At 41.7% G+C, this 144,179-nt stretch overlaps 2 protein-coding genes across 5 annotated transcripts in view; both read left to right on the forward strand.

Annotated features, from left to right (window-relative positions):
- The first annotated feature begins 16,886 nt into the window (after window positions 1–16,886).
- On the forward strand, window positions 16,887–88,617 carry KLHL5 (kelch like family member 5). 3 transcript variants are annotated; one of them, XM_063457875.1, is made up of 11 exons: window positions 16,887–17,069; window positions 61,816–61,998; window positions 68,722–68,858; window positions 72,166–72,362; window positions 76,265–76,477; window positions 77,887–78,073; window positions 78,212–78,436; window positions 79,424–79,586; window positions 81,836–82,048; window positions 83,461–83,632; window positions 88,233–88,617. In XM_063457875.1, exons 2-11 carry the CDS (start codon window positions 61,856–61,858, stop codon window positions 88,287–88,289), a joined length of 1,707 nt encoding a protein of 568 aa, XP_063313945.1. In that variant the 5' UTR covers window positions 16,887–17,069; window positions 61,816–61,855; the 3' UTR covers window positions 88,290–88,617. The 3 variants fall into 3 exon arrangements, with proteins under 3 accessions (XP_063313945.1, XP_063313943.1, XP_063313944.1); XM_063457873.1 differs by lacking the exon at window positions 16,887–17,069 and adding an exon at window positions 40,476–41,143; XM_063457874.1 differs by lacking the exon at window positions 16,887–17,069 and adding an exon at window positions 40,476–41,143 and having other exon boundaries at window positions 72,166–72,341.
- Window positions 88,618–100,496: 11,879 nt separating this feature from the next.
- WDR19 (WD repeat domain 19) overlaps window positions 100,497–144,179 on the forward strand; it is a 47,917-nt gene continuing 4,234 nt past the window's right edge. For both annotated transcript variants that reach the window (XM_063457877.1, XM_063457876.1), the window contains exons 1-35: window positions 100,497–100,541; window positions 102,338–102,429; window positions 103,218–103,283; window positions 103,403–103,528; window positions 106,673–106,788; window positions 108,608–108,723; window positions 109,921–110,001; window positions 111,605–111,717; window positions 112,043–112,216; window positions 112,735–112,805; window positions 114,636–114,808; window positions 116,319–116,433; window positions 117,161–117,267; window positions 117,662–117,781; window positions 118,083–118,232; window positions 118,822–118,969; window positions 120,096–120,300; window positions 120,831–120,990; window positions 121,888–121,998; window positions 123,097–123,206; window positions 123,905–123,962; window positions 125,029–125,175; window positions 125,255–125,337; window positions 126,801–126,884; window positions 127,357–127,503; window positions 128,648–128,772; window positions 129,282–129,394; window positions 130,314–130,382; window positions 134,085–134,162; window positions 135,029–135,125; window positions 136,442–136,566; window positions 137,072–137,153; window positions 137,667–137,817; window positions 137,938–138,061; window positions 139,694–139,770. In XM_063457877.1, the coding sequence (XP_063313947.1) occupies window positions 100,536–100,541; window positions 102,338–102,429; window positions 103,218–103,283; window positions 103,403–103,528; window positions 106,673–106,788; window positions 108,608–108,723; window positions 109,921–110,001; window positions 111,605–111,717; window positions 112,043–112,216; window positions 112,735–112,805; window positions 114,636–114,808; window positions 116,319–116,433; window positions 117,161–117,267; window positions 117,662–117,781; window positions 118,083–118,232; window positions 118,822–118,969; window positions 120,096–120,300; window positions 120,831–120,990; window positions 121,888–121,998; window positions 123,097–123,206; window positions 123,905–123,962; window positions 125,029–125,175; window positions 125,255–125,337; window positions 126,801–126,884; window positions 127,357–127,503; window positions 128,648–128,772; window positions 129,282–129,394; window positions 130,314–130,382; window positions 134,085–134,162; window positions 135,029–135,125; window positions 136,442–136,566; window positions 137,072–137,153; window positions 137,667–137,817; window positions 137,938–138,061; window positions 139,694–139,770 (3,920 nt within the window). In that variant the 5' untranslated portion in view covers window positions 100,497–100,535. The remainder of the gene's footprint in view (window positions 100,542–102,337; window positions 102,430–103,217; window positions 103,284–103,402; window positions 103,529–106,672; window positions 106,789–108,607; window positions 108,724–109,920; window positions 110,002–111,604; window positions 111,718–112,042; window positions 112,217–112,734; window positions 112,806–114,635; window positions 114,809–116,318; window positions 116,434–117,160; window positions 117,268–117,661; window positions 117,782–118,082; window positions 118,233–118,821; window positions 118,970–120,095; window positions 120,301–120,830; window positions 120,991–121,887; window positions 121,999–123,096; window positions 123,207–123,904; window positions 123,963–125,028; window positions 125,176–125,254; window positions 125,338–126,800; window positions 126,885–127,356; window positions 127,504–128,647; window positions 128,773–129,281; window positions 129,395–130,313; window positions 130,383–134,084; window positions 134,163–135,028; window positions 135,126–136,441; window positions 136,567–137,071; window positions 137,154–137,666; window positions 137,818–137,937; window positions 138,062–139,693; window positions 139,771–144,179) is intronic.

The raw sequence follows: 144,179 nt of genomic DNA on the forward strand, positions 1-144,179 counted from the left end.
TGTGGTCCCATTCCCATGTGTGCCAGTGTCCGGAACATGTATTCCCAATTAACCCTATCAAAGGCCTTCTCCGCGTCCGTGGAGAGTAGGAGAAGGCCCGTGTCTGTCTCGGTTTTCTTATGCATAAGCGTCAGGGCCCTGATAGTGTTGTCCCTAGCCTCCCGACCCAACACAAACCCAACCTGGTCTACGTGGACCAGGCCGGGTACGTGCGTCTGGAGTCTAGTCGCCAGGACCTTTGCCAGGAGTTTAAGGTCTGTATTGATGAGGGATATGGGTCGGTAGCCGCCACAATGCTCCCGATCCTTTGGGAATGATAGTGATGTGCGCCATTAGTGCCTGTCCGGGGAGTTCGTGCCCTTCTCTGATCGCGTTAAACATATCTATCAATGGGGAGTATAGTATGTCAGCGTATGTCCTGTAATATTTTAGTGGTAGCCCGTCGGGGCCCGGGCTCCGTCCTGATTTGGAGCTTTTAATCGCTAGCGCAAGTTCCTCCAAGGTGATGGGTTCTTCCAGTCGGTCTGTCACGCCTGTCGCTAGGGTGGGGAGTGTATGGGCCGAGAGGTAGTCATCTATAGAGTCGCGGAGTCTGAGGGTGTGCGTGTCTGTGTGCGGTCGTAGTAGGGAGTATAAGTCTGCATAGTATGACCGGATGATCTCCTGTATCTTTGTAGGGTGTCTGTGGAGGTTCCCTTCCTTGTCCCGAATGCGGTCTATGTATGTGTCCCGCCTTCTTTTGTTGAGCATGCGTGCTAGGAGCTTCCCACTCTTGTTACCGTTAACATGGAAGAATGCCTTATGTCTTAGGACTGCCCTATGGTGTTGGGACTGTATGAGTGTGGTCAGTTCCCTCCTCAGTCCTAACAGCGTTGCCTGGTGTGTAGGGAGTTGGAGGTGTTTGTTGAGGGTATCCAGGTGGTGTATGTCTGCCAGTAGTGTAGTCATGCGTGCCTCCCTCTGTCTTTTCAGGAGAGCGCCCTTTTGTATGAAATGTCCCCTGATAACACTTTTGTGTGCTTCCCATCGTATGGTGGGGGACGTCTGGTCGCCATTGTGTGTAAAATAGTCTCGTAGTGTGGCGTCTATGTCTGCAGTCAGTTCCGGTATGGCAAGTAGGGCTTCGTTCAGCCTCCACTTAGAGACCTTAGGTCTAAATAGGGGAGACTCCAGGGTGACCGACACCGGTGCATGGTCCGACCACGTTGCGGTGCCTTGGTCGGCCCGGAGTGCCAGCGGTAGGTGGTATTGTGAGAGGAAGAGGTAGTCAATGCGAGTGTAGGAATTATGCGGGTGAGAGTAGAAGGTATAGTCCCTTTCGTCGGGGTGCAGTGCTCTCCAGCAGTCCACAAGTCTCTCCCTCGCCAGTAAGGCCCTGATTGCCGCGGTGTGTTGGGTAGGGACGGGTGAGCGTCCCGAGGAGGAGTCCCATTTAGGGTCTAGAGCTACGTTTAGGTCGCCCCCTAAGACCAACACCCCCTCCGCGAAGTGCTGAAGGGAGCGGAGTATCCGAGCCAGGAAACGGTATTGTCTGCGGTTTGGGGCGTAGACGTTAGCGAAGGTGTAGAGCGTGCCCGCTATCTCCCCCTTTAAAAAGGTATATCGACCCTCTGGGTCGGTTTGTACGTCTTTTTCTGTGAACGGGATGTGGCTGTGGATGAGGATCGCAGTTCCTCTGGATTTTCCAACCTGAAAATCGCTATAGTAACCTACAGGATAGTGCTGGTTAGTCAGTGTGGGACGTGACCCCTCCCTGAAGTGTGTCTCTTGTACAAACACTATCGATGCTTTACGGGAGAGAAAGTCCCCCACAGCTCCCGACCGTTTCTCGGGTTTATTAAGGCCTCTAGCGTTTAGGGATAGTATCGTGATGGGAGCCGGGGCAATGGACATGACCGGGGCTCTTCTGGCAGTGGTGTAGTAGCGTAGGCTTGTCCGTCCGGCGGGCAAGCAGGAAGGTGGGATAGGGAGGGGGGGGGGGGGTACAGGAAGGCTTAGGTCAGACGGGGAGGGAAAAAGTCAGGGGTCGTGTGTCACAGTCGTCAAGTCTGTACGAAATCGCTGTAACCAGCGGTTATCGGAAAAGAGCGTAGGGGGGCTGGAACCCCCCCGTCTGCTAGAGGGCGGAGGGGGACCGCTCACCTGATTCTTGTCGCTCACTCCAGTAGGGCAGTTGAAGGAGTTCCGGGAATCCCAAGTGAGTAGGGCCCAGGGGGCCAAGTGCGCTCTCAAAAAGGTCGTCACAGACCACTGTGACCTCTCGGGGCACCACCCAGTTAGGATCCATCGTCTCCCCGACTTACGGCACAATCTATACAAAATTCAGCATATATGTCAACCTCACCATGTAATGACAATAAGAACAGTAGCAATTGTAATAGCCATAACACAAAACATATCAACATTTCAATATTACCCTCCCTCCCCTCCCCCTGTACGGCAGAGCCTGGCAGGTCTTCTGGCCTACTGTGCCGCGTCCCTCCCCCCTCCCAAGCCCCCAACACCCCCCCCTCTCCCACTCCCAAAGCTAGATTCCCCCTCCCTCCCCAGCCTAATGTACCAATCTCAAGTAATGCAGTGGGCCCCCGAGTGTCAGAGTGTGGGGGGCCTGACAATGGGGCTGTGAGGTGTATTGCTCCTATTGTTTACCTCCCGGGCCTAGGCCCTTCATGGGTCCCCTTCCCCTCTATGAAAGTGCGGGTATAGTACCCCTTCCTCCCCCCAGGGCGATCCTATCTAGGCCTAAATTTCCCTCATGCCCAATGTGGAGCCTCAGCTCCCATAATACTTGCTGTGGCAAAATGATAGTCAATGTTCACAATGGCGGCGAGGCGCCGAGGGTGTTCTGCTGAGAGTGTTACAGTTCACAGTCCGCTAGTGATGTCAAAATGGCGGTTTCGAGGAAGTAACTTCTCAGGGATGGAGCGGGTTTCAGTTGGGTGTCCCCACTGGTCTGGTCGTTTGAGTACGGGGGGGTCGAAGTCTCTGAGGGCGGGGGCCCGTATCCTGTGATCTGGGGGCAAAGGCGTAGAAATTAAGCGGGTTCGGCCATGTCAGAGTTTCCAACGAAAGGTGCAGCTCTCTTTGTAGCGCCTGGGCGTCTTCTTCCCCTAGGATCATGAAGGGGCCGTTGGGGGTTGCAACCTGTAGGCCCGTGGGAAAGCACCAGCGGTACCTTATGTGAGCCGCTTGTAGCTGCCTTGTAAGGGGTTTCAGAGCTCTCCTGAATGACAGCGTGGCTAGGGACAGGTCAGGGAACAGGTGGACTTCAGAGTTTTCCAATAATATTTTATCCGTGCCCCTTGCTTTGCGGAGGATTTCCTCCTTCAGTGGAAAGCTTTCCAGACAGCAAATAATGTCACGGGGTGGTCCGTCTGGGGGGCCCGGAGGCCTCAGGGCGCGGTGCGCTCGTACAAAGTTAATGGGTGTCTGGAGTGGCCGCATCAGCAATTTGTTAAATAAGTCCAGCAAGGTGTCTTGGATTGGGCTTTTCCTGTCCAGCTCCTCAGGCACCCCTCTGATTCTGATATTTTGTCTCCTACCCCTGTTGTCCAAGTCCTCAATGTGGAGTGCCATTTGTTGCAGTACCTTAGTATGGGATTGCAGTCTGTCTGTAGTAGCTGCCTGAACCGCAGACATGTGGTCGCTGTCCGCTTCTAGCTGAGTCACCTTTTGGCTGAGGCCTTGAATTTCCTCTCGCATTGCGTGTAGCTCAGCGGTAATGGACGCATGGAGTTCCGCGTTTGCGGTCTTCAAATCCACCTTCGTGGGCAGTTGCTGCAATATAGACATTATTTCAGGTAGGGAGGCTTGGGAGGTTGGTAGTGGATGGTCACCTTGTGGGGATCGCGGGCGGGAGAAACCGGAGGCCGTGGATTCGTTTGAGGCCTGGTCTAAATCCGCCGGTGCCACGAGGTACGGCTTCACGGAGGGGGTCAGAGTGTTTTTCGGGGTGTCCCCGGGTCTTTGGGCGCACGATGCGCGCTGTGTTTTCCCCATTTTCGGCTTTAGATAGTGCGGTCGGTGAGGTCGAAAGTTAGGCCGGCGGGGAGCTCACAGTTTATGCTGCCATCTTCGCGGACCTCCAAGCCACGCCCCCCCTTAAATTTTTAATTAAATTAAAATACATTTTTAAATTATTTTTAATTTCATTAGACGTCCGCTCATAGTAACATTCCCTGGATGTTCGGCAAAAGTAACATCCCCAGGACGTACTTGGAAACCAAAGCAATCTGAATTTACCTTTACCAGTTAAACACTCTGTTATTGCTATACTTCAGAGTATGATTTGAGATTTAAATAACTTTTTTTTTTTTATTTGTTGCAGGAACATATTATAACTTGCAGATCTTAACTTGGAGTCTTGGGAGATTCATCATGGGTAATTTCATGAAGGAACAATGAGTAAAAATAGTGAAATGTTATTTTCAAAATGGCAGGTTCATTATTTTGCCACAAAGAACTTACTTGCGCTGCTTTAATGTAAGCTGCCACACTTGCCCAACGTTTCTGCTCCAGATTACTTCCTGTGGGGATATCCGAAGGAGCTGGTGTACGTGAACAAACGTCGTGCTCTTGAGCAGCTAAAGAAGCACATCTGTGCAGAAATTGGAGTGCTAGAGCCTCAAACATTAACTAATGTCGTGAGCAATGAAAATTAAGATGAAATATGCAAATTAAGATGAAAAATGCTAGATGGAAAATTGAGAAGTCATCTGCTCTATGTAGTCAAACAGATCTCATTCTGCTGCATGGGTGAGTATCCGGGCTGATGAGGGAGGGTGTGCTGTCCCGTCCTACGTCATTTTGTAGGATGGCATAGCACACCCTTCGTCGGGAAGGGGTTACAAATCTGAGCAAGAAAAAGTGGTAAAATTGATTGAGTAAAAAGCATAGTACAGATATACCTACAACATGTAAATACCATTTATTGACCATAAGTCATTTACATATTTTTTTATGAAAAGGTAACAAGGCCCCTGAAATGAAGGGGATGGCATATACATATGTCTGGATATGGGGCTGGATTGCATGTCATACATCTATCTCCCACACAATTAAAATGGTTCCACACTTTCCCCAGCTCTGTAGATATGTGTCTGCTCAGCATGAAATGGGTACTCTAGTAGTATTGCTGCTCTGCTTCATGGAAGTGCCACTGCTGCTTTTAAAGAATGTGCTTGTGACACTGGTTATGGGACGCCATGTGCCAGGTGGGGATGCCTCTGTCAAACTAATAGTACTACAAGGAGATGTAGTTCTCCTGCTGCTCCTCTTTTTACTCTGGATTGTAATCGGATTCATTTTCATGCTACAAGCTTATTAAAATTTCTTCTAAAAACTCTTTTTTTTGCATCTCCAGATAATAGTGATGATGCCAGTGCTGTTGACTGACTCTCCTCCGATGCTACATTTCTTCTCTGAATATGCATACTGCTAGTAGTGGTAATAGTACTAGTTTGCAATATAGGTCTGCTAGTGGCTTTCTGAGAAATTATGGTTCTGGTTACACTGCACCTTGTACTTGTGAGGGTGCAGCTGATGCTACACCCAGTTGTGCAATAAACAGCCTACCACTACATTTTGCAGGACTGGACTTCTTCTTATTTAACTTTTTACTAATAGAATGCAACCCCGCAACACTTTACGTTTCCCAGCCCCTGAAGTTTAGAATATAATATGGGAATTCTCTTACTAGCTGGTTTGCCAGACCTTTCTTTCCGAGATTGTCACTACTGAGTGGGCTGACCCACAGTGCTGCTGCATGCAGCTGAAGGCGCCAATCTCCAGATTTTATCTTCTTTTTCTGATTAAATGACTGCAAACCAAAATTTGGGGTCATTTTACTGTTCTTCTGAAGACAAATTCACCTATCTAGTAGTCAGAGCCTTTTGATTTGACTAGTTACATAACAGTTCTATGCAGACTGCCCACGCACAGTGGTGCGATAGCAGAATATTTGATTTGTTGATAATATTCTGCTATGTGACTCGTCTAGCTATAGCTTGCATTTCCCATATTATATACAAAGATTGTGTTAGTTTTATTGATCAAACATGTTTTGCATAATATACTTTTACTATACAGTAAACAAAATTACAAAAAAATCACCAAACTTCAAGGAATGAAAAATGTATCATAATACTTGCAAGCTTACAGAGTAATTGTAAAAATGTAGATGCCGTTAACTTGTAGTTTATTTTCTTTGAAGACACGTTTCCTGCTTGTCCTCAGATGTAATAAGAAAGATGGTGTTTGCAAGCATTTCCTGCCTGCTGCTGCACAATTTTGCAATGAAACCCCAGTTGGGCTATATCGCTTCTACTGACCAACATGGGTAAACTGCAGCATGTTATATAATCCCCACAAACAAAATGTGTCCTGTTTCTCTCTGCATTGCAGTAATGCTGTATGTTTGTTTCCATCCTCCTTCCATCTTAGTATACAGTTCTAGGGCCCAAAAGTCTTTTTGAGCACTAAAATCTCACATTTTCCTGTTATGCTTTACAGCCTGAGGTCTTTTTTTCCCAGGTCATCAAAATAAGAATATTTAGTCTTTGAGTGTATCACAGATCTCGTCCACAATAAATGCCCAACTAGCCCACAATAAGCATGCGAAAGTAATTTAAGTAAGAGCGGAGGCAGAAGGACACTATAGCGTTAGCAATACAGTTACAGTTTTGCATTCTTAACTCGTTAGTGTTCCTTTAATTGAAGATTTTTAAATACAACAATACTGAACAGGTAAGGAAAAAGGCAAAATCATAATTGGAAAAAGTACTCCAAATTTTTGAGATTCCACAGCCAGTAATATTCATCCGAACAGCAAGGTCTTTGATAAACTTAGAGCAGAATCTGTCTTTTTGTGGGTCTTTGCATAGTTTGCAAAGACCCACAAAGGTGACATCTTTACTTAGTGTCAGGTGGTTGAGGGGTGCTGTGGAAGGTAGGTTACCTACTTGAAGCTGCTCCTTGCAGTCAGCGCCATCTTCTTCCTGTAGATCTTCTTCAGCTTCTGGTGCTTCGTTTGCCAGGTATCCCAAAAGTAGTGTACTCTCAGGGAGTACAATACTGAGGTTAATGGAAGGTTCCTGTAAGACGTATGTAGCCTCCATAGACATCATCTTGCAACGAGTAAAATATGCCTGAATCCCACAGTTGTTACTGGTAACTGCTGCTGGGACTGGACAAAAGTTGACAGTGGAGTTCTGCCTTTTGTCAACCTCAAGTTTATCATATTACAAAGTAGTCTTTACTTTGCCTCTTGGTATCCTTGAATTTCGTTGAAGTTTCAATGACATTCCAAAGAATTTAGAATATAGTATTTTACAGATGATATCTTATTAAATACTGAGATGTGATAGAGCCGCTTTCAGGTGCCAAAGTATGACATACTGAACTATGCATCCAAATGATCATGATCGATTAATTAAGAGAGTGAATCAAGCTCAGTCACATGACAAGGTCGCCTTAGCAACTATAATACACAGTACCATATTTGTAAATGTAAAAATGTGGTTGGTGATGGTTGTGACATAGCACCTGTACTCTAACCGAGTACCTCCGCCAAGTCAGCTTCGCCCCTGCCACAGGGGACCCTGGAACACTTCAGCCCCAGCCGCCAAAGCTTGACTGGGGTCTCTCCGGAACTCTTCCACCCAACCAGCTGCAGCTCCCTCCTTCCAGGTAAGTAGCCACCTCTGCCTACACTGTGATAGCTCTTACCTTTATACACTTGTGGCCCTCAGGCCTTGCTCTCTTTTTGATTTGTCCTAGACTTAAAGGTTTATGCAGCCACCAAACAAGTCCAAAGACACTGTTACTGGGATCCTTAAAAATCCACACAGACACACAGTTCCAAAAGGAACGAACATCCAAACTTTATTTTTGAACTAAGACTAGCCTTTGGGGATTACTCCTTCAACATGTGGTGACAACCATAAAAATAAATTCACATATATAAAACATTGGAGAACGAGTAGTTATAATTAATACATGCACTATATAATACAAATAACATTTTCCAACACAATAACAATTCAAAAATATATCCATTAAACCACATATTTGGTTGCCCTCATTTGCATACCAGCATTATGTAAATTGACACTTCTAGTCAGTCATGCAGAGGGTGCTGCAGAGTTATAGCCATGTATAATTTATTAGTATGCATGAAGACTCATCTTGGGATCCTTCTCTGAATGCTGTGCAGGAGCCCATTAAAGCAATACTATAGGCAGCTCCCCACCCAAAAGTTAAAGAACTATTTAAACACTTGACTTATTCCAGCGCTGGCTCCTTTTTCGCCTTCTCTGATGTCACCATGAGGAGGATCCCAATGCACGTGGGCATTAGGTCTTCCCCGTTGGAAAGCATTGAATCCAATGAGTAAACATTCTTGGATGCTCTGAGTATCCTTTTTAAATGTCTTATAGTAACATCTAAAGGTCAATTCATTAGCTTTACACAATTTTGATGTGTTGGAAGTTAACATCCAAAAGTTTTTCAGTGTGTGGGACGACGTACAAAGTTCTTCAGGGTGAGGGAGACAATACTCCCTGATGGTTTAGGTTTTGGTGCACATCGTCACTATGATGTCACAGGTCAGGAAACTAGTGCGTAGTGTCATAGCCTAGAAAGAATTACACCGGTGTGAGGTTGGTACACTAGCACTACCAGTGGAATGTTCCTGCTGTTTTTTTTTTGGTTTCCACAGTAAATGATGAACACTGATAAATCTCACACAATGTTTCTATTTCTGCTCATCAATTGCATTGTGTATCTTGGCTATGCCTGGGCTGAACAGGATTGTGATGTCATTAGCCAAATCTTTAATATATATTTAAAAGAAAACAAAGCAGCGCATAGAAAAAAAAATAAAAATAGGTGATTTTCAATGTTTTATTCAATGGTGTAATTTCCAGAGAAGTGGCAGTTCCTCTTTGGAGACATTGAATATTTGATGGATATGGAAATAGACTCTCATAGGATCGAAAAGTAGAACCCTAAAACAAAAATGGTTGGGAACTCGGGGAAGAGATGAGGAGAGCAAGGGAGGAGAGAATGTAGAGGGAGAGGGAGAGGAGAGAGGAGGGGAAGGGAGGATGGGGAAGGGAGAAATAGGAGGAGATATAGGGGATACGGAAAGTAGTCAAATGAGATAGGAAGAGGAAATACTATATTGATGATGACTTTTTACCAAAGCCCTATACAATGATGTATCTGAAAAATCTCTTGGCTGGTAATGTCTGAAATTAAAAAAAAAAAAAAAAAAGTACTTAGAAAACTGGGCAGACTAGCTGGGCCGAATGGTTCTTATCTGCCGTCACATTCTATGTTTCTATGATAGGGCACATTACAAAGACTATCACAGCCAGGTGATACAGTGTCAGTGGTAACATTGTTGGGAATTTAAAGTGAACTTCAAAGTTAGGGCCAAGTAGCCAAACTAGATATATATTTGGCTTGTAAAGTTTTCCTGTTTGGCTATTCCAAGCAGGAATAGCTTACTTGGAGAATGTTTCCAATCTGACTACTTTGGAAAAATGAGAAACTCATTTTGAATTCAAAAGAGATGATGATTGCTTTTTCGCTTAAAAGAATGCTCCAAGCACCACAATCACACCTAGCTGCTAGTAAGCATAGATGTGTGTATGGGAACCTGCCTACCACTCTCAGCCAGCACAGTGTATGGGAGCCTGCCCTGCCACTCCCAGCCAGCACAGTGTATGGGAGCCTGCCCTGCCACTCCCAGCCAGCACTGTGTACCATACCTTCCACTCTCAGCCAACAATGTGTATGGGAGCCTGACCCGCCACTCTCAGCCAGCACTGTGTATGGGAGCCTGTCCTGTCACTCTCAGCCAGCACCGTGTATGGGAGCCTGCCCTGCCACTCTCAGCCAGCACCGTGTATGGGAGCCTGCCCTGCCACTCTCAGCCAGCACTGTGTATGGGAGCCTGCACTGTCACTCTCAGCCAGCACCGTGTATGGGAGCCTGCCACTCCCAGCCAGAACTGTGTATGGGAGCCTGCCCTGCCACTCCCAGCCAGCACTGTGCATGGGAACCTGCACCCCATTCCCAGCCGGCACTGTGTATGGGAACCTGCCTACCACTCTCAGCCAGTACTGTGCATGGGAGCCTGTCCTGTCACTCTCAGCCAGCACAGTGTATGGGAGCCTGCCCTGCCACTCTCAGCCAGCACCGTGTATGGGAGCCTGCCCTGCAACTCTCAGCCAGCACTGTGTATGGGAGGCTACCCTGACACTCTCAGCCAGCACTGTGCATGGGAGCCTGCCCTGCCACTCTCAGCCAGCACTGTGTATGGAAGCCTGCACTGTCACTCTCAGCCAGCACTGTGTATGGGAGCCTGCCCTGCCACTCTCAGCCTGCACTGTGTATGGGAGCCTGCACTGTCACTCTCAGCCAGCACCGTGTATGGGAGCCTGCCACTCCCAGCCAGAACTGTGTATGGGAGCCTGCCCTGCCACTCCCAGCCAGCACTGTGCATGGGAACCTGCCTACCATTCCCAGCCAGCACTGTGTATGGGAACCTGCCTACCACTCTCAGCCAGTGCTGTGCATGGGAGCCTGCCCTGGCACTCCCAGCCAGCACTGTGTATGAGAGCCTGCCTTGTCACTCTCAGCCAGCACTGTGTTTGGGAGCCTGCCCTGTCACTCTCAGCCAGCACTGTGTATGGGAGCCTGCCATGTCAATCCCAGCCAGCACTGTGTATGGGAGCCTGCCCTGTCAATCCCAGCCAGCACTGTGTATGGGAGCCTGCCATGTCACTCCCAGCCAGCACTGTGTATGGGAGTGTGCCCTGTCACTCCCAGCCAGCACTGTGTATGGGAGCCTGCCCTGTCACTCTCAGTCAGCACTGTGTATGGGAGCCTGCCTTGTCACTCTCAGCCAGGACTGTGTATGGGAGCCTGCCCTGACACACTCAACCAGCACTGTGTATGGGAGACTGCCCTGTCACTCTCAGCCAGCACTGTGTATGGGAGCCTGCCCTGTCACTCTCAGCCAGCACTGTGTATGGGAGCCTGCCCTGTCACTCTTAGCCAGCAATGTGAATGGGAGCCTGCCCTGCCACTCTCAGCCAGCACTGTGTATGGGAGCCAGCCCTGTCTATGGAAGCCTGCCCTGTCACTCTGAGCCAGTGCTGTGTATGGGAGCCTGCCCTGCCACTCTCAGCCAGCACTGTGTATAGGAGCCAGCCCTGTCTATGGGAGCCTGCCCTGTCACTCTCAGCCAGCGCTGTGTATGGGAACCTGCCTGTCACTCTCAGCCAGCACTGTGTATGGGAGCCAGCCTTCCACTCTCAGCCAGCCCTGCCACTTTCAGCCAGCACTGTGTATGGGAGCCAGCACTGTCTATGGGAGCCTGCCCTGTCACTCTCAGACAGCCCTGTCTATGGGAGCCTGCCCTGTCACTCTCAGCCAGCACTGTGCATGGGAGCCTGCCTGTCACTCTCAGCCAGCACTGTGCATGGGAGCCTGCCCTGTCACTCTCAGCCAGCACTGTGCATGGGAGCCTGCCCTGTCACTCTCAGCCAGCACAGTGTATGGGAGCCTGCCCTGTCACTCCCAGCCAGCACTGTGTATGGGAGCCTGCCCTGTCACTCCCAGCCAGCACTGTGTATGAGAGCCTGCCCTGTCACTCTCAGCCAGCACTGTCTATGGGAGCCAGCCCTGTCTATGGGAGCCTGCCCTGTCACTCTCAGCCAGCGCTGTATGGGAGCCTGCCCTGTTACTCTCAGCCAGCACTGTGTATGGGAGCCAGCCTGCCACTCTCAGCCAGCCCTGCCACTCTCAGCCAGCCCCGCCACTCTCAGCCAGCACTGTGTATGGGAGCCTGCCCTGTCACTCTCAGCCAGCACTGTGTATGGGAGCCTGCCCTTTCACTCTCAGCCAGCGCTGTGTATGGGAGCCAGCCTGCCACTCTCAGTCAGCCCTGCCACTCTCAGCCAGCCCTGTCTATGGGAGCCTGCTCTGTCACTCTCAACCAGCGCTGTGTATGGGAGACTGCCCTGTCACTCTCAGCCAGCACTGTGTATGGGAGCCTGCCCTGTCACTCTCAGCCAGCACTGTGTATGGGAGCCAGCCCTGTCACTCTCAGCCAGCACTGTGTATGGGAGCCAGCCCTGTCACTCTCAGCCAGCACTGTGTATGGGAGCCAGCCCTGTCACTCTCAGCCAGCGCTGTGTATGGGAGCCAGCCCTGTCACTCTCAGCCATCGCTGTGTATGGGAGCCAGCCCTGTCACTCTCAGCCAGCGCTGTGTATGGGAGCCTGCCCTGTAACTCTCAGTCAGCACTGTGTATGGGAGCCTGCCCTGTCTCTCTCAGCCAGCACTGTGTATGGGAGCCTGCCCTGTCACTCTCAGCCAGCACTGTGTATGGGAGCCTGCCCTGCCACTCTCAGCCAGCACTGTGTATGGGAGCCAGCCCTGTCTATGAGAGCCTGCCCTGTCACTCTCAGCCAGCGCTGTGTATGGGAGCCTGCCTGCCACTCTCAGCCAGCCCTGCCACTCTCAGCCAGCACTGTGTATGGGAGCCTGCCCTGTCACTCTCAGACAGCACTGTGTATGGGAGCCTGCCTGCCACTCTCAGCCAGCCCTGCCACTCTCAGCCAGCACTGTGTATGGGAGCCTGTCCTGCCACTCTCAGCCAGCACTGTGTATGGGAGCCTGTCCTGCCACTCTCAGCCAGCACTGTGTATGGGAGGCTACCCTGACACTCCCAGCCAGCACTGTGTATGGGAGCCTGTCCTGCCACTCTCAGCCACCACTGTGTATGGGAGCCTGCCCTGCCTCTCTCAGCCAGCACTGTGTATGGGAGCCTGCCCTGCCTCTCTCAGCCAGCACTGTGTATGGGAGCCTGCCCTGTCACTCTCAGCCAGCTCTGTGTATGGGAGCCTGCTCTGCCACTCTCAGCCAGCGCTGTGTATGGGAGCCAGCCTGCCACTCTCAGCCAGCCCTGTGTATGGGAGCCTGCCCTGTCACTCTCAGCCAGCACTGCCACTCTCAGCCAGCACTGTGTATGGGAGCCAGCCCTGTCTATGGGAGCCTCCCTGTCACTCTCAGCCAGCACTGTGTATGGGAGCCAGCCCTGTCTATGGAAGCCTGCCCTGTCACTCTGAGCCAGTGCTGTGTATGGGAGCCTGCCCTGCCACTCTCAGCCAGCACTGTGTATAGGAGCCAGCCCTGTCTATGGGAGCCTGCCCTGTCACTCTCAGCCAGCGCTGTGTATGGGAACCTGCCTGTCACTCTCAGCCAGCACTGTGTATGGGAGCCAGCCTTCCACTCTCAGCCAGCCCTGCCACTTTCAGCCAGCACTGTGTATGGGAGCCAGCACTGTCTATGGGAGCCTGCCCTGTCACTCTCAGACAGCCCTGTCTATGGGAGCCTGCCCTGTCACTCTCAGCCAGCACTGTGCATGGGAGCCTGCCTGTCACTCTCAGCCAGCACTGTGCATGGGAGCCTGCCCTGTCACTCTCAGCCAGCACTGTGCATGGGAGCCTGCCCTGTCACTCTCAGCCAGCACAGTGTATGGGAGCCTGCCCTGTCACTCCCAGCCAGCACTGTGTATGGGAGCCTGCCCTGTCACTCCCAGCCAGCACTGTGTATGAGAGCCTGCCCTGTCACTCTCAGCCAGCACTGTCTATGGGAGCCAGCCCTGTCTATGGGAGCCTGCCCTGTCACTCTCAGCCAGCGCTGTATGGGAGCCTGCCCTGTTACTCTCAGCCAGCACTGTGTATGGGAGCCAGCCTGCCACTCTCAGCCAGCCCTGCCACTCTCAGCCAGCCCCGCCACTCTCAGCCAGCACTGTGTATGGGAGCCTGCCCTGTCACTCTCAGCCAGCACTGTGTATGGGAGCCTGCCCTTTCACTCTCAGCCAGCGCTGTGTATGGGAGCCAGCCTGCCACTCTCAGTCAGCCCTGCCACTCTCAGCCAGCCCTGTCTATGGGAGCCTGCTCTGTCACTCTCAACCAGCGCTGTGTATGGGAGACTGCCCTGTCACTCTCAGCCAGCACTGTGTATGGGAGCCTGCCCTGTCACTCTCAGCCAGCACTGTGTATGGGAGCCAGCCCTGTCACTCTCAGCCAGCACTGTGTATGGGAGCCAGCCCTGTCACTCTCAGCCAGCACTGTGTATGGGAGCCAGCCCTGTCACTCTCAGCCAGCGCTGTGTATGGGAGCCAGCCCTGTCACTCTCAGCCATCGCTGTGTATGGGAGCCAGCCCTGTCACTCTCAGCCAGCGCTGTGTATGGGAGCCTGCCCTGTAACTCTCAGTCAGCACTGTGTATGGGAGCCTGCCCTGTCTCTCTCAGCCAGCACTGTGTATGGGAGCCTGCCCTGTCACTCTCAGCCAGCACTGTGTATGGGAGCCTGCCCTGCCACTCTCAGCCAGCACTGTGTATGGGAGCCAGCCCTGTCTATGAGAGCCTGCCCTGTCACTCTCAGCCAGCGCTGTGTATGGGAGCCTGCCTGCCACTCTCAGCCAGCCCTGCCACTCTCAGCCAGCACTGTGTATGGGAGCCTGCCCTGTCACTCTCAGACAGCACTGTGTATGGGAGCCTGCCTGCCACTCTCAGCCAGCCCTGCCACTCTCAGCCAGCACTGTGTATGGGAGCCTGTCCTGCCACTCTCAGCCAGCACTGTGTATGGGAGCCTGTCCTGCCACTCTCAGCCAGCACTGTGTATGGGAGGCTACCCTGACACTCCCAGCCAGCACTGTGTATGGGAGCCTGTCCTGCCACTCTCAGCCACCACTGTGTATGGGAGCCTGCCCTGCCTCTCTCAGCCAGCACTGTGTATGGGAGCCTGCCCTGCCTCTCTCAGCCAGCACTGTGTATGGGAGCCTGCCCTGTCACTCTCAGCCAGCTCTGTGTATGGGAGCCTGCTCTGCCACTCTCAGCCAGCGCTGTGTATGGGAGCCAGCCTGCCACTCTCAGCCAGCCCTGTGTATGGGAGCCTGCCCTGTCACTCTCAGCCAGCACTGCCACTCTCAGCCAGCACTGTGTATGGGAGCCAGCCCTGTCTATGGGAGCCTCCCTGTCACTCTCAGCCAGCACTGTGTATGGGAGCCTGCCCTGCCACTCTCAGCCAGCACTGTGTATGGGAGCCAGCCCTGTCTATGGGTGCCTGCCCTGTCACTCTCAGCCAGCGCTGTGTATGGGAGCCTGCCCTGTCACTCTCAGCCAGCACTGTGTATGGGAGCCTGCCCTGACACTCTCAGCCGGCACTGTGTATGGGAGCCAGCCCTGTCTATGGGAGCCTGCCCTGTCACTCTCAGCCAGCACTGCCACTCTCAGCCAGCACTGTGTATGGGAGCCAGCCCTGTCTATGGGAGCCTCCCTGTCACTCTCAGCCAGCACTGTGTATGGGAGCCTGCCCTGCCACTCTCAGCCAGCACTGTGTATGGGAGCCAGCCCTGTCTATGGGTGCCTGCCCTGTCACTCTCAGCCAGCGCTGTGTATGGGAGCCTGCCCTGTCACTCTCAGCCAGCACTGTGTATGGGAGCCTGCCCTGACACTCTCAGCCGGCACTGTGTATGGGAGCCAGCCGTGTCTATGGGAGCCAGCCCTGTCACTCTCAGCCAGCGCTGTGTATGGGAGCCTGCCCTGTCACTCTCAGCCAGCACTGTGTATGGGAGCCAGCCTGCCACTCTCAGCCAGCACTGTGTATGGGAGCCTGTCCTGCCACTCTCAGCCAGCACTGTGTATGGGAGCCTGCCCTGCCACTCTCAGCCAGCACTGTGTATGGGAGCCTACCCTGACACACTCAGCCAGCACTGTGTATGGGAGCCTACCCTGACACTCCCAGCCAGCACTGTGTATGGGAGCCTGTCCTGCCACTCTCAGCCAGCACTGTGTATGTGAGCCTACCCTGACACTCCCAGCCAGCACTGTGTATGGGAGCCTGTCCTGCCACTCTCAGCCAGCACTGTGTATGGGAGCCTGTCCTGCCACTCTCAGCCAGCACTGTGTATGGGAGCCTGTCCTGCCACTCTCAGCCAGCACTGTGTATGGGAGCCTGTCCTGCCACTCTCAGCCAGCACTGTGTATGGAAGCCTGTCCTGCCACTCTCAGCCAGCACTGTGTATGGGAGCCTACCCTGACACTCCCAGTCAGCACTGTGTATGGGAGCCTGTCCTGTCACTCTCAGCCAGCACTGTGTATGGGAGCCTGTCCTGCCACTCTCAGCCAGCACTGTGTATGGGAGCCTGTCCTGCCACTCTCAGCCAGCACTGTGTATGGGAGCCTGTCCTGCCACTCTCAGCCAGCACTGTGTATGGAAGCCTGTCCTGCCACTCTCAGCCAGCACTGTGTATGGGAGCCTACCCTGACACTCCCAGCCAGCACTGTGTATGGGAGCCTGTCCTGCCACTCTCAGCCAGCACTGTGTATGGGAGCCTGTCCTGACACTCCCAGCCAGCACTGTGTATGGGAGCCTGTCCTGACACTCCCAGCCAGCACTGTGTATGGGAGCCTGTCCTGCCACTCTCAGCCAGCACTGTGTATGGGAGCCTACCCTGACACTCCCAGCCAGCACTGTGTATGGGAGCCTGTCCTGCCACTCTCAGCCAGCACTGTGTATGGGAGCCTGTCCTGCCACTCTCAGCCAGCTGTTGTTGCAGACAGTCAGTCAGTCCTGGTTGTTTTGCACTCCCAGCTCCCACCCCGCCCTGGCCAGTCTGGCAGGGAATCGAGTTAATGTTACAGGGTCAGACAGGTTCCCCGGCCCGGGCCTGGCTAGGAAATGCTGGATTCTGGTTCTGTTCTACTAATCCGCCCAGCTGCTCCCAACTACTGGCAGCCTCTCCCTCCCGGGCAACGGCTTCATGACGTCACTGCCGCCGCCCCGCCCCCTCTGTGCTCTGTGTTTTCTGTGTGTTCTGCTGCTGGAATCTTGGATGGACTTCCCGAGATCTGGGAAGATTAGGGACAGTGTGCCGGGCGGAGGGCAGCGGCATGGAGGCTAGACCAGCATCGGGAGTCCAAGTACAGCACCAGATCCCGCCACCCCAGAGTGAAGACATTGCTTCCCTGGACACAGCTGTACAGGTACCAGGGGAGGGGGCAATGTGTGCCAGGGCAGCTGGTGGGCATCACATGCTGCAGTGCTTATGGTGGGTACTGTAAGGGGGGGTTTCAAAAATGGGGCATCTAAATCATGGCAAGAGATGGGGGCAATGAGAGAGTATCACTACTTTAATTCCTACAGGAAGAGTGTATTATTAGCACAACTTGGAGAGTTACAGTTCACTTTGTTTTAATTTGTGGCTAAACTTGAAGTATACTGACAGGGCTGATCTGCACATCAGGGCAAGTTTGCAGTCACTATGAACAATAGATAAGAATTGGAGATAAGTACCCTTTTCAGAAGTATGTTATAAGTTTACTGACAGCGTGAATCAGAGTTTTCTTGCTCATGGCATTATTCATTAAAATAAACACATAAATATAGACTTTAGTAATCTTTTCCATAAATCGTTAAACTAGTTTAACCCCTTAAGGACACTTTTATTCCAGAAGTTTGGTCCTTAAGGGGTTAAACTCTTTGTGCTTAAAAGTAAAGGAATATATATTATGTTGGGAAGTGTGTATCCATAAAAGTGTATCCCGAATGGTATCACACTGTCTTTTGTCAGGACAAATTCCTTTGGATTGGTATATATAATATGCGCAGATGTGTATAAAACTCCTCCTCAGTAAGTGTGAGTTATAAATAATTCTCTGGTTACCACTTCTACATTTAGTAGCCAAGTTAAAAGGTTACGCCAAGAACCATGACAACTTCAGCATTTAGAAATGGTCGTGGTGCAAGGATATTGTATATGCAGTGTTTACGTATGAAGCTACCCTCTCTTCAAGGTTGACTAATGTGAGTTCTGTGCATCAAATATGTCTGTCGTCAGCACGCATAGGATGCTGGCGATAGACATATATATTGTCCAATGCAGCCACTGTCCCTCCTTCCACCTGCCCAGCTTATAGCGACTGCTGCACATGCTCCTGAGGTCCAATAGTGCTTCTCTATGGAAAGCATTTAATTGAACCGCAATGTGAATGCTGTAAAATAAATCATCAGCAGGGAGAAATTGGTCTCGGTGCTGCATTCAAGACAAATAATTCTACCCTGTCAAAGGAACACCCCAAGCACCATAACCACTGTGTCCAAAAATGGGGCAGGCAACCTGAACAGTGTAGTAGCCTAAAAGAACAAACTCTGTCAGCTGTGCTGTAGAAAATGGAGATAAGCCCACCAACTGATAAAACACCCCCAAAAAAACCAAAAAACATAAACATGTTTTTAGGCTACACAGGCCTATGAAGTGATCACATAACATTCTCAATAAGTAAAAAATGAGTGTCTGATAGGCTAGGACCTAATGGGCTCTCATTAAGGGTTTATCAGTCAAAAAAAGCTAACTCTGTATCGACATTGTCTGCTTTCTGCTTACTCCAATGATTACCACATAATACCATTCTTAAAATGGCTCCACTTACCTTGGTAAGCCAAATTTTCCAGAATCTCACTTACCTGCCAGTCCTTTCCCTCAGACTTCCGTCACATGTCTCTAGTGTCTGACAGTGTGCTGACAATAGTGGGCATGTCCAAAGCACTAAGACTTCAGCACTCGGTAATTTTGGGTTCAATGTGGATTTATTCAGATATCCAAAAATGTAGGCCTAGTTTTGACAATTTGACACCATAGAATCGGAGTGGAGGATGGAGAACAAATTGCCATGACATCCACTTTAAGGCAAAACACATCTCGGTGATGTTGATATCTAAGGCCAACAGAGTGAAGGAAAAGTCTAAAAATAGTAACTTACATTCAGGTAGCCCAGTATTAACGTTAGGGCAAGCGGGATCAGTTTCCTAAATGTTATTGTGGAGTCCTTGCCATCTGCTGCCAATGCACCACCTCTCAATGAGTTCACTGTTACTTTTCACCATTTCTGGTTGGACTTCATCCTTGCTATTTGCTTTTCTATTAATTATTATTCCCTACACACAGAGCTGTCCTGTGCTCATTTATTTTGAATTTGTTCATTTGTACCCATGGGTTTTGTAAGTAATGCAAAAGGACTTTATTTTTTTATTTTTATCTTACATTATTGTATTTACATTGTTGGCTTTAGACATTTCTAACACAGGAAGTGCGTATTTGTTGTTAAAAAAAAAAAAAAAAGAGGGTGGATCTACATTAACCCCTTAAGGACCAAACTTCTGGAATAAAAGGGAATAATGACATGTCACACATGTCATGTGTCCTTAAGGGGTTAATGCCATAACCACCCACGTTAATATTGTTACTTTAAACCACCATATGTACACTGGCAGGAGAAATATGCCAATTCTTTTTAAACATGGGAGTTATTGTATTGATACCCAAAGCAAATTCTAATGTTCATTTGTTTCCTGTTTACAGAATAGAATGCGGTTTTCACATTGCTTTCTAAGATTGTGGGACAATAGTTGGACAGGACAGGAAGTAAAATTAGCAACAACATAATTAAATATTTATTAACTCTGCATCATTGAAAAGTTGCAAAAAAGTATGTTCAAATAGCCTGGTTACGTACAGATTCCTACCACTGCTTAACTTGAAGTATATCAGCTCTATACCAACACACATATCTTTTAAATGCAACAAACAGGCAAAAATGAACACACACATAGCAGTTATAAAACACCTTACAACCAAACATTAATTAAGGTTATAAAGGGCAAAAAGCTTATAATAATGTCAAGTACTAGCCAAGTCAGAAAAAGTTAAATCATAATAAGGGTTTGCACAAAATGATCTGTCGTGGTATAAACTAGCTAATATATACTCACTTACCACCAGCAGCTGCTGTGTTTTTTGGGTCCTTGAAAGTATTACCTCAATGTATCTGTTTCAGTATTCATAGGAAACATTATTTAATTTAAGAAAAAATTAACATTTTGTTGGAAAAGAATACATTTAAAAATATATATGTCTGTGATTATCGAACGTGTTTATATTTAAAAATGTGCACACATCACACTTAGAATGTCAACCATGCAACTATCCTGCTAGTAAAAACTAGTGTAGCTATATCGGTGATGGTGTATCATGCATTAAGCATTTTGTTAACGTTGGCACACTTATGAACCACCTTGACTCTCCCACTACCTAACCGCTAGACCGAACACCTATTCATTACTTACATAAAGTTTTTCTGGTTATAATTTACTATTAATAGCAATGTTCAGGGCTGCTATATAAATCTATGATATAAGCATTAATACTATATAAAAATGTGCATTTCTCTTGTATGCCATGACATTGGACATTTGTATTGACTATGTAGGTTTGTTTTGCTGTTGTGGCATCGCGGACCATCTGTAATTCACTGCACGAAAAATAAAATAAAGAATACATAAAAAAAAAAGGGGGGGAAAGGGGACGGAACTCCTCAAGCATTATCATGCTTGAACCCAGGGGAACTAAATTTAGACAACCCCTATACTTTAAGCACCCTGTCAAGTTAAACTAACAGGCAGCCAATCACCTCAGCAAGTTCGGGGCCTTTGTCCTAGCATACCATCCATGAACTCAGCGAGCCACTAGTGTCCCCGAACCTCAGGCCCATGCTATGTTAATCCTAGTCGGCCTACGCTGCACGTCCCTAGGGTTAGACTGGACAACCCAGCATGTTTATTCACAGTTATCTTATATTTTTATTTTGGGTTTTTGTGTTTGAAACATGTGCCTAACATTAACCGCCTCATAAGCCTGGCCAGCTCCGCAAACAGATGTGTTGTCTCCCCTTCTGCCCAGATAGTGGAAGTAAACGCCGTCATTGTGGGAGGTTAAGACATGCAAGCTGAGATATGTAACTACTCTGTTCATAAATGTTGTTGTTTACGCTACTTTTACCATAAAATAACTGTGCAGTATGCTTTGAATCTTTATACAAACCAACACTGTCTATTGTATATTATCGATGTACCTTATTCATGTCATTGCCAAATGATGTACTCACTACTGCACTGCCAAAAATAAAGAATTAAAAAAATAAATAAAATAAAGTATGCTGGGCTGAAGATAGGATAACAATGGTGATATGTTTTATTTTCCAGGCACTGAAAATGCATTTGATAAAGCATCTGGCAAAAATTAGAATAAATCATGTAGATTTTTTGCTTGATGCCAAAATGTATAATATATATGTGCAGGGCAAGGGTCTAGGTAAGGGACAGAAGAGGGAAGTAGGGCTCAGCTTCAGCCTGGGAACTGGGTCAGTGGTCCCTAACGGACTTCCGTTATAACCCGACGCCCCAAACTGGTTATAAAATCAAGAGCGACAATAAATAGGTGAAATAACAGCATGAACACAATTATAAAGTAGGAATAGCAATACTTTAACTTGTGCTCTGCTAGAGCAGCAAAGAAGGGGAGGCACTTAAAACCTCTTATCCTAACATACATACGCTCTGTTTTTTGATTGGTTAATGTCACCAGAACAACTACAGCTTAATGTAGTTGTTCTGGTGAGTAGAACCATTCCCTGCAGGCATTTTCATGTAAACACTGCCTTTTCAGAGAAAATGCAGTGTTTACATTACAGCCTAGGGCGACACCTCCAGTGGCCACTCCTGAGATGGCTGCTAGAGGTGCTTCATGGGTGAGTGCTGCACAGTGTACAGCACCACCATTTAGTGTCTCCACCCTCTGCATGAAGACACTGAACTTCCCTCATTCAATGCATCTCTATGAGGAGTAGCTGATTGGCCAAGTTGGCGTTTTATCAGCCCTGCCCTTCCTTGACTATTTCATCCAATCCAATTCTGAAATCTATTTTTTTTTTTTTTTTTAAACATTCTTTATTTTTAATTTTACGGAAATATTTTGCAACCGTGGTATACACATTTATCGTATGATATGACATGCTTGACAATGTTCCGTGATTAGCTATGTGGGATAGCCGGTTCCATCTTTACGGCTGCATTGGTTACGTATTGTCTGGTTGCGCAAAAGTGAATCCATAATAAACAGCAAAACCTAAATATAACGTAGATACATACAGAAAAATACATTCAAGTATAACTTAGAGATAACGTTGGTCTCAGTGGTTGGGTGTTATGCTCACGGGAAGTTTGGGTGTTTCTGTTCTGGGGTTTTGGGTATCTGCTGGGGTCTGCTGTGGGTTAGCCTCTTTTACGCTGTGGGTGTGGGCCCCCGTCGGGTCTCCTCTGTTTGTTGTGCTATTGTGCTCCCCCTCCTGGTCTCCTTGCTATGCTATGTTCCCATTGGCCATTTAATTCTGAAATCTTATATTCTGACAATGTCAGCAAGGGGGGGGGGGAGGGGTCAGCGCTAGAGGACCTGCGCGGCGCGGGATATAGGGTAAGTTCTATTACTTTTTAAGTGGGTTAAGGTGGGCAAGCAACCTAAATGGTGGTTTTAACACTAGGTTCAAGACTACATGGTTGTGTTCCTTTAATTGTTTTAATGTTTTATTTGCTGCATTTGGAGTTACTAGAGAAGGATAAGCTAAATATCTGCTTCCTGTCATTATTAAAATTAAGATTATAAGTACACTAAAGCTAGCATAATTGTCAATTATCTGCAGTGTGTGCCAACTGTAGAAGAGGAATAGGTCTGCTGCATTCTAGTTGTTTGAATTAACTCTGACCAAGCTTTTGAATTACTTTATTAACCTTATTAATATCTAGCCAGTGGTTACAATAATTCTTGCAGAGAGTTACTGGACTTGCATCACACTATAAATTGCCACTGCAAACAGTCTTATTATGATTGGGACATGTTGGAGATTCATTAATGACATTAGAGAGAGGTAGCACAGACACTGCAATGTTTCATGTCAGATCTTATGATGAAACAATCCCAAAAATGGTGTGTGTGTGTGTGTGTATATATATAATTTTTTTTCCCCGTCTTTATTGTATACAGTTTATTTATGCAGTGCCATGGAATATGTTGGCACAATTATTCACTTTTACAGAGAAACATGTAGATTTGTTTTTGCCTCCCAGATGCAGGGACCTACAAAGTGCTATTAGGTGTAGATTCCATGCCTGTGTAGACCCCGTACAACTGAAACAGAATGTATTCACATTCTGGACGAATGCAATGTAATTGAAAATAGACTGGATGTGCTTAATTTTGCAATACCCCACAAGCTATGTTTGCTTTAAATGTGCATTTAAAATAAGTTTGTTATAGGGTTAATAGGTACCCTCCCTCGTGCCCACCCTCCCGCGGGGCTGAAGGGTTTAAAATCCCTTCAGCCACTTACCTGAATCCAGCGCTGTTGTCACTCTGCGCTGGGTCAGGCTCCCCCTACGCTCCTACACCGCCGACTTCAGTTGCCGAGGGAGACCTAATGCGCATGCGCGGCAATGGCCGCACACGCATTAGACCTCCCCACAGGAAAGCATTATTCAATGCTTTCCTATGGGGAAAATCTGACGCTGGAGGTCCGTGAGAAAGTCCAGCATCCGATAACAGGCCAAAAGTCCTTTTGGATTGCGGAAGCCCTCTAGTGGCTGTTAGACAGCCACAGAGGGCAGACTTAGAGCTGCAATGTAAACATGCAGCACTAACTGCAAAAGGGTCACAGCACCCAGACTACTTCAGTTAGCTGAAGTGGTCTGGGTGCCTAAACTCCTTCACTATGTTAACCTTTACCACTTCAGCTGGAAGGTTTTTTTTCATGCATTCACTACCCTCTCAGTAATACTTCCTGATATTATTATCCCCTCGTTGTGGTAGTTTTCCTTCTTTTAAATATAGTCTCCTCCTTTACTGTGTTGATTCCCATTATATATTTAAATGTTTCTATCATATCCCCCCTGTCACGTCCTTCCTCCAAGCTATACATGTTAAGATCCGCTAAACTTTCCTGGTAAGTTTTATCCTGCAATCCATTAACCAGTTTAGTAGCCCTTCTCTGAACTCTCTCTAAGGTATCAATTTCCTTCTGAAGATAGGGTCTCCAGTACTGCGTACAATACTCCAAGTGAGGTCTCACCAGTGTTCTGTACAATGACATGAGCACTTCCCTCTTTCTACTGCTAATACCTCTCCCTATACAACCAAACATTCTGCTAGCATTTCCTGCTGCTCTATTACATTGTCTGCCTACCTTGAAGTCATCTGAAATAATTACTCCTAGATCCCTTTCCTCAGATGTTGAGGTTAGGACTCTATCAAATATTAAATATGCTACCTTTTGGGTTTTTAGGCCAAATATGCATTATTTTACACTTATCCACATTAAATGTCAGTTGCCACAGCTCTGACCATTTTTCTAGTTTACCGAAATCATTAGCCATTTGGCTTATCCCAGAATGAACAATCCAAGCTAAAACAAAAGTTAATAATTGCATTTAGTTCTACTGCATATGTAGAATTTGCTGCCTTAGCCTGCTTTTAGCAAGTGTGTAATTAAAACATTCTGATTTATGGATGAAGCATCTCTGCAGTTAATGAAAAATAGAACACTCATTGGTTGTTGTTTTTTTTTTTTTTTTTTAATGATATTATTATATTGTATTATAGACCCAGATTATTCACGTTTGGTAGCCTCATCTTGCTATTTATATTGGTGGAGTACATTGAAAATCTTGCGTAAAACATGGCCTGTAAAAATACAGTAAATGTATGTATAAATCTCACAGTGAGAAACTGGGAACTCAATGTACAGTAACATCTGTCTATTGATTTTCTTAGAAAGATTTCAATCTTTCTTGACAATGAAATATTGACATATTTCCTTTTGGTAAGTGATGCTGTTCTCGTTTTGTGGTTAAAAGACCATGAAATATAATACATAAAAAAAAATCATCAACACGTTGAAGATGATGTTAAACTGATCACAATCACATTAGTCCGGTAATTTTTGACATTATTTACACCTTAAACACTCAAGTTTCAGAGATCACAATCCAATGAATCGTTATAGTTATTTAACTGAACCATCCATCGCATAGAAAATTCAACAACAAATAATACCTTACTAACAAATATACCCCAAATATTTCCAAGTGTTTGTACATGAGTAGAATAAATGCCTCTCCTGACTTGATGTTAAAAAGCAATGTTGATTAAGGACTCCTAGTTAATAAATTAGACAACTTACGGTAATTGACAATGTATTGTAAGTACTATATATCATAGTGAAATGTATAATATAGTAAATACACATGAGCAAAATGCTTGAAATGTCTATTTAGATATTCCTTAATAAACATACACACACAGCTGTTTCCATTCGTCTGTGACATTTAATTGCATGAAAATCGGTATACATTCATTTATTTCCCAGCTGTGTGTCTGAGTCCCTGGTTCTGCCAAAACCAGCTCAACAGCCAGGAAAGTAAAGAAACGATCCAGCTCTTTGTTTTAGTTTAGATTTTCTTTGATTAGTTACCCATAATCAGATAATATTATCAATACACAAACAGGTTTGATAAAGGTAGTAATTCAAACCAAAACTCTCCTTGTCGATTGTGGGTACCTAATAAAAGGACGACAGATTGCGAAACGAGTGCTTGACCGATTCTGTAACATTCGATTTTGGAGAATAGGGTCTCTATTTAAAATTTTAGTTTTTGAGAGAGTTTGAAGGCTTCCATAATAAAGGATGGTTATCGATGCAGTAACTGAGCTCTTTTATATAAAGAATGAAAAAGCAACAAATAAAATTAAAGTATCTCATCAATACATTACAAACACTTCTGGAAAAGAGAATGGGGATGGTGGGTGGGTGGGAGGGAGAGAGGACCTGCAGTGCCAGGAAAACAATTTGTCCCTTTAAAATGGTATAACTCACTATAGATTCAGTTACCCATGGAAGCTTTTTCATTCCACATTGCACTTAGTCACCTGATTACATTACTCTCAGTCATACCATTAACATCCTCAATCCACTATGAAATAAGCTAACCCACAAGAAATAACTGTGTTTTATGAACCACATTGTATCTGCAACCTATTTCTAAAATCTGCTACACCAATAATAAGTGGGCCTTCTTCAAACTATCCTTATGCTCCCAAGCAGACTCCCCGGCGGTTATCTGTGAGACTTTATTGCAATGTAATTTTAGCCCTTGATAATCTAATTTAAAGCAGGTCCGGAGGTAATCAATAGTCTAGTTGTGTTTGATTAAGAGTGACTGCTCAATGCTCACGCTGAATGAAAGCATCCATAATTAAATTACACTGAAATCACTTTTTTTTACCATGGCTCTTGCTTTGTAAGCTTTCGAAGTGTGTATAATATCCGTCTGCTGCATTGTGAAATAATAAAATATATATATATATAGATATATCACTTATTTTTTATTTTGAAGCGTTATAGTGGCAGTGGGACAGAGACTGAACAAGCACCATCATGTAGCTTGCTAATAGCGGCTTGTACCTTGAATTGATTGTTTTTAAACAAATGACTTTTTGTCATTTTATGTAAAGATTTGGCATAGGGCAAATAATGTATATATTTATTTATTTTTACCTCTTTTTCCTGGAAAGCTGGAAGCTACTTAGCATATCACAGATTTTGATTGGTTGGTTATATAGAAACATAGAAACATAGAATGTGACGGCAGATAAGAACCATTCGGCCCATCTAGTCTGCCCAGTTTTCTAAATACTTTCATTAGTCCCTGGCATTATCTTATAGTTAGGATAGCCTTATGCCTATCCCACGCATGCTTAAACTCCTTTACTGTGATAGAAACATAGAATGTGACGGCAGATAAGAACCATTCGGCCCATCTAGTCTGCCCAGTATCACATTAGTATAATAGTTGCTATGCAGTTAAAATGCAAATGGTTGGGCAGTTATTTGGTCTCCGGCTCGGTAAGCTTCAAAAATCACACTTCAGAGTTAGACAGGACATGGCACTGGGAGGCATGGACGGGATGGTGCAAAGTTGTATAAATGGAATTATCACCATTGCCTTCTGGTTCCATTGGTTTCTATGGTGACTGTTCCTCATTTAGAACATGGTATCCCTTTTCAGGATATCACACAAGTCTCCCTGAGATCTTTCTACCTCAAGAATTCTTATGGGCTTGAGGACTGGACTTCACAGGACTACATTTAATTGTATTGTTCATGTCTATGATAGACTGAGAGCGTAGGCTAACCATCCTTTAGTGCAATGCTGCTGCAAAGAAAGCAGACTAAATGAGTCCTTGTGACATCCCAGGTTTTTTGTCAAACCACAGCAAACTGGATCCATCATCATGTGGATAGTAGCAGCACACCAGATACCATCTAGTAGTGGTAGTAAATGAGTGCTTTCCAAAGGCTGACTTACCGTAGCTTTACGAATCTGTCAATTCCTCTGTATGAAGGGTGAAGCAAAGCACTTGGTTTTGGATTTCATATTTTCATCATCAAAGTGGTTTGGAGAAAAAAGAATTGTGGCCAGAATACATTGGACATCTGCCCATTAAATATCTTCATTAAGTATCTTGCTTAACACATGGAAGCAGGATGCCTTCCATGTGTTAAGCCTTTTAGTGGCAGATGGGATTAATGCATTTATTCTTCCTGCTGGCATTTACATTTCTACCAGCATAGGGGAAATGTTTGTGTCTTTCATTTTCATATATAGGAACATTGTGTGTGTGTTTTTTTTTTTTTCTTTCTAAATCCAAACGTGTGTAACTTATTAAAGACAGATAAAATACAAAATAAAAAAATCTAAAATATTAAGGGGTATTTTTCAATGTGCACAGCATACCACTTGATTGTTTTTTGTGTTTTTATCTTGCCTGATCAATCTATGGACCCTTTGTTTTGTGCTATTGCTTTATCAATACATTGCAAACATTCCTTTAACTCAACATGCCAACGCAGATTGAAGGGTTAAAAGCTTTTTCCACTGTCATATGGGGCTTTTAAATATCCACGGATAGTTTGATTAATTGCTGAAACCCAAAATGCAGGTGATTGCTTCTTCTTGGTTTGCTGTTTGAAAATATGGAACCTAACTTGAGCAAATCGAGTGGGAACTCAACTTTAACAACATACAGGCAGTTGATGGTTTTCTGAGAGTTGTTTCTCTGGCTGTTGGAACGTTTAATGCCTATATTATAAACCACATTTGCCTTGACATCTTAGTGACCCACCATGCCTAGATTGATACAATCTCCCAAGTTCAAGGGCTTAATGTATAGTAAAAAAATATATATAATCAAGCTTCTTGGAAGAGTTGTATGGAGGTCAAAACTCACTAAATACTGATGTCTGCATGGATATCCAATTCACTCCAATAAATGTAATTTACTAAATCCCTGCTAACCTCTGCCAATGTTTGATAGCTGTATTTCCAAGAATTAGAGGGCAACATGGTAGTGGTGGAACTAAAGCCATGTTTTTTTAGGAGAACCAAAAAGTAGGAATAACCGCACCAAAGTTACAGCAGTTTGTCCGTAGTCGTAATCATGCATATCCACATATTGGATGGTGCACACTGGCGTGGACGATTGTGCTAAGGATGGTGGGGCCCAAGCAAGCCCGTTCTAAGTGCACACTCACTTTTTGCTTGTGACAATTGAAAGCTGTGTCACATTCTTTCTTTCAAATAGAAATTCAGAGTGACTGAGAAAGGTATGTATGTTTTAACATCTTTATACTAAAGACAGATATACACATTTTGTGATTGCTGTCTAAATCGCTCAAGAGGATAAAAGCTGTCTCTGCTACCACATCACTCATTGACATCTTGCATCCGCACTTGATGCCAATGACATAGCCTTGGACCTCCTGTTTCCCCTTACTGCTGATTAAGGTGAGCAGATGTTGAATAATTCAACCGGCAAGTGTATGAGTATGTTTTTGTGTTTATGTGAGTGATTGTGTAAGTGCGTGTGTGGGACTAGTTTGATATGTGAGTGTGCGCAATTAGAAATGTGATCGAGTATGCATATGGTTAACTCTGTATGTCACTAAATAAAATGTTTGGCTCCATGTAATCACATGTTAAAAAAATAAATAAAAAGAAACGTTTATTACAGACTGTTAGCTAATTTATGCTAATATCTCATAAAGGTGCATCGTTCTTTCAAATATCTAGATTAAAATTCTGTTGTCTTAAGCAAAATGCAGCTTCCCCCACAAATTGTAATGCAAATGCTTCAGAGATTTAACTTCCTGTTGGAGCCTTTTACAGTACTATCTTTAGCCATTAGGAGCCTGTTTATTAACCTCTGGATTGGGTCCCAGATTAAATGTGTTGTTTCTGTAGGTTACTCGTGGAACAACTATGTTCTACATTCATCAGGTCCCAGACAACTGCCCACAATAAATCTGTTACTCCATCAGCATTGCTTCAATGGAGGTCTGTCAGATACTGGGGCGAGTGTATTGAAGATATTTTGGAGAATTTTTTTTTTTTTTTTTTTTATTTATTTTAGAATTGGTTACCAAGCTAATGCAATGTATTTGAGATCCTGTGAATAAAGGTTAAAGGAACACTAGTGTAATGAATTCAAATATGTATTCCTAAGATTAGAGTGCTGGAGTAAGTATTTAGGTCCCTGGCCCACCTCTCTGTTGAGTAAAAAGGTTTTAAATTAGCCTTTGCTCCATCGCCATTCTGGCCTGACTGTGGCTGGCCCCGCCTCTATGGCCAAGGTAATCAATCTTGACGGTCTTGGCCAATCCAATGCTTTCCTATAGGAAAACATTTGGAGGCTATTGTGCATGCGCACCAAAACACCGTACTGTGCCATCAGCATCTTCTCATAGAGATGCATTGAATCAATATGATTCTAATCTGAAAATGCAGCCCCATACATGTCCTCATTTACTTATTCTTTACAAAAAATAGTTCTTAATAAAAAGTTGTTGTTTTTTTGTCTAGTTATTTGGGGTAAGACCATTAATTTCATGTTTCATAGAGTTCTTATTATCTCCTGAGAACGTTACTTTTGCTTGTGCCGACAAATGGTACATCTGGAGAACCGCAAAACCTAAATCTATCCTTCCAGGTTATATCATATTATATTATTATCCTTACTTGGTGCAATTGACCTAATCTCCTTTTAAACTTCTTGTAAGGTGTTTCTGAACAAATGGCTTAATATTGTTAGTATAAGTGCTGAATCATGTGTATCGTACTAGAACCACACCCTACAGGATAATAGATTGTTTAACAATCTTACCCAGAGTTCATTCTTGTTCATTGAGATCACTCTCTGAATGTGGTCATAAGGCTGACATTTTTTTTTTCCTGCGTATTCATTTTCTAGCTAGATTTCCATAGTAGTATCTGGGGCTTTAATTCAGAGGTGTCAAGCCTTGGCCTCCAGCTTTTGTTGAACTCATGGACTCATCATTTTTACACCAGCTGTTGGCCTGCAATGGTCTATGGAAATATAGTCTAAAAATATACATACCCTCTTACTTCTACGCTAATGCACATGGGCCACTCTTTTTAAAGACACACTTCAAACACCTGTAGTGATTATGGTGCCAGGAGTGCCCTGGCACCCCTTATTGTGAATAATTTAACCATTTAAAAACTAGTCTCCCCCAGCTCTCCACATTCCCCTGGTTGGAAGCTTCCTTTAGCTAACTTGAACTATGCCCTTTAATACATTGCCTAAGTGTCAGCTGGTTACTCTCAGCCAATGAGGTGGACTTAGCTCAGAGCTGTGAGCTTCGGGCTGCAGTGGAGGCATCGTGCCGCCCGGGCATATCCCTGGTAAGAAGTTCATGCAAAGACGGTGGGGGCTGGAGGAGCTGTAGGGATGTTGGCGCTTTGAGTGTTCATTTAGATTAGCATTTTAGTAGGAAGCAGCCTATTGTGTCATGTTTAATCAGCATGTTTTTTTAAAGTGGCTTAGAAACATATCAGAATCGATACAAAGTCTAGTGTATATCTGGCACAATGATCATTCTGTAACGGTATTTATTGTACATTTTAGTGAATAACCCTAAATAAAATAAAAATGCAATACGGTCAGTCATCAAGAGTGGTTAACTGTCTATAATCATCTCAAGTAAACGTATTGGTTACATGTATAAGGGATACTCGAAGCACTAAAGCTGTCCTAAAAACGTATTATTATTATTATATTTTTTTAAATCATCTGCATTTTGGGGATTTTTATCTCTACCTATGGCAGCTTAATCCCCCCCCCCCCCCCCCCCTCCCACACACACTCCTCTCCATTGATTTATCTAAAGGTACTTTTTAAAATCCCTCTAAAAAATTTAACATACTTTGTCTTTAAAAAGTTAAGTTTTGAGTTTGAACACTTTGTGGGGTTTTATTTGTTTTGTTTTGCCTTGATTTGGTAGTGCGTAGGGATTGCAATTCCTATGTTACCTCCAATTCAGTCATGTATGCATTAATGTGAAAAGCATTCAATGTTTCGCATGTGTTTAGCATCTGTGTGAAACATAAACATGTTGCAAGATAGGCCATCTTAACATCTTTCAAACACGAAATGTCAAATCTGCACTGGAAAAAGATATCACCACCTGTCATTATTGAAAGTACAACAGCAAATTTTTTATCAAGAAACCAAACAAAGAGACATCCCAGATGTTTAGACATTTCCTGTAATGCTCAGACTGGCTAGTCTTTATCAGATATCAACTGGTTTAGAAGTAGTTGAGGTGCCTAAATGGATGGTAATTGTAATTGACTGGCTAATACATTGTATAAAGGTTACGGTTAAAGCAGTCATGTCCAAAGTCCGGCCTGCGTTCCAGTTTAATACGGCCCACGGGTTATTTGGCTAATCAATCTGTTGTGGCCCCCAGTGAATCCCCTAGCGCCGCTCAGGATTCCTGGATCTTTGAACGCCGTGGTCCTGAGCAGCGTGCAGGGATTCACTGGGGGCCAAGAGATCGCGAGAATGCAGACGGATGTGCAGTGACCTCAGTCTGAGTTCTTGCAATCTCTTCTCTCGTCTCTCTCTGGAGGCAGAGAATGAAGGGGCAGAATAAAAGAGAGAGTAGGGGCAGAGAATGAAGGGGCAGAATAAAAGAGAGAAGGGGCAGAATAAAAGAGAGAAGGGGCAGAATAAATGAGTGAATGGGCAGAATAAAAGAATACAAATGTGCTCTCCCTGCTTGGCACATCCGTAGTGAAATTAAATGCAGCTGAAGGGTACATCAGACACTTCTTCATCTTTTATTTAGCTGGAGTGGAAACATAATGCTTATGAATTAATGAAGAATGTTTTTTACTGTAATCTTGTCTCAGAGTATTTATTTAGGGTGAAATGAGCATGTGAGAATACAGAATAATTGCAGCGTGTAAAGTTATTAAAGTGTTTATAATAAAAAAGGCTATTTTATTCCCTAGCAGAAATTCACTGAATAGTAAACTTTCAATTTCAAATGTAGCACTGGTACTGAAACTATAATCTGCTATACAAACTCAAATAAATCAAAATTGATTTAGATCTACATGAGGACTTTTGAGGAATGGAAAATCCAAAGGGTTATAATTGTGCGTTCAGAGCAGCCTCATAGTGATATGTGCAAAGTGCAGCGTGGGAACAAATAAGAAAGTGAGACTAAATGTGCAATTTACTATGTAAAGGACATGTTGGATACATTTCAAATAAAGTATCAAATTTGAATACAGGTGGCCCTCGTTTTGCGACCTACCTGTTTTACGACAATTCTCACTTATGACCAGCTCTCTGGCGGGGTGGTAAAGGCGAGCCGTCGTGGGAATTAGAGGGATTCACTGATCTCCTGTGCAGGGGCGGACTGACCGGTCGGGCACTTCGGACATGGTCCGAGGGCCCGGCCGGGAGGGGGGCCCGCCATCAGGGGGCCCGGCCGCCCCTTTAAATGCTGCAGCCGCCTGAGCGCTCTCTTAAGAGCCTCAGGCGGCTGCAGCTTCTCACCTCCCCTCCCCTGTAGCTGTGCGGTCCACGGTGTCCGGCCGGAGTGATAGGAAGGTGCTTAGTGTGCACCTTCCTGTTAGTCCGGCCGGGTACAGGAAACAGAAACTTCTGTTCCGCGCGGAACAGGAGTTTCTGTTTCCTGTACCCGGCCGGACTGACAGGAAGGTGCACACTCAGTGTGCACCTTCCTATCACTCCGGCCAGGCACCGCGGACCGCACAGCAGCTCGGCCACGCTACAGGGGAGGGGGTAAAAAGAGAGTGGGAGAGTGGGAGGGGGGGTGTTAAAAAGAGAGTGGGGGGGGTTTAAAAAGAGAGTGGGGGGGGAAAAAGAGAGTGGGAGGGGGGGTTAAAAAGAGAGTGGGGGGGTTAAAAAGAGAGGGGGGGGTTAAAAAGAGAGTGGGGTGGGGGGGGGTTAAAAAGAGAGTGGGGTGGGGGGGGTTAAAAAGAGAGTGGGAGGGGGGGTTAAAAAGAGAGTGGGAGGGGGTAAAAAGTGGGAGGGGGGTAAAAAGAGAGAGGGGGTGTAAAAAGAGAGAGGGAAGGGGGTAAAGAGGGAGGGGGGTAAAAAGAGAGAGGGAGGGGGGTAAAAAGAGAGGGAGGGGGGTAAAAAGAGAGAGAGGGAGGGGTAAGAAGAGAGGGAGGGTGGGTAAGAAGAGAGAGGGAGGGGTAAGAAGAGAGGGAGGGTGGGTAAGAAGAGAGGGAGGGGGTAAGAAGAGAGAGAGAGGGAGGGGGGTAAGAAGAGAGAGGGAGGGGGGTAAAAAGAGAGGGAGGGGGAGTAAGAAGAGAGGGAGGGGGAGTAAGAAGAGAGGGAGGGGGAGTAAGAAGAGAGGGAGGGGGAGTAAGAAGAGTGGGGAGGGGGTAAGAAGAGAGGGGGGAGTAAGAAGGGGGTAAGAAGAGGGGGAGAGAAGAGTAAGAAGAGAGGGAGGGGGGAGTAAGAAGAGGGGGGAGTAAGAAGAGAGGGAGGGGGGAGTAAGAAGAGAGGGAGGGGGGAGTAAGAAGAGAGGGAGGGGGGAGTAAGAAGAGAGGGAGGGGGAGAAAGAAGAGGGGGGAGGGGAGTAAGAAGAGAGGGAGGGGGGAGTAAGAAGAGAGGGAGGGGGGAGAAAGAAGAGGGGGAGGGGGTAAGAAGAGAGGGAGGGGGGAGAAAGAAGGGGGTAAGAAGAGGGGGAGAGAAGAGTAAGAAGAGGGGGGAGTAAGAAGAGAGGGAGGGGGGAGTAAGAAGAGAGGGAGGGGGGAGTAAGAAGAGAGGGAGGGGGGAGTAAGAAGAGAGGGAGGGGGAGAAAGAAGAGGGGGGAGGGGAGTAAGAAGAGAGGGAGGGGGGAGTAAGAAGAGAGGGAGGGGGGAGAAAGAGGGGGGGGTAAGAAGAGGGGGAGGGGGGAGTAAGAAGAGGGGGAGGGGGGAGTAAAAAGAGGAAGGGGGGAGTAAGAAGAGTGGGGAGCGGGGTAAGAAGAGGGGGAGGGGGGTAAGAAGAGGGGGGTAAGAAGAGGGGGAGGGGGAGTAAGAAGAGGGAGGAGTTAGAAGAGGTGGGAGTAAGAAGAGGGGGAGGGGGGAGTAAGAAATGGGGTAAGAAGAGAGTGAGTAAGAAGAGGGTGGGAGTAAGAAGGGGGGTAAGAAGAGGGGGAGGGGGGAGTAAGAGGAGGGCAATTGTCCCCTCCCCTGTCCGCAGGCACCGTGCGGGCAGCCGGCAGGGGAGGGAGGAAGAGAGGACCCGGGAGCTCAGCCTGCAGCTCCTCTGGGTCCTTCTTGCGCGAGCACAGATCGTTGCCGCGGTTACCACGGCAACGTTAAGGCTCTTGCGAGAGTAAACTCTAGCCCTGGAGCTACGGGCTAGAGTTCACTCTCAACACTGTGACCACCAGGGATTCCTGGTGGTCGCAGTGGTGAGAGTGAACTCTAGCCCCATAAACACACTGCCCCCACACACCATACACATTTACACACATTGCCTCACACACACACACATACACTGCCCACCCATACACACACAGCCCCCCATACTAACATTGCCACACACATACACAGCCCCCTTATCCACACATTGCCCCACACACCCTACACATTCACACACTACACCCACTCACACACACTGAACCTTTCACACACACTGCACCCCTTACACATTGCACCACTGCTCCTAGCCTCATATCCCAGCAGACCCCAGGTAAGTTGTCAAACTGTTCTTAAACGGTTTGACTACTTACTCTGGGAGGGGGGCCGGCCCTCCTGGCACCATAACGACTACACAGAGCAGTAGTGGTTATTGTGCATGGATTATTTCTTTAAATAATCTACAAGTGCCCCAGTAGCCAGCAAGCCAGCCAGCCCACAGGCTGGCCAGCCAGCCAGCCAGCCCACAGGCTGGCCAGTAGCCAGCCAGCCAGCCCACAGGCCACCAGTTAGGCTTACAGCCAGCAAGCCCACAGCCTGCCAACCGCAGCCAACAAGCCACAGCCTGCCAGCCAGCAAGCCACAGCCAGCAAGCCACAGCCTGCCAGCCGGGAGTAAGAAGGGGGTAACAGCCTGCCAGTCGCAGCCAGCAAGCCCACAGCCTGCCAGCCGCAGCCAGTAAGCCCAAAGCCTTCCAGCAAGCCCACAGACTGCCAGCCAGCAACAGTAATTAAGGTAAGAGGAGCCAACTTGGCCTAGGTATCAGCGAGCTATGTTGTGTTGCTATATTGTGAATAGGAACCAGAGTGTTGGAGACCCCCCTCCAGGCCCAATTAGACTCCATTGTAGTCTCTAATGGGACCTGGAGGAAATTCTTTCTAACACACTCTCTAAAGGACACTGAGATAGCCTCTGCTAGAATGCTCCCCCCCCCCTCCATGGCCCATTAGCCCTCAATTGTAGTCTCTACTGGGGCCTGGAGGCGACTGTTTCCAGCAGGGACACTGAGATGGCCTCTGTTAGAAAGACCCCCTTCCAAGCCTATTAGACTCCATTGTAGTCTCTAATAGGGCCTGGAGGGGATTCTTTCTAACACACTCTCTAAAGGACACTGAGATAGCCTCTGCTAGAAAGACCCCCCTCCATGGCCCATTAGCCCTCAATTGTAGTCTCTACTGGGGCCTTGAAGGGATTATTGCACTTTTGTTCCTTGTGTCTAAAGATTGTGTAGGGTGTGGCTGGAGGCGGTGCATGGAGGCGGGACATGGGTGGCGCTTTCTGCGGAGTATAGGTGGGGCCTGTAAGGGGGCCCTTGATTTATTTTGCCCGGGGGCCCTGAGGGTTCTCAGTCCGCCCCTGCTCCTGTGTTCGTCTATGTTCGGGGACATTTCCTTGAACATACACGAACGCAACAGAGCAGGGAATCCCTCTCATCTATGTTCTGGGAAATTTCCCTGAGCATAGATTAGAGGGATTCCCTTCTCTTGTGCGTTCGTCTATGTTCGGGGAAATGTGCCAGAACAGACATGCGCATCAGAGCAGGGGATCCCTTAAATCTATGTTCGGGGAAATTTCCCAGAACATAGATGTAGCGGAGAGCCGATCTTGCACAGCTATTCTCCACTAGAGATCCCAGTGAGGCTCAGGAACAAGGTGATGATCAGTCCACAGGCAAGGTTTCTAGCAGGTAGAGTAATACAGCAATATCCCCATCGCAATCCCAATAACTGGACGACACACAGTTTCAGGAGTAGAACTGACAAGCTTTATTTCACAGTTCCTTATAAAGCCCTCTCCCATGCAAGGGAGGAGGTTCTATCACTTAAGACATTATCCAATCTACAAGCAGTAACCTCCCACAGATCTCCTCCCCTCCTCTAGCATCATAATCCCCTTAGCATGTACATAGTTTTCCCCGAGTTTTGGATGTACCCTAAATACTTGGGGTACATCCACAAATCTAATATCCCCAGATAGCTCTATTCTGGGGGACCAACATACTTTAAAATCAGCCCATTCGGATAAAGCGTTCGGGAGTTATGGGACTTTGAAGTTTGGACCGACCGCAGAGGTAAAGTATCCGAAAACAGTTCCATGCATTTTGGCCCTGCGGTCGGTCACAAACAGGCGAATACAAATGGGTGAAATATTGCTGTTAAGTGGCCTGACGGGGAGTCGGATGAATCCCCTAGTTCGTGGGGTTCTTCCTACCGAACGGCGGGCCGTTCGGTAGTTTCCCCACGAAGTATTAGGAGTCTGGAGGTCTCAGCGGTGGTTGCCTAGTCAAGTGTCCGATTTCGGTTCCAGACACTCGACGGCAAAACACCGCTGTTCGGCAGTTTAAGATGGCCGCCGCCACGTGTTCGTATCCCGAATGGCGGCCACCCAGAGGACAAAGACCACACTGCACGAATAGGAAATTACCCGTTTGCAACATTGTTGCAAACGGTAATTGAAGGCACACTTTACACAGGGTGGTCTGGTTGTTCGGTAGTTTCATTCCCTTGTTTTATATGAATGATTCTACCGAACAACTAGAGGAATACAGTTCTTTACATACATTCAACTGTCCATATAACCGGATACCATGATTTCTATACATGTTGTGGGACAGCCCGGTACCAATCCGCTACAATAGACAAGCGTACCAGAGGAGGGAATCCCTTAACTCCTCACTTACCGACCAATTTGTTCTATGACCGGGTCGTAGGAACAGAACCCAGTCCGTAAGGAGTACCTGTATTTAAACAGTTCAAACGTGGCTTTGACAAAATAGTATAATTCACTGATTATTACATCTAGGATTTTATTCTATACTGTAAGATCTTTGGATTGTGCAACCTCCAAGCACATTAACCACCTCAGTGGGCTGTAGTCTTACTTTGACAAGATTCCCCTGGTGTCCACACACCAGGAACACGCCCATCACCAAAACTGCTCTGCTCCTGGAAGCCTATGCACTGTGCTAAGCCTAGTGGTACAGCGCAGTCATTGGCTCAGAGTGCTCTGTCACTTAACCGGCCCTACACTGCAATGCTTAGCTCAGTGGAGTTCAAGGAAGTTTTTTACAGAAGCTCATGACTCCAGAAGTGTTCAACTGGTTTACTACTTACACTGGGGGGCGCCAGAGCACTCCTGGCATCATTACCACTACAGCAGGCTGCATTGATTATGGTACATGGCGTGTTCCCTAAAACTAAGCATGAAAGAGTTTAGCAGCACATTGACTTACAATGTATTACTCTATCTTCTAGTCCAGGGTGTTTCCGGCTGTTCAACCTGAATATAATATCTAAGCTGAATACGTGAATGTACGTATTCACATATAACATAACAGAATAAACAGTGTTTCTATATAACGTAATTTCTTACCTGTCCACCATATCCATTTTGAAGCTCAGCGCACCTGTTTAATTTAAATGTTTGAATGTTTTAAGATTCCTCAGTGTTCACTATAGAGAAACCCCCTAATTATATGCAGCTGTTTGATTTCATACCCACAGCTGTGAATCTTCTTACAGAACCCCTCATCGCAGTGTGCTTGCTCAGAGGGATAGCGTGCTGTTTGCTAATGATACGTTAGAGCTGCTTATATACACCTACCATTTTAAAAGAAAACCAAACGAAAGAACTCCATACTGCATTGGGACAGTTCACTTACCAACGTTCTACATATATACCTGAATTACAACACCCAGAAAGCTTTGCTGTGCTCGCAAACACTGTACAAAACCCGGATTGCATAGAAATACTAGAAAACAAATCAATGCAGGAGCACTCCAACATTAAAACCCATAACGTTAAAATGTTCCTATGGGATCTTTCATGTCTGCTTGAGAAATTGTTCTAGCAAAATGGACCAGGAAGCCCTCATGGCCATCAGTTTGACTGGGGAAAGGGGAACACGCAGTTAACACCTAGACCCCCTCAGCAAGCTAAAGTGCTTTAAGTGTCTTGATTGTGTCTTTAATTGGGCCATAAACTGTACAATGCATGAAAGTTGTGTTTGTGCCTAGCGTGTCCCTTTAATACCAGGTAGAGAGTGCACTCACCACAAAACGCCTGTCACTTGCCACTTCCTTTGTTTACTGTGATTGAGCCTACATACACACATTGCTTTTGTGTCCATTTTTACCATATATGTGATTTATTTTGCATTGCTGTTTATACTCTGTTTTATTATTGCACTGAGCTGTGGAACTTGGTGGCACTTGACAAACACTTAAATGCAGTGAAACGCCATTGTAGGTCCTGTTTGGCTTTTTAAGAAAAATTCCCATAATACAATATATTACTCTAGTTAGAAGGAAAATAAAGGCATTTGATATTTAAGGTGCAGTGTACGGTGCTCTCTTTGTAGCACAGGTAGACGGCTACATTGTTAGCTGACAGTCATAGGAGTTACAGTAAACAGCATCTGGAATGTTACAAGTTGATTGTCACCATTTTGAGGGTTCTACTCCTGGAACTGTGGTGGAATCTCAGTAAAAATAAATTTACTAGGACAAGATTGCCATGTGGCATATGTGTAAATGGTGTATCAGTTAGTTAGTTTCACGTAGCTAAGATACAATCAACACCGTATTGAGCAAATGCAGGAATGCAGAAACTGAAAACACTTCCCCCCTCCTCCATTGTTCTGGGTGAGCCATGTGGTCTAATAAGTAAGGGAAGTTAGGCTTTGTTCAGCTGATTGTGTAAAGAGTATATGGGGGTAGAGTTAACTATAGGAGGAGCTATATGTCTATATCATGCATTTACACAGTTAGTTCTGGGCTCAGATCTTTGCTGTTTTTGGTGACATAAGTCCCTCTGAGCCCCGGTCGGTGAATCGAATAAAGAATCTCTTCCTTCCTGAAGAAACCTGTGTCCATCTCTCTGTGCTTGGCTTCCGTCAGTTTCTCCGGTATCAGAACCAATATAGGCCTCCAATGTAGCAAAAGCAAGTTAATGCTAATAATGAACTATAGTATTATAGTAGGGCTGTCCAGTAATCAGCTAGCTGCTTTAGTAAATCCTAAAGTTAAAGAGTTAAACACATCCCTTGCATCAAGGTATGCAAAAGAAATGTTTTAATTGGTTAATCTAACCCAGGCTTCCCCAAACTCCGGCCCTCCAGATGTTGCTGAACTACAACTCCCATGATTCTCAGCCCATCTATTTTATTTATAGAATCATGGGAGTTGTAGTTCAGCAACATCTGGAGGGCCGGAGTTTGGGGAAGCCTGATCTAACCTATGTTTCTTTGCCTTTTCACATTCACACTGTTAAATGGCTCTGTTTGGCTGTCTCTTTAAAGGTTCGTAGCTTGCCTTTATTCACTTTTGCCCCTGCACATTAAGCCAGAGAGAGAATGAAGTAGTATATTGATTTCTGTCCAGTGTGTTTAAAAATTAATTCAGAATCCATTAGCCATACGCAGGTCCATTTATGTCAAAATGGAAAAAAAAAAATGCCCCCCGATACTTCAAGAAATCTTTGTAGCGCATAATGGAATGAGAATTTTCTTCTGCTTTGTTTATTGGAAAAATTATTGTTGCTGCCGTTTGAAAAGACAATTGTGGTTGAGCTTTGAAGAAAAAAAAATGTAACCTAAAAAGGATGCTGCATAGAAATTGCCCTGCTATTCGTTGGCTTGGAGAAGGGGAGGTGTAGAGCATCTGAGAGAGACTTTAATGCATGCTGTCAGTGTCTTTGAAAGCGAATAGTCAGTCAGATTGGCATTGCAGCAGCACTAAGTACAGTCCTTCAGATACACTCCAAGGACTTTCTCTTCAAAAAGGAACTTGGGGGATTTCTCATCACTAGACTCCAGCTGATGTGTTCATAACTCGTATTCAGAAGTGATTGTGTATTTTGTTTTGTTTTCTTTCCTGGTGTGGATACGCAGCTGGTCCTTCAGATTCAACATGTAGATGGTTTATGTGCGGTGCCTCCTGCCCTGTTGCCTGGACAATTATTTGCTTCCAAAGAGAATGTCTAGCTCTCGCAGAGACTTCGATGTCAAACAGATTTTGAAAATCCGATGGAGGTGGTTCAGTCATCAGGCTGCTCCTTCCGGCAATGTTGGTGGCGTACGTCAAGAGCACATTACGAACGGCGAGCAAAACATTTCGTCTGTCGAGAGAAAGTTTTTAGATCCATGTAGACTGGCTCTGCCTTTGCCGTCGCTCAGTTACAGAAGAATTAGCAGTCAGGACGTCACAGATTTACCTGCATGCCCAATGGCTTCAGCCTCCGAGGTCACCGTCCCTTCCATCGAGTTTACAACAGATGCCTCCGATGGAGCACATTTCCCTAGCAAACCCCAAGCCGAGGATGGTGTTAGCGAAGAGGAAAACGAATCAGAAAGCAGTTCATGCAGGTTAGAGTAGGTCTGAGTAATATTTTCAGTACCTTTTTCCCGGGGGGGAGAAGCATCACACATTTCCTCCTAGCAAGTCACTGAGCCAAAAAAAAAACAACACACCCTGGGTACATCATTCGTGTATAGTGTTTCGTGTTTGTGGGTATCTAGTATTATTGTTTGCTAATGTAAAACCACTTATAAGAACTATAAGGGTTAAATTATCATTCTTATATAGAAGTTAATATAGTCTCTTAAATTGGTGCTGCTAGACCTGTTCAGGTTTAAAATGATTTACTTTTTATTTCGTTGTTTATTTTGTTTGGTTATAATTTTTTTGTGTTTGGTAGCTTCTAGTTTGATATAAATCATCTTCTTTCTGTTATATAATAAGGCAGTATGCCCTCAGTCGATAGAATGCCGTGTTTGAAATTCTACATTTGAATGGCATCTATGAGAATGTTTCTACGCAGTATGTTAGGTGCTGATAGATATCTCATAAGATTTGAAAAGAATGACAGATACTGATAATGAAAAAACATGGTCAACATGAACTCACAATGTGTGCATATGAAAATCATTTCATAGGATTAAATGGCATTATATTGTTCCTTTTAAGCTTTAACCCCTTAAGGACCAAACTTCTGGAATAAAAGGGAATCGTGACGTGTCACACACGTCATGTGTCCTTAAGGGGTTAATATAATTTATGCCACAAAACACATTTTTTAATAAATGGTCTGTTATTATATTATATTGATATTATATTGTAGAGCTTTGGGATTCACCCTCCCCATTATGGTGAGTTTTACTGTATTTGAAATCCTCACACTTGAATCACGCTATGCTGGTATCTAGTGATACTCTCTAAGACACTGTAGATCCTAGTTTTCTAACCCTTGGTATGCATACCCCAGGGGGCATGTGCACCACAGACAGGGCTCAAGCCAAGAGCTGGCCAACTTGGCACTCCCCCCCCCCCAAGACGCGGCCTGCTGGTGAGAAATAGAGGCGGAGAGGGAGCTGTACTCTTTGTGATCAGCACTGCTCCCTTGTGCGTCCTGCATTCATACCGAAAGCCGGGTTATGATGTCACTCCGGCCCCGGCATTACTATACAATGTGCAAGGGAGCAGTGCTGGAAGAGCACAAAGATTACACAAGCCCCACACTGGACCCCAGGGAAACTATTAACTTCACCAAGAGGTAGGGAGGTTCGGTGACCCTAAAAAAAATAAAAAATAATAATAAATATATATATATATATATATATATATATATATATATATAATTTGTGAGTATGAGACTGTTAGTGTGTGTCAAATCAATGAGTGTGTGTATGTGTGTCAAATCAGTGATGGTGTGTGTGTGTGTCTCAAATCAATGATGGTGTCTGTCATTAAATGTATGTGTCAGGGTCCTCTGTGTTTCAGTGTCCGGTATTTGTCTGTCATTGTGTGTCAAATCAGTGATGGTGTGTCTGTCAGTGAGTGTGCATGTGTAAATGTGTGTGTTTCAGTGTTCTCTGTGTGCAACTATTGTGTTTTAATTTTGTGACTTTTATACTTCAGATTATTAGTTTATACACAATATTCACATTAGGTCATATTTATTTAAAACATATTTTTACTACCTTTTAATAAGGCTTGTTCTGTAATGGGATTAACCTTAATATCAGTGTCTACACATTTCATTTGGAAGTTAAATTAATAGCAATTACTTTCACGAGGCAGGGGTACTTGGGAATTTTTTCTAGACCTACTTCTGTAAAAGGTTGAGAAACACTTATGTAGAGAACATCATTTTATTTCTGTGTAGCTCTGTTATACAATTAGACAAACTGCACATTGCTGTGCTTTATTGCTGTAGGATTCCACTAGGCTCCTGCATCAAACTCTGCGTATGTCTGCATGGTTATGTGATACTCTTTACTGTGTGCTTTATTGCAGTGGAGCTATTGGATTTTACATATGATATATACATTTCTCACATCACATTCAGTCCTTGCAGCCATTGGAAACATAGAATGTGACGGCAGATAAGAACCATTCGGACGATCTAGTCTGCCCAATTTTCTAAATACTTTCATTAGTCCCTGGCCTTATCTTATATCCAGGATAGCCTTATGCCTATCCCACGCATGCTTAAACTCCTGTGTTAACCTCTACCACTTCAGCTGGAAGGCTATTCCATGCATCCACTACCCACTCAGTAAAGTAATACTTATTGATATTATTTTAAACCTTTGTCCCTCCAATTCAAGACTATGTCCTCTTGTTGTGGTAGTTTTCTTCTTTTAAATATAGTCTCCTCCTTTACTGTGTTGATTCCCTTTATGTATTTAAATGTTTCTATCATATCCCCCCTGTCTCGTCTTTCCTCCAAGCTATACATGTTAAGATCCTTTAACCTTTCCTGGTAAGTTTTATCCTGCAATCCATGAACCAGTTTAGTAACCCTTCTTTGAACTCTCTCTAAGGTATCAATATCCTTCTGAAGATACGGTCTCCAGTACTGCGTACAATACTCCAAGTGAGGTCTCCCAGTGTTCTGTACAAATGGCATGAGCATGTCCCTCTTTCTACTGCTAATACCTCTCCCATGGTATTTTACAAATGCGTTTGAAACCCTTTTATAGACTGTAACTTTGCTAGCATGACCCTTTTTTACCATCACTTAGCTTGTTTCTGTGGGTTTGCATTAGCATTTAACTACTGTACCAGGATCTGTGTGAATTGTATGTGCTATGTAAGTACATTTTCGTAAAACAGTAAATAGAATCTATTGTGTTTCATAAATGCTGTTATAAATACACATGGTGAGTTCCATCTAGCAATACGGTTTGCTAAAGTGGTTTTAAAAAAATGTTCTCAGTTCCTCTATTATATTCATATCATCCCAAATGAACTTTGTGTACTATATATAACTGTTTATATTGCTGGTACTTTGATAGATGAAGGAACCTAATTGCGATAATTCGTTATATTAAAAGAAAGACCATCCATTCTATTTCCATACTTACAATTTACTCTTATTTTTGACAATTCAGCAGGCTTCAATGTTAACAATCTTTACCTATGCTAAAATGTCTTCACGTTTTACAGACATGCCATGACTAATCTGTTTTACATCCTATGCGCACATTTAGCATTGGCATTGTGGTGGGGGAGTTGTGGTAAAACAAACAAAAAACAAAAATGTGCATTTCATAAAGAATTTGACATCCAGTTAGGGTTCTGTAATGTATCCAGGATTCATAATATAGTACACTAGTACACTTTATGGAATTTGACTTTCCTGGAATTTACTGCTGTGTCGGTGATATAACCGTTAACGATGCCCCTAAATAAGGGTGGCACGAGCAGCCAATCTGTCTCCAAATGATAATGACCAAACGCTAGGGGGACGTTGAGGGGTGTGGGCAGAGGCACACTTTAGTGTTTGTAATAGAGAGCTGCATTCTTAATTCAAATACAAAATAAATAAAAATCACTGTTTAAATAGTATGCTCCAAAAGACAACTTGCATGCATTTAATTATGAATGTTTTTGTTGTGGGTATATCTAAAAACAGCTTGCAAAACTGCAGATCTCTTGTCTGCTGTCTTTGCAAGTTCTCCGCTTCCAACGCCACCCATACTTTCTGTGACTGTCCAATCACAGACTTCCCAATGCAGCTCAAGGAGAAGTCTTTGCAAGGCAGCCGCTCTGGGAACTTGCTGCCTCTTGAATTCAGTGCAAATAAGCTAACCAAACCAGGAAGTAACATGACCTGTTGTCTGCTTGAAAAGCCCCCTGGTAGCCAAGTAATAATTTTTAAAAGTGTAAATTTCTATTGAAAAATCTGTACTTTTTTTAAAAGTAAAAATAATAGGACACACTCTTCACACATAAAGTTTTTATAGCAAGCTTATGTTGTTTATGCGTCTGGAGTGCCCCTTTAACACTTAAGTGTTCCTTTAACCCACACTAAATGTCTGTGTGTTAACTAGTCAAATAGCTGTTGATTTATATAACTTTATGTGCAAAATACATAAGCTGTGAGACAACACTCAGCAGATGAGCAGTGAATAAATATCCTGTACTCTATGACGTTAGCCGTGTATAGATAATTCTATAGTATGTTGTGAATACACTGTAATTTACCGCATTAGTAAATGGAAAGAGTTTCTGCACTCAGATTATATGTGATGACAGATTTTAAAATTGGTTTCTCGTGATGCATGTCATAGTGGGTGTTTAGTCTATTTCATTCTGTTGAAAACCACATAACATAACGGACTTATGGTGCTTTTCCAAGCAACTGTGGAAATAATGGGGCATATTTATCAAAATAGTGTGATCTGGAAAGGTGGGAAATCACTCTGAGACCTGCCAATGTTTTGTTGGTCGCACTGATTTTGCAGATGCTTGCTTGTTTATTTAAGTATGCACTAATCATTCCACAGAGCCGGGGTAGTATACATTTAAAAGAACACTTCAAACAGAAAGCAATTCAGCCTGCTGGAGTGGGTCATGCGTCTAGAGCAGGGATAGGCAACCTTCAGCACTCCAGATGTTTTGGACTACATCTCCTTTCATGCTCTAACACCCATAATTCTGGCGAAGCATCATGGGAGGTGTAGTCAAACATCTGGAGTGCCGAATGTTGCCTATGCCTGGTCTAGAGTCAGCCATTTTTTCCCCAACAGTTTATAAAAATGGAATCAGTGACGACGTGACGTAAACACACATCAGGAGGCAGGGTGTAGGGGGTTGACGGACCGGCGGCCAAATGTAAACGCGTGAAAACCGCGTTTTGAGCTGAGAAAACCACGGGGAGAGATTGCAGCCCACTACAATAAGCTCTGAGCAGCGAAACGGGAGACTGAAGCTTCCCACTTGAAAGGTGAAGACTGAGAGACGGAGGAGATAAAACTCTGCAGTATTGGAAGATACATTGTGGTGCAAAAGGGTCTGACAACTACAAAATAAAAGCAAGTACAATTATTAATCCCACAAGTGTATAATAAGGTGTTAATATGGGAATACAAAGACTCATCTTTCATAAATTTGCATGTATATTCAAACAATATTTCCCAAATTCTTCTGAATGTTGTGGTGGGAAAATAATGTGGCTGACAAATTGGTTAAACAGTAAAAACTGTAATAAAGCCCAAACTCTCTGCTTAGGAAAAAAAACTTCTAAAGCAATACCAATCTATAATGAAACTGTGGCAAATGAAATGCTGACAATTAAGAAAATCTAAATAAAATATATATTAAAAAAAATTGGAAATAGTCACATTACTAAGAAGTTGTGGGTGAAGACAAAAGTATTAGATTGGAATTGCAAGAGAGTGCCTGAATTAGAAGGGAGAGAAAGAAAAAGAAAGGAATATAGAAGAAAAAGGGGCCTCTGGACTAAGCAGTGAAACAAATGGCTATTGCAAAGATGCCAAAGAAAAAATAACTTAAAGGGAAACTACAGTCACCAAAACAACTTTAGCTTATTGAAGCAGTTTTGGTGTATAGATCATTTCCCTGTAGTGTCACTGCTAAATTCTCTGCCATTTAGGAGTTAAGTCATTTTATCTATGCACCCTAGTCACACCTCCCTGCATGTGACTTGCACAGCCTTCCTAAACACATCCTGTAAAGAGTCAGCTAATGTTTACACTTCCTTCATTGCAAATTCTATTTCATTTAAAATGTATGATCCCCTGCACTGCTAGACCCCACAGAAGCATACTGTGTATGATTAAAGTTCACTTTAGACTAGAGAGCAGGCAATAAGAACTTTTAAAGTAAGTTACATCTAATTGAAAGCGAAACCATTTTTTTCCCATGCATGGTGTGTGAGTCACGGCCAGGGGAAGTGTGACTAGGGCTACATGGACCGAAAAAAAAGCGATTTAACTCCTGCAGAGATTTGAGCAGTGAGACTGCAGGATCATGATCTATACACTAAAACTGCTTCCTTAAGCTAAAGCTGTTTTGGTGACTATAGAGTCCCTTTAAAAAGGACAACAAACAAGATAAAGGAGCATCATCCTTTTTCTCCCCCCAAAATAAACGGTAGAATCCTTAATGGAGGACAGGAGAAACTCTACATCTAATCTACAAGAATTCATTAAAGCCAATTTGGAAAACCAAACAGAAACATTGAAAAGGGAGATCAATAATAGTACATTTCAACTAAAACAACAAATAGAAGAAATTGGGACAAAAAAACCCAAACTGAATTTCAGGATAAGATGGTTACAGAGGCGCAAGAAAAAATGAAATGGATAAGAACGCCTTGGAACAGAAAATAAACTTAATGGAAGATAGGCAAGAAATGAAGAACATCAGAGTAAAAAATATCCCTGAATCCATTACTCATGACAACATAACGTTTTTTTTTGTTTGAATTCTTTACTGCGTTAGATATCAACTTCCAAAATCAAGAAATGGTGATTGAAAATACACATCGTGGGCCAAAATCGCAAGACGTCAGCTCCCACAAAGTCTCACCGACACCGGGGAAGGCAGAACACACCTCAGGACATCCTGCTGCACACACCGATGCCTTTTTTTTCTCGCCCCGACGGGGAAACACCGCACCCGCGCTTCCAAGGCCTACCACGTGAGTAGACAAACACGGGAGTTAGAGGGGCTATATCAGGCGGGGAGAAACGCAGCACAATTGGAGCCATACCTAGCCGACCACACTGCTGAAGAAATGGGCAGAAAATCACAAAAAACGACTGCCCCCAGACCAAGGGCCCACAGGGACATAGGCCTCATGCTACAGACACCCACACCCTCCCAGGTGCCAGCATCCGGGGAATCCTCACCATCTCAGGGGAAGAATCCCCCCACAGTCCACCACAGCCTTCACCAAGCAGCGTGACCATACAGGCGGCGGAGAACTCAGCACCAGCCACCAAGCAAAATATCCAAACTATGCTAAATGGCCTGCAACCTAATCTGCAGCAAATGTGGAAAGCAGACTTGGCATTACTGGCAACAGAAGTACAAGCTGTGACAGAACAGACCAGAGCCACAGAAGAAGAGGTCGTGGAGCTTAAGCAGGGACTGCAATCACTTGGAAACAAGGTGCACCAACTACAAATGGCACACACGGCGCTCACAAGGCAAGTTACGACCCTTGATGACAGAGGCAGGAGGGAGAATGTAAAGATTAGAGGGGTCCCTGAGACAGTCCCCCCAGAAGAACTCCCACACTTTGTCAGGCGACTGGTAGCCACCATACTACCAACGAAACAGGCTAAACACTTCTCCTTCGAAGGGGTATATCGCATCGCTAAATCACCCCGAGCTCCCGCACCATCACCCAGGGATATCATTTTGAGATGCCAAACCGTGTCCGACAAAATAGGCCTAATGATGGCCCTTAAAGGAAAGACTCCCTTCAAATTTGAAGACTGCACTATATCCCTCTTCCACGACTTAAGCTGAACCACGCTGCTGTGGCGCAAGTCCATGCAGCCCATCACAACAGCCCTGCAAAAAGCTGGACTCTCCTACAGATGGGCGACCCCGGGCACTCTCTTAGCCACTAAAGATGGGAAAACGTACAAGGCAGCGGATCCCAAAGACGGCCCTGCACTCCTAACGGCCTTGGGCCTGGACGTGCACAACACTTCCTCGACAGACCCACCTCGGTCTCACCAGTGGAATGTAGCAGACATACCACCCTTTATCCCTAGAGACAGTCGAAGTGCTGAGACCTGAGGCGCAGCGACATAATCTAATGTTTCTTGTTGTTAATCTTTTATTTGTTCTTTTGTTTTGCATATGGTAACTATTAAGGGCTTAGAACCCAACCTGGTGCCCGAACACGAACAAGGCCCACAAAGGCCATGACATAACCTCCCCCCCCCCACCACCACCCCGTGGTAAAGGGGCACTACCCATCCAGGAGCCTTAACTTACCCGCCCACAAGACCTGACACCAAGCGGGACAGACAGGGTACACCCAGCGCTACCCACGAAACCTTGACTCCTAACACTAGACTAACCTACAAGTCTTCCACCCAGTATAGTTCCTAAGCCCAACACCCTCAGGGAAAGGGGACCTGTAACGGCATCATAATCTTGGCCCGGACTGCTCACCAACCCCCCAAATGCATTAGGCACATAACTCGACAATCCCTAGTGGGCAATGATATGCTCCCAACACAACAAATATCACAAGATAACACTGGCCCAATAGACACAAGACATAACCATGCCTCGACAACGCAGCCTGCTCTGACTCATGTTGACGGCATTGAACGGACAACCCCACGGAAAGACAGACAAGCCTTGTGCTAAGCCTACCCTACATGTAAGGCACATACCTAGCACCACCCCCCCCCCATGAGGGTTTCTGTCACTGTACAAAACGATACACAAGAGGCATGTCTCAATGCACAATGTACATACAGGGCTAGTCACTACAATAGCTCAATAGAGTAGCACCCCAGGCTGGTCCAGGAGCCGTGCCAACCACTCTCATACACAGACAAAACCTTAGACACAATCGGACCAAGAGGGCTGCTTTTATACAGGAACATGGATGTTATAGATAAGACCACTAGCAACCAGTACCTAGACAGCTATATAAAAATGTGCAAGGCTTATCAATGTCATGTCTATTACCGTTAAGACAATCGTCTGCAGACTTTTATTTGCCGCAGTGGCATACTTTACCTATTTTGTTAATATTGTCATGACTTGCACCATAAATAAAGAATTACAAAAAAAATACACATCGTGTGAGCAAACCGCAAAATATTCCAGAATCAACTCGGAGAGATACGGTAGTTTGCCTGTATTCTTTTCAAGTAAAACTGCAAATAATTCACGTAAGTAAAGTGAAGAAGATTACAGAAGAAAGATTCAAAAATAATACAATATATCAAGATCTATCATCATACACAAGACTGGGGAGAAAAAAGTTTGCTGCAGCCCTGGTACCACTCAAACAACATAGTATAAGATATCGTTGGGGTCCCACTAAATCGATAATAGTGTTCTCGAAAGACACAAAGAAAATTTCCTCCGATCCAAAACACAAAGAAAATTTCCTCCGATCCAAAACACAAAGAAAATTTTCTCCGATCCAAAAGAACTGGAGGAATGGACAAAGGAACAAATAAAATGAAAAGGCTGTAAAATCTATAGAATGAGAGGAGGGCGAGGGAGATATGGAGGAAAATGATCATTAATTTTTTTTTCTCCATACATATACAAGTATGGATATGGTGAGCGGAAACCTGAAATAGACGAGTTAGGTGATAGAAATTAAAAGAATAACACAAGTAGAAAGAAAAGAGGTATACAGAGGAAAATTAAAACGGCAAACTGGAAACAACCTATAGAAATTAACTATAGCTGTCTTACCCATTGTGTAATGTTCCAATTAAAGATGGAACATGGCAAAAGCTGGATAAATAACTCCTCGGCTAAGAACAAACTCTTAAGAAAAATATGTCTTTGTAAAATATCTGCACTTCTTTAGAATTATAAGTAAGGTATCTTAAATGTTTGAAATACAAGTAATAGATAAATACTACTCAATATTTCTTTCAGATAGAATGTAATATGTCAGTAAAAGTGTTATGTAGTCTGTCTTATTTAACCCCTTAAGGACACATGACATGTGTGACATGTCATGATTCCTTTTTATTCTAGAAGTTTGGTCCTTAATGGGTTAATGGCCTTTGTCTATATTGTATTCTGTAATCCTGTATGTGATGAGAAAATCAAAATAAAGAATATTTAAAATTTTTTAAAAAGTGTCTATCAATAGAAATCAACACTTTTATAATTGGTGACAGAAGTTGTCAATCAGACCGCTTTAGAGGTTTCATCCACTTTAGTTCGCTCTACAGAAATAACAAAAATAACAGGGGGGCTGGGCAAGAGGGTGCTTACTGCCTCCCCTCAACCCCTTCACAATAAACTGGATTTCGTGGCTCCAACACAGTGTCTTCTTAAAGCAGCACTGCCACTTCCCCCTCCCTCCTCCTGCAAAACTAGTATTTTATAAAAATAAAATCTATATGAAATATTGAATAAATTTTCAACCCAGTCAAAAAATATACTGCGACAAAGTATATTTTCCATGCCTGAGCTACCGTCGTCTAGAAGTGTCAATCTCCCATCCGTCACCAGTGACCGCTGCAGAGATATTAGCTGTGTCTATTGAGAAGCCCGTGCTCTCTCTCTTCACAGAACTCTGAGTTAGAGTGCAAGACTGGCCGGAAGGAGATGGCGGCTTACACACGGAAAAGGTTCAGGTAAGACACCTTTCCCTGCCACCTCGCCTCTGACCACTGGACCACAGCAACTATGTCACATTCGGGGGGGGGGGGGGGGTCTTTACAAATAATGCAAAGTCCCCAGAAGGTGACAATGCCAATTGAATAAGAAGCTTCTTATTGATGTATTCTCTGGCACAGAATTTCATAGAATGAAGGACATGCAAATGCTGCAGACATCAGGTGTGCAGCGTTTGCTCAGAATGAAATGGTTATTTATCCATTTACATCGCCGGAGGTCTGGTGCCGCCGGGGCAGAGGAACACATCCATGTTAGGAACACATCTCTGTATTACTAACATTATTGTCTTCGTTTAAATCCAGTAGTTTTTTTTTTTTTTCTTCAAACAAGTTCTGTTATATGGCTGTGATTTATATCAGACCGTGTTCTGTATAAACGGATACTGAGACTTTACAGTTTCTATGGATACAAGTGTTTGGCCTCCCACTTGAAAAAGTACTATTTATATATAATATACATGCATTTACACAAAAATGGCTGTTGTGCATCACCTGCATATCTCAAGTTGGACTTTGCGAAGCCTGCGTTGGGCACAGAAGTTCAGAGAAATCATATTTCAACAACTATCCCAGAGTTCTGTGCTCGACTTTCAAATAAGCATAGACAAACATTGTATTTCTGCAGGACTTATTAGAAACAAAACACTGGGGGGGGGGGGGGTGTTAGGTTTAAAAAAAAAAAAAAAATGTATATTACAAAGCATATGTTTTCATCCTGAAGGACCTGAAACCGGCCATGGATTGTACAGTACAGCTCATTTACATGTCAATCTTCGGACACATGATTTCTCAGAAGTTCTGCGCCCACGGTAGACTTCTCAAAGTCCATCTTAACGGAACAGTATAGTGTTAGGAATACAAACTGTATTGTTAACACTATAGTACCATAGTCCATATTTACATCAGAGTGCACCCCAACTCCAATACAAATGGTTTAAAGAAAAAAAGTTTTTACTCACTTTCTTTCCACTGGCAAGTCTCCCTCTGTGTGGCAGCTTGCTCCGACTCCTGTGACATAATTCGGCAGGCGGCACTGTTTCTGCGATTGTCCAATCCAGTTTTCATCATAGAGGAGCACTGGGGACGTGATGCACATGCAAGGCCTATGCTATGCTTGCATCAAATGAAATGCATCTCATGTGAAAGCATTTAATGCAATTATTTCTTGTAAGCTGCATTTGGTCACATGACCAAGTTTTACTTGGTCTTTGTAGAAGAAGAGCCTCTAGTAGTTGTCCAGAAGACAGCCACTAGAGATGTGTTTTACCATGCAATGTAAAGGTTGTGTCTCTCTCAAGATGTGGACATTAAATGTAAATATATCACACCACCACTATCATCAAGTCCCGAATGTTCTACCATTTCCCTCAGTATTCTCATAATGAATTCTCCAAACCTGCGTTTCAGATAAAGTTTAGGGTTTGACATTCGAAAGGGTAAACTGCCTCAAGAATACAGCAGATAAGGTTCAAGGCCACTGTTGTAGTGAATTTAGAGCATTGTTTTTCATTTGTGAGTGCAGTGCATATAAATGCCTTAAAACAATATTGTGTGTATGTATGTATATGTAATGCCACCATCATTAATATTGCAATGTTTAAGAGAGAGTCAGTAGTGGAGATTTATCATTTGAATATAATTGAAATGTGTTGTTTTAGCAAAGCACTGTAATACAAAGTATTATTGTACCAGTAATATGATGTCCTCTATTTTATTACTTATTCCAAAAAAATTAATAAAAGGTGTCTCAGATTTTTCAGTTACATTTCTTATGTAATACCCTGTTGTGTAGCAGTTAAGCTACATGTCTCCCACGTAAATTTAGTCATATAAAAATAAATAGAAAAAGCACCGGTAATTGCATTTAAGTGCCTGATCTGTGTTTTAACACCCAAAGCTATTTTTCTCCACCGTTTACCTCTCTATCCAAGATATTGTCTAAGTCATAATGCCTCCTACAGCTTCATCCTGATTACACCTGAGCTATTCACTGCCTACACTCGTGCTTCAGGGCCACAGGGGAGACGAACACAATGCTGAATACTCAGTGTATTTTTTGGATAGCAGTAATAATCAACCATCACAGTAACTCTAGCTGTCTAAAGGCAACGGGCATCCTCTGGTCCACCATAAATCTTATTACTCAAATCACAGTGAGTGGAGAATGGTGTAGGGACATTCATTGGCCGCGAAAACTACCTCACTGTTCAATTAATGTAATTTACGTGTGTGTGTGTTATATCAGTGCTGCAGGCTTTTATTGATGTTTTTAAAGGAACATACCAGGCACCATTACCACTGCAGCAATCTATAGCTGTTATGATGCCAGGAGCTCCCTGGAGCCCCGCATTGTAAGTAGTCAAACCTGGGGTCCATTGGGGGACCGCAACCCACCATCACTACTGAAGATAGAGCGCTTGAAAGGGGATAGCGGGGCGAGTGACGGCTTACTGATATGGTTATGGTGCTTTGAGTGTAACTTCTAAGAGTCGTTGTTTTAGCAGGCACTACGATCAGCTTCAAACACAGAATTAATTTACAATTAAGGGCATTTTTTAATTCTATGTTTTATTAGAGTTTTAAAAATCTTTAATGAGGGTAGTGTACCAAAAAATAAAGTGTAATATTTCCACAAATAGTCCAGGTACACAAAGATAGCTTGAAGCAGACTTTGATTGGATCATATAAAAAATGACAAAGGAAGGAAAAATATTGGCAATTTGGTGATTTAACAAATGTCCCTGAATAATAAAACTGGATTCAAACCCCCAGGATTTAATTATGCCATGCTCTGGGTTTGAACCTCTATTTTAACTTTTATAATTAGTTACTCATTTTACCACAGTTTGCTATTTAGGGAATAAAATATTTAATTTGTGAAAGTAATATGTTAATCTCCAAATATTTTCTGAACATATGACTAATTGAACTTTGGTAATGAAACATTTTGCATTGTGTATTTACCTCCCTGTAGGAAATAAAGTTTATGTCATGCTGGTCATACAACAATAGATATCTCTAGGCTTTTTGTTCTCAATTACTTTAAGTGTAAAATCGGTAATCCTTTGCCCAAGAGTACATGAGCTGAAAAGCCAGCCCTACATGAACTACAGTTTCTGTACGTAATGTTCTGAACAAAATTGCAATACACAGCTACACTTTCATGAGGAAAATCAAAACAAACCATTATCTCAGACAAAAAAAACTGGAAAAAGCATAAAACAAATAGTAAACAGAATCCAGAGTATATGTCAGACGTTTTGATTAAACTCCATAACAATACCATACTTCAACTGATCACATCTGGTTTAAATCAGATGTCACCCAACCTTACCTTTACAGAATGTTTCCCAAATTCCATCCCCTTTGTATGGAAGCTTATAGGATAATCAGTCTGGTATGATTTGTATTGTCTGTGATAGTTGGCATGACAACTGCAAGAATAACAATGTAGAAGCAGTGTTTATATACCGTATTTATCGGCGTATAACACGCACCTCATTTTTAGAAGGAAATTTCCCCCCCTCCCATAGTATTCCCCCTCACCCCATAGTGTCGTTCCCCCCTTTCCATAGTATTCTCCCCCCTTTCCATAGTATTCTCCCCCCTCCCATAGTATTCTCCCCCACCCCCTCCCATAGTATTCTCCCCCACCCCCTCCCATAGTATTCTCCCCCACCCCCTCCCATAGTATTCTCCCCCCTTCCCTCCCATAGTATTCTCCCCCTTCCCCTCCCATAGTATTTTTCCCCCTTCCCCTCCCATAGTATTCTCCCCCCTTCCCCTCCCATAGTATTGTCCCCCCTTCCCCTCCCATAGTATTGTCCCCCCTTCCCCTCCCATAGTAGTGTCCCCCCTTCCCCTCCCATAGTAGTGTCCCCCCCTTCCCCTCCCATAGTATTGTCCCCCCTTCCCCTCCCATAGTATTCTCCCCCTTCCCCTCCCATAGTATTCTCCCCCCTTCCCCTCCCATAGTATTCTCCCCCTTCCCCTCTCATAGTATTGTCCCCCCTTCCCCTCCCATAGTATTGTCCCCCTTCCCCTCCCATGGTATTGTCCCCCCTTTCCCTCCCATAGTATTGCCCCCCCTTCCCCTCCCATAGTATTGTCCCCCCTTCCCCTCCCACAGTATTGTCCCCCCATCCCCTCCCATAGTATTCTCCCCCCTTCCCCTCCCATGCACTTTCCCTTGTCCCATCATTACTTACCTGTCTTGAAGCATGGGCCGGCTTCACAGCGCGCACCGCGGTACAGGAACTTCAATTTCAGGTTCCGGTTTCCGGCGGGACTGAAAGGAAGTGTGCACACAATAGTGTGCACACTTCCTTTCAGTCCCGCCAGAAACCGGAACCTGAAATTGAAGTTCCAGTACCGCGGTGCGCGCTGAACACCGGCCAGCGCTTCAAGACAGGTAAGTAATTTCAGGGGGAAAAAGTGCGTGTTATACGCTGATAAATACGTTAGATACAGAAGTGCAATGTAGGTCTTAAGTTTTGAAGTTGGCAATCCACCAACCTCGGCTCTTTTGATTTGGTTTTGGTTAGTTTTACTTATGCCTCGTTTCCACTGAGCAGTTCGGTTCAAGTCGGTACAGTCTAGTATGCCATTTTGAGTGTTTCCATTATGAAAGTGGACCATACAACCGAACCATACCGCACCATTTCTGGGCCCTCTTCAGATGTAGATCCTTAGGAAATGGTACGGTACGGTTAGGGCAGAGCTACTGGCGTCACACTATACGATCCATTGATTAGCGGACAGTAAAACGTCAATGCTCACGACAAATGACACGCTAGGCATTTGATCTAAACCCCGCATACCCCCTGATGGTCCGACTTGCAGTGGAAACGCTCACCTGAATAGGCTTGACCATTCTAACCCTTCTAGTGCAAACGAGGCATTAGTTACTTTTGTCTAATTAAAGATCCCATTAACTGGACGGTCTCTGTACTTGTCAATTGTACATGCCTTGGCACATTGCTATATGATAAACTCGTAGTTACCTAATATATGTGAATGTACATTGGGCTTTACTGCACCATTTGAGTATAGTGTGATTGAACACTAATCAAGCAATATACTACATGTTGATTAAAGCGGCACTGTCATGTCGCGTCCTCTTCTTTTCCTCTTTCCTATACTTTTTCCCCATAGGGGCTACTTTGTCTAATGTATTTTTCCTACGGCTGAGATTCTATGACACTGTGTGGAGCTACTATGTCATTTCCCACGGCTGCAGTGAATTGGCTCTGTCTATGGAGAATGTGGGATCCTCCAAAGATCTCATTGCTGTACTCTCACACATGTGTGATAATACAGCAGTAACGTCCGCTAAGAGGACCCACCAGATGAAGATGGTGGTGCCCGCAAGGGGCAGGTTCAGTTAAGTATACCTCACCACCCCTCCAATCCCCTGTACTTAAATAAAGAATTAAAAATAATAATAGCAATTTGCACTTGCTGCCCAGTCGCTAGTTGAAATATTTAGCAGACATACATGGCAGGTGGGGACATAAGGAAGCTTTAATACCACTTAAAGTAACATGGGGGTCTTATTGCCACAGGCTTCTTTTTTTAATGCGGCGGCTGGCTAGCAAGTGCTATTAATACTAATTACTAAATTAATACTAATTAGCTTTGCAATACAATATTATCCTTTTTGCTCCAAAAGTACCGCTGTGCAGTGTGTCTGGTGGGAGATTTCTGTGAGTTGTAGAAATCTGATGTTTAAACGGCAGTTCTCAGAATAATAAAGCTGGATTCAAACAACACGTTTTATGGAAAATGTTCAAGTAGTGCTGGAGAAAGAATAGCAAGTTTTAGTTTTTTTCGGTTTTCATTGCAAATTCAGCAAAGCTTAGATTTTTGCAGGGACCTTAAATTATATATATTTATTTTGTATTATTATTTTTTTTTTAAAAGAACCACTAAGACACCCAGACAATTTAATCTCAATGAAGTTATTGTGTAGTATTAATCCTGCAATGCAGAGCATTGCCATTTAGTAGATACATTTAAACATTGCTGCATACCTGTCAAATTCGGTTCCCACAGCAAACCTCCCATAGGAATGCAGTGCTGCCGCGCATGTACTTTTCATACCCAATGCTCCTTTATTAAGAGCATTGGATTGTACATTTAGAAGCTTTGGCATGTTATCGCGGGAGGCAGATTAAGCGGATGCAGAGACTCGTTCTTCCTGCTGTAAAAAAGGTTAGCAAAACCTTTTTTTAATTTTTTTTTATTTGAGAGGGGAGGTGGCTGAAACTAAATAAAGATGACAACACTGTAGCGTAAGGCATAAACGTTGATATTCCTAGTATTCCTTTAATATTTTTTTCTTATATTTGGAATACACTAACAACATTTTGTCTAATTATCGTTAGAATGCATTACAAAATAAGAATGGGTCAAATATAGCCTGGGGTGGATGATGCATTGATTAGAGAGAACCTTGTCATTATCTATACTGTGCAGTTTATAGTTATTTAAGTGACATAATCTCAGATAAACTTAAATGTCTCAAATGAAGCTACAAATAGGAAGATAAAAGTGTTAATTTGCATATATTGCATGGCATTCTGGGAGTGATGTAAAAGTGCAGGTTTTTGGGGAATTGCTCCTTGTGGGGATTTTTTGAAAGTCAAAGTGATTTTAATAAAAACTTTCTTTTTGTCCAAATCGGTTGCAAAATATAGCAAACATTTAGTTTTTTACAACTCTGCTATATATTTCTTCATTTTGCAGTTCAATTTTTTATTTCACAGCAATTCATATTGAATGGAGTTATCGCATTTAACCCTTAGTTTTTTTTTTTATGTAAAATGTTTAAATTTCAGCTCTCTGCTGAAAAGAGTCACAAGGTTCCACTAGTGAAAAGCAAGACAAATGTCATCTCTCACTTGAATGAACAGTATTTTTATATTGTTTGACTCTGATATATTTGGAAAGTACAGAATGCCAAGAAGAAAAGCATCAGGGACATTTTGTGGGGTAAACTTTTAAATCGTTTCTAAGAATTTCTATTTCACTGAAAGGAAACTGTTGGGTAGGTGGAAAATACAGAATTTTTATCTGCTCCTTCAAGAGAGAATTTTCCTTTCCTCTTTCTTCAAAATTGTCTCTTCCTTTCTGTAAATGTGAATGTTTCTGTTACGTGGAAACGAAACATTTGGGTGAGTACCCTGGTCCGTGGGGCTGGAAGTAAATCACACTCGTCTTTTCAATAAACAAAAGAATTAGATGTTGAACTGAGCAATTACTGACTTCATTTTTTTTGTGTATAATGAATAAACATAGTGTGTGTAGCCAAAATACTGGCTTTCCTTTCCCAGTATCTCACACAAGCAAGAGTCCAAAAAACGGGATAGAAAATTAGCAAGACTGGGGATTATCTCATAGATGATCTTGTGCTACGCAATAAAATAAGACCATAAGAATGTATTGCGCAGTACGCAAGAAGATACCAGCTTCCATAATGATGAATGGTGGAATTCGATCCATTGAATTAGTTATTGCTATTGCATGTTTATATTGACTACATAACGTTACTAGATTCACAGTATAAGGGGCACTATCTGGTTTAATTACCTTCTAAGATTGGTTCTGTTCTAATTCAGAGACTCCAGGGGAAACCAGCCAAATATATTGGAATATGTTACCGATGTTAACCTACTTGGACACTTAATATAACAACTTTTATAAATTGTTACTACCACATAATTGGTTTTCTGTCTCTTGATTTTAAAGGAACACTTATAGTCACCTAAATTACTTTCGCTAAATAAAGCAGTTTTAGTGTATAGATCATTCCCCTGCAATTTCACTGCTTAATTCACTGTCATTTAGGAGTTAAATCACTTTGTTTATGTTTATGCAGCCCTAGCCACACCTCCCCTGGCTATGATTGACAGAGCCTGCATGAAAAAAAAAAAAAAAAACTGGTTTCATTTTCAGACAGATGTAAATTACCTTAAATAATAGTATCTCAATCTCTAAATTGAACTTTAATCACATACAGGAGGCTCTTGCAGGGTCTAGCAAGCTATTAACATAGCAGGGGATAAGAAATTCTTAATTAAACAGAACTTGCAATAAAGAAAGCCTAAATAGGGCTCTCTTTACAGGAAGTGTTTATGGAAGGCTGTGCAAGTCCCATGCATGGAGGTCTGACTAGGGTTCATTAACAAAGGGATTTAACTCCTAAATGGCAGAGGATTGAGCAGTGAGGCTGCAGGGGCATGTTCTATACTCCAAAACTGCTTCATTAAGCTAAAGTTGTTCAGTTGACTATAGTGTCCCTTTAAGAATTCTCTTGTATATATTATCATTTCTTTTGAGTAAGCGATGTATGTGACGAGTAGGGAAATAAGAGTTCAGTATAGTTTACCTCCACTAATAATCTTATGTTCTTATGTATTTAAGTTAGAAAATGTCACTTTATTGTATACTTTACTTGAACTCTAGGATGGTTCTTTTAATTTGCGGTACACGTCCTCCTTTTGTTGAAATAGATTGTTGCTCCTGCATCTAGAAACAATTAAAAGAACACTATATAGCCCCCCTTTACCCTCTAAATATAGTAAAATCTTACCTTTATTCCAATCTGATGGTGCTGGCTTTGCCTCTGATCTGCCTCCTTGGTTGACATCAGAAGTGCTCAGCTGAGCCAATAACAATGCTTTCCCATAAGAAAGCATTGGATTGGCTGAGATTCCCAAGGAGGTGGTTAGGGGGCAGAGTCAAATGCTACCCTGGCCAATTAGCATTTAGTCAAAGAGATGTGCTGAATCAATGTATCTCTATGAGGAAAGCTCAGTGTCTCACTCTGAGCATCCGTGCAGCACTGCCCCAGGAAGCATCTCTAGTAGCCATCTGAGGAGTGGTCACTGGAGGTGTCACTAGTAGGCTGTAATGTTAACACTCCCTTTTCTCTTAAAAGACAATGTTTACTGTAGAAAGCCTGCAGGGACTGACTATACTCACCAGAACAACTACATTAAGCTGTAGCTGTTCTGGTGACTATAGCGTCCCTTTAATATCTAACATTTTGTCCTACTGCTAAAGGGGGACAGGAAGGGCAGCAAAGAGCTATTTTTGTCTCAAAGAGGAACTGGCAAACCACAAGACCAAAACTTGGGAGGTGTGAGAAATGGCACGGCTCTTGTACTTCACTCCTGGGCTTACTTTTACTTTTATTTCCCTCAACCTTTCCCTCATTGTTGTACAGTGGATGAGTTAAGCGGAACCGTCTCTTTTCTAAAAATAATACCACTAAATAATCACTTAAAACTTGTATTGACCTTTTAATGTGAAGTTGTTGTTTTCTTTTAAATGTATATTAAACATTTTGCAATTTACATCCCAAGTCCAGGCACAAGCATGTCACACATTAACTTGAAGGCGGGAACCAAATTTTTGGTGGTCAAGTGTAAAAATCAGGTTTTTTTATTTTCTATTTTCCTGCAATGCGCCAATATAATCTGGCTTCCTGCCCCTTTTCATTACTCTTTTGGATTTCGGGTCCTTTTTCCAACAGTGATTTTACCATTGATTAAATTCACAAAATAAGATTGATTTAATACTATTAAGGGAGGAAAAAACACACTGCTACTTTAATTATTTGTTACTCTAAACAAAAAGGAAGATTGTGAAAGATGCTTATCTGTAACAGAAAACCTACCACAGTTCGTGGCGGGAAAAATTGTCAGAAAGAAAATGCACACTTTAGCACCTTTTTTTTTTTTTTTCGAAAATACATTAGAGACAACACATTTGTAAAAAAAAAAAAAAAAAAAAATAGAACAGAAAAATAAAATGCCATAAGGAGAATATTTGGGCAGAGTAAGGAATATTTTTGCGCAAATAAGAGAATAAACAGGCGCATGTAGAACAATCGTCCGTAAAACAGGAACAGCCTATAGAGGGACCCCAGTTGTTCTAACTGACAGGTGTAAAGGGCAGCGCTTGTAACTATTTAACACAGGGAGACAAAATGGAGGCACTCATCTCTCAGGAATTTCTACATGTAACTTTATTTTAGATGTTAATATAAGTAAACATAGTATAAACAAATTCTAGGAAGGGACTTGGTTTCACTAAAGTGATGGCAGATAGCGAGATACAGACAGAACAGTGTATAATTTAGTAAATTCTGCCCCCCGGCAGACTGTTGTCTAAAAACTACAATGAACGTTTTATAGTTTTGATTACCGCTTTGTGAGCTAAACACAGTGACACACAAAAACCCAATGTCAAGGAATCCCCCGAGGCTTGATGCTATTGTTCTGTCAGCGGCTCAATGAACTAAATATAACTTTATTTGACTTTCAATTAAGAGTCCCTATTATTGATTAAGTGTTTCTGTCTTCTGCCTCCAGGACTTCGAACAGCAGCCAAACATTGTCGTCCTGCCATACCATGGAGTCATGCGCCCCAGATGAATTCTTCCAGTCCCTCAACCATGCCGAGCAAACGTTTAAGAAGATGGAGAATTACCTCCGGCACAAACAGCTGTGTGATGTGGTCCTGATTGCTGGAGATCGCAGGATTCCTGCACATAGGTAAATCCTGCATGAAAATGTTATAGTGACTAATCACAGGGCCAGTGGTTGAATATTATAAGAGGTCGCAAGGCGTTCACCCTTTTTATGCAGGTTAACATGGTGTAATTTTGCACTCCTCTGGAGTTAAAGGGACAGTCTAAGCAGCAAAATCACTTCCTCTTAACAAAGTGGGACATTGACGTTGCCCACTGGATTTTTGCAAATGCTGAGAAATGGCACCGTTTACATTTTGCATTTTTACCAATTTAAATAAAATGAATCTGTCTGATATCCAATGTCAGCATTTAAAAATTATGAATCAAAGAGAGAAGCATTGGATTGGCAGATTATGGAAATCATGTGTCCTTAATGCTTATGTGTGAGAAGCATCTAACTGGTCAGAAGTCATCACAAATGATGACTGCACAGGAGGAGGATTGGGCTGCAGTGAGGAGATGTGCTGGCATTGGAATACAGGTACATTTAATGGCTTTTAAAAAATCTTTATCAGACTGTTTTTTTTTTTTTTTTTTTTTAACATTCCCATTCTATCTCAAACTACGTATCTTGAACCAATATACTAAAGTTTAAAACAAAATCTCCAGTTCAGCTAAGCTAGAGATTTTATTTCTTCGTCAGTTTGGTCTAAATATTACAAGCTGTGTGGCAGTGTGACATAGCTCGATGTTGAGTAATGTTTGTTTGTTTCTGTCAAACATTTTTTTTTCTTCTAAATGTTCAATGAAAAAATTACCGTATATACTCGAGTAAAAGTCGAGTTTTTCAGCACATTTTTTGTGCTGAAAAACCCCAACTCGACTTATACTCAAGTCAATGTCGGTATTATGGCAATTTACATTGCCATAATGCAGACAGGGGGCTGTGTAGGAGGGGGGTTACTTACCTCTCCTGCAGCTCCTGTCAGCTCCCTCCTCCTCCGCGCCGGTCCGGTCAGCTCCCAGTGTAAGTCTCGCGAGAGCCGCGGGGTCAGAGCGCGGCCGCGAGACTTACACTGTGACTTGCAGAGGGAGCTGACCGGACTGGCGCGGAGGAGAAGGGAGCTGACAGGAGCTGCAGGAGAGGTAAGTCAACGCTCTCTGCCAGCCCCCCTCCACTGAACTGCCAATGCCACTGGACCACCAGGGAGTGAGAGCCCCCCCTCCCTGCCATGTATCAAGCAGGGAGGGGGGGGACGAAAAAATAAATAAAAATGTAATAAAAAATATAATTACTAATAAAAAATAAATAAATAATAATATTAAAATAATAATTTAAAAAATAATAATAATAATGCCCACCCCCCACCAAGGCTCTCCATCACACTCTGCATCACACACACACACACACACACACACACACACACACACACACACACACACACACACTGCATTCATATACACTGCATTCATACTCGTATACACACACTGCATTCATTATATACACACACTGTAAATAAATATTCAATTAATATAATTTTTTTAGGATCTAATTTTATTTAGAAATTTACCAGTAGCTGCTGCATTTCCCACCCTAGTCTTATACTCGAGTCAATAAGTGTTCCCAGTTTTTTGGGTAAAATTAGGGGCCTCGGCTTATATTCGGGTCGGCTTATACTCGAGTATATACGGTATATAATTCTTACCAAGGACAGGATGTATGAGCCATAGAAAAAAGGCTACAATGCTAATATGTTTTTTTTTTTTGTTGTTGTTTTGTTTTTTTTAAAGAAAATAAAGCGTTTGCAATCATTATAATATTTTATTGCGGGGGGCGTGGCCTAGCCGCAGAGCAGAGAGGATGTTAGCCTCCACAGCTCCTGCCAAACAGGGGAAATAAACCGACATTTTGCCCACAAAACGGCAATTAAAAGAAGCTGGGAGGCCACCAAGCATCGGACAGCATCGAGAGTAACAAAACGATACCTCAAATGAGGCGTTTCAAGCGATGCACACCCGACATGCTCCTGCGGCCTACAAGCGAGGCGGATGCAGGAGAGGCGGCCGCTCTCCCACAGCCGAGACAAGCAGCGACTACAACCTTGGGCCTGCGTTTCCCCCCCCCTTTGGACCGGCGGGGGATATCCCGGTCCACCCTCATACGCCCGCACAGAGTGCTCACCTTTGGGGTGCTCCAGGGCACAACTCCGACCGACGGACGCCACGAGACCCAAACAAAATGGCCGCCAGCAGGGCGCAGAGACCGACCCTGCAAAGCCAACAGCACCCAACCCGCTCACCACTGGCGCCTGCGAACGCAGTGGATGCCGCCTTCGAGCTATTCTGGGCGAAATGGGAGGCCCACTTGAGAATGGCGGCACAGGCAGCCCGGAAAGCAAGAAAGACACGGAGAGAGCATGCAGAGGAGTCACAGAAGCCCCGACCGGGACAAGGCGACTACAAACATAAATGCGACCGACCGCACGAGCCCACCTGAGCAGATATCCTCTGGGAGTAAGAAGGTGACACGGAACCTCAGTAAGCAAACAGACGCCAGACGCAGTCGGGGGAAATTACCGCCAAATAACAGTCAGAGAGAGAAGGTCCTGTACCGCTCCCCACATGGGAGGAAGGGAGACACTCTGCACCCACAGACAAGCGAAGTAAAAAGGACCTGGTCTAACACTCATCACAAGAGACTAACAACTGTATACACAGGACTACCTAAGGATCCAACGACAACGAGCGACCCACCGAAGCGACGCCAAGAACCGTACCCTCACTCGTACCTGGGCAGTATCCAGCACCCTAAGGGCATAGGCTGAACCTTCAGGAGCTCCACACAGGCTTAACAGCCACACTTCTCCTGGCGACATGTGCTTGGCTCCTGGGCTACCCTTACATTGTCTCGCAGCACGCAAGTTAACACCAGCTAGCATTACTTTGTGCCCACTTAGCATTGCTTTGTGCCTACTTAAGTTTGATTTACAATTTTGATTTTATAAGCTTACTATAAACGGCTTTAACGCGAAGGAATTTATTGCACCCAGCTAAGTTAGTTACACACTGTACTCGATGATACCAAATGCAATATTTCACCTGTTAAAGGCACAGCATGTTTTTATCATTAATGACAAGCGATTACATTTCTTAGAATGTTCATAACCTAGTTCTCATACCGACTTCAAAGCATTATACTTTCAAACTGTGTTTAAATCCAAATGTATAAGCATGAGAAAAATAAAAATTGTGCATGTTATACAAATGCCCCGCATGTTACGCGAGGGAAAGACCAGAGGATTGCCTTTGGGGTACCTCTCGTCAGTCTGTAATATATATCTGCACTACAAAAATAAAGAATTATAAATAAATAAATAATATTTTATTGCCTTGGGGAATTTAGTCAAGTTTACATTGCAGTTCTAAGACAGGCCCTTCCAGGAGTTGACCATATTCTAGGTCACCTATCTGACCCTGGACGTCCTCACGCTGTGCATGAGGACATCCAGTGTCTGTGAATTCCTCATAGTAAAGCATTGAGGCAGTTTTCCTATTGGGGGGCTTAATGAGCTCTATGCACCTTACGTCTTTCTGTCGGAGTGCCACCCCAGCGCCAAGGGATATTGGTGCTGGATTTGGGTGAGTACATAAAGTGTTTTTAACCCTCTATGTTCCACGGAAGGGGGGAGGGACCAGAAGGCACTATAATGTTAGTAATACAGATTTGTATTCCTAACACTATAGAATCCCATTAACACCGCAATCTCACAATATGCTTGTGCAACCTGTTAAACTGTAAAAAATCCTATGTGTATTCAACTATTTATTAGCCAGCTGCTAAATGTGTAATAAGGAGCTGTAAAAAAAAAGAAAAAATACATATATTCTACAAGAATGTCAATATGTGAGTATTGCTCTGCACTCTGACACTGACAAGAGTTAAAGGAACACACACTATAGGCACCCAGACAGTGGTGTATCCTGGTTTTGTGCTGCCCCAGGCAGGACAACACTCAGGTGCCCCCCCCCCCCGCGCCACCCCCTCCCAACCTTTCCCCCCGCCCCGCATTCTAAATACACACACAAACATTCACTGACAAATACGCATACACTCGCTAACAGAAACACACACTCGCTAACAGAAACACACACTCGCTAACAGAAACACACACTCGCTAACAGAAACAAACACTCGCTAACAGAAACACACACTCGCTAACAGAAACACACACTCGCTAACAGAAACACACACTCGCTAACAGAAACACACACTCGCTAACAGACACACTCGCTAACAGACACACTCACACACTAACAGACACACTCACACACTAACAGACACACTCACACACTAACAGACTCACTCACACACTAACAGACACACTCACACTCAGTAACAGACAAACACACTCACTAACAGACACACACTAACAGACACTCACTAGCAGACACACACACTCACTAACATACACACACACTCACAGGCAAACACACACACTAACACATACACAGTCAGACACACACACAGTCAGACACACACACAGTCAGACACACACACAGTCAGACACACACACTCACTAACAGACACACACACTCACAGGCAAACACACTAACAGAAACACACTAACAGAAACACACACTAACAGACACACACACTAACAGACACACACACTAACAGACACACACACTAACAGACACAAACACACACTAACAGACACACACTAACAGACACACACCCCCACATTAACACATTTTTTACAATTTATTTAAACCCCCCCCCCACCCCCCCAGCTTCCTTACCTTTGGGAATGCTGGGGGGGGGTCTCTTCCTCCCTGGTGGTCCAGTGGCTGCTGGGCGAGCGGCTGGCGAGGGAGCACTTCCTCTGAGCTGTCTGCTCAGCTCCCTCGCGCGCCTCAAAGTGAGGCTGGGAACCGGAATATGATGTCATATTCCGGCTCCCAGCCTCACTCTGCGGCGCGCGAGGGAGCTGAGCAGACAGCTCAGAGGAAGTGCTCCCTCGCCAGCCGCCCAGCAGCCCAGCATGTCTGTTAGCCACAAGGCTAACAAGACATTTGCCTTGGGCATTTGGGGGCGGCTTTTTTTGCCGCCCCCTGGAAAATGCCGCCCAAGGCAAATGCCTTGTTTGCCTCGCGGCTAATACGCCCCTGCACCCAGATCACTTCATCTCATTCGCGTCCCCTTAGCCCCGCAGTGTAAAATATTTTAGAGATTTTTTAGTATTAAGACTGCAACTAGGGGCTACCGGACCGCCACTAGAGACGCTTCTTGCAGTTTCACAGAGTTTGACCCCATGAAACACCGCTGGACGCCCTCATACTGTGCATTAGAAAATACCCATAGGAGAGCATTGAGGCACATGCTCATTAGGTCCCCCCGTCAGCAGAGGAGGAGCCCAGCAAAGCGAGGTGGGACATCAGCTTTGTATTCCTAACACTATAGTTTTCCTTAAAGAGAGCAAAGTGGGCTGTTGGCTAAGTGACTAAGTGACTGACCGTACATGAAAACTGTCATGGCCTGCTGACTACCACATTACATTTAAAGCAGGCTGTTATTAAGACTTCTTAATTCTGTATATCAGTATGTCACATGTGTGGCTGCCTTTCCAGAATCAGGTCACTTGTGGTGTAATGACGGCTGAGAGCAGAGACTTAATGTCACAGAATGCTGGGCCTTTTTGACATTGACGTCTTGCTTCTGTGGATTTAACCACCTGACTACCGGAAGAATATACACAGTGCTACGAGCAAATGGTTTTGAATGCATTAATTAATGGAATTGGCTGCCTGTAGGGTTTTTGCCTTGTTTTAAACAGGCCACATTCCAAAAATACAATCATAAACATTTAAAACGTACTCCTCTGTTGCAAATAGAACATTGGTAGCAGGATAAAGGAGAATGGAGGAAATATAAAAGAATAAAAATATATTAAATACAATGCTGGCTAGAAAATCTCTTCAGTATTGCCTCATCTACTAACCCTGATTTTTAATTTGATGGGGTGGGAGTTTTTGTACAAATTAAATGCATCAAGAGTTAAGTTATACTCTTCTTGGTGCAAAGTGAACAAAACAATATACGGTAGTCAAAGTTTGCTAGCCCAGAAATGTTTGACAAAATAAACATTTCATTGTCAAATATTTTGTGATTTTTGACTTAATGCAGAACTATTCGGTTTACTGTACTTTAGCATAAACTATAAATACCAGACTAATACCAGGTTTAAGTTAAAAACAGACTAGAACCAAGCTGATCTCTTTCCTGTGTCTCGCGTTGCACATCTGTAGCTCACCCCAGGATTCCGTATCAGAATGAAACGTACATGTCTGGGGTTGCTCTTATTCATGCGATCAATATAATTAATTTTGCAGTAATCAAATAAAGACCAACTAAGACAGGGCGCAGACATAGTCAGAAACACATGGTACATAATATAAGTATGGTTGAAATAATATCCTACACAATCTATGCTCAGTGAATGCAGGGAATCAAGTGTGCAGGTTTGGGGTTTTAAGTGCGGGAGGTTAAGAGGAGAAACTGGAAATAATGAGGTTAGGTGAAAGACGTGAAACACCCAATGTGGCGTATAAGGTGTAAGCGAATTTGGGGAGATGGACAGGAGATGAGTGAGAAGGTGAACAGGCCGGAGTCCAGCAGTACATTTATTAATGAAGCGTTCAGTAGGAGATGTATCTGTGAAATGCAAACTTAATTAATCTCTACATAATGGAATAATTGATAAGCAGCCAGAATTAAATATTTCCTTGTTTCTATTCCTGTTTTCAGGCTGATTCTCTCGTCTGTTTCGGACTACTTTGCCGCCATGTTTACCAGTGATGTCAGGGAGGCGAAACAGGAAGAGATCAAGATGGAAGGAGTGGAACCTAATGCACTCTGGGCATTAGTGCAATATTCATACACAGGTAATGTGCTGGTAATTCGATAATAAATCATTCTAACTGAATATTTGTCTTTACAGGAAACTCCAATGTTAAATATTATATAGCGTTATCATTTTTGCAGTGTACCTTTAACTCTATCCGTGCCAATTGCACACTTCCTAAACCTAAAAAAAATCTTACCTGTCTCTCTCTCCATTCCGCCCCAATGAGACTATTTCCCCTTCCTTTCTGGATGGAATCGGCACATGCCAATCAGATGCAGTGATTGACTAATAGAATGCTTCCATACGGACATTCTCACTTCTGCTTTACGAGCCGTTCTAGTAAAGTGAAGTACAGTTTCCCTCTAAAGCACTTCAGCAACCAATGGTTTGGAGTGTTCCTTCCAATAGTTTGAGTATAATTATCTGTATGCTGATCATACAGCGCTTAGAGACAGTTTTGGCATGTAACCTGTATGTACACTTTCTGGCCTATTTTAATAAAAGGTTTTATCACATCTGTGTTGAAACCAAGCACTCTTTCTTTTGGATAGATAATATATGTATATTAAGTATAAGCATTAAACAAGTGTGCATTAAACAGAAGTTGGTAAATTAATTTCTAATTCTAAATACATTTATGGCAACCTCATGTCTGCTATGATAGCAAATATAAACTGTAAACATTTCAGAAACCTTCTGTTTTAGGAAGATGGTTGTTAACCAATCAGCCTGAAGCAATGATACTATGTGTATAACTTGCACCACTAGCATCCTTCAACTTAAAGGTATTTTATGTGCCTATTCGCTTGAACTGAAGTAATTATTATTCTGCCATAAAGTCCTTATCCATCTTGGTGTGGCTTCTATGCTGTTCTGAAGATTTACCTTTTCATAACGCCTTATAACCATTCATCAGTGAAATGGGATGTGTTGTAAAAGTGGGAAAAAGAACACTCCAAGCACCATCACCACTACAGTGTCAAACGGATAGGGACACTGCACCCAGACCCCTTCATTGAACTGACGTTATCTGTGTGACTATAGTGTCCCTTTAACACTTAAAGGACCACTATAGTGCCAGGAAAACATACTAGTTTTCCTGGCACTATAGTGCCCTGAGGGTGCCCCCACCCTCAGGGACCCCCTCCTGCCGGGCTCTGGGGGGGAGGAAGGGGTTAAACTTACCTCTTTCGCCAGCACCGGGCGGGGAGCTCTCCTCCTCCTCTCCTCCCTCTTCTTCCGTCACCGGCTGAATGCGCATGCGTGTGCGCATTCAGCCAGTCCATAGGAAAGCATTCTCAATGCTTTCCTATGGATGCTGGCGTCTTCTCACTGTGAAAATCACAGTGAGAAGCGCGGAAGCGCCTCTAGCGGCTGTCAATGAGACGGCCACTAGAGGCTGGATTAACCCTATTATAAACATAGCAGTTTCTCTGAAACTGCTACGTTTATAAAAAAAAAAAAAAAAAAGGTTAAACCTAGCTGGACCTGGCACCCAGACCACTTCATTAAGCTGAAGTGGTCTGGGTGCCTATAGTGGTCCTTTAACCAACCCACCACCTAACCCTATACCAACCCCCAATCTTACCCTTAATCCTACACTGTCCTAACACTAAAACAGCATGAACCCAAACCCAGCAGTAACCCATTCTCTAGCTGTGGTGTTATAAATGGCCTTAAAAGTCTCTATGCAGCGCTGACTTCCTGCACTCATCGGTCCATCCCGAGCCACTAAAAGTGGCCCAGCTAACATAGGGGATGCCAAGGTATCCATTGATACCAGAGACTCTCTGGTGTGAGCATGGATTTCACCCTGCTCACACTAAAACTGCAGGACGAGTCAGTACACCAGCCTAAACCAGTGATGGCTAACCTTGACACCATAAATTATTCCTGGACTACATTTCCCCTTGATGCTCAGTTAGCTTTTAGACTCTAAAAGCTAGCTGAGCATCATGGGAAATGTAGTCCAGAAAAAAATTATGGTTTCAAGGTTAGCCATCACTGCCCTAAACTAATAAAAGCCCAGTATAGTTAGTTAGGACATACTGACATGTCCTAACATCGTCAAAGTGTTAGGAAGTGAAAATAACCTATTTAGGTTAACATGAAGAAGTGTAATTGATTTTTATAATCTCATAGGAAGCTGAAACTAAAGCCTAATTCTAAACAACTGTACAACCTTTGAAAAGAAAGGCATTGTCTATCGCATTTACCTGACTTTTTGCACAAAGTGCAACAAGTGTAGAGATCAAACAGCAGGCATCTATACACACATTTATAATGAATGACATTTCCTGTCTTAAGGTTTTACTGACGTACTTACATCCGCTTTAACAGGAGTTTAAATATTTTAATCAGCTTTTACAGGAAGGATCAAAACCGTGCTATTAACTTAAACCTGCAGGATTCATTTAGGAAGGGAGGTTTGAATGCGGGCATGGGCGCCTTTATAATATTTGGCTCCCTTTTGGTGCCCCATTTAATCTGGCATCTTTGGTTGTTTGCCACACTCCAAGTGTCTCATAAAGCATGCATTAACATAAGAAATGTTCTCCGTAGACATTAAAAAAAACGTAGGTTGTTGATACAGCGTATTCTTTTAGTGGATAATTTGAGGTTGTGCCAAAAGATACCCAGCGCTTAGCTTCAGTTAAGAATACAGCCAGTTGTGGCAAGTTCTCAAACAGCTTGCAAAATGTTACATAAACTTCCAAAAATATATTTCAGTAGAGTTCGCATTATAGCTATTTGGCCTACATTTTCCAACACATGTTCTCAATTCACCACAACTCAGGTGTTTACTGCACGGAGTCCTTCGCAATCAGATTTATTACTGGTGCAATTTGATTTCTGCCTCTAGCTCTTGCAGGATCAAATTTTGCAAAAGTAAAATCTGATAATGTTTATCTCCTTTCACTTGAACGTGGGAAATGTGTGCTAGTGGCTAGCTCTGTGTTATTGGTAAATTAAAGAGACATGTCAGTTGGAGAACCAGTACTGTCCCTGTGCAGTTTGCTACAGAAGTTCTAGAATACCAGCCAGAAAAGGCCGCGGGCCACCAGAAACAAATCACAGATTGTTGGGACAGGTTTTCAAAATCTTTTTTTGTAAACAAATCCCATGTAAGGCAAGGAGTCTGCTTTATGGGAAGTCAGAGCTTTTACAATTTCACAGATCTTTAGCTGTTTTTATTATGGTTTCCAAAATGTATATTACGTATTTCATTCTAAGCCAAGAACGGTTTCTCCACCCCTTGTAGTTCATGTAAAATAGTCATTTTCATTTTTTGCAAATCCATAATATTTTGTAATTAGAATCTGTGTCTGTGGATGTTCTTACAGGTCGACTTGAGCTAAAAGAAGATAACATCGAATGCCTGCTGTCTACGGCGTGTCTCCTGCAGCTGTCTCAGGTGGTGGAAGCCTGCTGCAAATTCTTAATGAAACAGCTCCATCCCTCCAACTGCCTGGGTATTCGCTCCTTTGCTGACGCACAAGGATGTACCGATCTCCACAAGGTGGCTCATAATTACACAATGGCAAGTGTTAGACGTCCCTCCCTTGCATGTAGCAAAGACTCATACTGTCGTTATACTCTGCTATGGTGGGGAATTGGAGATCATATCCCAAGCCCACAGATGAAAACATTTAGATTGATCTCAATAGCAGGGAAAGTGAGGGCCGGGTTTATACTGGGTGTCAAAGCTTGCCACCACCCCACGTTTCAATATTATGGTTATTCGATCAACCATTTTAGGCGTTGTATACTATTAATGTTGCTATGGTAATAACATAAGCTGCTACATACAGTCGTGAAAATCACTGACTTCAGGAAAGATATGTTCTGTTGACAAAATTATAATTAAAATGTGTTTAAAAAAAAAAAAAAAAAGCTAGAACTTTGTTGAACTGTGTGTTTATAGTATTGTATGCTTGGATATGTCTATACATACTATAGTATTATAAGATTTAATGAGTAGGAGTAGAGAACCCAGTTTGGGGGGTTAATTTTTTATTTAATTTTCTTTTGTGGTTGCACGTTAAGTTAACAGTATCTTCAGTGGTAATTCTGGGGAACTAAGGAATAGCACAGTTGTATCTAACCACAAAAATGTTATCCAATGCCACATAATAATAAGTGAGTTATGAGTATACAGTATCCAAAGGCATTCAGTGACAATGGATGTAACAAAAACAAAATGAAATGTGTCCTCTTTGAAACATTCATGTAGACAAATGTCACATTTGTGATGCTGAAAAAATGTCAAGGCAAATAAATAAATATATATCTTTGTTTCAGGGCTTAAAATTTTAAGCCCCATGCTATTATCCAGGTCTCGGAGTGTGCATGGACACACATTGCTTGGTGAATTTCTCCTTGCCAATGGCTAGGTGTGGCACCTCCTTGCAGGGAACCAGAGTGTCACCGCCAAGGACTCTCTTTCACATAGTGACTATTGCCAAATGGTAATAGCAAAGTACTATAGCAGGTTCACACCATGCACTAGCTGAGACTTTGTGTAGGGTGAAGTAGAATTTTTTTTTATTATTATTTTTATTTATTATTTTTTTTTGGTCACACTGTTTACCTGGGGCCTCAACCGGAGGTTTCCAGGAGAACAATAGCATTGCAACATACCCGGACCTTGGATTAACATTATACACAGAATAAACCGGGTCCCAGGTCCACATCCCCAAACAAAGCTATCTTCTGAGAGCCCACTCTGTCCAATAAGCGCTAGGATCAGAGTTGGCTGGCCCGAATTAGCTAGAAGTAAAGTTTTGACCGGTCCTTGACCTTCCTCCAATGCAGTGCAGAGTTCCATAGCACTGGGTGGAAAACCTCTGTCACCTAAAATGATGGCACTTTTGATGGGTACATAGAGCTCTCTCAAGTCCTGGGTACCATTGTATGCCTTGCCACCACCTATCACAGCTCCAAATAGCGCTCTAATAGATGGTCGTGGGACAGAGACAACGTTTTACCAGACTGCGGCTATTCTACGATCCAATTAAGAGTCCCAGAGTGAATGATGGTTACTACCGGTCAGACGAGCCATGCCTCTGTGACCTTCCTGCGGGTAAACAGGGTGAAAATAGCTCTTTTAGAGGGAGATGGTTGTTGGGAGACATGTACCATTCCTGGGTGACTGGCTGTTCTGTCACACTAGGAAATTCTAGCCCTGCTTTATTTAAAAAAAAAAACAATCACCAGATTTCTTTTTAGGCAGAAATTGCTAATGTTGAGACAACTCTGCTGTAGTCCCAGTTTGAGTATTTTAGCGTACTTTTTACAATTCAGTTAATTGTAGTATAGTACAAAGGTTTGTTGATCTTGTTATCTGCCTGCTTTTTCTAGTGAAAAAAGAGTGTGTCCTGTACTAAATATTTCAGAATTTTGTATTTTTGTATTTTTTTTGTTTTGTTTTGTTTTTCTTGGTTGGTTGGAATGGGCATGCTTTGCACCATCTGCATTTTGCTGTGCTCGGCTGATTAGGTATTCATAATATGCTGTCACCAGCTCTTATTTATGTTTCTTTTCTGCAGGAATATTTAAATTAGCTCCATATGACAGAGGGTTTTAAAGAAATAATATGTTGTTCCAGATGGATGTCTCCCCAGGTCCCCTTTGATGTCGTTTAGATGAGTGTTGAGCAGAAACTGAATTTTAATAATAATGAGAATATTGAAAATATCTCGGCTGGAGTGAAAAGCTGGGTTTCAAAAAAAGCAATAATTTTTTAGACACGCTTTAAATGTTACTGTGGCTTGTACCATTATTGTCCTTTATATATAATAAGGGGACATGCTTTTCAGAGCTATACAGTTACAGTATACACAACTCTACACAGGGTGCAATAAACACTGGAAATTAAGATATGAACAATTTCAGATGTTCCTATCCACAATTTTGCAACTGTACTTTCTCAACTTGAGCAACCATACAAAATGTTTGGTACTTAATTAAGCAGAGGGACCCAGGACATGGGCACATTGTTGCAACATTTATGCTTTGGCATGTGTGTTAATGGACTCTAAGAAGCCTAACCACTATAGCTCGCTCTAGTGGTTATATCACCTAGGAGGTTTGCCTTTACGTGTCAGGTGAGCCTCAAGTTATTTAAATGTGCATAGGGATTTGGGATGTTGTGCGAGTAACTATTTTTTTATTTTTTTTTTACATTTATTTTGCCTAGTGTGTCCTGGCGCCATCTCCAGGTTTCATGAAAAGCTGTTTCGGAATAGACAGTGGTGGCTCAGTGTGCTTGGGGGCCAAACATGTTTTAAGTAATTAAATATGTACATTATAATCTGCCATAAATTTACTTGGTAAATATTACTTGATTTTTATGGTTCCTAAATTTACTCATAGCCAAGAAATTGCATCTTCTTGAAACTGGAATTCTTCAAAAATAAAAACCTTAAAAAAAAAATTTAAATAAAAAGAAACTTTTAACTTAAAAAAAAAAAAATGCACGCACAGACAAAACGGTTATTGCGCACAGACAAAACGGTTATTGCGCACACAGTGGTTACAACATAATCATATAAAAGAAAAACATCATGTTGTAGTATGTAAAATCATGAGATAAAATGGCTCCAAATGGACCACTCACAATATTCAGAGCCTGTTATAAGTTGGCATTGAACTGTAAAAGCACCAAATCACCCTTATCCAGCAATGTATTGCTGGGCTGGAGGTCCACTGGAATGTACCAATTTCTGATCTTCCTCTGGTGCATAATCTAAACTGCTGGCTGTCCAACTTTATACCAGTCTTTATTAAAACTGTATTGAGTGCTGTCTTAATTTTCATTTACCAATTGCTAGTAGGCTAGTGAAAAGCTTGTGTGTCTGCGTGGTGGTGGTCGTCGTCCGAAAACATCCAGCCTGGTGTATTCATTATTGTGTATGTTGGCTATTCTTACGATCCCATATTTTATTTATTTTTAAACATCCATGTAAGCACTCATTGAAGATTAAAGGCCCGGGCAGCTGGGGTAACTTTGTTCATGCAATACAAACACTTGAACAGATAATGAGGAAAGTGATATTTTATTTCCTCCTGATATTTCAAGTTACGGGGACTTTTAACCATGTGGAATCCATTGGTTTTGCTGAACTGCTCGAAAACAGTTTGACCAGGAACAGTGGGACTGCACCCGATAATAATGCTTACACAATAATGACTACAATAAAATGCAGTTATGGGGCTTGGAGTGTGCTTTTAATACTAATCATTGATTGGTTGTAGAATTAGAAAAAGAAGAAAAGTGTCTTTGTAGATATTCTCAAAGGATACAGATAAATCAACAAATAATTTCATACAAAGTAGAGACACCCCGAATGCCAACATTATATTGTACATTCGTGGGAGAAAAATATTTTACGAGCTGAACTTGTTGTTAATTTTGTTTAAAGTATGGAATCTCTTTTTCAGGAGCATTTCATGGAAGTAATCAGGAATCAAGAGTTTCTGTTGTTGCCAGGAGGAGAGATTTCTAAACTTTTAGCTAGCGATGATATGAATATTCCCAACGAAGAGACCATTCTTAACGCCTTGCTAACATGGGTCCGCCATGATGTGGAACAGAGACGGAAAGACCTTAGCAAATTGCTGGCGTTTATCAGGCTACCACTACTGGCACCCCAGGTATGTACAATCTCTTACTATCATAACTATATACAACTGGCATTATATAAACAAAAAAAAACATTCTGGCGACAATGGAATGCTCATAATGATCCATTATCGTTGCCCTGGAAGTGCTAGCAGAATGCTTGGTTGTATAGGGAGAGGTATTAGCAGTAGAAAGAGGGAAGTGCTCATGCCATTGTACAGAACACTGGTGAGACCTCACTTGGAGTATTGTACGCAGTACTGGAGACCGTATCTTCAGAAGGATATTGATACCTTAGAGAGGGTTCAGAGAAGGGCTACTAAACTGGCTCATGGATTGCAGGATGAAACTTACCAGGAAAGGTTAAAGGATCTAAACATGTATAGATTGGAGGAAAGACGAGACAGGGGGGGATATGATAGAAACATTTAAATACATAAAGGGAATCTACACAGTAAAGGAGGAGACTATATTTAAAAGAAGAAAAACTACCACAACAAGAGGACATAGTCTTAAATTAGCGGGGCAAGGTTTAAAAATAATATCAGGAAGTATTACTTTGCTGAGAGGATAGTGGATGCATGGAATAGCCTTCCAGCTGTAGTGGTAGAGGTTAACACAGTAAAGGAGTTTAAGCATGCGTGGGATAGGCATAAGGCTACCCTAACTATAAGATAAGGCCACGGACTTAGAAAATTGTGCAGACTAGATGTGCCGAATGGTTCTTAACTGCCATCACATTCTATGTTTCTTCCAGGCTTTGCTGGTGCAGTGGGTAGATGTGTAGGTTAGTTTACTGTTGATTATTCTGGGATTTTTGTTTTTTTAAATTAATCTTCTTTAGATTTTTTAATTAATTCCTCCAGAAGCCCACCCTTACTGCCACCTGCTCCAAATCAGCAGTCTTTCCCTCTTTGCTCCAATAATACAACAGTACGTGACATGATCAGACTGTGTTGAAAAGATTTGTGGGAGTTGTTTATCATGTTATTGCATTCTACAATAGATAACTAACAACAAAACAATGTCCATTAGAAGCTCCTCCGGTGTCCATAAAGCTCTGCTGTGCATGGGTTTGTGGTATTATGTCAACACTGCCATATAAAGTTTAGGGAATATCATGATTGGGTGAGACAATTCCTGGTCTTGATAGAGCTCACTGTAGAACATAAAGGGTTTTGGAATTTGCACCAAATGCAGGAACATAAAAAGTAAGCATCTTCCTTGTTTTTTTAATTTATTGTTTTAAATGCATTACATTACTTTTTGTATATAATGCCATAAAAGTAATGGGTTATCTCCAGCCTGGAATCTCCCATTCATTTTATTATGTATTATAGCTCAAATCCAGAACCCAAAATGCTACTTTTGTAAAGTGTATGTGTTTCTTCAAATGCTGAATATACTAGTATTGCGATAATATGGTACTCTTGACTTGTAGTTTCTTGCAGATATGGAAAATAATGCACTATTTAGAGATGATCTTGAATGTCAAAAACTAATTATGGAAGCCATGAAATACCACTTGTTGCCTGAGAGGAGGCCCATGTTACAGAGCCCTCGCACCAAGCCTCGGAAGTCTACAGTCGGCACACTGTTTGCTGTTGGTGGAATGGATGCTACCAAAGGTACAACTGAACAGCCATTATCTGGAGGTCCAGTGACACTATCTTAGTATTGTGGGTCCTAGTAATGATGCAATTAGCATAGCAGATAGATTCCCTTAAACCATATGTTCCATTAATTTTCATGTTTTTCTCACTAAGGAGCTACAAGTATTGAAAAGTACGATCTCCGCACAAACATGTGGACTCCCGTAGCCAACATGAACGGCAGGAGGCTGCAGTTTGGTGTGGCTGTCCTGGACGACAAGCTATATGTTGTGGGTGGCAGAGATGGATTAAAGACCCTTAACACTGTTGAATGTTATAATCCTAAAACAAAAACCTGGAGTGTAATGCCACCAATGTCTACGCATAGACACGGCCTCGGTAAGTGGCAGAATTGACCAAAACTGGAAAAATGCATTAATACAGCGTTACAATATTGTTCATTGTAAAATATTATGTAAAATACAATTCCAATGGGCACATGGTGTTCATTCATTGGAGTAGGACAGTAATATCTGTGCTATGGGTTCTGACCTACAGTTTCGTGAACAAGTTCTTTATTGATCTTTTTTTATCTAATGAATTTAGAGTTGATGATTTCAAAATAATTTACTTATTGTGATTTGTACTGATGTAAACATCTGTATAAATGATTTTAGTGGTGTGTCTCCTGGTGTGTACCAAAAAATATATAATAATGTATATGGAGCATTTTACCCCTAAGAGATACTGATATTTAAGATGGAGTATACTTTTTCATTTATCGTTGTTGATTTCAAGCCTTGTGCTACTAGACCGGTCTAAAAGGCAGTCACCACTGCAAACTTGGAGAGTTCCTGGCACATTAGCCAGGGTTGAAGCTCTACAAGCAATACTGATTAAAGTTATTGTATTTGTAAGTTCATGGGAGGTTTTGTCCCAGATGCCTCTGCACTGATCTCTGTTTATATTTTAAACTAAAAAAGCAGATAATATTGCTAAATAAGTGAAGCATTTTAACAACAAAGTGGTCCATTTCCAATGGCTGTAAATTCCATGTTATTCCTGTTAGAAGTATAATTGTGTATCAGTGTTGACTAAAAGTAAAGTTGTAATATTAACGCAATATTGAGTCTGAAATGAAGGAATTGATGCAAGCAGTAATATTTCACCATTTCTATAATGTCAAAAATATTTACACGGACCAATAATAGAGATGAAGTGCTCCACTAGTCCTTTATTGATCAACATAAAGGCTAAAGCTATCAAATCATTATGGGAAATGCACTGCAGTGATTAAAATGCATCAATATCTATCCTAAATAGAATGAAATAGAAGTGTCTGTGCTTGTATTCTGTAAATGGTTACGTTCTGCTTCCTTTTCATAGGGGTAGCAGTTTTAGAGGGACCCATGTATGCTGTAGGCGGCCATGATGGTTGGAGCTACCTGAATACTGTAGAGAGATGGGACCCGCAGGCACGGCAGTGGAATTTTGTCGCCAGCATGTCAACCCCGAGGAGCACAGTTGGTGTTGCTGTGCTAAGTGGAAAGTGAGATATTAGTACATTAACTCTTATCTTTTAATTAGCATTAATTCCAGAACTTTCTGCTTACCCCAGTTTATTGTAATCCTAACTAGCCAGCTAAACCCTGCCATTGTACCTTTTTATTTCCATTCTCTTCTTTACAACTTACATTGATCAAGTAACAAAAAAAAAAAAAATCTGTTCTGTCCATTCCACTAGTCAGCTGTGTGTCACTATTTAGCACAGTGAGAGACCTACCTTCCTATAGAATTGCTAGCGGGAGTCGTAGCAAGCTTCCCTGTACTGCTTTCATCTCCTGTCTGATAAGCTGCGAGGCAGCGCACGGTATAAAATGCCATGTAAATTCAAAGGATGACATCCTTACTTGTTTTAGAGAAGCAGAAATAATTTATTATAAAAGTGTTTGGTTCTTTAAATAGAGACTGAAGCATGTAACAAGACTACCAAAACTATTATTATGTATAGACACGGTAATAATACAGACATTATAATAGGTGATGGCTAATGTTTGGCAATACAGCCTTTTCTGTACTACGGTCCTGGCTGAGGATCATGGGAATTGTAGAGCACATCAGCTGTAAGTGCCAGAGACTTGTCATTACTGTGCTAGCTTTAAGAATAAACAAGGCACATTCATACTACTTGTTACTTACCAGAGCTCTAGAAGACAGCTCAGCCTATCTTCAGGAACTCAACAGGTTATGAGACTTGATCATTCTAGTAGCATTTAATCTGAGGGATATAGCATACCTCCCAAGTGTCCCTATTTTAGGAGGGACAGTCCCTGTTTTGGTCCTTGATCCCTCTGTCCCTTTTTTCTATCCTAATGTCCCTCTTTTCTAGGAGTTCAATATTGTTTGTGTGTTTCAGTGTATAGCAGAGTTCCCACAGTAATGTGTTTTTAAATTGCAATAGATGAACTAATAAATCAGTCTGTGTAAATACGATACATTGTTCTTGTTCTAAATTACATTTTAGTTGCATAAATTATTAGTAAGTCACCTAAAATGTTTCAGAACAGCTCTGCCCCTGGCCAGGACCCCGCTCACACCCCTACAATTAAAGTGTCCTTTATCCATTTCCAATGTGGAGTAATATGTTCTAATAACAGAGAACGCTGAGAAAGTCGGTATGTTATAATGTACCGTATTTTTCAAAAGTGAGGGGAAATGTCTGTGCGTCTTATGGAGCGAATATGAAGCTTTACTTACCTGTCTTGCAGCGTTGGCCGGCAGCACAGGGCGCACCGCGGTAGTGGAACTTGAATTTCATGTTCCGGTTTCCGGTGGGACTGAAAGGAAGTGTGCACAAGCTGAGTGCGCACTTCCTTTCAGTCCCGCCGGAAACCGGAACATGAAATTCAAGTTCCACTACCGCGGTGCGCCCTGTACTGCCGGCCAACGCTACAAGACAGGTAAGTAATTATGGGACAAGGGGAGGGGGACAGTATGGGAGAGAAGAATATGGGAGGGGGATGAAGTCTATGGGGAGGGGGGGGATGAAGTCTATGGGGGGGATGAAGTCTATAGGGGGGGATGAAGTCTATAGGGGGGGATGAAGTCTATGGGGAGGGGGTGGATGAAGTCTATGGGGTGGGGGTGGATGAAGTCTATGGGGAGGGGGTGGATGAAGACTATGGGGAGGAGGTGGATGAAGACTATGGGGAGGGGGTGGATGAAGCCTATGGGGAGGGGGTGGATGAAGCCTATGGGGAGGGGGTGGATGAAGCCTATGGGGAGGGGGTGGATGAAGTCTATGGGGAGGGGGTGGATGAAGCCTATGGGGAGGGGGTGGATGAAGCCTATGGGGAGGGGGTGGGTGAAGACTATGGGGAGGGGGTGGGTGAAGACTATGGGGAGGGGGTGGGTGAAGACTATGGGGAGGGGGTGGGTGAAGACTATGGGGAGGGGGTGAGTGAAGACTATGGGAGGGGGGGACACTATGGGACAGGGGAGAAAAAAAATATTCTGTTCAAACTGTCCCATAGTAAGAAACACTATGGGACAGTTTGTTCAGAATATTTTTTTTCTGGGTTTCTTCCTCTAAAAACTAGGTGCGTCTTATGGTGAGGTGCGTCTTATGGAGCGTAAAATACGGTAATCCTTCGTTCATTGCCCAGCCCTGAACATATGAACATATTTCTGTCTTGCTTATTAGAATTCATTGCTTTTGGGGCCTTTTACCCAACTACAAATGACTTGGAAATATTTCCAACTAAGTTTGTGTGTTTTTTGTTTTCAATTATTTTCCAGGCTTTATGCCGTGGGTGGCCGTGATGGAAGCTCTTGCCTAAAATCTGTAGAATGCTTTGATCCTCACACCAACAAGTGGACCCTGTGCTCACAGATGTCCAAACGAAGAGGAGGGGTCGGAGTCACTACCTGGAATGGATTTTTGTATGCAATAGGAGGGCACGATGCACCTGCTTCCAATTTAACATCCCGGCTCTCAGATTGTGTGGAAAGGTATGTGGAAAGTATACAAGAAATGAGAAGGCTTAGAAATGGAAGTACATCTGTCTCTGTCCCAGAACGAATAGGGTTATTTAGTAAAGTCTGAGTTGTGTGGAATTTAAAGTAAATTCAAAGGGGATGATTTGATTTTGAGCCAAAATAGTCAGAGCTGGATAGAGTAATGAAAGATCTGACTTTTTGTCCAAAATTTGAAACTCACTCTGAATTCCCACTGTAGTAAATACGCCTGGTAGAATGTGCTGTTCAGGATAGTTATTGTGGTACTGTCACAACAATAGAATCCTTATTAAAACCGTCTGACAAATGAAGGTTGGGATATGGTTAATCTATAAAACACAGACAAAATTACCCTTGCATATTTGGTCTACATTGCCTTTTTTATGGGCATGTGTTTGCTCACTGGCCTGCAGGCAGAGATGTGCCAAAAAGACACGAGTAACAGGTTAACAGTCAAATATGGGAAATATCTATTATCTAAAATAAGACAGATCCATAGAGCTATCTGTGTATATTCAAACAAGTTAAATTAATAAGTTTACTGTTACTTGTATGGTACTGGGTCCACTGTTGTTATCTTCGACTTAAAATATCCAGATATGATGTGAGAGATTAACTAGAGTAGCATAGTGAAGATAAAAGCAAATTTATTTAAAAATATATATATATATATAAAGAAGTGGGCTCTCACATTTTAAAACAGAGTTACCGGCATCTCACTAGTTTTAAAACTAGTCGAGGTGAGTTTTGTCTTTTCTCGCTTGCTGCTGTTTAATACGAATCCTTCGAGGGAGTCCTACAGCCGATGTACAGTATTATGAAGATCTCTCGAATTATGTATAGCAGCAAACTAACAGAGGCAACTTTGGAAACCATTACAAATAAGTTATACTATATATATGGAAAAGTTATGTAGGCTATTCATATACATAGTAAAATGTATTGTTTTAGAAAAATACCTCTCTCTTATCTTTACCTCCACCTCTCATTTCCATCTGCGCTCTTAGTATATTATTGAGAGTATATATAAAACCAGTTGCCTAGACTGACCCTTTAAAATGTGTTACTCCTATACTCTCCTTATAAATAATAATTAAAATCCAAGAGAACGTGGCCTTTCATTAAGTATGGGATCTATAGTTGACCTACTGTCTTAAAGAGTTTTCATCTTAAAGCAGATATCTTTTATCTAGGGGAATTTAGTATACTCGTCCTTTCCCAAATTCCCCCACCGTTTTTTGTTTGTTTTTTTTATGTCTCCCAATCTTCCCCTTTCTCTTTATCCTTTTACTGTATTCTGTAAAACCAGCTGTGACTACAGGTGAACTGTTGGTACTATCTTTTCACATTTGTTCACAAACCTGTAATAAATAAGGAATTCATTTAGCAGATGCTTTCATTTACAGGTATGATCCCAAAACAGACATGTGGACATCGGTGGCCTCGATGAGCATTTGTCGAGATGCAGTAGGAGTGTGCTTGTTGGGTGATAAACTCTATGCCATTGGTGGATACGATGGACAGAGCTATCTCAATACGGTGGAGGCGTATGATCCTCAGACAAATGAATGGACACAGGTCTGTATAGTTGGACACGTTTTTGTTAAATATTGTTTTGTTTTGCTTAGTTTACCTTGTGAAAAAGTTTAAGGTTGTTGGTTATGGGAGACATGATTGTTAGCTAGCTTAGGATTTTTAAAATTATGATTACTTGTCCCCTATATTTAACAAATGTGAGTTTCTGAGGTCTGAAAAAATAAAATGTAAATGTAGAAGTCAGCATCGCTGTATTTTGCATTTGTCTGGAGCTGAGCACCACCATCTCAGCTCCCTGTCCATCTCTGTTCTAAGTTCCTCTCTTTTTATGGAGATAAAACCTTTCGTGTGCACCTGGCTGTCAGCAAGAGAGAGGAGAAGAAACTGAAATTGTGGTGTCAGTTGACAACTACTTAATATGCATTTATAAGAAAACTGAGCATCATATTAAAAAAGGTTAACACAAGTTATTGAGTATTATTTTATTCATTGGTGTAATTCCCAGACCTGTGTGTTCCCCTTCAGAGGGAAGCAATAGTACTAAAAAACAAATTTGTATTATTATTTAATATGTCCCTGGCATCAATATGATCTTAGTCCCCATCATCTTTTAATTTAAAAAAATATTAAGCTTAATCCACACTGACACTACTACAGTTTGTTTTTATGTGGACTCTACCTATATTATTGTGTTCTTCTTTGCTACTTAACTTTTACAAAACATAAAAAGGGGAAGAACATCTGGGGCACTGGTGCTACATGCAAAGCACTTGTATATCGTATTGTTAAGTTTTCCTGTGTACTAACCTCAACTTTCTAATTCTGTATTGCCGAAATCTTTAAAAAAAAAAAATTACAAAAAATTAAGCTTAATAACCCCTAACTTGTTTTTGTTTTTCCATTTCTGGTACACAGTCCTTCCAGCAACCAATTCCCCCCTGTTTTGTCATCATGCTTAATGACTTCTCTTTCAATCAAATACTTCTCACAAAGAAGCATTGTGGATGAGAAACATATGTGTGGCAAGTGCTGGGATATGCCAAAAAAGGCTTTTTATAAAAAAGCATTGAATCCAGTGTTTCTCTGTGAGAAGCATCGGAGCTGGCTGCATTGTACTAAGAGGACTTTTAAACGGTTATGAAAAGGCACCATCTAGTGGCTGTCAGGGTGACAGACATTAGAGGTATGTTTAGCCCCACAAAGTAAAAATTGCCAAAATGGCAGTATTTTTACATTGCGGGAGCAATGCGGCAGTACCACTGCACCAAGACCACTTCATTGAGCTCTGGGTGCCTCAAGTGTCCCTTTAATAAACTGATAAAGTACCTTAACCCCTTAGTGACCAAGGACGCATCGGGTACGTCCAACTAAAACTGGTCGTTAACGACCTCGTCGTACCAGATAAGCGCTGGAAGCGATCCTGATCTCGAGGCATCCTGCAATACCCTCCCTAACCCCCACTGCTGGGCTGCCGGGTGATCGCTCCACCGGAGCGATAATTTCTGGGTTGCCCTACGTGGCTCTCGGCAGTGAGGCAGAGCATCGGAAGCTATCATGCAGGCTTCCGATGCTCTGCCTGTCTGCTGAGTGCCTTGAGATGTCGAGGCACTCAGTAAAAATAAAAATATATATAACTAACACCCTCCCAGGAATTTAATCCTACATTACTTGCCCGATTGCCGCCATTCCCCCGCCGGCGATAAGTCTTCTTCTGACAGCCCAGTTACCGTAGTTCCTCCTCTTCAAAATAGGACCCCATATTTATAACCCTGGGTTGTCTACTTTAAAAAAATATGTACATGGGGGGGGGGGGTGTGATTCAGTGATTTATGACAGATAACAGTGTTACAATGTCACTATTGATCAATTTTAAAAATATATATTTTGAAACGGCAATGTCCTACTTGTATCTATAGCCCTATAACTTGCAAAAAAAAGCATGTTATAAAAATATGTTAACACTGGATATTTCTAAACTCAGGACAAAATTTTGAAACTATTTAGCATGGGTGTTTTTTGGCAGTTGTAGATGCGTAACAGATTTTGGGGGTCAAAGTTCAAAAAGGTGAGGTTTTTAAAAATAATTTTCAAGGGATTTACCAATATTGATTTTTTTTTAAATCCGATAATATGTGAACTTTAAGGCCAATAGCCAAAACTATTTCTACACAAATCTACTGTTAACTGGACATGTTTATTATTGTATTTATTTTGTTGCAAATCTTTTTTTATTAAAGTAAATGCACAAAATATAAATGCCAGTCAGAATTTTTTATGTTTTCAAGAATATAAGTGTGTGTAGTGAATGCAGTGTGTGTGTGTTTGTGTAGTGGATGCAGTATGTGTGTGTGTAAATATGTGGGGTAGGAATCTGTGGATTTTATTTATTTTATAAATAAAAATAATTTTATATAATTATTACATTTAAAAAAAAATGTAATTTTTTTTTAAATTTTATTCCCCCCTCCCTGGCCACAGGTTCATAGGGCATTACACTCCTTGGTGGGGAGTGAGGGGTGCCATGTGTATGAGGGGCATTGTATGTGTGTATGGGGGCAGTGTGTGTATGGGGTCAGTTAATGTGTATGTGGGGCAGTTTATGTGTGTGTATTTGGGATGCAGTTTATATGTGTGTGTGTATGGGGGGCAGTGTGTGTATATGGAGGGGCAGTTTATGTGTGTGGGACAGTGTGTGAATGTGTACGGTGTTATTGTGTGTGTGTGTGTGTGTGTGTGTGTGTGTGTGGGGTAGGGAGGGAAGCAGATCAAAGCAAATATAATTTTTCTTTTATGTTGTTTTTAAAAACAAATATATTGTATATCCTCCCTCCCTCCTTACCTGTGGCCTGGGAGGGGGAGACATTGCTTTCCATCCCTGGTGGTCCGGTGGGGAAGCACTGGTGGTCCCAGTGGTGAGAGTGAACTCTAGCTTGTAGATTTAGGCTAGAGTTCACTCTTGCGAGAGTGGAGCATTGCCGTGGTAACCGCAGCTATGCTTCGTGCTTGCGAGAGGAGAACCCGATGGAGCTGCAGGCAAGAGCTCCCCCGGGTCCTCTCTCTATCTCCTTCCCTCACCTGCCGACTGCCAGCAGAGTGCTTGCGGGCCGGGGAGGGAGATCACTGTTCTCCCCTCGCCCCCACTGTCTGCATTATCGGCAATATCGGTATCTTTATAGGCCGATACCGATATTGCTGAAAATGCAGAATATCGGCCAGACCGATAATCGGTCGATCCCTAATTTTTTCATCGTATTTTATTATTTTCTTTTTTATAGTAAATTTATATGATACGATGAAAATAATGGTATCTCTAGAAAGACCATTTAATGGTGAGAAAAAAAGGTATATATGATATGTGTGGGTACAGTAAATTAGTAAGAGGAAAATTACAGCTGAACACAAACACCACAGAAATGTAATATCAGCCCTGGTCCTTAATGGTAAGAAATTGAAAAGCGGTCTGGTCACTAAGGGGTTAAAGGGTCTGCTAGATTACAGTACCACTACTTCAAGTACCATATTACATGTACTGATTAGCTATCTTTATCTTTAATGATAAATGTGATGATATATCCAATGATTATTTTATCTTCAATGATCAATATACCGTATATACTAGAGTATAAGTCGTGACCTCTAATTTTACCCCAAAAAACTTGACTCGAGTATAAGACTAGGGTGGGAAATGCAGCAGCTACTGGTAAATTTCTAAATAAAATTAGATCCCCCAAAATATTACATTTCTTGAATATTTATTTTGTGTATATAATGAATGCAGTGTGTGTGTGTATATAATGCAGTGTGTGTAGTGTGTGTGTATATAATGCAGTGTGTGTATATAATGCAGTGTGTAGTGTGTATGAATGCAGTGTGTGTATGAATACAGTGTGTGTAGTGTGTGTGTATGAATGTAGTGTGTGTATGAATGCAGTGTGTAGTGTGTGTGTATGAATGCAGTGTGTGTCGTGTGTGTGTGTGTGTATATAATGCAGTGTGTGTAGTGTGTGTGTGTGGGGAGATTTTTAATTCATTTTTTTATTATATTATTATTTAAATTTTTATTTATATTTTTTTTGTCCCCCCTCCCTGCTTGATACATGGCCAGGGAGGGGGGCTCCCATTCCCTGCTGGTACAGTGGCATGGACTGTGTAGGAGGGGGGCTGGCAGCGAGCTGTAACTTACCTTTCCTGCAGCTCCTGTCAGCTCCCTTCTCCTGCGTTCCGGTCAGCTCCTCTGTCAGCTCCACTGTAATTCTCGCGGTCTGAGTGCCGCGCGGAGTTACCGTGGCAACGCTCTGACGCCGCTGCTCTCGCGAAACTTGCAGTGGAGCTGACAGGGGAGCTGACCGGACCGGAGGAGAAGGGAGCTGACAGGAGCTGCAGGAAAGGTATGTTACAGCTCGCTGCCAGCGCCCAACAGGACCGCCGGGCTTGTAATGAGCCCGGCGGTCCTGGTCTGTATTATGGCAATGTAAGTTGCCATAATACAGACATGAACTCAAGTATAAGACAAGTGGGGGGTTTTCAGCACAAAAAATGTGCCGAAAAACTTGTCTTATACTCGAGTATATACAGTAACTGTTTTATCATAAGCGTTATAGTGTTATTAGGGTATTAATGATTTCTTGTTTGCTATTTTTAGGTTGCTCCATTGTGCCTTGGAAGAGCCGGTGCCTGCGTAGTGACCGTAAAACTATGATATGGAATTTTATGTCGGTGTGCACAGACTCTCACATTCCCAAAGAGATTCACTTTATTACTGCTTTTTAATATTCACAGGTTTTATTGTGAATGGAAAATATACAGCACAATATTTATCATATTTTAGGATCTTCTATCCAAATCTTCCAGAAATTATTTATCTATGTTAAACTATATTTATTCCCAGCATAATGAAGGCAACTTTAGGCAAAGATACTTATTGGCGAGATCTATTTTCTCTAAGTATGTACCATTTTGGAGAGACATGTTTCTTTAGCACAAGGTTATAGATCAAGCGTTTCAGGTCTTCAACTGCAAGTTTATATCTTTAACCCCTTAAGGACACATGACATGTTTGACATGTCATGATTCCCTTATATTCCAGAAGTTTGGTCCTTAAGGGGTTAAAAGGACTTCAAAAATCTATCTATCAGTGTTTATTGGACATTCCCTCATACATGGATGTATTTAAAGTAATTATATAAAGGAATATTCATATCCCACGGTAGTGGACATACATGGATGCTTTTTAAGTCATCATAGAAAAGAAAATAAATATCCTGTGGTATGGCAGAGTTAAGGCAACGTGTGTATAAGCAGGACTTTCAAGTACTTTCAGGACTTTCACAACATCTGGAGTGCCGAAGGTTGCCTACTCCTGTTGTAGACCAACCTCTTAAGCTCATCTTAGAGGATACGAAAGTTGAGATATTCTGTGCTCTAGCTGTGACGTGATGGCCAGGGTACAGATATGGACATTTAATATCAAGCAGATGGGAAAGACGCAGAAAGCTAAAGAATTGACGAAGATAATAGATGAAAGTAAAGAAGAGAAAATTGGTTCCTTTTTTTGAAGGTTTTATTTTTGTTACTGTATTGAAATACGTCTTAATTATCTTTTTATTTCTTTGTTTGTTTCTTGCTTTCTTTTAAACCAAAGTCTTATTTTGAATGTGTTTTTACAGATGTGTGTTGTCTTGTTTTATTTTTACATTATGTAAACATATCACATGCTGGTGACTGGTTCATTGGCAGAAAGTGATGACTATTAGTATTATTTTAGGCTTATTAGATGCAGCTGTGCAGAGATTAGGAAAAACGCGCAGTTAAATGGTAGAAAATATCGGTGAATGGAAAATGAGAGATCACACAAGTCTTACTTAAATTGGCTAATAATCTAGAGGAATTGTAGTACAATGACACAGAAGAGAAAGCCTGATGTATCATAGATAGAAGATCGTACATTTACAGCTAGTGTCCCTAATTTATATATGGTAAAATGGGGAACATATGCTTAGAGCAATTGGTGAAATGGCAAGATGTGTTAATTGAGACATAAGTAGGTTGCTGTACGTGGAAACAATTGACATGGTTAGTTTGGCTTATAATGAATTGGGGGTTTTTTTTTTTTTTTAAAAAGGATTTTAACTATGGAAAAGTCAGTTGGTATAAGGTTGGCTCGCTGCAACATTTGGGGAGCCTTAAAGTACAATTCACTAGCATTGGTATTGCAAAAAAAAGGGCAGCTGGAGCCCTTTGGCAGAGGGAATATGTAGAACTTGCTAGTTAAGGATTATAATCATTTTGGGATATAGTTGTGTAGAAATTTGCAAGTGAGAAAAAAGTAATATGTGGAATACTATAGTATACAGACAAAGGGATGAGGTTCGGGAAGAGTATGTAAGAACATGTACCATCAGCTGTCTTCAAGTGTAGACTTTCTCTGATGAGCTTCACTACATTAGGGTCAGAATTGAATTAAAATAGTGTGCCGCATTAACAAACTTTCCATACACACAGATATGTACTGTATGTCATTTTATGCAATTGTTAAGCACAAAATACCAATAAATATTGTTATTTGTACAGGCATGATTTAAGGATACACAAATATAAAGTGGGGTATATGAAATTAAATGCATAACATTAATAGGCCGTTATACAAAACGTGAAGAATGATATGCTTGTGTTTAATGTAAGGGGGCTAAAACTAATTTAAATTTTACCTTAATTAAATGACTTCTATAAAATATGTTTGCTCTTGCTTGGCAATACCAAGCAAGATAATTCAGGGGTGCGATATTTAACTAGTGTAATTCTTCCATGTAAATGTAATTGACATAGAAAATAGCACAATGGCACACATATGTAAACATTATGATTCTTACCTGTTCATTTGACATTTGATCCTGCAAATTTAGATAATGACCGTAACCGAGAAATATAGACGAAAAAAAGCAGAACAAATCAGAACTGATTCTTCTTGTCGGTTTAGCCAATCATAGTCACAAAAAAGAATAAATGAATAATAAACACGGTCACATCAGGGCTGCCCTACCATTGGATCCAGGTGGAACTTGGTAGAGGAAAATGCCACCTTGCTAGAGCTAGTATAGCACCTCAATGCAACTCCAAATCACCTGGTCGGCTCTTACATTTTTTACTTATTTTTAAATGTGGTCGTGGCTCTTAATTGTAATGTAAGGACCCAGTGGCAACTCTCATTAATTCCATTAGTGTGTGAGGATATGACATTGTGATCTTGAAAGCTCTTTCTGTGGCCGATTGTCATGTAATACCGGAACTTTACTAACAGGAGTGCACAGTCAGCCGTGGGATATGGATTTGTAGAGTTCGCTTGAGCATGTGGATTTGCAGAAGAGGACGATTTTTGGAAGGGTTTGGGATTGTAGACTGGATTCAGAAGTTGGGAAGCAGGAGGAGAAATTGGATGGGGCTATAGACGAGGAGAGGAAGAGGGGGATTTATTAAGAGATAAAGGGCTGCTTGAGATTACTCCATGTGGACTTAAATAGTGCCCAATTTTTAGAATTCCTGCAGAAAATGTCAGATGTGAGATAAGAATCATTAATGTGGGGTGATATTCATCAAATTACTATCTGGGTAAAAATAAAAACAATACATTAATCAAATTATTAAATTCTAAGTACGACTATTAAAGTCAAGCTAAGTTCTAATCTAATTGGATAGGGAGTGATGCAAGCTAAACATTAAGGGTGTTCAGGCTCCCCAATACAGCTCCAGGTGGTCAATCACGGTTCATCAGTTGCATCACAGCCCTAAGTGGTGTGCCTTGTCAAGTAATCTTCATTGGGTTCACAAAGTATGCTTGACATTAGTTTCCCTATGGCTTCAACAGTATCACTGTAAAATGTAATCGCAAGGTGGACATTAATGAAGAAATAGAGATTTATCTGTCCTGGCACTTTCAGTAGCCCTTTGTAATATCAGCGTGAGATTTTAAAAACAAATTAAATTTAAAAAATCAAATAATTCTAATCTGATAACTCAGGATTCAAAATTTGTACTTTTATAAAATGTGACAGTGCTTTCTTACAACACATACTATTATTTATCTGTTTGTATTATTATTATTTATCTACACATCTTATTATTCCCACATCTGCTATACAAATGTAGTATAAAATATTATTTGTTTTATATTGTATAATGATGCTATTCTACCAACATTTCTGAATACAACAATTTTCTAACTATATGCAGAATATTTTTTTTTTTAAATGTTCAATGTTGGTGTTTAGAAATTATATGTTTGTTAGCATCACCATAAATAGGTTATTTTACTCCGCCCACCCTATCCCATCATCAAATGTTTAAAATCCGGTAAGAATTTCTTTAAAAAAAAAAAATGATATGTATACAATCATATCACATTCCAAAGATACTGTAATTCAGAATTAAAGTAAATATATAAGCTTTAAAACATAACATTGGCGACAGCAAAAATAGAATGGTACTTAAGAAAACGATAGGCACTTCAGAGAACAATCAAAGTGTCAAGGTGTCCCATTTGGGCACCCGAAATTAAAATCAATGCAAAGTTGGTTAATTTATAGGGGTCCTAAGTTATTTGTATTCATTAATTAAGACCAGTGTTGGGTAATTCACAGGGTCCTTCTCTCACAATGCGCATTAGAGTACTGTTAGGTCATTCATAGAGATCATTTTATTTCAACAAAATAATAATGATTTACTGCCACTCAAGTTTGTAACACCAAAAATACCAGCAAATTAAATTGAGACTTTAACTATTTCTATTTCTATTTAGTCAGACACACTGTATGTGTTAAAATATTATTTGTGCTTCCACTCTTATTGAATTAAACTTTGTTAGACCTCAGTTAATTTGTCCTTTATTTGGCAATTACATTGTCTACTCTCCATAATTCACAGGTTAGTGAATGATGCAAATGTTTCCTTATTAATCATTCCAGCATTTTTATTAAGTGTTAGAATAAGAGTTATGGCTATTTAATTATGCCTCCATTCCCTTCTAACAGTTTTTTTTTTTTTAAATGTTACATTGAATGACCTGATCTATTTAACGGGTTCTCATTTATGCTGTATTAGTTTTAACCTGCTAAGTGCATGCCCTGGGTCAGCGTTGTTAAACAGCACCCAGCTTCAGTATGGTTTCAAAGACACTTTCCAATGGATTGTCAGTTCTTGTGGTCTTGGACACTAATTGGCTGTATGCACAGTAATATTTAATGTATGAAATCGGATTTATTTATTGCAACAGAAGAGATGTGACCTGCTGGTCTGTGAAACTGTTATTTTCTACTGTTTCATTTTTATATAAACTCGTGTGAAGCTATGGAATATTGTTTATTAAACATAAAATGCTGTAATTGTATATGTCCGTGTTGTTCTGTTCTAAACTGGGACTAGCAAACCTGTACATAGCTAGTTTTTGCTGAACTACAACTCTGAGTTTTCTTTGTATGTCAGAATCAAATGGTAAACATCTCAAGCAAAGATTTGGAGAAGAAATGTGAGCAATGATTTTGCAATGCAGTGGAAAATATGGTGCAAATTTATTATACTCGACATTAGGAAGGAATGTTAGCATTACTTGATGTTCTTATTTTCATATTGTACAAGAATCAAAGTAATGCATTATCTTAGATGAGGGCATTCAATCATTTAAGTGCGCACTGTGGTTCTTATTTAGTATTTCTTATCATTTGTTTTCCTTCTTAGATATTTCCAACCTTGGCCTCTTAGCAGTTTTATTTTAGTCTAAGATGGTATCTTGCCGACATTATGTCCTATACAAAGAGTTGTGGTGTAAAGTAACCATTTCCACCCTCCGTTACCCCCTTGGTTACCTGTCAAACCTTCCTGGCGAATCGTTATATCCTTTTATCTCACATTTGTTAATCATCTTTAGCACACTTTTCTTTAAGCTTACTTATCCACCAATAAATATGCTAGGTAGTCTGACACAAATATATGAACGATGAGATAAGGCTTTATCGCTATGCGTGTAATACCAGGTCTTTCTTTACTTAAAAAATTAGTACTATGTTCATATCTTGGAACTCGTCACTGTATGTATCTATTTCTTTTTCAACTGTGATGTACTTACTCACCTGCAAAAATAAAAATTGACAACAAAAAAATTAGACATTATACAAGGATAGGCAAAGTGAAATAAGTTTGTGTGGCCATTAGAGCCATGAATACAGAGCCAGGAGTAGATTGAGGTCCATATTGGATGTAGGCAGAATTGGATATGATGCAAAGTCCATAACAAACATACATCAATGCAAGCCCTAAACTACTTGCCAGGCCTAAAATTTACTTGCCACCTCAACCCCCTCATGATGGCATTTTGTTTTTAATACATGACATGGAGTGTTTCTTGCAGAACTCTGACCTTTCCTAACATGGAGGCTGTAACGGATTACCTGGCACCCCGACTGGGTACCTCCGTTAATGGATGCTTCGTAGCTGACGCCGAGGCCCATAAGCACCGCACCGGACACCGCAGACTCCACAACCGCCGTAGCTTAACTGGAATCTCCCCATCTTCCTTCCACCCTGGATCCATCTCTGACATCCAGGACTGTGTGGGAGAGACCTCTCCTCCAGGAGAGCATACCAAGAACAGCTCTTAAAAGAGCTAAGTGATTAGAACCCAGGGGAGTATACAAAGTATAGCAATCCCTAGTGTGATTATAGCAGTCCCCCTCCAATCACGAGACAAGACTGCGTGTTGAGGGTCAAACAGGAACAGAAGGTTTAATGCCACAGATTTGATTTCTATACCGTTTTTCAGGCCACAGGCACATCCACCGGACCTGATGGAGGACAGAGACACAAGGGACGTAAACCAATCAAAACAGTAATTAACAGTACGAAACTCCCACATACAGTAAACAATCCCTCCCCTCTGCCTGTGATATAATTAAGGTAGTTAATGCATTAACTTAATTATCCACAGGCAGAAAAACCACACAATTCTATTAAGTCCCATAAGTACCCCAAAATATAACATATCCCCATAAACCTTACATCCCCTGATAGCTCTGATCTGGGTGAACAACATATCCATAAATCACCCAGATCAAATAAGGGGTTCAGAAATTTTATGGAAGTCATATTTTTGCCCAGGCGAACACAGGATTTTATGCCCAAAACAGTTCCATAGAATCTTGGCTAAGTCCTGCTGGAGAACCGACCGGGAACCGGAATGTTTTTATGCCAAAAATAGTTCCAGGGCATTCGCGGCTAAGTCTCCCTGAAGTCTATGCACGGTTTTGGTCCATGCGGACAAGATGGCCACCACCACGTGTTCGATTGTTGAATGGCGGCCACTTAGACTACTTCGACACTTCAGCTGTATCCGAAGTCACACTTCAACTACTTCGAAAGTTTGAAGAACATTGTGCTAAGTCCCAATATGCACAATTAGGATCTCTCAGCCAAAATAAATTAAAGGGGCCATAGTCACAGGGTAAAAGGCTGGCAAGTAGTCCCCTCCAAGAACCAGTGGCATAGTGGCTTTCGTCACAGAGGCAGTTGAGAAAGTGTCGCGTTCAGTGCAGAACATTCACCTTTTTATTTACTTTCTTTATTCCCTGTGATCTATTTTTCTACAAGACCAGCCATTATGTGGTTTGGTTTTAGATTATACTGATCTTTATACTATTTTGATGAAAAAGTAGGTTTTTAATTTCCATCTGCCATTCTCCTTACTGTGAATGCAAGCTTGAAAAAGATCAGGAGAGGCTTTGTTGGATGTATATTTTTAATTTGTTTGCAGTGAGAGTATTTCTGTAAATGCATGGAAGTACATGTGAGGGGTAAGAATGTTTATTAATTTAAGGGTGCTATATGTGTGAGGTTTGTGAATGCAGGAGTACATATCTCTTCACACCATGCCCCATCCTTTAATCATCCATAACCTATTTCTATATGTTCCTTCCTATCACCATTCATGTCCTTTTTCCACATTCCACTTTCTCTTCCCATCCATGTCTCCTCTGTATAACCCTCTTCCTTTTCTCATTCATGTGCCCTTTCTTAAAGGAACACTATAGTCACCTAAATTACTTTAGCTAAATAAAGCAGTTTTAGTGTATAGATCACTCCCCTGCAATTTCACTGCTCAATTCACTGTCATTTAGGAGTTAAATAACTTTGTTTCTGTTTATGCAGCCCTAGCCACACCTCCCCTGGCTATGATTGACAGAACCTGCATGAAAAAAACTGGTTTCACTTTCAAACAGATGTAATTTACCTTAAATAATTGTATCTCAATCTCTAAATTGAACTTTAATCTCATACAGGAGGCTCTTGCAGGGTCTAGCAAGCTATTAACATAGCAGGGGATAAGAAAATCTTAATTAAACAGAACTTGCAATAAAGAAAGCCTAAATAGGGCTCTCTTTACAGGAAGTGTTTATGGAAGGCTGTGCAAGTCACATGCAGGGAGGTGTGACTAGGGTTCATAAACAAAGGGATTTAACTCCTAAATGGCAGAGAATTGAGCAGTGAGGCTGCAGGGGCATGTTCTATACACCAAAACTGCTTCATTAAGCTAAAGTTGTTCCGGTGACTATAGTGTCTCTTTAATGCCTCCTCTGCTACCTATTAATTTCCCTTATTCACATTCCCGTTACTCTACCTGTATATGTCCTGTTTTTACGTGTCCCTTCCTCTACCCACATATGCTCCTTCTTCAAATCATTATTTGTGATTATTATTTATAACCACACAATATATTTGAAGAAAGCATTGCTTCAATTGAAAATATCGCTGTTGTTGCTTTCAATTGTCACTTGATTCAGTGTGTTTGGAAATGGCAACACACATGCACCGCTCCCTGAATTTGATGTCCAAGCCTCAAGCTAGACATGCGAAAGGCAGCAGCAGGTAAATACAGGGACTGTGCTTGAAATGGATGTGCCACTTTTGAGAAAGAGACCAATCCTGTGTATGCTTTTATTTTCCATGCTAATTTAAAGGGACACTATAGTCACCAGAACAACTACAGCTTAGTGTAATTGCCCTGGTGAGTATAGCCTGTCCCTGCAGGCTTTTTGCTGTAAACGCTGCCATTTCTCTAATGAAAAGATCTGAAAGTGGCCTTCATTACCAGGTGGGGCAAGAAAGCTTTAATGTATTGTGTACGTAATATTATTTTAAAGCGCCAACAGATTCCACAGCGCTGTACTTAAAGGTTAAACGCTGTTTATATGCATAGGTTGTGTTTGGTTTTTGAAAATCTTTATTTTATTAGTTACACTTCTGGCAGCAAAGGGGTTAACAAAACTAATCTAATGCAAACTCCAGACATCATGACAACTTCAAATCACTGAAGTGGTCATGGTGCTAAGAGTAACTCTTTCAACTTCTTTGTATGTTATAGTTCACAATTCTGAGTCCAATGAAATTGTGTAACTTACTGTTCAGATGTTTCCTCTTGCTTTTTAAATGTATTGAAAAGTTCCACTAGCAGAATTAAATGTGAACGTCTGCATATCATATTCTGTTGGTTCCCAACTGATTCTTTAACTATAATTACTAAAAACGAAGTTAAAATATATAACATGTAAATGTAAATGTGTCCATGAAATAAAAACTAAACTGTAACTAACAAAACAAATACTGAGACTAACTAAACCTAAACTTGAACTAAATATGAAAAGTATTAAAATAAAACCATATCTGTACATGAAAAATGATAAAACCTTGCATTAGACCAGGGGAGCTTTTCTTCTTTTTTTTTTTTTTTTTAATTATATTTTTATTGTAGCACAGTAAGATCATACAATCTGTTAAATACATATTTCGCTACATTTTAGGTGCAACGAATAGGAAAGGACAGTGATAGCTTGTGTATGACATAGTAAAACAATAAAAACTGTGATATAGAGGAGTTATAAGCCATATTATTATTCTATATAGCACAATTGAGGCAGGACCTTGATGCACAGTTCTGGTTTTTAAAGCCTGCTCAAAGGTGTCAAGGTCCTGTCTGCGGACCACGGTTCCATTGGAGGCAAGTACACTGTCTGGGGATAGGGTCTCTGGGTTGGAACAGGAAATGATAGGAGAGAGAGACTGAGGATTGGAAGCTAGCCACAGCGGACTCAGTTTGAGTCTGTAGAACAGGACAAGGGTTAGCAAGGACCATGGTGGTGCCAATGGTCTGGTTAGGTGGTCTTTTTGGTCCGGTCGTCCGGACGCATGAGTCGTACAACAGGAACAAAGGTGCTTCATAGACTGCCATGGGGGACTTGCTGGGTGGTGACACAGAGTCCCCACATGGCCATGTTTAGGGTGAGGAGGACGTATCAGCAATAGGTGCCACAATAGAAGCAAGGGCCTTTGGCTCTTCTCCTGGCCTTTTCGTTTACAGAGAGAATGGCATTCAGTGTTCCAATCTGCATGGGTTCCTCTATGTCCATGGTGGGGATAAGGGTTTAGGTTTCACCAGCAGGTTTGGAGCGTTAGTCGAGCAGAGTGTTAGTTTCAAATCGCTCCTGCCTTCTTTCTCTGAACCAGAGATCCAGCTGGGTAGCTAGCACCATTAATTTTTCCAGGAAGGTTGAAAATACCACTCGTGCCAGTTCATCCTTCAGGGTTTCAGTTAATCCGATGCGGAACTGGTCCACCAGGGAGGTTTTCATTGAGTCCGGTGTCTGATGACAAGAATGGCTTCCTTGTTTAAGGGAACGGAGAAAAGTCCGAGCTGTGGAGGCATGGATAGGGTCCTCGTACAAGGATGTAATGGCTGTAGTAAAGGACTCCCAGGTGTCCAGTTCATAGCTTTTGGCATACACCTGTTAATGGGCCCAGGTCTTGGGTTGCCCGGATAACAGGGTGATGGCAGTTCTCACTTTAACAAAATCTGTGGCATAAGTGTGGGGTTTAAGCACAAACAGCATTTCACAGTCAGTCATGGTGTGTGTTCTCCTTTAACTCAGCATAGCCATGCTGCAATTCACTCACAGTCTGGGACAAGGGGTCACTTGCTGTGTGAGAGTACTCAGAACATTCATCATCTCTGCGGGCTCCATAGTATGATCTGGTAGTTATGTCACGGATTACAGGGAGTTGGTGCCCAGGTGCAGGAGATGGCACATGGAGGCAAAAAACAACACACAGTACAGAAGAGGGGTATCCAAAGGCAGGGTCAGGTGAGAAGCAGAAGTCAGGGCCGGCAGCAGAATATTGTAATCTGAAAAGCAAGCAGAGGTCAGAGTCCAGGAAAACAGTTAGCAAAGTAACGCACAGCCAGCAGAAAAAAACAAATCACTAGATACTAGGCCTCAGGCAGAGCTGTCTTTTACAGCCTGTTGATTAGGAGCAGCTGAGTCTAATTGGCAAGGGCCTGCAGGTGCATCAGAACTGCTCCATCCAGGCAAAGGAGTCAGGTAGCAGATGAATCCAGGCAGAATACTGAGCCCCCTAGCAGAGAACCTGACTGGGATGCTGAAGCTGTGAGTTCAAATCCAGCCAGGTCTCTTAAAGGGGCAGCCACGCCTTGCTGTCTGCAGGATTTGGGGTGTACAGTCACCAACGGAGACCCGCTATTCAGCTATACTGGACTAATTGTTATGGTGATCAGATTGCCTCTTTAAATATTCGCTATTAATGCATTTTCCAGTTACTTGTGCATTGCCACTACTAGTAGACAGCCACTAGAGGAGGACTTAACTCTTCAAGGTAAATATTGCATTTATGAAAACTGCAATAATTACACTTGCTGGGTTAAAGGACCACTCTAGTGCCAGGAAAACATACTTGTTTTCTTGGCACTAGAGTGCCCTGAGGGTCCCCCTCCCGCCGGGCTCTGGGGGGAGGAAGGGGTTAAACTTACCTCTTTCTCCAGCGCCGGGCGGGGAGCTTTCCTCCTCCTCTCCTTCTTCCTTGCAACGTCATCGGCTGAATGCGCATGCGCGGCAGGAGCCGCGCTCGCATTCAGCCGGTCGCATAGGAAAGCATTTACAATGCTTTCCTATGGACGCTTGCGTGCTCTCACTGTGATTTTCACAGTGAGAAGCACGCAAGCGCCTCTAGCGGCTGTCAATGAGACAGCCACTAGAGGTTTTGGAGGCTGGATTAACCCTCAGTATAAACATAGCAGTTTCTCTGAAACTGCTATGTTTATAATAAAAAGGGTTAATCCTAGAGGGACCTGGCACCCAGACCACCTCATTAAGCTGAAGTGGTCTGGGTGCCTAGAGTGGTCCTTTAAGGGTAGTGGGAGATGGCACCCAGACCACTCCAATGGGCAGAAGTAGTCTGGGTGCCTGGAATGTCCCTTTAATTAAGATGAAGTTCGTGACGGGAGTGTCCCTTTAACTATGTCAATTAGTGCCCTAATAGCGGTCCTTCTTCAATACTGACGCTGTCTGTGCGCTACGGAATATGCTGGTGCTATATAAATAATAAAATAATAATAATTATGAAGTTTCCACATTGTATTTACAAACATTGTATAGACAGGATCAGCAGTGACTGGAATTTATAAAGCTTGATCCTGCCAAAGCATGAACATGAAAACACTCTAAAATAAGTTATTATATAAACATCGTATAATTCGTTTTGAGAATACTGTCACTTTAAATAGAGTATCGCAGTGCAGGCGTCCGTCCGTTAACATTGCAGCTAATTTTCCTCACGAGTGTCTCCAACTGCCAATCCAGACTTCTATAGCGGTAGCCTTTTGCATGGAGCCCAAAAAAATCATTGGAGTCAAGGCATATTATCCTCACCAAAATGGCTCCTGCCAGTGGAGACATCACGCGTTGACGCTACGTACACAACATCGGGGGGGATTGGCCTCTAGCACACGCACCAAGTTCATTGGCTGGAGCAGTTGTCATGGAAACCTACGTAGCGTTTACCGTCCGTGGTTGCCCGAGGGACGCGCATGCGCAGGAAGAACTGCGACGGCTGAGCGATGAAGGTAAAGCGGGCGCGGGTTCGGGGTTCACTGTGGGCGGTGGGTTCCGACGCCCCTCATGCTTACTGACTGGTACAGCGCCGTGCTGCTAGAGCTGCTCAAACAGGGAGAATGGCCCCTAAATTATATTTTCTCCCCATTTCTTAATCAGGACTGCATATTCATGATTGAGAAACTTGATCTTTTAATGTAGTTTATTATTGGTTATTATTGGTTATGTTGGTCGTTTTGCCGCATTATATAATAATTAGTGAATGTTACTGCTCCTCTTGTGATGGATTGCGGGCAGTGATTGCTTAGCATCAGATAAGATGGAGTCCAACTGGAGTGCCAAAACTTACCCACCTGTTTCTGTGGTGCCTCAATAATATATGTTTAGCACAGATAAGACATTACTTTAGATATTTTTGGTCTGACGTGTTTGAAATTCTTCAAACGTGAAAGTCACGTTCGTCCACCCACTGTAAAGCGCTGAGGAATTTGTTGGCGCTGTATAAATAATAACATAATCAGGGGGTGGGTGTTTGTGGTTATTATTATTTTGTCAATATGTTTCTCATACCTCCCAAGTGTCCCTATTTTGGGCCCAAATCCCTCTGTCCTTCTTTTCTTTCCTAATGCTCCACAGTGATGTCTATTTAAAGGACCACTCTAGGCACCCAGACCACTTCAGCTTAATGAAGTGGTCTGGGTGCCAGGTCCAGCTAGGGTTAACTAATTGTTTTATAAACATAGCAGTTTCAGAGAAACTGCTATGTTTATCAATTAGTTAAGCCTTCCCCTATTTCCTCTAGTGGCTGTCTCACTGACAGCCGCTAGAGGCGCTCGCGTGAATGCGTGCGCATTCAGCCGACGGGGAGGAACGGAGGCGGAGAGGAGGAGGAGAGCTCCCCGCCCAGCGCTGGAAAAAGGTAAGTTTTACCCCTTTTCCCCTTTCCAGAGCCGGGCGGGAGGGAGTCCCTGAGGGTGGGGGCACCCTCAGGGCACTCTAGTGCCAGGAAAACTAGTATGCTTTCCTGGCACTAGAGTGGTCCTTTAAATCGTCTCACTGTCACCGTCTGGGGAGACTTGGCAGAATTTGCAAAGACCGCTGAATGTGACATTGGTGCTGGGGGTCCGATGGCCGTGGGGTGGGCCAAGAAAAAGGTACGTTCTACTTACCTGAGCCTGCCCTACCTGAGTGCTGCCATCTTCCTCCAGCTGGTGCTGATTCAAGGATGGGTACAGGGTTCTGACGGTACAGAAAATATTTAGACATAGTGCTACATAAAGAATGGAGACCCTGGCCAATGGGTCTAAAAATCCATTATGTGGGTTACTTTTATAAAAAAGCAACCAGCAGATGGTGTTTGCGCTTGCAATGTAAGGAAGATAAATGAATAGTGAGACTAAAGGTAAAATGCAAACAAAGATATACAACCAGTCTTACACATAGATTGATTACACACTGTATGATCTTATAGCAGTGTTAGCCAAAATCCCAGGCACCAGACAAAGTTTTTCTCAAGATGCTCACTTCTTATTGTGTAAAGTAAAATGCATTATAAGAGGAGTCTTCCTTCCTACACACCAAAGAATGACGTGGTTTTAATAGGACAATTTAGGGTTAGGGGAATTACAGCAGTCCGGTAGGTATCAGAAGTTCCAATCTGTAGGTCTTTATGTTACTCCAATTGAACATAAATCTGTGATTTCTAAGCTTGTACATCTTTTTTTTTTTAACCCCTTAAAGGGATATTTGTAATTTAATTTGTAATCGTGCTTTTGATAACCATCATTTCTTTTCTGTGTTTTTACAGCGAGTATTTTCTTTGACAGAAAAGAGTTTGCTTGGATTTCCTATCCAGTATGTCTGGCAGAAGGCATTAGGAAATTACATTGCAGTTACAGGGTATGTAAAATCGAAGAAACCTGCTTTGCTAATCTTGCTGAATATTAGATAAGATTAGATCTATCTGTAGATAGAGTGAATTTAGTAACGGTTACTCCTTTCCATGAAATGCATCCTTATGCCGCTTTTATAGCTTCTGTAAATCAAAACTAACTTATTGGATGTTTTTTTGTTTCAGTTTAGTGTTTATCACTTTTTGTGTGAATTAAAATTATATAGTATGATACATTCTGTCTTTAATACCTGTAGTCTGTAATAAAAATATAAAGATCTAATAAAACTACAAATGTCTATTCATGGCACAAGCTGGTTTTATTTGGATTTCATACTTATTCATTTATTGATATTATAATATTACATTATACTATTGATATTGATCAGAAGTACATCATTGTGCAGTTAGTTCACAATTCTTAATGCATATAAATTGGTCAGACAGTAATAGTGGAGGTATTCACCGTCAGGGTTATTCGCTTACGTGTGAATTGTCGAAACTTCAAAGGGAATTTCAAATGTTTTAGGTCAAAGTAGCCGCAATGGAAACATTTTCTGTCGTTTCTTTCTTTATTTATTTTTCTTGCTGTTTTGATCTAAAATTTGAAATTCAGTGCAAATTTACATTTGGATTCCTGACAAAATAAATAAAAAAAATAAAAAATTCTAAATATATCACGTACTATTTATTTATTTTACAACTAGGACCGATATCTTCTAGCCTTATTCAAGAACAATAAAAACTGCAAAATTAACAAAGAAAATATGAATTAAGTTGCATATTCTATTTACAGAGCATCTCATACTGTTAAAATCTATGATCGTCATGGACAGAAGAAAGATGAAATTAAATTATCTGGGTAAGCACTGTGACCATATCTTTCTAGAGTGCTCTAAAATACCACTTTTAATTTAAGAATAGTTTTTTGTACTTTATAAAATATTTAGTATATGTGTATATTATTAATTTTTTTTTTAGTGCTTGTTATGCCATGGACTGGGACAAAGATGGAAATGCTTTGGCAATCATCGCTGATAAATCGAGTTCAATCTACTTGTGGGATCCCAATACAATGAAAACCAGCATGCTAGATAGTGGTATGAGGTAAGGCTCCAATTTATATTAAGATGGATAGCCTTGGTACTATATTTGCTTGTATGTTACATAGTTACATAGGCTGAAAAAAATTCAGCCCTTTCTTACATCTATTTTTGCTGTTGATCCAAAAGAAGGCAAAAAAAATACCCCAGGTTGAAGCGCATTCTAAACTTGTAAAAAAAAAAAAACTTGGCAAAAATCCTTCTTGACCTCAGAATGGCATTTAGATCTCTCCTTGGATAAAGCAACTGTTACCCACATATTAAAAGTTATATCTCTGAATATTAAGTTTTTGCAAGAAGTAATCTAGTTTCTCTTTAAACATTTGCGCAGACTGATAAAACCCTTTCCTTTGCCTTACACTAAATCTCATTTCTTATAGTCTAAATGGGTGAACTTGTGTCCTATGTATAGCCCTGTTTTTGAATAGATTTCCAGACAATGATTTGTATTGGCCCTGAATATATTTGTGTAATGCTATCATATCCCCTCTGATGTGCTGTTTTATTTTTTTTTAAACGAGACAGATTTAAATTTGTTAGCCTTTTTTTCATAACTAAAATCTTCCATTCCCTTATTAAATTTTTAGCCCACCAGCACATTTTTTCTAGTTCCATTATATCCTTTTTTTTTTTTAAATTCTTTATTTTTATTGTGCTGTGAATGAATAACATGCAGGCTCGTGGTGCCCCAACAGCATTCCTCGAGCTTATACACAGATAATACAGTTGGCGCATTAAGATTAACGGCACATTTTTATATATGTTAAAGTAATGCTGAGTAATTCTGTAGATTAGACCTTGCGCGTGGCAATAGCATAAGATTAATTTACAAGAGAGAAATAGACAGAGCTGTCATAGGTTGCTAACAGTATAATATAAACTTATGTCTTAATGTCTAAACTACACAGGCAAGTAGCCTCACTGTGTGAATGCCAAGCCAGTATAGGTGGGCAAGCTTCCCTAGCAAGCTTAGACATGAGATGTAGTAGTTATCTGGTACACTGGCTCAAATATGCTTAGACTTAGACACAAAAATAAGAAGAAACCTACTTGTTGTAGGTATAAACAGGGTAATGCTTTCACTGCCTGTGGATGCTTATTTGGGATTAGCAGTGTTAGGTCCTGCAAGTTATCAGGCTCAGTAGTTGTGGAACATATAACACGAATATGTTAACTTTGTTTGCACGCCATGGGCTTAGTAGAATAATATGCAAGACAGTGTTGAGCTATATTGCTAGACAGAATGCGGGGAGGAATAATGCAAAATAACATAATATAGCAAGTGGGGAGCTAGGCTGGTAAATTATTGCTTATAGTGGAGTAGCAAGTCTGTTCTCCCCAAACCTTCAGCGGAAAGCTTGACCCCATGGGACCTGTGAGAGGCTGTTTAGCCGATGTCTATCTGCGGCAGGTTATTGTCCTTGGGTGGTATAAGTTCGTGCTGGTGATAGGTACTGACCCGCTTGTGCTCGCGGTAGCCTTCATGGTGCTGCAGATTCTCACGCTGGGTGTGTGGCTGACACTTGTGACGATCTTGTCTGGAGTGCAGCTCCCATTTGGGTCGATGTCCAGGTGAGTGCTGTGTGCTCTCTTCTGTCCCCTTCCCCGGTTTTAGGTAGGTCGGGCAGAGGGAGTCACCTTTTGCTGGGTCGGCCCGCAGGTATGTTCTTTTGAAGGGAGAGCAGTGTGGGTTGTTTCTGCGCCTCTCTGCCTGATTCGGTGGTAAGCCTGTGGTGGCTCCGATTTTGGCGCCCTCTCTTTTACCATCCGCCATCTTGTCTGCAGCGTCTTGGTGTCTGAGCAGGGCGGCCCTGCTGCTGCGCCCTAGATGATCGGGGCATGCGGGAGTAAGGACCGGGATCACCCCCCCGGTCCAGAGGGGGGGGGACGGGGCCAGTTCCCGTCGGGTCCGGCCTTGGCTGAGTACCAATGAGCAGGATAGTGGGGCAGCGGCCGTCTGCCCCACTCACCGCCGGAGTAGGCCTCGTCTGCGCCGGTGAGGTTTCTTCCTCCAGGGGACTGAAACCATGCAGGCCAGCCTCACCCTGGGTCCGATACTCTCCCCCCGATGTGGTCCACCTCAGCTGGTCGGCTTTTTGTGCCCAAAGTTCATTTTCCATGCTTATTTCTTTGTTAGTGCCAGGAGCTGGTCTGTCCTGCGACCATCTTGTTTGGCGGCCTGGCCCCGCCCCCCTCCATTATATCCTTTTGATTGGCATTGCACATTGTTGTCTATAACAACTCCTAAATACATCTAATGTGCTATTATCCCTAATTCACTAGCTTTTAGGGTGTAAGTTGCTTGTTCATTCATCACCCCAAAGTGCATTATTTTGGATTAATCCACATTAAATCCCGTCTGACATTTGAGTGCCAAGTCCCCTAATCTATCTAGATCCCTTTGCAGATAAGTAATATCCTAAATGGTCCCAGAACAGTAGGCTAGGTAGTTTCCCATTTTATCAGTGGCTCAGAGATGAATACCTGCATATATTAACTCACACTATATTCCCAGCAACGTGCTGTGCCAAATACTGTAACTTTTAATTAGTCCCCGGCCCTATCTTAAGTCTAGGATAGCCTTATACCTATCCCACGCATGCTTAAACTCCCCCCCCCTGCTTAAACCACTACCACTTCAGCTGTAACTTACCCCAAAGCTATCACTACTACCTACATTAAATGGTTTATTGAAGTCAGCATTCTGTCTTACCAAATTTTACCTGTCTTGCCAGTCACCCTTTAATTTCAATCTTAGCCAGTAAAACTCATTTTTTCCCCATGCTGTATTACCAGTAAATTGTTATTAAGTCATGGTTATTTTACCTGTGGGTAGAGACTATGAAAAAGTAAGGAAGAACATGAATGAACTGAAATATACATGGATTTCTTTCTTCTTTTTTCATAGATGATTTGTGTAGGATCACACAGTCCTGCAAACCTCCTTGGTTTTCTCTCATTATTTTCATGTAACTAATTTTCACCTTGTTTGTATCTTCCTTATTTAGTTTTAATGACAGTATTCTGAAAGTTTTGAGCAGTGTTTACACCTCTCTCATTGCCAGTAGTTACTCACGTGTCGCTGTGTAGTCAGTAGTAGGTGTTTAATGTGGGCCTCTTCTTGCTTACCTGTTGCTTTTCATTTAAGGGATCAGATGTCTTTCTTGCTGTGGTCAAAGGCCGGGGCATTACTAGCTGTTGGAACATCAAAAGGGAGTTTGCTTGTTTATAATCTGCAGACGTCACGTAAAATTCCTGTGCTTGGTAAGTCACTGGAAACATTTCAGGAATACGTTTATGACCAACATATTATTGATTGTTAAAGATCATCCTAATGCCATTTTGCAGGTGGAGATTTTGTAGAAGTTTCTGTATCTTAATTGGTAATGAGTGGCAGTAAATCACGTCTGTGTATAGTGGGTCAGCAATAGGTCCCTGGGGTTTTCACAACTAAAGGAATGTGGTACAGTTGTGGCTCTACCCTTTTCCTCATCCAGTGTATACAGGGTAAAAAAAGGTACAACTGGATCTTGGGTCCCCAGGCTCTGGTATTACAAGGGGAAGAAGACCTTGAAAACCCACTATCCCTTTACCCTATGAATGGCATTAGTGTGACGGTAAACAATTCTGAGTTGGTAAACATGGAGGTCTTTGCACATTAAGACAGAGTGCTGAGCCCCTGGTTTTAATACTGACAATGCACAGGTACAGGTATAACAGGTAGGTATCCAATCTTCAGGGTTAACACATGGGACAAAAAGTTGGATTAGCAGGTGTGAATCGACTGTGCAAATTCAGAAGTTTCAATTTCCCAAATTGCATCTGTATTTTTGCATTTGCAGCTTTTTATTTAACGATGCTTCATGTTTTAAAGAGTTATTTTATTTATATTTTTTATGGAGGTGTCTATTTTATTGGGCGGAAGATGGGAATATGAGAGTGTGGCGAAACCAGCTTCGCCACTGTGAACTGGAGAGGCCTGGTTGCTAGCCTCCTGCCCGCTGACTATGGCCCCTGGACATGTTGCACTTTAAAAACTATATTTGGGCATGTAATAATTTATATTGCTGCTACTGGCCCTTTAAAATCAGCGATGGACATATTGGGACTTTTGGGACTAATGTCCCTTTAAGACTTTGTAACATATCACAGTAATACTGTCTTAAATATTATGTAGGTATTTATGTGTTCAGTTAAACTGGGGATATGTAGAAATGGGTGTTTTATGTGTTAAATTTATCAGTATGTAAGTTTATGTCTTTTACTGTCTTTTTGCAACCATGTGGTTAATGGAGTCTGACTCTAGTCCTAGATAATTGGATTACTTCTCCAATTATCTCCAGGGCAGAAGGGAGGAAGCCGGGATGCATTGTGGGGGATGTTTTACTTCTGTTTGGGCCAGATTGTGCCATGCTGCAAGCCAGGGCCCAAAAGATACTTTTAGTAACTTTTAAACCCCTGGTCGGATTCATGCCATTTTTTAATATGTTGTTCCCCTGAATGGATTGATTGTGGATATGTATTTTTATGTGAATGTGATGTATGGTTTTAAAGTTATGAAAGTTGTGTAAAAGTATATTTTACTCTGTATGCATAATGGGATTATGTGTCACACTAAGGGGAGGGGATATGTGGGAGGTAACATCTATGTCATTGGTTCTTTTATGCCTCCCCCTGGGTGTGGCCTGTATGTGTGAGTTGGAAATAAAAGCCAGACTGGGTGTCCCAGTCTAGAGTTCTTGCTTAACCCTCAAAGCGATGTGTCGTCTCGGTCTTTGGGGGAATGGGATTGTATGCTGACTGCCAAGAGTGTAAGCCGATGTCTGCTTTTCTTGTTCAGCTGTTCCAGTGTTCGTGTGGTTCCAGTAGCTGCCTGTGCATCTGGAAAGGGGATTATCGCCTAAACTGGGTTTTATCCTCTTGTAAGTGAAACGGTCCGTTACAGAGAGCATCAGTGGCAAGATCTGTGAAACACCGACTCAAAGCCCACTTATCGTTGGGAACATTGGGGAGAATAGGTAGCTAAATAAATGTGTGTATTTTTTATTGAGTTTATCTAATGTCAAGAAACCTTTTCTTGTAGGTAAACACACCAGACGTATAACATGTGGCTGCTGGAGCTCTCAGAACTTGCTAGCCCTGGGCAGCGAAGACAAAATGATCACTGTCAGCAATCAGGAAGGAGACACCATAAGACAGGTCTGTCAGTGGGATGTAAAAAACAAATAGAATTTCTTATCGCATTGTACAACATTGGGTTTTAAATGACAATTTTACTTTTACTATATGTTCTTAAAGAGCAACAGCTATTCTTTGTGTTGTATATTTTTCATCAACATGTGTATTACGATTTCATAGTCAATATCAGCAACTGATCAAGTCGTTCATGTGACTGGTTTAACAAGCATTTTGCAGGTTTATTTTCATAGGTGCCTTGATGACAGTTTATAGAAATCAAACACAAAAAATTGTTGTTAGCAGGAACCAGAATTAGATCTAATGAGTGGCTGTAGGTATTTGTCCAGCCCTGGCTCTATATTGTATGATAAATGCTTGTAAAATAAATCAATATATTTTACAAACTATAAATAAAGCATCAAAATATCAGCTTAGCGCAGTAAATCCTCCTTGAGTTATAACTGAATTGAAATCCTCTGTCTATCATTGCCTGCCTGTAGTGAAACATTTATTGAACTGACATTACCAAAGAAATCAAAGTGCAGGTAACACCATTGAAAGTAGAAAGGCTTTTGTCAACTGGCTAAATGGAGCTTTCCTGGACTGTAGAAGGAGTATCCCATATATACAACATAACTTTAAGGGACTCTCTAAGCACCAAAATTAGCAATATCTTAGAAGTGGTATTTTTTACATTTGTAATTACTAATGCCTCTAGTGGTTATCATTCAGGTAGCTAGTAGGAGCTTTAGGTATAATACAGATTCAATAATATAATCTATTTTACATTCAGCGTCGGCATCTAAAATATGCTGATTCTGTAGGCTCAGTGTATGCCTAGTACTTCTCATAGAGAAGCATTGGATATTGCGGATGGTGGTAATTGCTGCACATGTCCTATGACCCCACTGCTCCCAATGAGAAGCATTTGCTTGTATAATAGTCCTCTCTCTTTGAAACATCAGTGAGGAGCTGTAGTGAGATGTTTGTCTTAGTGATGGATTACTGGTAAGTTTAAGAGTGTGTTTTTTTTTTTTTTTTTTCCTGGAAGTTTATATACTAACACAATATGTATATCTCTTTAACAAGCACACATGTGATATTGGGATAATTGATATACTTTAAACCTGCAGTATTAATATACTCTGTGCAACCTAAACATACTGTTCATCATTGCTGAAATAACATTAAGAAAATTATTTCTCTTTCTTTTTGCAGACGGCTGTAAGACTAGAACCTAGTGATATACAGTTTTCTGTGATGAAGACTGATGAACGAGCATCACCAGGAGAGAGTACAGTAAGACTGGAGCAAACCTTATTCACGTAGATTATTGTGGGTGGAAACCGTTTACTGTCCTGGTAAAAGTACAGGGCCTCTCATTGTGGCTTTTAGTGTCCAGGCAAGCCAGTAGTGAATTGAAAAATCACATTTATTTAGGCTGCAATAGCTGAGCTCTAACTACAATAGAGTTGGGAATTGTTTCAGTATCAGCTATTTCAGTCAAAATATTGCAGTTCAGTTTTCAATTCACTGTCTAGTAAACACACTTCAGTTAGAATTACTTATGTCCTGGGCCGGTGCAAGCATTTTTGCTGCCCTAGGCAAAATCCAATGTGCTGCCCCATTTGCTCCACCCAATCATGCAGACTAACATACACGTTGACTCAAGTAGACAAACCCTGACTGCGACACTAACTATCATAAATCCAGGGCCGTAGCCCCTCTTCTAGGCTGTCGCCTAATTTGCCTATAGAGACGCCTGCTAATGTTGCAGCTTCTGCTTTACCTTTTGTGCTTTTTGTTACAAAAGCTACATCAATAATTACTTACCCATTCAAAGCTCGTCTAGTTCTTCTTTCTTCCTTTCATCAAATGGGTGTAATCATTTAGTCGTTAACTGTACTGGAATGGAACAAATAATGTTTTTTAAAATCTGACCATCACATTAGAAGAGGGCATGGCCAGAGTGAGGGATAATGTGTCATCACCACAAGTCAGGCACCGAGTTTGGTGACCCTTCAGAACCCTTGCATAATGGAGATCCCCTGTGCTTGTTTTAATGAGACTCGTTGCTGGTGAACTACCTCTGGTGTCACCATTGGGGTGTGGGTGGGGGAGAGGGTGCTGATTGTGGGGATGCATGTGTACAGGGATGCAGCTTGTAGGGCGGTGTGTGGCCGTGGATGGAGCTTTTTGGAATTTAGTATGTGTCTAAAGAATGGCTTTTTGTGGTTTAGTGTGTGGGATGGGATAGGGTGTTTAGTGTGTATGTGTGTGTGTAGAGGGTATCATGTAAAGGGGAAATTATTAAAATATATATATATATATATATATATATATATTAATTATGGAATAAAAGTAATATTTAATGCCCATTTTTTTTTTTCTTACCTTAGGCCAGAGAGGGGGAATAGTTATCCCTGGGGATATGGTGGACATGTCATATGGTCTGTAACTCTAGCACTGATGTTACCAACAATGTCCCTGAGCGCTGGCTTGTGAGTGATGTTTGATCTCTTAGCCAGCCCTGGAGTTTACAGCTCCTTTTTTTTTTTTTTTTTTAAGCCAACGCTTGATTAGTATCTGCCCTGTATTGGCTGGTTGAGAAGATTTTATTTATTTATTTATTTATTTTTCTCCACGGCGTCCCACCAGGCATTTGCCTGGTTTAACCAGTGAAAAGTCTGGGCCTGGTCGTAACTAATCATAGAATCTGGTAATGATGTCACCAGTTATGTGTGTATTTTACTGATAGTGACCCACTTCCTTTTCGTGCACACTGTTAAGTATTTAGAGATTGCAACATTCTCCCCTCCCCCGAAGAAAAAGAAAAAACCTACCTTGGAGTTTTATTACAATTATTCAAGAATAAACTATATAACACCTACTTTTGTTTCAGATAAGTGTTGTAGTGGGAAAGAAAACCTTGTTTCTGTTCAATTTGAATGATCCGGACAACCCCATAGAACTGGCCTTCCAGCAGCGCTATGGATCCATTGTTACCCACAGATGGTAAGCCAGCTGGGATTCCTATTACTGCGCACTTCCTATTGATATCATTAGTAATATATATTTTCTCTTTTGTCCTTATAAATGGTTCAGAAACTATTGAATAGTTGTCATGTATTTATTTATCCTTGTTTAAAGAAGTCATCATCTTCTCATTGACATTAGGTTTTCCTACGTCACCTTAGTTTGCTAGTAGATTCATAATAGTATTTCTCTATTTCATAATTTTACTCCCCAGGCTTTCCTATCTGTCTGTTATATTGTGCAAGCTAATACACTCCTATATATTTAATTCATTGAATCAATTTTTTTTATTTTTTTTGGATAGGTATGGTGACGGTTACATCATGATTGGCTTCTCCCTTGGATTTTTTGTTGTGATTTCCACCCACATGCGTGAAATTGGTCAGGAGCTATTCCAGGCTCACAACCACAACGATAACCTAACAAGCATTGCCATATCACAGTCCCTAAACAAGGCCGCATCATGTGGGGACAACTGGTAAGTGCACTGCTTACATTATATCTCCTCAATGCATTTTATGTGTGTGAAGATCGGAATAAGGCTCACTTATCAAACACCTGTGACAAAGTTAATATTCAACATACTAACTGAATGATCTTTATAATAATATGACTATATATCCATTAAAGGGTGTTCGTAGCTTTGACTAACTAAATTACACAAACATTTTACCCAACTTTAATAGCAATAATTTTATCAACCTTGGAAGGATCGGATCTCCTTCCAGGGAATCAAGTATGTTTGGTTTTGTTTTTTCAAATAATTTAACCATGTAATAGCCAGATATAATCTTAGAAAACAACCTTACCACGTTATTGCTGAATACAACAAGGATCTGTAATGTGTAATCAACGCTGCTCACAGATATTAATGCTTGGATAGGTTCATAGGTATTACTGCTCTCTATATTTATCAAGCATTCAATTCAGTTGAACTAGTGTCCAATATATTTAGTTAACATGCATCGCATCACTAGTAATTGTGTTCTGTTCTAGTATCAAAATCCATGACTTGGCTGAACTTAAAGACATGTACGCCATCATAAACCTGGACGATGAAACGAAAGGTAAAAACCCACGTATTTTGTATCTGTAAGTTGGCTTTCTGCCATATTGGAAATGTATTTCTATTGTGCATCACAGCATGTTTAATAGGATGTGTGTGAGAATCTGAGATCAGCAATGCTAATCTTTTCTGGATAGAGAAGCATCATGGGGAAATATAGTTTGCAAACATCTTCAGGGCAATGGAAAGATCTCAATGCAAAATATAGTAAATTATAGCAGCAGAGCATTTCCTGTATTTTAGTCCCAAAAGGAAAGACTAGCAATCCACAACTCACTCGAGTGTACCAACTAAAGAGGGATTAAGTTTGTGTCTCTTCTTAGCGAGTACCTTTTTTCAACTTCTTTGTGTTTTTTTGTCCTGTTACATGATAAATAGTATAGAGGACATGAAGCTGTTGTTTTCTCTGTCCTCCGTGGTCTCAGCCATAATGCACTCATGATGTCTAAGTAGTGGCTGAGAATTAGTCTGTATCCATCATGTAGAGGGGCCCTTACTAATTCCTGCCCGTGGATCTGGTCTTATGTACTGTGTAGCGGATTGTATTAAGCCTGTCATGTATAATTTGTGTAAAAATGCATTTGTTTAATTGTGTCTCTGTGTATTGGAAAAATGTATGTACTTTCGTATGAGGGTTCTTTAGTTTTCATACGAATGAAACTACCGAACCCTCAGACCACCCCAATGAGAAGTGTGCGCCTCGTTAAGCGTTCACACTTCTCAAAACCGCAGTCTAATTGATACTTACTAAGTGCCTGTGTGGCCGCTGTTCGGTATACGAACCACGCGCGGCGGCCATCTTACGCACAAAAATCTCAGCGGTGTTTGGTCGTCGAGTGTCTGGAACTCAAATTGGACACTCAAACAACCGAACACCGCTGAGACCTCCAGAGTGCCATAACTCCCGAACGGAGGGAATAAAGGCGAAGGTATTATTAGCTGCAATTTAACTGCCGAACGGAGACCGACCGCAGGGCCAAAACACCTGGAGCCTTTTCCGGATACCACCTCGTGTGTGGTCGGTCAAACTTCACCCTCCACCTAACTCCTGAACCCCTGGTCTGATCTGGGTGAATTTTGGATATGTTGGTCACCCAGATCAGGGCTACCCGGGGGTACCCCAAGTATTAGGCTATCTGCTTGTTTTAGGGTACATCCAGGTTTTGGGGAAAAGTACAGTACAATTAATGGGATTATGTGTCACACTGAGGGGAGGAGATGTGTGGGAGTTAACTAGTACTGTATTGGCTACTGTCTCCGCTACATACTGGTTCTATAAATTGGTTCCATGACTGAAAATATGTCATACAGCAAATTGAATAGCCCATGCCCTATCTCAGCAAGTCCTGTTAAATATTTTTGTCTTTATATTTGATGCCTGTTTTTATAATTAAAATCCTCCATTAAATAAATATGTCCTGTTTCCCAGTATTGTTTAATATCATTCATTTTTATTGTAGCCACTATTAATATTTGCACATTATATTTATTTTCTATAGTAAACAAGAGCATATAATAGAATGACCAGACAGGTTTAATGTAGAATGGAAACCTATTTTCGGAGTGATTATTATGAGAAACAAGATGGCCGTCTGCAAACATTGCATTTGACATATGTTCCTATCTTCCATTTAATATCTATTGGTTTACCAGTCCTAGCAAAACGGTGAAAACATTTCTCTCACTCTCAGAAGTAGCCTATCCAACATTTTTAACATAAGGCTCCAAGAACAACCGGTATCATACTAATTTCACTAAACAGTATCTAGGCCATTTTGTAATTTGTTGCAATTAAAAACCTGATTTGTGTTTTTTGTTTTTGTAATATTAGGTTTAGACAGACTTTCCTGGACAGATGATGGCCAATTATTGGCTGTGTCAACACAGCGAGGCTCACTCAGCGTCTTCTTAACCAAGCTTCCAGTACTCGGGGATACCTGTGGCACTAAAATTGCATATCTCACCTCTCTCCTTGATGTCACTGTGGTTAACCATGTGGAAGGAGTAAGGCTTTGTCCATGTTACTGGCAATGTTTGGTGGTTTCATAAATCATATAATCTGTCGACAGACTTTAAAAAACATACACTAGAGAATGTGTGTTTTGTTATTTGATGTCTGAATTATGGATGACTGTCCAAGAAATCACTGTGCCGTAGATTCTATGTTTTTGGTTATTTTGGCCTAAGATTTCCAATTCATTTTTTTTAAGCTTCCACAGTTCCCAGTTTAATGAATAAATCCTAATCGGAGTAATTCACTAAACCGCAGATTGTCAGAAGGTGATAAGGAAATGTCACATTTCAAAATAACTGGACTGGAAGGATGCTACTAAACATTTGTAAATACATATAGGCTATTTTGCTCTGCCATTTGAAAATGCCTGCTCAGTTCCTGACAATTCATGGTTTTATGAATAACTCTGTACGGTTTATTCACTAAACACTGAATTAAGGAAAACTGAATCGCAAAATCAGCTCTATTTGCTTATAGGGACACTATGGGCACTGTAACTGCTTTAGTCACTATAACCACTTCTATAAGATAAAGTCCCCTGGTGCTGTCATCCATTCAGAATTACACCATTTTAGTGAGTTAATGCTAAATGAGAGTACACAGATCTGTGCTGCTTGGGCTAATGAGAAAGGACTGGCCTGAGCAGCAGTTGGTGGCTGTGATTGGCTGACCGCTTTCACCTTTTCACAGTGCCTATTGCTGGTATGAATTGGTATGGCTAGATTAAAGTGTGTGTGATCCCTGCCTTAGCTCTACCTCCAGTGTGAGGCTGGGTGACCGTGGACTGAAAATGATTTATCACAGAATGGAGGGCTAGTACTATTCAGATTAAATGTTTATAGTGATTACAATGTTCCTTCAAAATGTACAGTTCAGTTTAGTGGTTAGTGAATATGGCCCCTGAGTTATATTAGGGTTAACCCTTAAATCCCTCCTTTTTGATGGGCAGTGAGTTCAGTTCAGAGCTAGCACAAAACGTGTAAGGACTTCTATTTACTGGTGATATGTGGATTTTTGTGTGTGTGTGTTGCCGTGGCAGTGTTTTAGTCAGCAGCCGTGTAAGTCAAATTTTTAAACTAGTGTCCCCGAATTCACCACATTTATACAGGCTCATCTCTAATTCAAAGAAGGCTTACCTTCACACCCTAGATATTCTGCTCCACATGCTTTAGTTACCTTAAAACCTTTATCCTGGCAGAGCATCATGGGAGATGTAGTTCACAAACATTTGGATTGTCAATAAACCTGCTCCAATTTAATTTTTTTCAGACTGCCCTAGCATAGAATAGTGGGTTTTGCCTGGAATATGCTGCAGAAACTAGAGAACAGCGAGCAAATCTTTGCTATTTTTTTGTCCTATCTACAGCCATGAACAAGGATAAAACCCACTGTCCTTTATTTGCTGCGGGCATTATAAAAAGGATGTATGGATTAACATCCAATGCTTTACCCTCTATTCAGAATCGCTCTAACATTACAATCAATATGTTTTTCTTTTAGGAAGTGCCAATCACGGTGTCTGTGGAGGTGGAGCCCAATTTCCTTGCCGTTGGTCCATATCATTTAGCTGTAGGCATGAATAACCGCGCTTGGTTCTATGCTCTCTCAGAAAATGGTAAGAGTTTATCTTGCTTTATATTACAAGGGGGCTTTTTTCATAGTTCTGCAAGTCTGGCGGGCTTGTGACAAACCTTATTCTAACATTAAAAGAATGAATGCATTATGATCAAAATGTAACATACTTGAAACCTGTTGGATTCTGTTGTTCATACTTCCATATTTTTCTGAAATGCTTTAAGAGGCCAAGGCAAGAGGGGTATATACATTCATGTGTTGTGGGCCTCCTTTTTGTCTTTTTGGAAACTGATCTTTCATAAAATGAATTAAAACGTTTTAACCACGTGATCGTTAAACATCAGGTAGGCGAGCAAATAATAGGTTAAACAATTGAGTCAATTCAGAGAACCGCAAATTAGAAAATAATTAGCAATACCATAAAGTTTGTCATCTAAATAGTGAACTAAGACCTGAATTCCTTAATCTAGGCCAGAATAGATGGTTTGGAAAATTCTCCAATTCCGCTTTATATTTGCAGCTTTAGCCTAAATTTCACGGTTTCATTTTAAGTATACTTCAATTCTGTGTTTGGTTAATATCCCAATGGGTCAGTTAGGACTTTCTCAATCTGCATTACTCGAACAGGCTGCAATGGAACCTTTACGTGCCCTACACATAATGCCTGCATTATCAATCTTAAAAGTATTTTTTAAATGTTTTTTTTGTCTAGTAAAGATATAATCGTTTTGTGCATCCAAGGTTTTTTGTCTATATAAAATTTGCAGGTGTGGATAAGTTAAAGGACACGGAGTACCTGGGATCAGTGGCCAGCATGAGTTTAAATTCAGACTATGCTGCAGCTCTTTTTGAGGGAAAAGTTCAGCTTCACATGGTAAGAATTCAATATATGGATTAATACATAGCAATGCTTAGCTAATCTAGATGTGCTCAGTAAATAATCGGTCCCTAATAATTCTATTATTTTAATATTCCTAGTGAAGATCATGCAATGTCATTCTGATGTCATCTATTGTTCATTTTCCGACCGCTTCTGTGAAACTCCGACAGTGCTTCACCTTTTTAACTAGAGCTAATAACTCCCAGAATTCTAAAGGAACTTTACATACTGCAATAACTGTCATATTAGGTGCATTGTGCATGAGGCCAATGCTTGATCAAAGATAAATGATGAAATCTTTCCTAATCCAATTAGTGCATTATTTTGCAAACCTTTCTCCTTCATTAATTAATCTTGTCCCATCATTCTATTTATAATTACACTTTAGATTGAAAGTGATGGCCTTGATCAGGAGGAAAGAGAGACAAGACTTTTTCCAAAAACTGACGACACTTATCGAATTCTGTGCCACGCTCTCACTGGGGATTTTCTGATCTACGGGACGAATGTATGTGGTTTTTGTTTTCTGCTGTACTCTTTGTTACCTGACCGTGGTAAACTGCCTAAAAACGGCTTATCGCAGAATGGAGGGCTAGTACCATTGAGATTAAATGGTTATAGTGATTACAATGTTCCTTCAAAATGTACAGTTCAGTTTAGTGGTTAGTGACTATGGCCCCTGAGTTATATTAGTGTTAAACCTTAAATCCATCCCACGTTGATGATATTATAACAAATAATTATTGTGCAGACTTCTTTGTTTGATTGATCTGTTAGTTCCCTTCTATCCGTTCTGTATGTTTGCTTAGACCGGGCTTATTAAGTACTTCTACCTTGAAGACTGGCAGTTTGTCAATGAATATCGGCACAATGTGAGTGTGAAAAAGATCTTTCCTGATGCTTCTGGAACTCGACTGGTTTTAATTGATGAGAAAGCAGATGGTTTTGTGTATTGTTCAGTAAGTGGAAACACAGTCTTTGTTTTTAGTTACAAAATACCTTTCAAATGTACCTGCTGTATTCGAATCAAAATACATTTTGAGACAAGAGTTCTGTCTCCAAATGGTAAAATCTCTCCAGCCACAGAGATTTGGTTCAGAAAACTAGTAAATTATTGAAGTGCCTTATGGAAGGTATTGGGGGGGGGGGGGGGGGGAAATGCCTAGATTGCCCAGATTGCCCATTTAAGGATGATTTGACTAATTCCAGTTTGAAATTTTCCCTTAAATATAGTGCACATCCAAATCACTGACTAAGACTTAACTATTGGTTGTGTTAATACATTTGTAAAAATCTCGTTTAACTGTTTTCTTTTACATGCTGTGACACACCTACCATAGCGAGTAAATTAATTTAACCCCTGCATTGCTGTACACTAAAGGAAACCTGCGGCAAACTGACCAAATATGTGCAGTGTTCCACTAATTTTATACATTTTAAATGCTATTTCAAATGCATGTTTTTTTTTTGTTTTTTTACAGTTCTCTTTACAGATAGTCTTGCTGTTTCTTTTCCTGTTAAATGCATATTATTTTTTTCCTTTTCCAGATGAATCATAATTTGTATGAAATTCCAAATTTTTCTCCCACAATTAAAGGCATTTTATGGGAAAATTGGCCTGTGGATAAAGGTGTATTCTGTGCCTATGATGAGGATAAAATATATACGTATGTTTTTCATAAAGATACAATACAAGGTAACATTTATTTCAATGTAAAGTAATATGCACACACGTGTGTTTATCTTCAAACTGAATACTTTTATTTTTGTCTAGTTGGTAGAGCTAAATCTTTTTTTCTCTCTACATTGTTGGATTACTGGCATATATGTATTGCTTACATTGGGACTCAGAGAAGGGCTATCTAGAGTTTCTCAGTAACTTGACTCCAACATAAATCGGAATTTGCATTACTGTCTGATCTTTTATGTTGTTTACTAGATGGAGTGTGATTAAAAGGACACTGTATGGTAAATGAGGTTATAGTCTGCAGATTGGTCTTCTTTTTAGTAAGATGGGGCTTATATGATGTAAGCCCACCAAGTAGACAAAAGCTACACATTTACATGGAAAGGCAGAGAAAAATATAAGCTGCTTTGTGTGCCATCTCTTGAGTGAAGGGTCATTATAGCAGCAGCAATTTTCACACACTGCATGTATTTTGGAAGGAGTATGCGTTGTGCTTGGAGTATCCTTTTAAAATTCCATTGCAGAGTTTGATTACTCGTATATACCAAGGGCTCATGGGAGTCATAGTTTAGTTTAATCTGATGTTACAACCATATATTGAAGCAGTTTGGGCTGTCTTGGAGAATTACAATCCTTTAGTTTTTTGTTTGTTTGGTTTTCTTTGTCTATCTTTTTATTTGATTTTCAAATTAACGAAATTAAATTGATTTTCAAATTAAAACTCTGGTACATCAGCATGGTATGAATATAGTGGTAATGAATCTGAGACTCACAGGTCTCATTAAACTGGTGAGAAAAGTATAAAGAATGGGACACGCAGGTCCCATAATACGTAATATTTTAGATTAAACACAGGTAGCAGAAAAAACTGTTTTGTTTTGTTTTAGCCCCGATCTATAGTGTAGATCCCTGAGACCTGAATTCCTTCCCTTGTTATGGGGTACAGTAGGCAAGTACATTTTGGTAAAATCTTTTAGTTATCTTGGAGAGTGAGTAGTTGAAAATATTTCTTAGAGGTTCTCAACAGGAACTCATCTTTAATAGTTTTATTTATTTACGTTAAAAGATTAACTATACATATTTTAGCCAATTAAGTACATAGGTCTCATGTTTATTTATTTCTCCTTTTCTTCAGGTTCCAAAGTGATTTTAGCAGGAGGTACTAAACTTCCATTCTCTCACAACCCTGTTCTACTCCACAATGGAGAACTAACCTGCCAGACACAGAGTGGAATATTAAGCAACATCTACCTAACCACTCACAGCTTCATCAGCAGTCTCACAGATGCAGCGCCCAGTGACTTGAAGAAAATGCTAACGCAAACGTTAATGCTGCGACGGTAAAGTTCCTGCCCCAAGTATTGTTTTACATGTGTGTTTGTACACCAGTGACAGGGTGCAGGTACTGGGGATTAAACATCTCCATTATCTCACCAGCAGTAACGGGGATGAGCTAAGAGTGCTGGAAATATCTTTATTGAATATATGTTTAGTTTCATTAGTATTCATTTATTTTTTTACTTTTTAAAAACACTTTGACAAAAAACAGAGGGGCTGCACACGTAGCCGCCTAGCACTACAGCAACTAGAATAAGTGGCAGTACGTTTAGTTCTATTTTGTCTCTTATATATTTAATTCTACAGTAATGGTGTTTTCCATGCCCTGTTCAGAACCTGCACTTGTCAATCTGTCTTGACTTGGTGTTCTTTGTTCCCAAGAATGATCTCTTTATTTGATGTAAATATATTATGAAATAAATAGTAAAAAGTCAATTTCTTTCTTAATGATGGAGTTCCAGTACAGTGTACATTATGACCGCTATCTGTAATTTAAGACTAGAACACTTTCCTTCCTCTGTCCTCGGCTTAGCTTTTCTGATGCTTGGGAAGTGTGCAAACTGCTAGATGACCAAGCAAGTTGGAATGAACTGGCCAGAGCCTGCTTGCATCACATGGATGTGGAGTTTGCTATTCGGGTTTACCGTACCATTGGAAACGTTGGCATGGTTATGTCACTTGAACAAATCAAGGTACATATTAAATGTTAATTTTCAGATATACATTCAATGCTATATACTTGGGAAATGTATAATTATTATTATTGCCATTTATATAGCGCCAACATATTCCGTAGCGCTTTACAATATTATGAGAGGGGGGATTTAACTATAAATAGGACAATTACAAGAAAACTTACAGGAACGATAGGTTGAAGAGGACCCTGCTCAAACGAGCTTACAGTCTGAAGGAGGCGGGGTGTAAAACATATTAGGACAGGAAATATCAATCAAATAGGGTGGGAGTGAAGCAGAGCTGGAGAAGAGAGTAGAGTGCTACCCTTTAGGAGAGAGCAAGAGACAGGTATGTCAGGTAGAGGTTACTCTGGGATGCCATAAGCTTTCTTAAAGAGATGGGTTTTGAGGCACTTCTTAAATGATTGACGATAAAGGGGAGAGTCCTGCAAGCGCAAGTTGGCCGTACGGGTGCGAGCAGCGGACAGGAGAAGGTCACGGGCAGAGCAGAGAGACAGAAATGGGGCAAACCTATAGATCTGTGAAGAGATATGAGGGGCTTATAATAATCCACGAATGACTATGCCATTGAAATAATCCAATGTTATTGTAGTTACATGCAATATCTTATATGTATATCTATATTGAAATGTATATACACTGCTTTATAACTGGAAAATGCAGGTTAGGATCCAAGACAGACAACCTCACCTGTCCTTGGTCAAGACACCTAATTATATATATATATGTATGCCTAGCTCAAAACAGTAATAATTGTGAAGCGCTGCAGAATATGATGGCCCTGTATAACTAATAATAATATTATCTTGTAAAAGATTCCTGTTTCTAGGATCTGCACCCTTGAAGCTGAAGCGGTAAATATCAATGAAACTACCTGTGTTCTTTTTCTTTCAGGGCATAGAGGATCACAATCTTCTAGCAGGGCACCTTGCCATGTTTTCAAGTGACTTTAACCTAGCCCAGGATCTATATCTAGCATCGAGCAGCCCTGTTTCTGCACTGGAGGTAACGGTGTATAGAACCTGTTTGTGTTGTTTTCTTTTCAAAACTAAACCCCAGTTTTTACGGTTGCACTCACAGAGTAGCAGAAAATTTGGGCTCGTCATGAATATGTAGAATCCCACAGATCCAGCAGTGTTCAGATGTCCAATAGTGCACGTAAAGCGATATAAAGAAACATAGTGCAACGCTGATATAAAATGAAATCACACGCTTTAATGGTTGCACTTACAGCATACAAAAAGATAAAAGGCCCATCAATACAACTCTGCATTCCCCGGTCCTAATCTCTGTAGTGTGGAGTATAGGGGTCCTCACAGGTGTTGTAGGCAAAAATAACCGCATACAAAACAATAAAAAAATAACAATTAAAAGCTCACTCTACGCATTTTGTCTAGTAACTTTAGAGGAGTTTAAAAAAAAAAAAAAAAAGTGACAACTAGCACAAGAGATAAAGTCCTGCGAGGATCCCTATACTCCACACTACAGAGATTAGGACCGGGGAATGCAGAGTTGTATTGATGGGCCTTTTATCTTTTTGTATGCTGTAAGTGTAACCATTAAAGCGTGTGATTTCATTTTATATCAGCGTTGCACTATGTTTCTTTATATCTCTTTACGTGCACTATTGGACATCTGAACACTGCTGGATCTGTGGGATTCTACATATTATTGACGAGCCTGAATTTTCTGCAACTCTGTGAGTGCAACCGTAAAAACTGGGGTTTATTACAATTAACGTTATTACCCTGTGAGCTTTTGTTTCTCTTTTCATGTTCTTGGGCATATCTTGTTTTTGCTATTTGTGTTGTTTTCTTTGTCTAACTGTTGCAGTGTCAATGCCCATACATCATTGTATGTATCTGTATCTTTATTCTGTACTAAGTTCTGTACTCTGTAACAGAGTGTACATCATCTCCATCATGCCATCTCTTTTCACAGTAAAGAAGGCTGTTTAAAAAAAAAAAAAGATATTGTGTAATGTCAATTATTTTCGAGAATCTAACCTTCTATCCTTTGTTGATAACATGCTATAAGTAAAATATGTCTATTTAACATGTTGGATGGTACACAATCTGTAATTTGAGTGTATGTGTTTTACAGATGAGACGGGACTTGCAGCACTGGGACAGCGCCCTGCAACTGGCTAAACGCTTGGCTCCCAATCAGATTTCATTCATTTCAAAGGAGTATGCCATGCAGCTTGAGTTCACGTAAGTCATCATAATGTGTGTTAGTCACAAACTCTCAAAGGATATTGTTTTTCAAAAGAAATCTGCACTTGACTAGCATAATATTTATTATTGGACTGAATGCTGCTGCTTCTACCATTGGAAAGATATGTTGTATAGGCTGGACTAGCTTTTTGTTGTTGTTGTTGTTGTTTTTTTAAATCCAAAAATCCAGTTCTCTGATTTGATAAACAATTTGGAGGATGTACAAAAAGAATCAGGAAGTACATTCGTCACTCTCATACTGCTCAAATAATAAATAAAAGTGTTTTTGAACGTGGCAAAATGAAAAAGCAGACCACAATATCTAAAGATGAAGAAATGTTTGCCTTCTTTTGGATCAACAACAAAAAAACATATGTGAGGAAGGCTGAACTTGATGGACACATGTCTCTTTTCAGCTATGTAACTATGTAATAAATGTTTGTGTTCTGGCAGCTGAAAGGCCCCTGTAGATAACAGTCTATTGACAAATCTGCCCTCTGTGTATAAAAGTTATTTAGTAATCAAACACAGGACCTCTCTCGCTGATGCCAGATTATCCCTCTTCTGATAGCATTTAAAAAGGCATTGCCTGAAGTCATTGTTATCATTCAGTCTTAATTCTCCCCTTTCTTTTTTTTCTTAAACTGTTTCTTACTGTGAATATGAGTGATGGAATCCATGCATGTTGTTCGCAGGGGGGACTATGTGAATGCACTCGCTCATTATGAAAAAGGAATCACTGGAGATAACAAGGTGAGAACTGCTGAGATGTGTAGCTGGTGTAAAATGATTGCAAAATGTTCCTAACCTGCATGGCAACATCAAACCGAGCAATAGTGTTCTCTAGTCATTTGAAATAGAATATACATTAAGGAAACAAAGAATAGTGTATCTGAGAAATTATGCAAAATCGATGCACCTATAGAATGTCTAAATATATAAGGACAGTCTATCAGACAAAGAATACCTATTAATAAAAAACAATGACATTTTATTGACACATATAATAATAAAGAAAACCAAAAAGTGCTAAATGTATACACCATAGAAAAAATATATAGTAAAATTAGGTACTATTTATAAGGACCTGTTGCTACAAATTAGTCTGCTACATAATAGATAACCGATCTTTTTTGAGATTAGATCGGCATCTTATGCTTAGCACTATCAATAACTAATCAGTAGTGCCTATACCAGACCTTTCTTACTACCTTTATTTGAAACCATCACTAATACTAGCAGTTTCCATTTAGGGCTTTTGGGACCAGTTCTATCTATGTTGTTACTAATTCGTATCAGTAGCAACAGGTCCTTATAAATAGTACCTAATTTTACTATATATTTTTTCTGCATACACTTAGCACTTTTTGGTTTTCTTTATTATTATATGAGTCAATAAAATGTCAGTTTTTTATTAATAGGCATACTTTGTCTGATAGACTGTCCTTATATATTTAGACATTCTATAGGTGCATCAATTTAGCATCATTTCTCAGATACACTATTCTTTGTTTCCTTACTTTACAATTGGGGTTATCCCCCACTCTTTCAGTGTATCTGATTTGGCTCTATCCGTTCTTTCTTCTATTTAGAATATACATTAAGTTTGTTGCTTTTTTATTTATTTATTTTTACACAAGATGGCAAGTACTAATGCAGACTTTTAAAATGTCATGTTCTTTGTTTTTAAATTATAATTGTAGGGAAAAGGGTCCGTTTGCTAGCAGGCCAGTAACCAATATGCTCCATGTAACATCCAGCTGTATTTATGGTGCATCCAGTGATATTTTATGAAATGGAAATGTGTTTTATAATGCAGTTTCAGGAACACGATGAAACTTGCCTGGCTGGTGTGGCTCGCATGTCAATCCGAATGGGAGATATTCGACGTGGTGTTAATCAGGCTCTCAAACATCCCAGCAGACTTCTAAAGAAGGACTGTGCTGCCATCTTGGAGAGCATGAAGGTAAATTAAACGAATACAGGCAACGTGGTATAGAAATACACAACAATGTTTGTAACTCAACCATTTCTTCCCACAACAGCAATTCTCAGAAGCTGCACAACTGTATGAGAAGGGACAATATTATGACAAAGCAGCCTCTGTTTATATTCGCTGTAAGAACTGGTAAGGAATCTTTGTTTGTTCAAAATATATACAGATATAGAGAGACTAATTAGCAGAAATCTCAATGAACTCTCAAAGAAAATAAGAAAATTATCATCTTTATTTTCATAAAAATTAAATGAAGAAGAAGAAGAACCCAACCTGGGTGTTAAGCCTAGGCATGCTGCTTGCTTGCTGGGTTACATATTATTATGGCCAAGTGAAGTCCAATCCAAAATGCAATAGCAACCTTCCCTAGCTTTTCATTTTCAGGGAACGCAACATTAAAGCGGCACTGTCCTGCCGAACCCCTTTCCTCAATCTCTTCCTCTTCTCCCCCTCTCTCGGGATCTGTTCTTCTTTTCTTCCTGTCTTCTTTAGTTTTCTTTAAAATCATAAGACAAAGTAGGGACTCTTTACCTTATGGAGGTTTCCTCCGCTTGACCAGCTCTTACCAGCGGAGGAGCAAAGTGTGCTTCATTTCCGCTGGTCTGAGCAATTTTCCCATAATCCCATAATCCTTACCTTTCCTCTGTGTTCACGCAATGCTTCCTGTCATTTTAGCCGAAACTGCCGAATTGCGTTCTAACTGAATGAGAACAGTACCTACCGTCCTCCCCCCCCCCCCCCCCCCAGAGCCCCCACCCCTGATAAGGGGGGGGACCTACTGTCATATTGACCTCCATAGAGTGAGAGGGGGACCTGGGGGCTAATGAAGTGGTGGGGAGCACTGCTCCCTGCTGCTTCTATCTTTACATATTACAAGGAGGGAGCTGCATGCCGGTAGCTCCCTCCTTGTAACAAACTGAAGAACAAACGAACACTGATATTCGGTGTTAGTTTGTTCGTCTGATTTTTCTATTCATTCATTCGTCTGTCCGATGAATTAATGAATAGATTAAATTCCCGTTCGGATGTCCAGGTGTTTCACTGGGCATGTGCGGGAATCTCACAGTCTGTGTAGTGTGGGCAGATGACGTGTCCCACAGGGACTTCACCTACCTACACAAAGATGGCGGCGCCCTGAATAAAGATTGGGGCAGAAAATAAATATTTAAAAAGAGGTAATATGGGGGGCTTAGGGGCATTTGGGGGTGACTAAGGGGTCAATTGGATGTAGTGGAGGCGGGAGGGGGGGTTAAAAAAACAAAAAACGGGATTCGGCATGACAGTGCCGCTTTAATACACGAGTATTGAGAACTCCCATCCTGAACACCTGCATAATCTCACTCGAGGAACATGTAAACCTACTTAGAGAATTCTTCATTTACAGAGTACTTTTATTTTAGTACAAGTGCATCCAACTCTTGTTTTAAATGTTTATTTGTTTTTTTTAAACTGAGGTGAAATGTTTGGTGCTTAGCATCTTCTAGTCAATATATGTATTTCTTGGTCGTGAGGGATGAGCTGCTGTATAGCAGATAGGAAGTTTATACATTTTTGTTTTCTGCATGCCGTTTTGTGATGATGTAATTTACTTCCAGGGCAAAAGTTGGAGAGCTGCTTCCCAACGTGTCTTCTCCCAAGATCCACTTACAGTACGCAAAGGCAAAGGAAGCTGATGGAAGGTGAGGAAATGCTATCCAAAAACCAGGATATTCGTGTTGGAGGGTGTCATACTCCACAAACTGCTGCGATGTATACAACTGTCTCGTGTATATAACCTGCAGCTCTGTTAGCAAGCCATTCTGTGAAATTCACTCATCTTTCAGCGCTGAGTCTAGGAATGGGGCATGGTCCATCCCTCCTATACATAGCATTGGATTAGATCCAAATGAACAAGTTAGATTCCATCCACACAATGTCTTTATTTATTTTTATACCAATTAGGTTCCTTTTATTGTTTCTCTTTAAAATAAAATTAAAAAAAATATGAAAAAGCAAAAGAAATCCTATACAACATTATCCAGACAATCACTACTCTAAAGTATAACATATATATGTTGGGGAGCCGAGTTGTGACAAGTGACGGCTTAATGTGTTCCTATAGTGTGGGAACTTAATGTGTTTTATATAGTAGGGATCATATTTCTCTTCTAGATATAAGGAGGCTGTCATCGCTTATGAAAATGCCAGAGACTGGGATAATGTGATTCGAATCTATCTGGACCACTTGAATAATCCTGAGAAGGCTGTAGGCATTGTGAAAGAGACACAGTCACTTGAGGGAGCAAAGATGGTAGCCAGGTGAGTTTAATGATGGACGTTGCTAATGGGATTTGCAGTGCATGAACTTGGACTCACTGTGAACAATCTGCAGTGTTTTTCTTGGACATATTGGATTAATGCCTAAAATATGATGGTGGCATCTATCTGTAACCTAGTAATCTGTGATCTACCAATGGTCCCTTCCAGCCAGATTCAGGCTGCGAATGGCAGAGTACTCTGGGTTACATATTATTATGGCATCCATTGCCTCTCATTGCATATAGTGCCATACAGTGAGGGAGTCACAATAGTTATCCGTGCCCGTGTAAACACATGCAGAAAGGATCTTCCCTCTGTTTTAAACGTATGTTAACATGGCAGGTGTCATTGTGAAAATGTAGTGGCATCAACATTGTGTCCACCAGGGACCAGAAATTCTTACTAGAATGGTGAATGCCCTCTGCTTTCAACAAAAATAGCAGTTAGAAGAAAATCTAAGTCTTGAAATTGTGCAGGCTAAGTGTTACTTCTAATTTAATTGATTTATGATTTAGTACAAAAGTAGAATTTCTACTATAGAAAACGTTATACTTACTAGGAAAAAATGCATGCAATGCTAATAATTTGATTCTTTTTAAAGCGGCACTGTCATAAAAAAAAGGGATTTGGCCATGACAATGCTGCTTTAAGCTTACTGTGCTTACTGTTTGTTTTAAGTGAATGTGTAATGAATCTAGTGAATATTTAAACAGATCATTTACAAAGTGCATTCATAATGTGTTTGTGTGTAATGAGAGATGTATATTTATACTATAAATGGTTGATAAGATTTAGATAAAATAATTTTGCTGTAATTTCCGGTCTTTGCTAGTTTTGAGGCACGTTAGTATATTTGTATATCATGTAGATCTAGGTTATCTCTTCCAACATGAGGTCTACAAGTTCCAAATGCTCAGCATTTATCCAATAGGAAAAGGTGTGAGCCTGACACTACAGAGCATTTTGGGAATTGTATTTCTGTAATACACTGGTGAGCAAGGATTTGGTTCTCATTAACCATATTGTATTCAGGAACTGTATACTCTCATAGCAAACCGATCTCCATGTTAACTGTTGTGCATTTTCCTGATCATATATTTCTGCAGAGAACTCTACTCACAGCTTTTTGTTTTCCTCTAATAAGGTTTTTCCTTCGTCTTGGTGACTATGGGTCAGCTATCCAGTTTCTGGTTCTGTCCAAATGCAACGATGAAGCATTCCAGCTGGCTCAGCAGCACAACCAGATGGAGATTTATGCGGATGTTATCAGTAAGCGTGTTTCTACATTATACTGGCATCTAAACTACTCGGTAGCCGGCAAGCATTTCTTCATCAGCTGCATAAAAACATTAGCAATCCTTAGCTGGGGCAATAGTTTATATGGATAATGCATAAAAAAATAAAAACCGTATTCACCTGTGAAGTGTCCCTCACCGCATTGCTTAGTGGGTCTTAGCCTGCAGCTATAGTATAGTTTATCCCAGAGTTAGAGGACTACTGTGAACTCCCTGTGTCCATGGAGTTATGAGAACGCAGCGCTTTTACCCCCGTCGCTATATATGCAAAATGTGTCAGAGACCGCTGCCAATCTCATGTGCTGTTTTAAGTGTCAATCCTCATAGTTTCATACCTCCCTATTTTAATTGACATTTGTTCTTTTGAATGGAAACTCATCATTATCCCAGTAAAACTCCCCTAATGCTGTTCACAGTCTGTTATTTTCCCAAATAATATAATTCAAAGTAAACTATCATATTGCTGAATGTTCTTTTCTTCAGGCTCTGAGAATACCAGTAATGAAGATTACCAAAGTATAGCTTTATATTTCGAAGGAGAAAAGAAGTATTTCCAAGCAGGGAAGTTCTTCTTACTTTGTGGCCAACATGCACGCGTAAGTGAATGTCTTAATGTGTAACAATGCAATCTAAATAATGTATCTCCAGTATGTATGAGCACGGCTGGGGAACGTGGGCTTAAAGATCCACTAGAACCAAGTGTTAGAAATAAACCCCTTTCCCTATATTGGAGTCCAGGTGTCACAGGCATGTCTGGGCCAAAATAGAGGAAGATGGGTAATTTTATCTTACAGTGCTTGGTTTCGAGAAGAGCAATACTCTTGTTAGTTTAGAGCAGGGGTGCCCAGAAGGTAGATCCACAGATGTTGTAGAACTACAACTCCCATGATGCTTTGCATGCTGTTATAATGCTTTTAGAATGACAAAGCATCATGGGAGTTTTAGTTCTACAACATCTGGGGATCTACATTTTGGGCACCCCTGGTTAAGAGTGCACATTCCTTAAATCCCTGTGACCGAAAAGTTGAATACAAACCTCAGGTATTTGAATGGTAATGTCCCCTAGCTATCAATGGGATTACTGCTATTCAGTTACGGATGTAAGTTTATCTCTTGTAATAGCATTTAGCCCTTATAAAATTCCTAACATCTCGCATGTTCCTCCAATACATATACTGATTGCTTGTTTTTGTGATGCTTCAGATGTAGCCCTTATTCTCACCCTATGGATGTGGATCTAAAAGCGTTTTCCCCATAAATTTCTGTGACTGTGAAAGGTTGGATGCAATGAGATATACATAACTCTGGTAATTGAATGGTAATGTCCCGTAGCTATCAATGGGATTACTGCTATTCAGTTATAGCTTGTTTTTGTGATGCTTCAGATGTAGCCCTTATTCTCACCCTATGGATGTGGATCTAAAAGCAGTTTTCCCATAAAATCTATTCTGCGTGGTTAAATAGGATGGACCTTCTTAGGCTGTTACTGTTTCTAAACCCCTTTCTCTGTTTCAGGCACTGAAGCACTTCTTAAAATGCTCAAACACTGAGGAAGACATGGCAATAGAAATGGCTATTGAAACCGTGAGTAAATGGGATTCACATAGAAGGGGACATATGGATAGTAATATACAATAACATCTAAAGCATTGTTTTATATCAAATAAATGTAAAATATAATGTTTGGGTGTCATTGCTTTTAACATGTTTTTTTTTTTTTTCTTTATTTGATTTGAGATGATTAGCTTGGCTTTCTGAGTATTCATAGTTTGAGTTTTGGATGTGTTTTTTTTTTTTTTTTTTATATATATAATTAATTTATCAATCAGAATTTGTTTTATAATTAAGAATTATAGTAAGATATTTGCAAAATCTCTAATTTCTTGCTGTATCTTGTCCTATCTCGCTTGCTCTATTTATCTATCTCTGTAAACAGTGAAAGGGAAATATTATCGGGAATGTTCACTAAACTCCTAATTGTAGATAATTGAAATACTAAAATGTAAAATTAGCTGGTTTTTAAAAAGAATTTTCAACAAAGCTACTGCCACAGTTCGGCTATTTTTTACTTTTATTTTTTTTCTTTGTTTTTTAGTTCACTACAATTTGGAGTTTAAAGGACCACTATAGTGCCAGGAAAACACTAGTTTTCCTGGCACTATAGTGCCCTGAGGGTGCCCCCACCCTCAGGGACCCCCTCCTGCTGGTCTCTGGAGAGAGGAAGGGGTTAAACACTTGCCTTTCTCCAGCGTCGGGCGGGGAGCTTTCCTCCTCTCCTCCTTCCTCGCGACGTAATCGGCTGAATGCGCATGCGCGCATTCAGCCGGTCGCATAGGAAAGCATTTACAATGCTTTCCTATGGACGCTGGTGTCTTCTCACTGTGATTTTCACGGTGAGAAGCACGCAAGCGCCTCTAGCGGCTGTCAATGAGACAGCCACTAGAGGCTCTGGAGCCTGGATTAACCCTCAGTATAAACATAGCAGTTTCTCTGAAACTGCTATGTTTATAAAAAAAAAAAGGGTTAATCCTAGAGGGACCTGGCACCCAGACCACCTCATTAAGCTGAAGTGGTCTGGGTGCCTAGAGTGGTCCTTTAATGAATAAGGAGCCAAATCTAAAATCTTAAGTTAATTCCATAGGATTTGGCATCATGTTTATGCCTATGTTTCCCTGTTAAAGGGCATTCAATAGATTTTCGCCTCATATCCATGTTCTATTTTCCTCCACGATTCCTCAAGATTTTAACGTGCTGAGAATACAGGGATATGAATATGAGGCTAAAACCAGACAATAAATCAAATGCAGTTATGGTAATTCCCAGTGTGTTCCTTTAAATAATCACTGCGCATATTAACAGAAACATTGGAGACTTGAATTCAACACCTGATAGCACTTTAAATGTAAACCAATAAAAAAGACTTGTTACCGTATATACTCGAGTATAAGCCGACCCGAATATAAGCCGAGGCCCCTAATTTTACCCCAAAAAACTGGGAAAACGTATTGACTCGAGTATAAGACTAGGGTGGGAAATGCAGCAGCTACTGGTAAATTTCTAAATAAAATTAGATCCTCAAAAAATTATATTAATTGAATATTTATTTACAGTGTGTGTATATAATGAATGCAGTGTGTGCGTAAGAATGCAGTGTGTGCGTATGAATGCAGTGTGTATGAGTGCAGTGTGCAGATGAGTGCAGTGCGTGTATGAGTGCAGTGCATGAGTGCAGTGCGTGTATGAATGCAGTGTGTGAGTGCAGTGTGTGTGTATAAGTGCAGTGTGTGTGCGTATATATTAATTGCATATTTATTTTCAGTGTGTGTATATAATGAATGCAGTGTGTGTGTATGAGTGCAGTGTGTATGAGTGTAGTGCGTGTATGAGTGTAGTGCGTGTATGAGTGTAGTGCGTGTATGAGTGTAGTGCGTGTATGAGTGTAGTGCGTGTATGAGTGTAGTGCGTGTATGAGTGTAGCGCGTGTATGAGTGTAGCGCGTGTATGAGTGTAGCGCGTGTATGAGTGTAGCGCGTGTATGAGTGTAGCGCGTGTATGAGTGTAGCGCGTGTATGAGTGTAGCGCGTGTATGAGTGTAGCGCGTGTATGAGTGCAGCGCGTGTATGAGTGCAGCGCGTGTATGAGTGCAGTGCGTGTATGAGTGCAGTGCGTGTATGAGTGCAGTGCGTGTATGAGTGCAGTGCGTGTATGAGTGCAGTGCGTGTATGAGTGCAGTGCGTGTATGAGTGCAGTGCGTGTATGAGTGCAGTGCGTGTATGAGTGCAGTGCGTGTATGAGTGCAGTGCGTGTATGAGTGCAGTGCGTGTATGAGTGCAGTGCGTGTATGAGTGCAGTGCGTGTATGAGTGCAGTGCGTGTATGAGTGCAGTGCGTGTATGAGTGCAGTGCGTGTATGAGTGCAGTGCGTGTATGAGTGCAGTGCGTGTATGAGTGCAGTGCGTGTATGAGTGCAGTGCGTGTATGAGTGCAGTGCGTGTATGAGTGCAGTGCGTGTGTGTGTATGAGTGCAGTGCGTGTGTGTGTATGAGTGCAGTGTGTGTGTGTGTATGAGTGCAGTGTGAGTGCAGTGTGTGTGTGTATGAGTGCAGTGTGTGTGCGTATATATTAATTGAATATTTATTTCCAGTGTGTGTATATAATGAATGCAGTGTGTGTGTATGAGTGCAGTGTGTGTGTATGAGTGCAGTGTGTGTGAGAATGCAGTGTGTGTGAGTGCAGTGTGTGTATATGAATGAAGTGTGAGTGTGTGATGCAGTGTGTGTTTGTGTAGGTGTTGGTGGGGGTGGGGGTGGGCATTTGATATATTATTAATTATAATTTTTTTTTATTTTTATTATATTATTATTATTTTTATTATTATTATTTATTATTTATTATTATTATCTTTTTTTTTCGTCCCCCCTCCCTGCTTGCTAGCTGGCCAGGGAGGGGGGCTCCTTCCCTGGTGGTCCAGTGTCATTGGCAGTTCAGTGGGGGGAGAGGGGTGCTGGCAGAGCTGTACTTACCTTTCCTGCAGCTCCTGTCAGCTCTCTCCTCCTCCGCGCGGTCTGTGCAGCTCCCTCTGTCAGCTCCCAGTGTAAGTCTCGCGAGAGCCGCGGCTCTCGCGAGACTTACACTGGGAGCTGACCGAGGTGCTGAACGGACGGCGCGGAGGAGGAGAGAGCTGACAGGAGCTGCAGGAAAGGTAAGTACAGCTCTGCCAGCCCCCCTCTCCCCCCAGTCTGTATTATGGCAATGCAAATTGCCATAATACAGACTATGACTCGAGTATAAGCCGAGTTGGGGTTTTTCAGCACAAAAAATGTGCTGAAAAACTCGGCTTATACTCGAGTATATACGGTAATTAACCAATAGCTCATAAATCTGTGCAAAATGTTTACACATGAGAACGACCTCTGACCCCGACCTGATGTCATTTGGAAGCAACATCACCAAACCTATATAAACAATTCTGATTCACCAATTAAAGCAAATAACGTACAAATATTCGCTGTTAGTCGTTAACAAACTTAACTTAGTGAAATTGATAACACAACCAAAACGTATACTTTATACCAGAAATGTCTGCTGTGCGTAAATAAACATGTGGTGACTTTTGACACAACAGTTTAATGACGCACATCACTTGTTACCATATGAAAGAGGCAAACAAGCAGGTCTAAGAATGCTTTTGAATTCTGTGTTTTCTATATCACTACAATTGTTATATAGTCATTTCTGTTTATGTATTTCTGCCATACTCTGATATCTGATGCATTTATCTCAATAGGTTGGGCAGGCGAAAGAGCAGCTTTTAACCAATCAACTCATAGACTATCTGATGGGTGAGAGCGATGGCATGCCAAAGGTACTACTCCTAAAATGTACCTACCATTTCTAAACAATAGAATAAGTCTGTATGTTGTTTTTTCCTGTACAATCTTTTACTAGTTTACTAATGGAATAAATGCTAGATGGGTTTGTATTGTTCTAATGTAAGTAATACCGACAAGATGCTTTATTTAATATACAAGATAGTCTAATTCTTATGTTGCTCTTATTTTAAGCCACAGTTGTTAAATATATAAATACAAATACGCGATCAGCAACATATAAAGCACATTCCTTGAACAAGCAGTCTTAACTGCATAAAGCCACTAATCTATACAGCGGCTTTAGTTTATATATGTACATATAATATAGTACTTTAGGTGCGCCTTTGGCATCAAGTCGGTGAGCATTATAGATTGGACTATTTCAGTACATTATAAAACTGGGTTAGGATACACTTAAAGTGACCCTCTAAGCAACTGAACTTGTCTTTATGAGAAATAAAAAGTGTTTACATCTAGCTGCTCTCACTGAGCCACTAGAAACTCTTCCTGCTGTGTTCTTGCAGTCTTTGAAGAAGTTTGGTGTCTTCATTCTCTGTATGTAGACATCAATTGCTCCCCATTGAATGCATTGAGCTAATTCATCTCTATGAGGAGATGATGAATGTCGCGCATGCGCACTAGCCCCCAAATGTTACCCTATGGGGAAACATTGTATTTTGTATTGCGCCTCTAGCTGTTAGTCGTTAACAGCCAATGTCACAGGCATCATCCGTTGCAGTATGCCTGCTGCCATCAGCTGTAATGGAGGACATCCTTGCATCATATCCTGTGCAATTAGGATAAGTTACTATGGTTCGTGGAGTGTCCCTTTATTTAAACAGTATTTTTTTCTATGCAGGATGCAAAGTACCTGTTCCGCCTGTATATGGCATTGAAGCAATATAGAGAGGCAGCCAGGACTGCAATTATAATTGCCAGAGAGGAACAATCCGCAGGTACGTGTGTGCGTGTGTGTATGATGTCCAATAACTGTACTTTATAGTGTTTCCAGCTAAAAGCATTGTTGGTATATGATATTAATAGGGTTATTCACTGAAATGGGAATTGTTAAATATTCAGTTTTAAAATGTAAATAGCTTGTACATTTTTTCAAGTTACCTGTTTTCAGATTTTATGGTTCACTTTAAATTCACACTTTTGCCAATAAGTATATATATATATATATATATGTGTGTGTGTGTGTGTGTGTGTATATATATATATATATACACACACACACACACACACACGCGCGCGCGCGCAAAAGTGTTAGAGAGAGCATAAACATGAAAAAATAAATAGTTTCTAACCTGACCAATTATTTTTTCCTTTGGAATGGTGAGAGCCCACGACCCGTAATAAAGTCCCTCCAAACCAGAGGAGACAGAAACATCCGTAATGCAATTCTTTAGCATGCTTTTCCCTTTCTAACCCTACCATTACAATTCTCAGTTCTACATCAGAAAAATATGGAAGAACGACACCATCCCAACTACATTGTTTAAATGATATACTGGTGAAAGTGGAGGATTACCAAGGCAGAGCCTCAAGGCTCAGTCCTACACACCCTAGGTTGATATAGATAGCGCAAAGTGACACAGAATCTGGCATTTACCTAAGGTGCTTTTGGTTGCCTTCAACAGAGAAGATATTTTCCATTTGTAGCTCAAGCTCAGCCATCCACAATCGGCATCAACCCAAGGGATCCTGATGACGAGACATTATGACAACCAGCAAAAGTAGTGGACGTCATATGTTGCCAGGCAGGGGACCAGTGTCACATACGTCAAATAGGGAAAGGCTAGAGAGGGAGGAGCGAGATGAAGTATTCCATTATGGGTGATTTTTTTACCTCTTCTGGTGGGAGGGACAATTATCCCATTTGTCACAAATCATGATTTTGCCAACCAAAGAAGGAAAACTATTTTAAAGAATATAAGGAAATAAAAGGAGCAATTTAGAAGATTATGGAAATGGGAGAGTAGTGTTTCAAATGAAGTTCTGTAATGCTAATGAAGCAGAGAATAATTAGTCTACAACTTGTTTAATGATTTCTTTCAGATGTAAGAATGCTTTTTATTAGTGTATGATACCATTATATTAATATATATAACAATATTAAAATTGTAAAGCACAAATGTAGAAAAATATTTTTTTCAAGATCTTTATGTGAACATCCATAGCATGTAACGTTTTTAAAGTGTTTTACTATAACCATGTAATAGTTTCAGTAACAATAAAACAGCAATAATTCACTTTTTCGAATAACCAGGTAATTATCGCAATGCACATGATGTCCTATTCAGCATGTACACCGAGCTGAGAACACACAAAATTAAGATCCCAACTGAAATGGCTACAAATCTGATGATCTTGCACAGCTATATTTTAGTCAAGGTATTTTAATCCACTGTATGGATAATATCCTAATCTGTATTGTTATTATTGTAGTGAATAATATCAAATCCATTCATACTGTTATATCTAAAGCTGTAATTTCCATGAAGATCCCAATTCAAATGAACATATTACAGTGGCTGTCACGTTGGGGTGTTTGCATATTTGAAAGACTCCAAAGGTGACCTTTCAGCTTGGTTTGTGATAGCCTTAGAGGTGAAGGTTAGGGGTGCTATACTTGCCGAGAGTTATGTCCCTCATTATTCCTGCTTTCTTGTACACGTGTGAGACCACTTTGTTTATATTTTCACTAATACCCACCTCACTGATATACCTGTGTTGTCCTTCTGTAGAATTCGTTGGCTGAGTGCGTGAAATGATGCAATATTAACGGTCATGTAACTGCACTGTTTTAATCTTTTTGCACAAGTCCTCTGTATTTGATTATTCATTAAAGGTTACAGTGCTTTCATTCTAAATAGTTGTCCTAATGTTTCTGCTTCAGATCCATGTAAAACGTGGAGACCACATGAAAGGTGCTCGTATGCTGATACGTGTGGCCAACAACATCAGTAAATTCCCTTCCCGTGAGTATTCTGTGTTCTACATTGCGCAGTGTAGAAAAACTGATATTCATTGCATTTCGATTTAATTATGATCATCACTTATTGTTCTCAAACTGTTAAACTACAATATTAATGTTTATTTAAGTCTAACCTTTTATTTTCTACGTCTGATCTTTTTATGTTTATTTTTTTTTCTTTTCCTTTTTTTTTTGCGTCAGCTGTAACTTTTTGTCCAAATGGAACTTACTGGCTCACGCCTATTGGAATAAAAAGTGTATGGTGTGCCAAACTAATATAACTGTAAACTGTTTATTGATTTTTTTTTTTTTTAAATGGATTCTCAAATGTTTATCAATTAATATAGCTTATAGACCGAATAATATATACCGTAATTACTTATTAGTACAAAAAGAGCAAAGGACCCTATCTGTGGACTTGAGTCTAACCATTGCAGCATCTGTGTATGTTTTACTGTTCGTGCTTGGTGTCACTCTTTCTGTGTGTCATTTTATACATTTGGTTTTCTTTGCGCAGATGTTGTCCCAATCCTTACATCCACAGTTATTGAGTGTCATAGAGCTGGCCTTAAAAACTCTGCCTTTAGTTTTGCCTCCATGCTCATGAGACCGGAGTATCGAAACAAAATAGACATCAAGTACAAGAAGAAGATTGAGGCAATGGTTAGGTGAGCTGCATTTCCGCTATTTTTAAATAAATACAACAAATATATACGTTTTTTGTTTAGGAGGTGGAGCTTGCTTACATAGTCTTTGACCATAAACGTGCTTTGTGTATATATTGCTAGGCGACCAGATAACACAGAGGTTGAAGAAGAAACCAGTCCTTGTCCTTTCTGTGGTTTTCAGCTCCCAGAATGTGAACTTCTGTGTCCTGGCTGCAAGAATAACCTCCCATACTGCATTGCAACAGTGAGTGCCTTTTGTTCATTAGTTATTATTTGGTAACTAGGTCTGGTATTTCAGAACCCATGTGCTATACCATTGTGGTGCAGAATGGGCTAATGTGCAAAGCATCCCAGTAGATTTAGGATTTTTCCAGTTGTTGCTCAAAGCAAGAGTTTAAAGAGACATTATAGGCACCAAAACAACTCTAGCTTAATGAAGCAGTTTTGGTGTATAGATCTTGCCCCTGTAGTCTCACTGCTCAATTATCTGCTCCAAAACCTTGGCTGCTTGAACGACGAGTACACTTTAAGCTGCTAGTTTTATCCTGTCTGGGGAAGAGTCTTGCAAGCAGTAATAATAATAGGAATAGTCTCATAATACAGATCTTTGGAAATGAAAATCCAAACAAAAATATGGCCAAATGTTATACCTTGATAAGATCATCTCCTAAAATTAAAACAGATAAAGAGTTGGGAACAAGAATGCAATTTAAAAATAGATCTATTAGAATGGGGCAATATGTTGACACAAGTTAAAAAAAAATATCCATAATACGATTCTATTTGAGACACGCTATAAAATATGCTATCGGTGGTATTTGGTACCCAGCACATTAAATAGAATCGATCAAAGGGAGTCCAACCTATGTTGGAGATGCGGGTCAGAAGCTGGTAGTTTTATACATATATGGTGGAACTGCAAAATAATGAAAAAATATGGGTGGAAGTCTTTAGAAAATTGTATATTTGGGATAAAATTTGGATAGAACAATCCCCAATCACTGCTCTACTTCATTTACATTGGCCTGATCTTTGTCTATACCAACAATATTTAGTTAACCATGCTTTTGTAGCAGTATAAATATTAATAGCCAGAAAATGGAAAAATCCCACAGCAATTGAGTATAAAAATTGGGAAAACCAACTGGCCTTACAGCTTAAGAACGAGAACATTATTTAGAACTAAGGAGAATTTACGAAAATATGAAATGATTAAAAATGGTTTAAAATTGTTAGAAAGGAATCAGTAGCTCCCATAGACTATAACCTAGGGCTTTATCATAATGAATGGTTAAATACAGATACATAATCAAGGTAACATATCTAAGCTGTTTTCTCATCCCACTATGTCTTTGTTTATGTGCGATGTTTAAAAGTATGTATAATTGGGAATTTGTATGTTATGTCGTAAGAAGTATATTTCTATTTTTATATGAGATATATGTATGTTATATGTTAAAAATCAAATAAAGAAATGTTAAAAAAAAAAAAAAAAAGCTGCTAGTTTTATAGAAAGGCCATTAAGTACTTTACGGTGTCCCGGCTTTTTAACGATCACCCAGCATAATTTAAAAGATAAAATATCTATGAATTCTGCTCATCAAATTGCCATAGCTTAAACCTTATTTAAAAAAGTTTCTTTGCAATATCAGCCCATTTACAACTAAATAAATTATAAATATGGCTTCTATGAATGTCTGCATGCAGATATCCATTGCAGTCAGTACCTTGCTAGAGGCACAGGAAGAAACATTTATATATGGATTTATTTCTCACCTGCATGTTTTGTGCAGGACAGGTTCACTTGAAAGTTTAAAATATGTTTAAATACATGCCCTCTGTGCCTTTTACATCCTGATGGTGTTATTTTTTTCAGGGTCGTCACATGGTTAAGGAAGACTGGTGTGCTTGCCCACATTGTGATTTTTCAGCCATATACACAGAATACAAAATGTAAGTACAGGGCACTGGGATTGACAGACTAGTAGATTAACTCACAGGGTTTGCTTTTTCCCTCAGAAAATGTTGGTGGATTCTCAACGATTTATTGCTCTGACTGCTTATACTCTGCATGCAGGCCATAGACATACTGTCAAACAGGTCTAATTCTATGGTTATCAAATCAATATTAAAAATAACCACCTTCTTGTAAGTCAGCAAGAGTATAAATTAGACTGGAAACTCTATTGTACAAGCTGGCGTTGATTATTTAAAGGGACACTATTGTCACCTGAACAACTTTTGCTTAATGAAGCAGTTTTGGTGTATAGAACATGCCCCTGCAGCCTCACTGCTCAATCCTCTGCCATTTAGGAGTTAAATGCCTTTGTTTATGAACCCTAGTCACACCTCCCTGCATGTGACTTGCACAGCTTTCCATAAACACTTCCTGTAAAGAGAGCCCTATTTAGGCTTTCTTTATTGCAAGTTCTGTTTAATTAAGATTTTCTTATCCCCTGCTATGTTAATAGCTTGCTAGACCCTGCAAGAGCCTCCTGTATGTGATTAAAGTTCAATTTAGAGATTGAGATACAATTATTTAAGGTAATTTACATATTTTTGAAAGTGAAACCAAATTTTTTTTTCCATGCAGGCTCTGTCAATCATAGCCAGGGGAGGTGTGGCTAGGGCTGCATAAACAGAAACAAAGTGATTTAACTCCTAAATGACAGTGCATTGAGCAGTGAAATTGCGGGGGAATGATCTATACACTAAAACTGCTTGATTTAGCTAAAGTAATTTAGGTGACTATAGTGTCTCTTTAAAAAAAAATTGTAGATTATGCTAACGTAGTGTACTTATAATCTTAATTTTAATAATGACAGGAGGCGAGTTTTTTGCATGACTTTCTTTACTCATGCTTCCAGCAGCACAAGTCAATCATTAAAACTTTAAACCAATCATAACAGTGCATAACCATATAAATAGCCTTGTATGTCACATGATTTCCTCTTTCTTTGGTGACAGACTAGTCCATGTATTGTCTCGAAACAACAACAAAAAAGTTCGTAAACATAAAATAGTCCAAACTTGTTCCATGGTAGTTTCAAACTGATAACTCATAACGGTATTGGAACTTGATTCGATAACTTCCACAGCTGATGTGTCTTATCCGGAATCCATAACTGTCATCATGCTGCAAAAAACAGAAACGAGTGTAAGAGGATGGAAGTAGACTTATGTCCACATGATATCATCGTTACCGTGTCTATCCATACCTAGTATCATAAATGTTAATCTGATATGTACTATCTAGAATACCATAATACAGTCTATCCTCATCTATAAACCATTAACTAATACCATACAATATACGGTTATTACCTCAAACTTTATCCCTATTCTCTTGATAAACTATAATAGTCATAACTGATCTATAAAACGTTGACATAAGACAACCCATAGAAACGGGAGTGGAGGGTGGGAAAATACTCGCCTCCTGTCATTATTAAAATTAAGATTATAAGTACACTACGTTAGCATAATCTACAATTTTATTACATGACAGGAGGCTTCATATTTTGCATTTTTAAAGCTGAGGTAATAGAGAGAAAGATGCGTGTGTGGTTTGACGAAAATAAAATAACCGGAAAGTATCTTCCCGTGTCCAGTCCGCGGAACGTAATATATCCGCTAGGGATGCTCCCGCCGAGAACGCTCGCGATGCGGCTGCGCCCCTGACCGAGTGGGCTCCGAAACCCGTTTCTACACCCGCTAAGGATAGGATCCAACGTACCCATCGCGCCAGTGTAGTGGTGGTAACCGGTTTATAAGGTTTGGTGTATGACACCAACAGTTGACCTCTGTTAAAAGCACGAAGGTTTGCTGTAACCTCCACGTAACGAGTAAGTGTGGAAACTACACATAAACGGGGAACCGTAGGAAAAAAGGGATAAAATATAGATGTCGAATTAGTTTTAGTTCTTCTAGACACCGTGAAGGTAACCCCTTCCGGTGTTATAGAGAAACCGTTCACGTCGAACGCTCGTACGTCCGAGACTCGTCGAAAAGAGACCAAACATAGTAGCAAGGTGAGTTTGGCCGACAGCTGCCGTAGGGATAAGTCTACGTTGTCTGGCCAATTCCTAAGTAAACTGAGGACCACCTCTACGTCCCACATATGATTATACTTAGGTTCCGGTGGTCTGGATAGTCTGATGCCTCGTAGAAGGCGACATACCAAAGGATCCTGACCTACCGAAGAACCCTGTATTGGCACGTGTGCCGCTGAAATTGCTGATCTTGCCACATTAATGGAACGATAGGATTTTCCCTCCGTGAAGAGGTTTGACAAATAATTCACCACTGTGGGAATAGGTGCTGTAAAGGGATCACAGTCTCTTCCCACACACCAGCGGGTCCATGTATTCCATGCTGATATGTAACTGCGTCGGGTACCTGGTGCCCAGGAATCCCATAAAAGGTCTTTAGCTGATTGCGATAGACCTTCGACGGACCAGGTTCCCCTGAAAGACTCCAAGCTACCAGTTCCAGATTCTCTTGTAGTATTAGTGGATGCGGTTCCCCTTGCGGGTCTGTCAATAGAAAGGGGAACGATGGTAGGAGTAGGGGATGGTCCTGTGTTAGGGCTAACAATTCCGGAAACCACGCCTGGCTCCTCCATAATGGTGTGATGAGTACCATCGAGATCTTGGTCGCTCTGATGCGATGGATCACTCTCGCTATCATCGCAAATGGTGGGAATGCGTACGCTCCCTTCGGGGGCCACTGTTGTAGGAAAGCATCCACCGCTTCGCATTGAGGGTCCGGCAGCCAGCTGTAATATCTCGGTAGCTGTGTATTCGTCCGCGACGCGAACAGGTCCACGATCAGTGGTCCCCTGATGTCTTTCACTGCTGAAAATATCGACGTGTCCAGTCGCCAGTCGCTGCCGTCTCTCCAGTGTCGAGAGAACCAATCTGCCGTGATATTGTTGATTCCCGGTAGGTATTCCGCCTTGATTGAAATGTTGCGGGGAATACAAAATTGGTATATCTCTTTCGTCGCCTCTGTCAGGTTTTTTGACCGAGCTCCCCCCAGGCGATTTATGTATTGGACTGCTGAAATGTTGTCCATACGTAGTAAGATGCAGCAGTTCGTCATCTCCTTGGCCAGACTGCGAATCGCAAATGATCCCGCGATCAGTTCCAGACAGTTGATGTGGAGACCCTGTTCCTCTTGGGACCATGGACCTCCTGTGGATGTGTGGGCGCAGTGGGCTCCCCAGCCCCAAAGGCTCGCGTCCGACTCCAATACAAAGTCCGGGTTCTTCCCGAAGATGGCTTTGCCGTTCCAGGCTTCCATGTGGAGTAGCCACCATCGAAGTTCCGTCCGAGCTTCTGTGGAGACGGGAATCCAGTGGTCGTATGTGAGTCCTGCTCGTAGGTAGTGAGCCTTCAGTCTCTGCATGGCCCGATAATGGAGCGGGCCCGGGAAGATCGCCTGTATTGACGAGGATAGTAGGCCTACTATCCTCGCTAGTAGTCTGAGAGGTATGGTGTCCCTCCTGAGTATGCGTCGGATTTCCTTGCGAATGGCCGCTATCTTGGATGCGGGGAGGCGTAGAACTACCGATTTGGAGTCTATCTCGAACCCGAGGAACTGAACTATCTGTGATGGTGTCAATGCTGATTTTTCTCTGTTCACTACAAATCCTAGTGATTCCAGAAAGTGCATGGTAAATCTCGTCTGAGATTGAATTCTGGATTTTGATTCGCAGAAGATCAACAGATCGTCCAGGTAAATGAGGCAACGTATGCCCCTTCCTCTCAGATGTGCCATGACTGGTTTGAGGAGTTTCGTAAAACACCATGGCGCCGAGCTTAGTCCGAATGGGAGACATGTGAATTGACACGGGCGGCCCTTCCAGATGAACCGGAGAAAAGGTCGACTCTCTCTTGCCATGGGGACCGACAGGTATGCGTCTTTTAAGTCTAGACGTGTGAACCAGTCGTGTTCTTTCAATAGGTCCCTCAGGAGGTGAATACCCTCCATTTTGAAGTGGCGATAAGCCACAAATCCATTGAGTTCTCGTAGGTTGATAACTGGACGATAGTCTCCCGTCTTCTTCCTGACTACGAACATGTTGCTGAAGTAACCTTGGTCGTCTGCGGCGAATTCCACCGCTCCTTTCGCGAATAGGGCTCTTATCTCCGTGTCTATGATGCGTATCTGAGTCTCTGACGCCCGTATGGGTCGTGGTCGTCTGGTCTGGTATGGTGTCTGTGTGAATTCTATCACGTATCCTCTCACGGTCTGAAGGATCCATGCGTCTGTGGAGATGTGTTCCCATTCCTGTGGAAAAAGGGACAGTCTGCCAGCAGTTAAACCAGAATGACATAACGGAAGACAGTTCGTGCTCA

The sequence above is a fragment of the Pelobates fuscus genome, chromosome 6 (genome assembly GCF_036172605.1).
Source record: "Pelobates fuscus isolate aPelFus1 chromosome 6, aPelFus1.pri, whole genome shotgun sequence".
In the NCBI taxonomy this organism is placed as follows: domain Eukaryota; kingdom Metazoa; phylum Chordata; class Amphibia; order Anura; family Pelobatidae; genus Pelobates; species Pelobates fuscus.

Bases quoted from the DNA above. Each gene is read 5' to 3' on its own strand.
- KLHL5 (XM_063457873.1), top strand. From the start codon at position 40,695: ATGGTTTATGTGCGGTGCCTCCTGCCCTGTTGCCTGGACAATTATTTG. The intron at 61,999-68,721 runs GTAAATCCTGCA...TCCTGTTTTCAG, and splicing joins CGCAGGATTCCTGCACATAG to GCTGATTCTCTCGTCTGTTT. The intron at 78,437-79,423 runs GTAAGTGGCAGA...TCCTTTTCATAG, and splicing joins TACGCATAGACACGGCCTCG to GGGTAGCAGTTTTAGAGGGA.